The following is a 136,655-nucleotide window of genomic DNA, read 5'->3' as shown; positions in this document are numbered from 1 at the left end:
AGGTTGTGATTTGCATTACAATGCTCAGTAAAGTGACAACACTAACCGTGAGAGCCAGGACACCAAGCCAAGCGCTTCATTTCAGCATCCTGGGCCGTGTTTCCACCCTCTGCAGCCTGACCTTTGACCTTAGCGGATTTCGTGGCTTATGTAATATCACCAACTGTCAACGTTACTCTGTCATTATTAGTCCAGCCGCTAGATGTCGCCAAGTTACACTTGATGGGACTCAACTGCTGGGACGTAAGAAGGACCTGCTGAACAATTGCAACAAAGTCTACATATAACAATTGAATTGAGCTGATGATCCAAGAGATAAGGTCAGACAGCAGGCCTGAACGTGATGCAGGACCATCTACTAGACCAGCGAGCCACCTGGCTCTGCATTGCTCAGTGACAATTATTGATGCCTTGTAATAAAGTAAATAGGCCACAAGCATCTCTGTACACAAACAGCGTTTTCTCAGAGAGCCTGTCTGGTGTTTCCAGCATCCCTGACATCACCTCATAACAAAGTTAAGGAAATTATTATCATATAAGTGGCTGCACACAGCAAAACCATTGATGGGGGCAATTTCAGCTCCAGTCATCTGTCACAGAAGCCAAATAACTTGCTTTCATCACCCCGTACAACCCTGATTTGACACAAATTACATTTGCTGTCCGATATTTTGACAAATGACTGTTAATATACTGGCTGAATAGTGGCATCGGTGGTGCCATTAGCATTAGACCATGTTCAGTGTGGGCTACGCTCTGTATCATCTTGTGCATCCGTGGGTAAAGGCTGAAACCAGGGTCGCGAATGTCTGATTAAATCGAGCTGAATGAAAAACACTTAAGAGCTTTTTACACAAGTCTTCGTGAATGCAGGGTCAGAAGGTGTCTGCAGAGAATATGACACCGGGGTCATTCCAGTCCACAGACGGAGCTAAAACAACGGTCACGCTTTGTGCCGAGGGAGACCCTTAGTCACGACCGCGACGCTGCCGGAAAGTGAGAGGGGGGAATGGAAAAGGGCAGAGGAGGACTGCTGGGAGACAGCGAAGCAGGAAGGTGAAGTGTGTGTGTGTGTGTGTGTGTGTGTGTGTGTGGGGGGGGGGGGGGGGGGGGGGGGTTGCCAGCAGCCCGTGCGCTGACATTAACCTTCCCCATTAATGAACCACTGCAGGGACCGCACACGGACATGGCTAAACACGGGCCGGAAGCTCAGGCAGAGAGGGTGAGGTGGGGGAGACGCCGTGGGGGAGGCCTCGTCACTCCTCCTGCCCTCGTCGCCGGTTCAATCAGTAACACACATTAGAGGTAAATTGAGCGGAGAGATGATGCAGCTGCTTTCGGCCGGTCTGGGCCACAGAGAGCATTTACCAGCGCCGTGCCAGCTTGAGACAGTCGAGAGGCTTTCACTTCAGCTGACGTCAGATCCACGGTGAATAAACGCAGGGGAAGTGCAACACAATCCACCTATGACATGGGAATATCTGGGTGTGTTTAGGAAACCGAGGAAAATTAGAATTTTCAGGGTTTAATGTGTATAAGATGATGGAAACGAACCACTGTCAGCTGTGATTTCAGGTAAGCTGGAGGACAGACACAGTCAGGACCGTCAGGATGTGAAACAGCTGCAGAAATGAGCTCCCACAGCTTAAGGGCGCCCTCATCTGGCCATTCTGCTTAATGGAGACTCTGAACAATTACTGGGCAGAGTGGGGTCTTATTTGTGACACAATCACATCTCAGACAGTTGTAACTTCAGAACTGAGGATGGGACAACAGAGGTTGTGGCAGCTATGGGTTGCATTAGACAGCAGAGCTGTGGTTAGTGGATTTCATCCACCCATCTGTCATGTGATGTCATGTGAACCGCTGACCCTTGGTGTGAGCTTCTAGAGCCTGTGCCAGCTGTCGCTCATAGACAGACAACCGTCCATGGGCGTTTTACAGTGTGTCTGTGGACTGTGGGAGGAAGCTGGAGAACCCAGAGAGAACACGCAGGAACCTGAACGACTCCGGGACCCGAATCCAGGCGACAGCTCTGCTCTACATCTACATCAGCCTGTGAAGACCAGCGGTTAGCTGGCAGACTGCCTTAAAGTCAGTCCTTCATCATTCATTGACATTGCCAATGTCGTCCACTAGATGGCGGTGGTGTGTTTCTCTACTTTTATCCCCACAGCTGAGCGTTCAGCGAGTCAACAGTACATGAGCTCCACACTTGCCCAGTGTGAGATGTTTCCCATTAGGTCCACTGGCAGCTACTTTAACCACTCACACGCTGGCCCGATCACCAGTTCAGTAGGATACATGCATCCTAATAAAGAGCCCGCATTAGTGGCTGCTCCAGAGTCCCCGCCATCCTGTATTCATTTCTATGGCTCAGCAGTTCTGATCCAAACCATATGAGGAACTGAGTGGATCTGCAGAGATCCAGTGAGGAGGCAGGCCACCCACCGCCATCACTTACTGATCTTTATTCGCTTTCCTCCACTCCTAAGTCAAACAGCATTCCTTCGCTGCCCTGGGGACCCCTGTTGCAGAAGCAACATCATTCACAAGGACCACGGTACTACAGCATATGCTTTCTGCATTCCCCCTCAAAGATCAGAAGGGAGTAGAGAGCGAGCTGTGACAGACGCCCGCGCAGACTCGTGTTACTGTGGCGTTAGCGCGCGCCCCTCGGTGTCAGGGGGTGAACGGGTGCAGGAAGAGAGAGGAGCCACGCAGATGTTCTAATCAAACACGAGGATGATGATGATGCAGATTAGCCTCCAGGCACCAGTGGCTTGTTGCTGAAGACTGAATGGTGTTAAGCAAACACGTCTGACCCTCCGGTTGACAGATACTGTATCCACAGTATTTCTGTGTTTTCTGTCTGGCTTGCTGCGGCTGTCTGGGTTTGATCACGGGCTAAAAAATGAGGAGGCAGACATACATGCTCGCGATAAGCCCCGGCGTTGTCTTGTTTAGTATATTTCATATATTGCTCAAGGCCAGACCACCTGCACTCCCACGGCTCCCCTCATGTTAATGTGATACCAACCGCAGCTGTAGACTGAAATATCAGCATTTATTGATAAAGCCAGACGGGCGATAAAATGAGATGTGAAGAAAATACATCATTTATTGAAAGCACATCATCTAAGATAACCTCGTACCTTTACTTTGTTGAGGCGGTTCATTACAATTTGAATCACAGAGACGCAGAAGCAGAATGTAGCAAACTAAAATGGCACAAATGAACTGGGAGAAGCAGACAATAAAGGATAAGACAGCAACAGTGGAAAACACGCGACACCCACCACTCAGAAAGAACATTTCGGACTTTATTATGCAATAAAGTATTTTCCCAAATGCTTTAGAAGCTGCGTTGAACAAAAACGCTGTACTAAAGAATAAGCGTTTTAAGCACTAAGAAAGGATTTCAAGCATAGCATCAATCAGAAAGAAGATCTTCAAATTATTCTAGGGCTTAATTAGCCTTTAATTAGTCTAATATGCTGTAAAGTGCTCGGTGAGGTCATATAAGTGCCCAGCGTCTGGCACCGGAGGGCTTGGATCATTTCCCGACTCTGGAAACTGAGTCAGACTCAAACTGTGTCCTGCCCTGTCTTATTACTGGCTGAGAGAGTCGCCCATCCCAGCAGCAGAACTCCATCTGGGCTAAATATTTATACCGAGGGGAACGACATCACTTACCCACAACACATTCATTCACAGGAGGGAGCTGACTTCGAGGGGATTCGCTCTGAGGAACTTTGCTTCGTCCTGCTCTAATTTATTTAGACTTGCCTAAAAAGAGCTTGTACTGAGATCACACCATGAGGGTTCTGATTTTTATTTTCGGGGGGATTCTCACGTTGTATCAGATTGGAAGCTATCCGGCCAACGGTGAGTCCACTTTTATTCTTTACTTTATGTGACCTCAGCAAAGATGTTTGATTTAAAACAGTAATTGTAATTGTGGCCCCTCTTTTCTTCAGAGGTCACATTTTTTAGTCTTTAGAAGAAGAATGTGTTTCAGTTTACAACTCACACAAGCAATTAACACATGAAAGCATCTGAATTTGAATATATGTATTAGAATTTTTAACAAAAGGAAAATCAACTTTACAATGACGTGAAGAGTTTACAACTTCATAGCCTGATGAGTTGTGCTGATCCCTCCAGCTGGGATGTGCTGGCTGCAGCAGAGCCAGGACCAGCGATGTGACATGGTGCTGATGCGAGGGGTGACCAGGGAGGAGTGTTGTGCCGGGGGCCGTCTGGACACGGCGTGGTCCAACACCAGTCTGCCCATGAATGAGGTCAGCCTGCTGGGCTTTCTGGGAATTGTCTCCTGTAAACCGTGCAAAGGTAAACAAACCTTTTAAATGCTAACGAGTCCTGTCTAAATACCTCATGTCTTGCGTATGTACTACTTTGACTCATCGATGAACCACTTTGACTCACAGCGTTAGTCACCGCATCCAACTCAGAGGTTGTTACAAGCTCACTGTTTAAATCCACAAACGGACACACGTTTACGGGGAAAGTATTTGGTTTTGTTCTAATCGCCGCTTAGACACCATTTACAGACTTAACCGGGAAAGAAAGCAACGTAATTGAGAAATTAGCTATTCTGTTGCACAAAACAAACAGTGCATCTCCTGGAGAGCCAGTGAAAGTTAATTTGAACCATGTCGTTGGAGAATTAGGATATTTACACAGTGAGTTCAGCTTTCTAACAAACTGCAGACGTGGGTCGGGACGAGGCATTCCACATAACTCCACCCAGCTGTGCGGAGAAACTCTGCGAGGTTCACTCAGGTTCACTCGCTGAGAAATTCTGCACGCGATCACGGGGCACAAATGTGAATTCTCGGCGTTCGCGTATTCCCGCGCAAAACTGGCTACTGGTTCTGAGGAACGACCACAGTCGCGAGCTTTACCGCCCACGAGAAACAGAGCAGCTGGGTGGATTGGGAGAAACTCACAATAGGCCCAGGCGTGTATTAAATTAAAAAGATTCTCACATAATGGCACACAGCTGTAGAGAGACGGCCTGTTCGAGCCTCCGTCCTCCTTCCATCTGTTTCCTTTTCCTTCATTGATTTCATTACGTGTTACATTTTTCCAATGCTGGTTAAAAAGCACCGCAGCCTTCCTCCAAAGAATAAGAAAAGTGTTTCCCGCAGGCTGGAATGAACACCCACCACATGTCTAGATGAGGTGCAACACCAGCTTCCTCATTCCTGGAATTTTGTGGGAGCAAAGTGTGCATAGCCTAAATAAATGATCAGCTCAGTTCAAGACACCAACCTTGTCACGAGGCTGTGTTTAGTTTTCTGCCGTCCCCTTGAGGACGATGAGACAAAATAGACACGACGGAGCGTCCCCGGTAGATAGCAGCAGCTCAGGCCAAGAAAGTAAGTGAAAACACAGCTCGGGAATAAAACCGGATATTGAAGTTCTGATAGCGACAGGAAATTACTTCCTCTGTGTTTACAGAGTCCTCTGCATCCGAGCTGATCGGGCATCGTCTCCCAACACTCGCAGAGGTCCTGGGAAGAGACAAGTGCTCATTGTTGTGCCGGTGTTTATTCTGCACTGTGTAGAATTACACTTCCTCCTGCGCCGCGACATGATGGGCTGTCAGAGGAGCCCGGGGCTCGCTCCCTTCTCAGCCCGTAAAGCCCTCTGGCAGCCATTTGAACTTGTTCCACCGCGGAGCCCCTCCGCAGGAGCTCCGCTCAGTGTGACTGCAGCCGTACACATAAAAGTGTTATGAAAACACGCCAGCCTCGCATTCCACCAGGCGAGACACCCCTGTGTGTAACGGTCAATAAAGAGATTGTGATTATTGTAAATATTGTGCAAGGTGGAAATCGTGTTATGGTCTGGGAAAACCCCCAGTTTCCAACTTGTTTTGTGTGAAAATGCCTGATGTCTGCGGACGCGTTAGCGCGGTAACGCGACGCAGGGAGCGCACACACGTGAACCGGCCGGCCGTGTTTCCACAGAGACCTGCGAGGGAGTCCGGTGCGGCCCGGGGAAGGTGTGTAGGATGAAGATGGGCCGGCCTCAGTGCGTGTGCTCCCCGGACTGCGCCCACGTCTCCCGGAAGCAGGCCATGTGCGGCAGCGACGGGAGGACGTACAGGGACGAGTGCGTGCTGCTGATGGCCCGCTGCATGGGCCACCCCGACCTGGAGGTCATGTACCAGGGCGAGTGCAAGAGTAAGCGAGAGCGAGGTTTGTGAGGCTGTGTCCCGTCCCTGTGTGCGACTCACCGTCCTGTCTGGCGCAGAGTCCTGCTCCAACGTGGTGTGTCCCGGCACGCACACCTGCGTCACCGACCAGACCAACAGCGCCCACTGCGTCATGTGTCGCACCATGCCGTGCCCCATCCCCATGCCGTCCGAGCAGCCCATCTGCGGCAACGACAACGCCACCTACCCCAGCGCCTGCCACCTGCGCCGCGCCACCTGCTTCCTGGGCCGCTCCATAGGCGTCCGCCACTACGGCCACTGCAACAGTAAGCCCGCCTCCATCGCCGGGCAGTGACGGTGACGCGGGGACGTCTTGGCTCCATGTCTGTCTGTGTGTCTTGCAGATCCCCAGCGGAAGGCGCTGGATCTGAACGCCAGCGAGGAGAACGCCGTGTAGGCGCCCTGACGCGCCCCCCGGTCGACGCTGTTTCTGACAATCGACCCCACCGCCACACCCCACCCACCCCTCCTCCAAGATGGACGACCTCATCTGCAAGACACACTTTAGCGTAGCTGCCTAGCGATCCATGCATGTGTCTCGAGGCAGAAATGTCTCGTGAGCTCTTTGGGAGACGTGTGCATATTGTAAATAGAATACCACATGCTATTTATTGGAGAAGGTATTAAACTCTATTTATGGTTTTATCCTAGCAGCAAATCCACATATGCTTGGGAAAGTGACGCAAAACAAAGTGTATTTATTGTATTTTGTACTATAGCAGCCACTGGTAATGGCATCGTACAAGCTTTTACACTCCCTGTTCCACACAAACAGTTTTGTCTCGTAAGGTGATGGAAAGCAGGACTAATTTGCTTGGAAAGTTGATACCGCTTTACAGCCCAACAATGTGGTTTCAATCCACCACAAACAAGAGCAGGGCGACTGCAGCCGCCCCGGCTCTGGCTTTCCAGAGGCGATGAGGAGGTTCAGCCCAAACAAACCCGCTCTCTCCCTCCACATGTTTACTCTGGAGGCCGATCCAAACTCCCGTGCCACCCGCGAATCGCCAACGCTAACACTTCAGCTAGCAGTAGGAGCCCCAGAGGCCTCACCGGTGCGACCCCCACGGCCTCCACCACACCCCCTCTGCCCATCGCCTGGCTTTGTTTTGTAAATGCATCTGTGTAGGTCACGCTAGTTCGTTCTGATGCTGTTTTGCTGCCTTGAATTGACGTTTTTTTTAATCATTGTCTGACTGAAAGGAAAATTCAATTTGTCTGGGAATGGAAAGCAAATGTGGCCAATTGAGCATAGCTAATTATTCTGCCACGAGAGATGAGTCAGTGTGTTCCCTGTTGACGCTGGTGAATCTGGTGGATGCCGATCACCAGCCAGTGATCTGAGGTGGCCTTCAAATTCAAACCATACACTCCTGTAAATATCAGTCTCACCTCTATCTACCTGTGTACCTACTGTGAAGTTTGAATGATAAATGCATCAACATATTTTTGTATTTTTGTACTTTCACTTCAAAATAACATAAAGTTTAATATTTGCCCAACGTGTCCTCTTTGTTTTCATGTCCCAGTCAACCACGTTCCTGTGCTAATCTGCATCTAATGTTTCCCACACTCTCAATCGCATCCAAATGAGATCACACTAAAGGGGCAGCGCTGGGTTCAGCTGCTGTTGAGGGAGGTGGGTCAGGCTGCAGCAGACAGACACTCACTCAGTTCAGACGTCCCCTCCTGTGCGTGCAGTGGCCCAGTCGCCTCCCTGACAGGCCTCTCAGGGCCTGATGTGAGGGAGGGCAGAGGGGGTCACATCCCCGTCTCCTCGAGGATAACCCCCCCCCCCACGTCTGGGGGGAGGGGTCAGGGGAACGGAGGGCGAAGGAGCCGAGGGGAGGACGTGTGGAGGTACTAGGGCTCGGGTACTGACTCACTTTCCTGTGTACTTCCCTTGTTTATCTGCCTTTCTGCCATGCAGCAGCATCTGGTTCAACTTTAGGGATATGTTTATATTCATGTCTAACTGCCCTTTTATTACACTGGGAATGGAATTAGAGTTTTGTTAGTTTGAACAGGCCAAATAAAAATGCCACTTGCTGTGCCCACACATAAAAGCTGTATTTAATGGATATTGTGTGTGAAATGATTGATTAATCCTAATGCAATTCCTAAGAGTCGCTGCTTTGGAGACACCATCAGTCAGGTTTTGTTATCAGGCACGCAGACGTGACGTCAGTGCGGCCCTTTTTGCCAACGGCGTCTGAGCAATGACGCCCCGATGCCAGTTCAGTTGTCGTCATTAACGGCTGAGGATAAGTGATCTGTATATACCTCGTTTTATAAGAGGGGTCTTAACTCAATGAGGCCGTAAACTCTCCTATGAGCCAACTCGCACCACTAAAAAACCCATTTGATCGAGTCATCGGGACCTTGGATCTCCGGAAACTGCAACGAGTGCAACCTGTGCGTGATGATGAGCCCTCTGACTGGTGCCGGACGTGATGCGGCTCGGCCGTGCCGGCTGCTAACAACATGACCACACAGTCAACCTATGAGCCATTTCCAAGCTATTCTAATTACACTCGATCTGGGACCACAGGAATCCGCTGCCCACTTCACCCCCGTTCTGCCTGTCGTGGTCTGCGGCGCGGCCCGCGAGGTGTCGGCGTCTCCTCCGCCGGACCGTGGCCCGGCGCTTGTTTGTCAGCGTGGGCCTCGCGTGGGCGTGATAATGGCTCACCTGGCGTAAGCACGGGGATCAGTCACGCGCATGACGTCCTGGCCGAGTTGTTTACGTCGCCCACGGTGACATTTCGGGGATGTGTAATCATCCTGGGCGGATATGTCAGGCCGCATTCCCAACGGCATCCACATGGTATCGTTTCCGCCGCGTCGCCGTACTACTTCCAGTAACTTAACAGCCGTCTAACAACAGCTAGATCTGAAACAAGGCTGTGATGAAACCAGCGGCTGAGCAGTGTTTCTGGAGACCACCCACTCGCTGGGTCGCGCCACTGGATTGTAAACAGCTCCGCACCACAGCTGAAACTAATAGATATCAGATCCATCATTCCATCAGGATACATCAGCATCAGTGGTTTGTTTCCTGTCTTGTGTCGTTGCTCAGGCTTCAAACTTTCCACACATGAGCAATTTTTAATGCCTGACAAGTGATGATTACACTAAAACATACTTAAGTTTTATGGATTTCTTGGAAAAGTGCCTTGTGCTTTTTATGAGCTCTCATTTGAGGTAATGTGAAATTTATAGATGATCACTCACACAAATCATCACAGATTAATACTGACAATGTATTATGAAGACAAACAGCTACTTGGTGGATCTGTTATGAAGATGTGCATAAAACTAAATGAGTGACCACTTTACAGATTTACCTGCAGTGTTTGTGGGCGATTTACGCAGAATTAGATCTGAAAATGGGCAAAGTTGGGAAGTTGTGCAAATCCTAATTGTTCCTAATTAGTCTTGGTCCTGGTGGAGACCTCTGGGACAGCGTCTCTGCTGGCTCTGTGTGTGGTCTGACTCACATATACTAAAGCGAAATTGTGTTGAAAATATATAACAAAATGTCTCATCTACGAGATGTGATTGGTTTGAACTTTTATGATATTTAATAAATATTTATATCGGTCTGGTCCTTAAAGAGTTCAGCGTTTTTGGGAAAACATGTGGCTGAATCAAGCCACAAATTGTTGCCTGCAGACTTGGAACGACAAGGTCACTGAATTAACTTTGGTTTGAGTTTGCGTTTAAATATCGGACCACATATCTGAATAAAGTCAATGAAGTGTGATAATTGGGCGACACTGGGTCCCGACTTGACTAAAATTGAGTTTGAGGCTTGGAAGGTCCATCAGCTTCTCAGGTGGATTTTACAAGTTAGAAGCAATGCTTTAATAAGCCTTGGCCCAAATGTTTACTTGTTTTCGTGGAAAGTTGGTTGGTTATCATGGAAAGTTGGTTGAGCAATATTATGGTATGCCATGCAACTTCAGCAAAGAGACGAGTTGGGAAAGTTACCTTGGCTTAGACTTCATTCAAGTCTGTCTGCTCATTTTCAACAGCTACTTTTAGCTGAACAGCTCCAGCAGCCACCGTGACACAGCTTGTTGAGTCTTCCAACATCCCTCGCTCAGCGCCGCTGGACACGAGTGAACTCAGGCCCATATGGTCTCTATCTCCCCCTGAACAGAGCGATGCACATCCTGTAAACACGCCGACGGTCAGTTTTAGATTACGACAGCCTTCGCGGTGCCCGCGCTGCTCAGTGTGGACTGCGTGGGACGAGACGTATTGTACCGCTGCGTGAGGAAAAACATAAACACGCAGACACTGACACATACTGTATATATTGAACACACGCTAAATGGTCTAACAACGCGCCCTGGAAACCCACACAACAAAGCAATACACACACGCGGCTGGCTGTACATGCAGTCGCACGTTAGGACAAACACAAAATGTTTGCATAGCTGAAAACGGTTAAGGTGCGAGCAAAAAGTATAAGTACACTCTGTATAACTGGAAAGGATCCGGTGAAAACAATGGGCCGGTAAGAACCGCTCGAGACAACTGCTGAACTGCTGAAACATCTGCTGTGTGTCAACACAAACACTATTGCATCGACAGCTTAAACTCGGCTGCTAATTGTGCTCATATGTTCCTCTAGCAGCATCTATATTTTGTTAGCTGCTGAGTGATGTAATTCAAAACACTTATGTACCAATGCAATGCCAAGAGATTTTGGTCTGGAACACAAGCAGCGCAGCAAATAGGACATGACACAACACACTAGCAGAACAGACCTGCCGTGACCCAGGTTTAAGTACTGTACTGTATGTACAGGATGTGTGCACAGGTCACAGGACTTGATGCACGGGCCTTGTGACACAACAGGCTCAGACAGAGCGTGTCTGGGGGGAGACAGAGTCTTGGATTGGTGGGACTGAAAACAAGTGACGCATGACTAAGAGGCCCAGGAAGTTCCAGCAGGCGGCTGTTATTACTGTGTGTGTGTGTGTGTGTGTGTGTGTGTGTGTGTGTGTGTGTGTGTGTGTGTGTGTGTGTGTGTAAGGAGAGAGAGAGAGAGAGAGAGAGAGAGAGAGATTTGGAGGCCCAGAGGGACTCTGTGGGGCAATCCCGGCTGGAGAGTCTGGAAAAACTCTGGAGTGACAAAAGCAGCAGTGTCCCTCGCAGCATATCTGTCTGCTGCCTTGGCTGCAACACTTTATTGCCACTTAAATGCAATAAAAGGCGGCCTGAGAACAGAAGTGACGCTGTGTGTGCACGCTCAGTTTGAACATGTTACAGTAGCTGGTTGAAATGTCATTAGTTACTTCCACCAAGCGCTGTGATTTACAGCATCGGTTCAGTTTTTCAAGGGGGTCAGTCAGAAGATCTGACCTCAGTAAAATGAATGAAGGAAATAGATAAATCAAAACGCCTGCTGACAAGCAGAGCAGCTCAGTAAATAGTGTCCATTTTTAGTCAGCAAACCTAAAATGCAGATTAGCATTAATCAAACTTCTGATGTTGTGCAAGGCCAGCGTCTTGCAGAGCTGTTTTCTTTGGTGCCCTGTCTCTGACCCACGGTCACTCACTCCCCTGATTGCATTGCTACAATGAGCAGTGGACTGCGATGGCAGTGACGCACTGAGTGCAGAGACAATAGCTTACCTCAGCCAGGCAGACATAGCAAACCTCAGTACTATCAGGCCCCCTTTAATCTCAGCCCATGGGACAGCCCTGACTGTCCTGCTCCCACATGGCCAGATCAGACACAACATTGGCCTAGAGGGACATTCAAACCTAACTAAGTTACACTGAAGCTTTCTTCTGTGAAAACGTCCAGTTTGAATAGAACGATTTGGAGGTATTTGCTAATATCAACAAAAACTATTTTTTGGTTTATTACTGATACACTACTATCACATCCATTTGTTTATATTACTATAGATCTAACAAACGTGTATCCAGTGAGACACTTCTGGACCTTTGTAAAAAAAAAACAAAAGTCAGGCCAGACGGATTGAGAGATTTGATTGGCTGTCAGGCGGTCGGATGAGAACACCTACTCATTCTTGGCATGTTTTACCACCCTGTAGAGATACTCCAGACCTGTGTGCTACATTTATGGCTATCAATCTGCTCTGATGGTAATCACATTAGCAATACCTGTAAAAATAAAGGGGATTCTTTTTTTTTACTTTACAGACAAGAAACCATAATTTAAATCAATCATTTTTTCCTCCAAACCTTATGTAACCAAGTTTTTTTCTGAGGCCTTCAGTTGTCTTTGGCGCCAACTGAAGGTCTCAAAATGAGACAATGTCTTTGCCATGTGACAAGATATGTATTTACTGTTGTTTTATGCCTCAGATCTGAAACTTGTTAAAAGTTTTCAAACAACTGTGAACTAAAGGACAAAAGACTATCCACTTTTGACAAGATATGTTGCTCAAAAACAGATGCTTTAAAACTTTTAAATATTTAAGTTATCCTGCTGGGATTAAGGGGGTTGACAGGAATCCAGTGGAAAAGTAACCTGTGTCAAAATAAAGCTAATTTATTGTCAAAAAACAAAATAACAGTTTTGCAAATGAGCAAGGAACAAAATAGATTTCTGATGCTGCAGGATCAGGTCTAAGTTAGACACAGATTAGTTCTGTGGTATATAAAAACCTACAGATTTAATATTAAGGTATTACATCAACCTTCTTGAGATTTTAGCATCCTGAACCATTTGTACTGGCATGTGAGCACAAATTCTGGCCAGGTGAACCCCAGCTTTTCAATCTTACTTAGTAAGAACATGGTTTACCAAGTTTTTCCCCACTAGCTGAGAATGCACCAACGCTACTTGAGACACACAAGCACCACCAAGTGGCAAAATGTAGAATGTAGTCATAGTGATCAAATAAATTCGACCTGTTCACAATAAAATAAAAAAAAACATGTAAGGCAATAGCATCACGTTTGACATTGCATTAATTGCATATTAACTCATACATATAGGATAGCCAAAGAACGCTAAAAATCTATAAAAAAATAATTGAGTTTAATAGTAACATAGAGGTGGGTTTGTTGTCTGTAATTTATTTTTACACTAATAATAATATAATTTACTATATAAACTATATAAAACGACGTTTTCCAGTCATCACGTGTTCGCCGTAGGTTCTAGATGTCCTTTACGGGACTCCGTAGTGGCCCCTCCCCTCTACCTGGTAATTTACTAAAGATGGCTGAAGCTCCTCCATGTCCCAGCCGGTTCTTCTGTCACAGATGCTCGACAGAGATTAGTCCTCGGCTTCCTGTGAGTAGCACATGCACAAAGTAAAACCACAGACCCACGGGTGAATGTAAGATACAAAAGTGTTATTCTTACTTCAGTAGAAATCGGTGTAGCGGTGCGGCCATTTGATAGCATGCTAACATGCTTAGCTTGCTCTTACGATATCTTGCTAGCGCTATTCATTGTCAGTTAGCTTGTTGTTTAGGTATGCGATCTGTAATCACACAACCACGAATTGGTAATCGTACACAAGATACTGCTACGTTTTGTTAAATATGTTAAACATTTGGTAAATCTACATCGTAGTTAACATAGAGGTTACCAGGCTTATTAGCCTGTTAACTGTTACGACAAGCAAGAACGTAAAGTGTCGACAATAACGTTATAATCGCCATGAACGCGTCATAGCTGCTTATATTATTAATGAACACCATTAACAGTTGCCTTAAAAATTTGTGCATTAGATTTATGCGAGTGATTTAGCGGTAACAATGCCTCTGCGCCCCTTTCCTGATTTCCTATTCAGTAAGGTGACAACCGTGGCAGGCTAGAATGATCTGTGGCAAGGCTGTAGCTGCCACAGGTTTCCGTAGGATGTTATTAATGGTTGTGTTCCTTTGTTTTAACAGGATTATACATGTCCAAGATGTGAATCAGGGTTTATTGAGGAGCTGCTGGAGGAGAGGAGGTGTGTATGTACTTGTAATAATGATTTACGAGTCTTATTTAAACTTTCATACTAAGGGTCATTATTATTTATTATGGATGGAACCATATCATGAATAGTCCCCAAAGGATATTTTAACCTAGATCTAGACATCCAAACGTTCTGGTACTCCATACTAAAAAATAGCTTACATGGAGGGCCAACCCTGCAAAACTAAGCTTTAAAACACTTGCATGAAAGAAGCATTTTGCAAACAATTCCATCAGTGACACTGTGACACATCGATCAAGTCCTCACACAGTAATTCACCTTGCAATGGCTTTGTAATCAATCAAATAGGCTGTTAAAATTGTCTTAGTATTTCACAACAGAGCCAAATCCTGCTACATTGTAAGATATATTATTATGACTAACTTTTTTATCAAATTGCATGGTTCTACAACAATTGGCATTTATATAATTGCATCTCACAAAATGGGACAAAGAGGAATGTCAGAATTGAATGGAAAACAAATCTCTTGCTTTACTAAATTAACACAACTAATTTTCCGTTCCCTATTTAGTTCTGAAAATGGCTCGATGTCTACCATCTCCAGTGGGCCCCAGACACAGCGGCCATTTGAGGTTTGTAACTCATTCTTTACTCATACTCTATCAATCATGTGACCCCCTCTCGATTCTGACAATGTTGTGTAATGGAATAATCATTACCGGTACTTTAAAATGGTTTCCAACCTTATTTTGCTTATCTAGTAATGGGTGTGATGGAAGTTATACTTGAGTTTCCACTTCTTCTTTCATTACAGAGCCCCTCTCCACAGTAATACTATCATGATTCTTTGATGTTTAGTGCCACTAACAGCTTGGTATGAAGACTATGTGCTGAAAGCATGCCTTGAGAAATAGGAATTTACACCCACTTGCGTGAAGTTTGACCTGGCAGCTAGCAAAGATTTATAATTGTTTAAACCTCCGTATAAGCAAAAGCAAATAGAAAATGGTTAACTTTAAGTACAGGCTACTGATGTTCCCCAAGTCTGTTATCAGAATTCTAATAATGAGAATATTTAGCACTTTTTCTTTTTATCTGTCTTCCAGAATGTGGACCAGCATTTATTTACATTCCCTTCAGGCTATGGTCAATTTGCTCTGGGTGTCTTTGATGACAGTTTTGAATTTGGGTCTGGACTTGGAACTGAGGACAATCGGGATGCAGAAAACCGACGAGAAAGGGAAACTGCATCAAGACAACGGTATAGTGCCAGGCAACCGAGAAGTCGCCACGGCTCGAGACGACAAGTAGGAAGACATGAGGGAGTTCCCACTTTAGAAGGGTAAAAAGCAGTAGTTCTCACACACTTGTTCTTGAATTTTTGTATCTACCTAGATATACATCCTTTAGATGTATTTACAAACTACTTTCAGTTTAGTCCTTTACTCTATTTTAAGTCTGTCTTTTTACTTTTGCAGGATTATTCAGCAGTTAGTCAATGGAATAATTGCACCTACTGCAATGCCAAATATTGGTGTTGGACCTTGGTGAGTCTCCGCACCAGAGCTATAAAACAATAAGAAGCTGCTTCTCAGCAGATTTCTGTGTAAATGTAATGTTTCATATTTTTAAAGGGGTGTTCTCCACTCAAATCCTATGGATTACGCCTGGGGGGCTAATGGACTAGATGCAATTATAACACAGGTAATCCTCATGTTTTTATTTGGTTACTGTGCTTACTAAAACCTAATTATAAACTTTTGATTGTATATTTCAAATGTGTATACATTAACTACCTACATTACATACATACATTAATATTAACGTTTTTTGTCCTCTCATTTGTCAGTTATTAAACCAATTTGAGAACACAGGACCTCCACCTGCTGATAGAGATAAAATTAAGAGTCTTCCAACAGTACAAATTTCAGATGAGCATGTGGGTAAGTTACATAAAATGCTGTAACTGTTGTTTTTCGAAAGTTTGGTGCGCTGTTGATGCAAATCAACCTCGGCAATGTCTCTATACAGTAATATTACCATGCAATACATGCAACTATATTATTCTGACTATGCTACACACACTCATTCTGCCTGAAGTTTTAGTGCTTGAAGTTATTCATGTTCTCTCAGCTTCAGGACTTGAATGTCCTGTGTGTAAAGAAGATTACAGTGTTGGAGAAAATGTGAGGCAGCTCCCATGCAATCACATGTTCCACAATGATTGCATAGTACCCTGGCTGGAACAGGTATTAGCCATTACCTATTTTCTGCTCACTTTAATTATTAGCATTCACTTAAAATAATTATAAACATCTCTTTTTCTCTAGCATGACACTTGCCCAGTGTGCAGAAAAAGCCTAAGTGGACAAAACACAGCAACAAACCCTCCAGAACTATCAGGGATGAACTTTACCTCCTCATCTTCCTCCTCCTCATCTTCATCCTCATCTACCCCTCAGTCTTCAAGCTCGGCCAGCAATGAGAACTCCACTGATAACTCCTAGAGACACATTTGTTCTTATCAACCTATGAGCTGTTCATTGCTCCTAGGCTGTACTTCAGAACAGGGATCTTCAGTCTCCCCCTGCTAAAAAGCAGAGTCCTGAGTGCATCTCCTCAGGAGCACTCAAGCCTAATTCAGCGGTAAGTGATACATGATATCCATGTATTTTATTGCTTGCCCTGTTTCGTCCACCTTCATCAGGAACCTGAACAAATGAAGGATGGAGGCTTGTAGTGCAGCTTCTGTCAGGGAGGATGTGGCGAAACGTAAAAACTTCAAGAGGCTGAAAAACCTGAAACGGAGAAAAGAAAACAAAAGAATCCAAAGGTAGAAAACTCTGGACATTAAGACATTTGCAGTGTTTTTGTTTTTTAATTTCTAAATTTATATGACTTAAAACAACCCACTTTGGCCAGTAAAGCAAAAGAAAAGTTTTTTTGCTTTATCTGACTAGTATTCATATCACAGATAAAGTGACTCAAATTACACGGTTTAAGCGTGCACTTAAGTTGTGTTTGTGACCTAAAGGGGTGTTGCATTTGGTTAATTAGGTTCTCAAGAATTACTAAAGATTCACTTACAGATTTAGGATTACCTGACACCACACAGGTACCACTGTATGTCACATTGCAGGAATTTTGTGCTGTTTTGGACAGTAACGTGAAAAATAAACTTTAAATCACACACACACACACACACACACACACACACACACACACACACACACACACACACACACACACACACACACACACACACACACACACACACCTTTTAAAAATTTCTGCAAGCCCAAGAGTTTTTTTCACATGATACACCTAAACATCTCTGTGCATCTTAACATACACACAACTTAAATATTTTCTAAAGTTGCCAGTTGAAAACCTGTTGCAGTATGATCATGTATAAAATCATTGAAAATAAAGTTATGAGTGTTACCACTCAAAATCCATGTATATGAAATTCTCTGTGTGTACATACATTCTAATTGTCTACTCAGGAGCAGGAGAGTAGTCTTAAAGTGGACTGAATGACTTTGCATGGCATTCTATTTTAAGAAGGGACAACGACTAAGAAATATCTTTTTAATATCCAGAGGCAGGGTTGGTTTCCTTTGCTGCAGTGAATGTGTGGTACTGTGGTCAGACACTAGATGAGAGTGCATTACTTAAAATGAGCAGGACATTTTCTATTGTGTATTCATTGGTACAAGAAATATTTTACAATTGAACAAACATGACACATTTGTTCTAATAGCACATAAATAAAGTGGTTGAATGTTGAACCTGTTTGGCAAACAATTGGGCTGTATACTGGTTTGTGTTGCCCAGTACAAATGATGTGTTCCTTTGACGTCTTGCAGGCTCATAGAATAACCTAGTATGAAGCGGTGAACAATAGCATCATTAGTGTGCACTGCTGGAAGTGGAATTCAATGCATAATACTGTTTTTGTGTTAGTTCAAAGTAACGCCTCAACTAAAGGCATGCAGATAGTAAACAAAGTCTATATTCAGTGCTTCACCGAGTACCTGTCTGCTTCATCTTATCACCAAGCTAATAAACTCTGCTTCCTTTAATTGTTTAGACATATGGGTGAATTTCCTTCACATTGTACAGTTCTTTTCCTTTGGGGTTTAGGTTAAAAGGCCTTTAATCTGAAGGGATTGTTCTATTTTAACTGAGCTATTGAGCACTGGTCAAGCTGCAAAGCCAACGTGAAATGGGTCCTTGTTAACAACACAGTAACTGCAGTGTTCATACTGTGTTAACTGAGCTGTGTACAATACCTTGCGTTGATGTATACATTTTATTCTAAAAATCCAATATCTTTAGCCACTATTTAAAATTGTGCATATGTGGATAATAACCTTTAGCATAGTATGTCAGGGTTTTGTAACAGATGTATATGCTTTCTTAAAAATGATACTTAATGGTCTGTCATTTTTTACATACATACGTTTTACAAATGTCAACTGATGCCAGATTTCCACCAGTGACACATATCAGTTGTGGTATTAACAGTATCTTCTGTTTCAGTCTGTTTTCTACAAAGGTGTAGGTCAAAACCTACACTTTAGAACTTATTTATTTGCATAGCTGCTTTCATCTCCCTTCACTTGGCAGTTGCTGCCCTTACACTGGGAGTCATGATTATAACTCATCTAATTTGGTAAACTAGTCACATCTTTTAAAATTAATTGAACGCTCCCAAAGTGTGATAAAATACATTAAACAAAGTACGTTTTTAGAAAAGAAGAATGTTGAAATGGCCTCACGTGAGGCCAGTGTAACGCCGTCCTGACGTGACCACGCCCCTGGACGTGCGTCATGCGTACGTGCTTGTCTACGTGAGGTGCGACTAGAGGACGAACAACTCCATTGCTTTCACTGTCACATTCAGCTCACCCAGGACAGGTCCGGTAGACGAGGGGAAGACATTTCGGCGTTCACTAGTCGAGCGCAAATTCGACGACCCAGCAAACACTTGATTAGAAGCATGAAGTTACTATGGGCTGTGAGTGCCCTTCTTCTGGGCTGCTGGCGAGCTAGCGCGTCTACAGGTAAGATTTCTGTGTCAGCCATGTTTGTTGAAGATTTAGACTTTGCCCTGGCTTCGAACATCGAAATTTCGACCACTGAGGCTAACGTTTTTTTCTAACAATAATTGTGCTTTCGATGTCATAAGTACTTGGACGACCACCACGCACGCCGCTCTCCTCCACAGCGTTAAACGAGTCTATTTACGTTCGCCCTGGCTGCGTGAACCAGGCGTAGCGCTAGCGGCACATTGTATGCTAGCCAATTAGCAGCGGTCGTTTGGGCCGTTTCGTGTCAGCGTTTTTCAACATTGCCTTTATTTTTTTCAAAGCCGCGTTCTTGCTTACAAGCGGCTTTCTGTTGCCCGCCTAATGTCAGTTAATGTTACGGCTTCTCGGTAACGTCAACACATCCCAAGTCACAGTTAGCTAAATTACAGATAGTCTCGTTTCACTAAGAATTAAATGCTCTACTCTCACGGCACGTTTTGACTAAGCATTACGTGCCTATAATTCTTTGAAAGAACTGTCGGCAACGAGTCCCACGCAAATCGCGCTGATTGGTCATTGGAAAAGGTCACAATTTGTGTTGGACTCAACAAGTTTCCAGGCTCATCTTTTTTACCTTTCTGGCTGTGGCCGTATCGTATAAGCATCATACACCCCATAGCTCCTTTGAGTCCTGTAGGTTTGACGGCTCGGGTCGTCATTGATCAACGCCGGACAGACCTGTGTTTGCTTGATTACAGTGAACAAATCAATTGTGTCACATGATGTGTGATTGGCACTACCGGGACCTAACTGAGGAGGACGGTCACTCGTTTAGTGAATGTTTGGTGTAACTGAAATGCCTCTAGGGCTTAGGTGGAGCAGTACTCAAAGAATTAAACACGGGTTTGTTTTCCACTGAAAAATTATGCTTGATTTAAATCTGCCGAACAAATATCTCCTATTGTTTCCCAAAGTGTAGATCAGACATGGTCAATTTAAAGTTAGAGATGATACCAGGAGGTCTAGAGTAGAAGAGGACTAAAATCAGTTCTCTCCGATCTTCTATTTTTCCTCTTCTAGCTTGGTAAAGAAAACTGGTTATAAAGGCTATCTTTTGTAAAAATTAAAAATATAGCAGAGAATATCCAGTTGTAAAACCCCCATTTGTCAGTTGCAGTAATTTGGTAATGGTGTTGAACACAGACTCATTTTGTTATTGACAACCATTTTGAAACTGTGGCTGCTTAACATGCGCTCATCAAATTATCAGTGATGATAAAAGCCTGCAGTCAGTCCAGTAGCATGGAGTGTAATTCTTTTCTCTTGTTGGTGTGAGAGTTGATGACTTTCTGAAAGTAGTGGAAAATACGTGCCAATCCACTGCAGCTGAATGTTTCCCTTAGATAAAGTGGACTTGGCTTATGTAAGATCAAAATGATGGCACAGTCAAGATATATATGTGGGCTGAGAATGATAAGAATATGCTCCTTCATGAGGAGTTGCTTATTTCAAAACATTGACCGTGACCAAATACAACAGGGTTTAAACGAAAGCTTATCCAGGCTTCTTTTCAGTCATGTGCATTTCTCAGTGTTACTTCATCACATGGGAGTGACTGACATTCATTTTGTATTGAAAATGACGCAGTATTAGCCTAACCTATTCAGCATGAATATTTCAAAATACTAGTGTTGAAACTGGCCAGAGGATTCTATGCTTCAGTCTTTTATATATCAGCTTAAAGGGTGATTATAAAAACGCCTTCTCAAGTTAAATTTCAACCAGCTAGTTGAATAAAAAATTCCATTGGTTAATAAAGCAAGGACACTAAATAATCAACATCCATACTGTGAAACCAACTTTCTATTTTACAATAGTATGCAGGGGCTCTAAGCAAATAGGCTTGATTTGTGTTGTTGAGCAGAGGATAATGGGCAGTGAAGGATCTGTGTACTTTAAAAGTGGACACGTTAAGGTCCAGGTCAAGACTATATTTAATTTTGAACTTTTACGAGGCATGTGCTATGAAGGTGACCTTTTTACTAATGGTAGGGAAGCTACTCTGGAATTGTTACTTCATATACACGTAAAATACTGCCTGTTGTTTTGTCCTACATTAATATAGGCTGAAAGTTTTAACTGGAAATCAAAGCAATGAAACATTTCCTTTCCTAATGAAAGGAAGATCTGTAAATTTACTTTGGGTAATACATTTGCAGTTTAATAAATAGTGGCTGTTCTTTCATATATAAATCATTAAATAGCCATTGCTTAGTGAGCATTAGAACACATGTGATGGTCAAAATGGTGTGTGTGTGTGTGTGGGGGGGGGCACTGCAGTCCCTCTATTCATCTGAATCCTCGAAGGCCTTTAACCCAGTGCAACCACAGGAGGCTCGAGTAAAACGATGCAGGCTCGTGTGGCGAGAGGGTTGGGTCTTGTTTCTGTATTCCTTGGCCTCCTAACTAAATCTAAACAGAGCTATGTCGCATACACATACATCAGTTCCTTCAGCTGGGTTTCATAGTGTTGTATTTCAGTGTCTCACTAACCCACACAGACACAAGGATTTAACAGTCCCTCAGTAAACAATACTTTTTTCTGTAGGTATGTAGCATATTTTGCTCAATAGTCTTGTGTTTCTGAATAGGTCTGGTATGGCCACTTGCATTTGCTGCCGAGTGAGAATTGAATGGTGACTATTAACGTGCACTAAATCATTAGCAAAAAAGCCTAGCAGCTTGAAATACTTGGTCCCTGCCATAAGGCTCTCATGTTTTTGTTTTTTTTTGTTTTGCTTTTAATATCATTTTTTAACCTTTTTGTTTTGTTAATGCTGCCATGTTTACAGGCAAAATCTATGATGAATGATTCACCTAAGCAAGGAGTCCCGTGAAAGATGTGCTGCACAGCTCATTAAATTCAACATTTCTCACCCTTACCATGGCCCTGCACTGGTTTTCACTAATACTGAAACAGTATTTAATTTTATCCTCAGGTCGTACTGTATGAGAAATCCATTAAAAACATCCATTATGCGTGACGTGTCGTACAAAAGAAACATCATGCCACTCTTTTGCTGCTTTAGCTCTAGCCATGAAAGTGACATGAAATTTTCATGTGAATCAGTGAGATGTCATCACTCCTGCAAACATTGCAGCATTTCAAACTGATTGTTGTTTGGAATCGCATACCATTACCTGCTTGATCCTCACATATTATTTTACTGTCTTGTTAATGCAACTGTCTGCTTTAAATGTCTTTATTGCTGTGTTTTGTTTTTCACCTTGTCGTTTCACCTAAAGTAACTGTCAATGCTAAGTAATGTTGGCTCACTTTAAATATTTTACACAGAGCAAACATTCATACAGTTATTTCCAGATGAGGTGGACAATTAGAGACACCACCTTCCTAAATAAAATAAGATTTATAAATCAATAATGTACATTTATCCTGTTCTAAAACACTTTATATATTGAATTTGTATTTTATCATTTATTTCAATCTCCAGCAAATTTAAACATTATTCAAAATAATTGAAAATTTGTGTCTTTGCATTTACCATTTTTCTTTGTGCTTACTTTCACATTTTCATCTCATTTGTCTTAATGACATTATTTTTTCTCTTTCCCTATTTGTTTGTCTTTTCTTTCATCACTGTCTCTTATCACCCGCTGCTTCTAAATCTCATTAAAATTTTTCTGCTGGGCTCACTGTAACCGGTGCTCAGCTGGTTTTATCAAGTCTCCCCTGTCTCAAATGAAGCTGATCAATGACAGTGTAGAGCTGCATTGTGAGGTGATAGGGAACCCCATTCCTGAGGTGCAGTGGTGGTTTATTGAGGGTGAGGAGCCTAATGAGACCTTCACCCAGCTTTTTGATGGGGCACGGGATTACCGTGTACAGATAAATGCCACATATATAGCGCATGCTACTAGCACCATTCACCTCACTAGCCTCACCTTCAACGACACAGGCACATACGAGTGCCGCGCTTCCAACGATCCTGACCGCAATGAACTGAAGAAGACGCCAAAAATCAAGTGGATCCGCTCGCAGGCAAACGTTATTGTAATTGAACGTGAGTGAAAAAAGGAGTATAAGGAGACTCCAGTCAAAGTAGCTTGGGTATTTGCTCCTCATTAGTAAAGTCCTGGACTCAGCCCCTTTTACTCTCCCTTGCTTTCCGGTCCAGTGCCCTCACCATATTGCTTTACCCAGTAAACACGTTCCCTGTTCTGTCCCCAAATGATTGTTCTGTAGTACACTATGAACCCGGTCATAAAGCGTGGCTGTGCTGCTCCCTAATCCTGACACAGAACATGTCTTCAATCTGATGCCTTTTTTATCTTCTTTCGAGACTTTAATACCAATATGACAGGTTTTCTGCTCATAATACTGGTCATAAGGTTTGAAATTTGCAAATCACTCCTGCCAGAAACTTATGGAAATATGAAATAATTTCTGAAAACAAAAAGGGGTGTCAGATTATATGAATAGTACAACTGCTTAATGCTCATTTTCCTTAATTGATACTAACACTGGCAATACCCCATTGGCTGATTGCTTTTAGACGATTCCTGTGGCTTCGCCTGCCTAACTATAGGCACTGAAGTTTGCAACTAATTACTCATGACACATTCTCAGCCATGGGGCATCTTTCTGCCTTGTGGTCCAGTATTATATATATTTTTTCTTTTTCAACTGACTGAAGCAAAAAAAGTTTTTTAAATTGATTTAACAGTGGAGCTGCTAATATTTTTTTTCATCCCCTTCTTGTCAGTTCCTCTGCATGTCTTTTATAAATACTTTTCCCTGTGACCTTTCGTAGATTGCTGTATGTTAGATTTCCAGTACAATCCCTATACCTCCCTGTGTTTTACAGTTGGTGGGATGGGTCTCCCCATTTAGGGGATCTCTTTCTTCCCCCTCCTGAAAGGTGCTGTGCATTTATACAGAACCTGTATTTGTGTGGAAGTATATATATATTTTTTTTTATGAATTTGTTTTCTTCTGAAAACTGGTAAGTTAAATACAATGCAAAGGTTTTTAATTGGTAATTCTTATTTCTGTCAAACAATCTAACTTTCAAAAGTTGCTTGAGCAAAAATGTCTTGTTGTCTCAGTTCAACAACTCCACTAAAAGAAATGGCATGTAGTCACTTTTGTGATGGCAGCTGTAGACAATTATTATAAGTTGATTATAATTGACCATAGATAAAAAATTGTTTATCCTGTGACTGTAATGCATTTGAGTACAATATCCTAATTACAATTTCCATATAAGACTGAACTTGTCATTTGTGTCTAAGCTATCAAAGATTTATTAAAAGCTGGTATACTGAAGCATTTTACTTTGAAAACGGCAAATAATAATTTTGTCCTTGTCTGTTCATCAGCCCCTAACATCATTGCCGACCCTTCTGAGGTCATCAACCAGACCTCTGCTGTACTCAAATGCAACTTGACGGAAATCATCATGCCCATAAAAGGTTCCTATTGGAAGCTTAATGGCAAAGACATTGATAATTCCAAGAAGAGTGGGTCTAGTCCATACACAGTCCTCCAGTAAGTATCTTCTCTTCCTGAGGTTTGCCATATGGGTAACTCTGCCCTGCAGTTCCTAGGACGCAATTAAGGTCACAGTCTACTCATATACAATCTGGTGTTGATTTACATTTATATGCAATTTCCTCATTTGCATTAATTCCCTTTCAAGTTAGAGCTTGTGTAGCCTTCTTATTTTGTCTTTGTCTTTTGGTCCTTTTTAACACTTCTGTGGTGAATTCCAATCTTTGTCCTTTTGATAACGACTTCCTCACACATTGCTGTTTGAGAAGCCAGTTTCCTTCCTTGTTTGTTGCCTTAGTAGCAGAGCTATGGGCACCATTCACGGCTCTTGATCAGCAGAGAGATGGACCATGCAGACGTGCAGCTTTGCCAGTAGCTTTGGCAGCAGGGATAAGCGCTCCCAGCAGTGTGCTTACTTGACCTTACGCTAATTCCTCATTAGAGCGAGCAGGCAGGACTGTACGGGACAGCAGCAACAACACACAATAGTGGGATTGTATTTAACAGGAGAAAAATTGAGAGATTTGTTGGATGGACAAGCAGCTTTAGTTTTACCATCAGCTCTTGACCGTGAAAAGGGTCCACTGTAGTTTTTCTTTCTTTGCAAAGAGAAAAACGAATAAGTCATTAAAGGTTCTATGTAATATACAGGATGCACTTTGTTGTGAATGACTTTTTTTTTTAAGGTTTTCATGTTTTCCTTGTCTAGTTTGGAGAAGATCGGCTTGACTTCTGGAGGGAAGTATGAATGTGTGTTTGAAACTGACCGAGAGGTGAAACAGACAATTGAAGTCAAAAGTGAGTGTATTATAACTAGAGATTTGTTGCTGTTTTGAATCAAACTGGAGATTAAGCACAAGTGTCTGTATAACCACAATATTTTCTTTGCTCTTCCTGTAGCACCTCCCCATGTCAGTGCTTACAAGCACTCTGAGCATGGCAATGAGAATGATAAATCTGTGTTGGTGTGTGTTAGTAATGGCTATCCCCTGCCCACTGACTGGACATGGTATAAAGAAGAACAAGACCTTCAAGTGGTATGTTTCATGCTTGTCATTCTGATCATAATGGAATTTTTCTCAGACCTTCCAGTCAATATTGTTTGCCATTGTCAGTTAAAACAATATATGCTGTATATGAAGTAATGCTTAAATCTGTTTGTGTCTCAAATACAATCTTCAGCCCATTACCAATGGCACTAGCAACAAGTATGAGATTAAGAGCACACCCAACAAGACCTCTCTGACCATTAATGACCTGAGCATTGAAGAAGACATTGGGTACTACCTCTGCTATGGAACCAGTGAACTTGGCAAAAACAGTGACAGGATCCACCTCCGTGTCCGTAGCCGTCTGGCTGCTCTCTGGCCTTTCCTTGGCATTGTGGCCGAGGTCATCATCCTGGTGACCATCATCTTCATCTATGAGAAAAGGAGAAAGCCTGATGAGGTCAATGACGGTACGTAATTATTGGTGGACCCCTGCGTTGGTACACTGAGAATCAGGCAAAGAAACACTGGCCTATTATGATAATCAAGCACCTTGCCTTGCCTTCACCTTGCCAATGGGAAAATGAGTGGAAGTGATTAATGGGACTCTCATGAGTAACTATTTGTTTTGCCTCTTAGTGTGAACAGCCACATTGGAAGCTCTAATTATGATAAATTCTTCCCCAGTCATGGTCATTTATCTATTTTATTAATTGTAGATTGAAAGACTGTACTCGCATTTTACAAATCTTTAGCCAGCATCTGAGGGCACCCACTATTTGAAGCCATTTAGCTTCCAATAGGACCAAAATGCGCACACATTATATAATTACTGTTCCAACATGCCTGTGCCAGCTGGGGCGTTTTTAAGGAAGAGGGCAGTGCGCCCTTTAGCTGGAGGTGTACAGAAGGTATTTGCATGCATTCAGATGAGCCCTTATCCTTGGTTTTGTTATTTGCATTTTTATGTTTGAAAGCAATTGGCTTTCACCTATTTTGTTAACAATCTGAGACAGAAACTTTTTTTTATTTACATTTTTACTTCTCTGTTCGCTGCTGATTTTGCATTTTGGTAAGTGAACAAAACTGCATGTCAGACTGAAGTGGTTGGGCTGAGATGAGACCGTGTGTGGGGGGGTGGGGAGCTATGGGAGTCCGAAAATACTGCTTTTCACCACTTCTAAGAGTAACATGCTCAAAGATTTGGTCACTCTTTCACTGGCCGTCCAATCTGAAAACTGGGCAAGCATTGAATATTTTCTTTCCACTTTTCTTTCTTTCCTAAATCACATTTGAGCCACTGAAAGAGTAGTGTCATGGTTTGACATGAAATGGAACAGGTTAAAGTGGGAGGTTTCAGCATTCTGTCTGCATGCCTTCTGCATCTTGTACTTTTATGCATGATAAATGACAGGTAACGCTCTTCTCCAGATTAGTAACCCATTTACCATTTGTCTCATTCACCATTTGGCCAGACAGGGGCTGCTCTTTCCGTTACTTTATAAATACATGCCCGTGCTCTGGTGTTAACACAGTTGTGCCAGGAGGTGTGTTGGCTGCCAGTTAAGGTTTTTATCCTAATATGGCCACTGCAGTGTCCTTTTTGCTTTTAATGCATGAGCCTCATGCTAGGGGTGACGCAAGACCATGTACTAAAATGTTGATGCAATATATTGGGTGATTGTACTTATTTTAAAGGATAGCAGTCTAAAACAACATTGGTGTGGAACTGATGATAACATTAATTATTGCCACAAATGTAGCTAATGGGCATGTTTAGGTGGATTTAATACTGAGCTTGTGGGAATCATGCTGCAGAGCATATTGCATTGTAACAGCCGCCACTGTCATTTGTGGGAAACAGGCATGCGTTACTCACACTAGTCACAGAATTGCAACCTACACTTAACTGACTCCTCTTTCTGTTTGCCTCCACTGACTGACTGTCCAGATGACGACTCAGGATCTGCTCCTCTGTAAGTACTGTCAGCAGCTTAATACCATCATTGCTACTTTTGGGGTTTGTCTGCTCTAGAACTCACGTCGCTCTGTCTTTCCAGGAAGAGCAATTCTACTTCTAACCACAAAGACAAGAATGTCAGGCAAAGAAATTCTAACTAGAAGCTGAAACAGGTGTGTATAGAAGACGGCGAGGGAGCAATATTCAGCATGCCCTAAATTATCTGATCTAACTTCTCCTCCTCCTCTTGCAGATGGATATGCAGTCCACGGTTCAGCGGTTGTGTGGCACATTCTACTGTATACCTTTTTGTGCTTAGATGTTAATGTTTTAAGAAACTAACTATTTTTTTTTGCTTGAGGCTGAGGTGCATGAGTTACTGTTTAAAATGGCAGGTAAACATTTAACAAGATGCTTTTTTTTCTTTCCTTTTTCACTAAACGTGATCTGAAATTATACACTCTGTGCGATTGTTGGACCGATGTCTCGATTCCCTTTACTGTGTAGATGACTCAGAAGCCATATGTTAATTTAACCTGAGTAGTGTTGTGATTGGATGTTACCATTTCAGAGTTACACAAAGATTTAGCCAGAATTGTGTAAAATGTTGTACCTTCTAAATACTTGGAAAACCACCTAATGTACAACTTGCACAAACTGAATAAAATTTTAAGATTTTATGTCTTTGACCCTATCGTGTATTTGGTTGCTACAGTCATTCACATCTCTCAAGCTTTCAAGGCTACGTCAGTGTGAAAGTAAAGACTAGTGTAGTGGGCCTTGAGCAGCCTCGTGCATTAGGTCTCTGAAAGCTGGTGTTCCTTATAAACAAAGTTTCACTAATTGCCAGACAGTAAGTCCTTGCTAAGGAAAGGAATCGTAATGCAAACTGGGACTTTCCTGTTACAAAGACAAACTTCAGAAAGAATTCAGTTACTGCAAGTGGTTAAACATGCATATTCGTGTTCTATAAAGTGGGACTTTGTCCCCATTGGTTCCACTGGTGGCTCATCAGGAATGAAGCTCCTAACAGCCAGCATGATAAAGGAAAAATGATCAACAAAATGGCTTTGTTAGTTTGGGAACGTTCTGACTTAAAGTGCATTTACTTTCAGCGCTTAAAATCACTCCTCAGCTTTTTGTGAGTACGTTCAGCATTCCAGTTTCCACAGGGCGCCTGTGAAAACTGCTTCACCTACATGTTTACTCCACGAGGTGGCGCCTTTTAACTGACACAAGCAAACCCGCATTTTCAGGATAACACGAGCCTGGAGCAACAGGCACGCGTTGTTTTCCCCTCAGTGTAGTAGAAAGCCCACTGTAATTACAGTAACACGTATTAAAATTCACTTCAACATGGCGACACAGACCTGCATGGCTCATTTCTCATCTCTTACGTGTAAGTAAACTACACTGGACTAATTAAGGATCACAACGTTGGTTTCTTGTGACCTTCATTTGACACCTTCGTGCCGTTTCCACCAGGTGAGTGTTTTGACAGGTCTGCTTTGTTTGGTGCTCACTGTGAGGAAGCGTGTTCTACCTGTACGGGCCTATGGGTAACGCGCCCTCTCTGTTTTGCTGGCACACACACACACACACAAACAGACACACAATAACAGCAAGCGGGTTGCAGCCATAGCAACGGCACCGGTGCGCTTCCATCCAAAGTGGCGTGAATGGAAACCAGAGGGCTGGTGCCGCTCTGAACCACACGCTCCCTCCCTCGCCGCCGCCCAGTCTCGCCAGGTTCAAGGTAGGGGAGTGGCTGCGCGCGTAACCGCCAGGTATGGACGAGGCGGAAGACGGCGAGGACCACCCCAAATTCCAGGATCCTCGACTCCCTCAAAGCTCTGCCTTGACCCGACGCGAGGATCGCGGGAGCAGCGGCGGAACCCAGAAGAGACGCACGCCAGGAGGCGGGGCCGCGTCCGGTGCGCGCAAAAACTCCAACAACAATGAGCGCTGGCTCGTTCAAGACGACGAGTCCACGCCTTACAGTGCCAGTGGCAGCGCATCCTCAGCGCCGCTCCGCCAGAGGGATGCTGCCGGCGGTCGAGGAGGCTCAGAGTCAGACCACAGGAGCGGTGGGGAGACCGTCTCAGAGGCAGGCGTGATTGGAGACGGAGCCATCGGTATGATATGCAACAAAAACGGAGACTGTAGAAGAGACCCGACCAGTTCAGGGAGCCTCTCCTCTCTGATCTCCAGGCAGGAGAAGCAGGCAGATGTAGCCACGCCGGCCGAAGACAGCAAGGGGCCGGCTGCGTGCATGGACGGCTCTGTCACGCCAGTGGGGTCCCTGACACAGGGGCCGGGAGCCGAGGTCAAGGCAGCGACGGCCATGGAGAAAAAGGACTCCAGGGTTTCCTTCTCCAACGCCCCGGCCAGTAAAGGGCACACTCCCAGTCAGCACTCGAGGAATTCTGTCACGTTCACCAAAGCCGAGGACGGCTCCCAGATAGTGCCGGATGATGGAGACTCCAGGGGGAATCAGACCTACATGCAGCGGCAGTTTAGTTCCATGCTCCAGCCGGGAGTTAACAAATTCTCCCTGCGCATGTTTGGAAGCCAGAAGGCAGTGGAGAAGGAGCAGGAGCGCGTAAAGTCAGCGGGTAATTGGATTATTCACCCATACAGCGACTTCAGGTATGGGTCAAATTGAGTGGTGGGTCATAAAAGCAGGTGGTGCGTGGAAGATAAATAGTTATGGTGACTATTTGATTATTTTCTGCCAGCTCCTGTCCATATATATTCAAAATGGATATATATAGAGTGTCAGTACCAGTATACATTCAGTTTTAACTTCAGTGTCTTACTGGCAAAATAGAATGATAGAAGTGTGATCATAAAAACTGTTTAGGGAAACTTTAAAAAAGTTTCAGGTGGAATCTGTCCCCCGTGCGTTTCAGCACTAAGGACAGCTCCCGTTTATTTCTGTGAAACACTGAAAACTCTGATCGAAAATGAGCTGTTAACTCTTTGCTGCCCTGGATTCACGTTGTGAAAGTTAAATATTATTTGCCGTATCACTGGTTTTAAGTGAAAGCACCGTAGCAGTGAAGGCTTCACAGTGATACACTCATGACTCAGCAACACGCCACCTTTCCTCTACAGCCTCTGCAGGGGTTTCAGTTTATCTGCAGGTGCAACGCTCAGCAGTGAAGAAAGCAAAGTATTCTCACTGTACATTAACCTGCTGCTTATTTTCAAATTAAATCACTTGATTTATGGAATGACCAAAAGACTGGAGCCAGAATGGGCCAGAATCAGATACTTGCTGATTGGATTTTGCTAAATTTTTTGTGAAATCATGTGCATCATAAGTAAAATTCTGAACTACAACTTTCCAGTTGTGGTGTAATTAGATATTGTTAGAGTTACATTGCTTTAGACAAATAAACACATTTTGCATCTAACCACCAAAATAACAAATGGAAAGTGCGTCGGTAGCTGTGGCAGCGTTATCATTGGACTAATGGGTCCCCACCTAAACCAGAGCAGAGATGTTATTGAGCTGATGTTTGCCAGCTATACCTGAGTTCGTGTGGCAAAGTGTTGGTTTGCATCTTCCGTGTTCATGTGTCTGAGACTGAACGGGCTCTGCCTCAACCTGCCAGGTTCTACTGGGACTTCACCATGCTGATGTTCATGGTGGGCAACCTGATCATCATCCCCGTGGGCATCACCTTCTTCAAGGACGAGACCACCACACCCTGGATCATCTTCAACGTGGTGTCCGACACCTTCTTCCTCATGGACCTGGTGCTCAACTTCAGAACGGGCATCGTGTTCGAGGACAACACGGAGATCATCCTCGACCCGAAGAAGATAAAGAAGAAATACTTGCAAAGCTGGTTTGTGGTGGACTTTGTCTCTTCCATACCTGTGGATTATATCTTCCTCATCGTGGAGAAGGGGATTGACTCTGAGGTGTACAAGACGGCCCGGGCCCTCCGGATAGTCCGCTTCACTAAGATCCTCAGCCTGCTGCGCCTGCTGAGGCTGTCCAGACTCATCCGCTACATCCACCAGTGGGAGGAGGTAGGCTGACCCATAATAAGATGTTTGTTGTTGTAAACTCCTGAATGTTGACATTGGGGAAGCATCGGTCAGGTTCCTTCAGTCACTGACGATCCAGCCTAGAACTCCTATTAATAATGCAGTGTCAGATTCCTGTACAGTAATATTGTTTGTACATCAAGACAATCCTCCTTTGCATAATCACCTCTGGAGGTTCTTTCACGGTTGTGTAATAATAACCGTGATCACTCAGCTGATGCAGTTTATGAAAAATGAATCAGGGAGAAAGTAATGAAGGCGACCACTGGGGATGTTGATTTCAAAGCGGCAGATGCAGCTCCGACATTTCAGTGTGGCATTTTGTCCAGTCAAGGCCTCCGACAGTAAAGACAGATAGTAACAGGGCAAATAATGCAAACACACACACGCTTGGAGTATTATAATACACAACACGAAATAATACTGATGGACAGGTGCATCATCATCCATCACGTCTGTATTTAGACTAAGAATCTGTAATTGGACTAAACAAAAACCTATGAACCAAATATGTGTGTTTCCTTACACTAAAAATAACCACAGCTCCTCTGATTGCAGAGAGGTAATTTGAGCACACCACGAACTCTAATTACTGACTTAAACAACACAACCGATCGCTCCTCGGCTCGGCTCCGGCCCAGCCCTGCCCCGATCCGCTTTGTTCGGCTGAGCCCCGCTCCGCTCAGCTCGACCCGAGCGCCGCTGGCTGCTTCCGTGTCCAGCTCAGCTCCTCTCGGCTTTACTCGACCCGCTGCGGTGGGGGTTTCCCGAAGATCGCATTAGAATTGTGATGATTTCCACTCCAAGTGTGAGGTTTTCGCCGCCTGGCTGTGGGCCTGAGCCCACAAGAAGGAGCAGGTTAACTGTAGGTCTCTGACAGGATCTGAAAATAGATCGGTTGTGTGCGAGCGTAGCTGACACAGACACACAGATAAGCATAGCCGGGAATCACCAGAGCCGTTTCCTGACACAGGAAGCTCGTATCAGGGCTCTTCACTTGCTGGTATCCTCATTGGATGCCTTGCTCATGAACTGGGCCGCTAAAAGGGATTTCTTACATTTACTGGTCTCCTCAAAATGATGCTATTTGAGTCGTCTGGATCAAATAAATGTGTGCAGAGATGAGTGGGAAGTATTTTCCAGCCTGTGAGCTGTGGTCACAGTAAAACGCCCTGACCCAGATTGTGGTGTGACAGTGACACATGGCCAGGTACTGTTCTGGTGTCAGGGGAGGAACATCAGTCCCAGAGCCTCATTAATCACGGTGGGGACGCTTCCTAATCACAGGGCAGGGCCTCGCTGTGTTTCCCTCCCTCCTCTTTCAAATTAGCTGAGGTCGTTAGCCATCGTATGGGGTTCTCAAAGAAGAACATGAAGTAGTGGTGATGGCATTTGTTCTGTGGCTAATTACACGTTACGTAACAAAGCAACTGCAGATGTGTGACAGATGTTGAGAGAATGAAACGTACTGAGCAGATGAAACAGTTTCATGCTGGATGTGGCGGACGACAAGAAAAGATAGTGAGTGCACAGATGCGCTTGCTTTATTATAAGAGAATTGTGGGATGTGGCAAATTGTTGTTGATGTGATGATAATAAAGGAGCCAGCGCTTCAGACAGTGAAGCGAGCCTGTGCTGCCGGGTGTTGATATTCCAGTGAGCTGAGTGACTTGAGCCGAGGGCATGGAGGTCTCTGAGGTGACAGCATGAGTCACAGAGTGTCCGGGTCCGGATCCTCTCCAACTGTAAATCCGCCACAAAGGCAGCAGCGGCTTTTACATATCTACACTCACACAGGATACGTGTCCTAGATCACATTTAGGGCGACTCTCATTTAGCAGCCTTCGTTTTTCATGTGTGAAACCCTCACACTGGCCCACACCACAGAGCTGTTCACCGTGATGTATAGCGTCTGGTTTGCTTTACTCGTAGGACAATTCTTTCTCCTTAGTGATGAATGCATGTTTAGTATTAGTGTCTGATGTGGCTTTATTATTACTGAGCCCAGTTATTTTCCTCACCTGATTAGGATGCATGACTTTGGCCTCAACCAACAAGCTACTAAATCAGTGCTGGACTTACCAAAAACACTCCAGACCCCAGAAAGGCTTAAGCTGCGCCGCGTGTCCTAACTGCATGCTGTGGTTTGTCACAGGTTCTGGGGTTTACAGCTTCTAAAATGCTATAGAAGCTGATTCTGACGGGACTCGTGGAGCTCGTGGAAACACCATAAGCCCAGTATTGACTCTTTTAGCTGTTCTCACTCCTTGAATCAACTCCTGAGGGAAATATCTGGCTCTTCAAAGCTCCACTCATTCACTAGCTAGTTACTCCCTGTCAGCTGTTACTAAGCTGGTAGAGGCGTGTTGCTGCCTTGTTGTCATGGGATCAGTGAGATTTAATTTCACTGATGATCTTCTCTCACAGTTGTGGTTTTAAATGTTTTGAATTACCCTCTCTTTGCCCCTAATAGATCTTCCACATGACCTATGACCTGGCCAGTGCTGTCATGCGTATATTCAACCTGATTGGCATGATGCTGCTCCTGTGTCACTGGGACGGCTGCCTCCAGTTCCTGGTTCCCATGCTGCAGGACTTTCCGTCTGACTGCTGGGTTTCCCTCAACAAGATGGTGGTAAGCCAAAAAGTGCCGGTGTGTTTGCGTGGTGTTAAGGCGTCAACATCAGTTCAGACACACAATTAACAATTACCTCATTCATGCACATTTGAAGAACATGAAACGTGTTCCCTGTGGAGCCAAAAGGCGTGTTATCTGCAGGCAGAAGGAGAAAGGAGATATTATTTAAAGTAGACACGCACACGCGCACACACACACACACACACACACACACACACACACACACACACACACACACACACACACACACACACACACACACACACACACACACACACACACACACACACACACACAGGAACTGAACTCAATTAAACCCTGTCTAGTGAAGCCCAGGAGACACGCTTGCTGTGCAGATAGGAGGAGGGGAAGACGGTCTTTTCACATGGTGTTTGCTCTTTAGCCACTCTCTGCCTCTCAGGTCACATCATTAATGGAACAATCCTAAAAAGTGCTGCAAAGTTCTATTCACTATTCACTCATGGGAAACTCTTGGTAATTACTGTATGCTCACATATGTGTCTGCAGTATTGAATGACTTAAAATACAAAAAATCAGCTATGCATTATTTCCCCAGAGCCCCAATCACAAATGTAAAGTACTAGAGTATGTTGCGTTTATCATTATCAGACAGTTACTGATGACCCTAGACCTTCCCTATGTGTAACTAGATTACTGAGGTAATGAATGACTTGATGGACCTCTGAGTACAGCAGCCCAACAGTTTTGCTGACTGGGTGCTGACCACACAGGTCTTAACACTGAACGTCCAGCCAAGGGTTGCGATCAGTTTGGAGCAGGAGAAATGGTGGAGCGTGTGTGAATAAACGGTCTGGGATCCTGAAGGACAAGAACGGGAGACACTGCATCCGCCCACGCAGCCGCTCCTGAAGAACACAACCTGCTTGATGCTGGAGCCTTGGAGGCGCTGGTGGGGAGCGATGCAGCTTCCTGGGTGACATCACCCTTGTCAAACACCCCTTTTTGGCTGCTGGCTGCTAAAGGATCAGTGGGAGCAGACTGGCTCGAAGGTGACGTTCACTGTTTCTTGGAGGGAACTTCACGTCTATGTCTTGTCTAAGGAACTGGATGAGTCCATCCTCCTGTTTTATCAGTCGCCGAGGGTTCGCCGCCGTCGCCCGGAAACGTTTCAAATGCTGAGAACTCGTGGATCTGTGACGTTCAAGTGCCGGCGATGCCCGTTTGATAAGTCTGTGCGCTGTGACACACTGGTGTGTGTCATGTCCAGTAACAGATGGATCTCACACCCACCGACCTTGGGGGTCATCGCTGCTGCTCCTCTGCCTTTCCAGCTCTTGTTTCATCCTTGGCCGTCCCTCTCCCCCTCACACGGACGTCTTGTCTGTCTTTGTAGCTGCAGACGACCGTCCGAGTGCTCCGCGCCAACTCCCTGTCACTTCTGACTACGAGCTACTTGCAGATGCCATTGACTTGGCGTTTTCTGGGCTCACACATGGCCTCCGTCTTGGCATCTGGAGTTGTTTTCCCAGTTACAAATGTTAATGTGGCAATGGAATCTTATTAGCATTCAACTTCTGTTCAAATTGACATTTGGTATAGATGCTTTTCAGCAGCTTCCTTAGTGGCATTTTCCTATAGAATGTTAATTAACACCAGAGGGGGTGGATGCAGAGGAAATATATTGTCTAATCGATAACTCCCTCCTTCACTTCCTGTTTCCTTCTTGTGTTTACAATCATCTTTGTCTTTAATGTCTCAGGGTGTTGTTTATGTGTTCTGAGCTCTTCGTCTTAAAGGGTCTGATGCCCATTGTCATGCCTCAGAGCGGAATGTGTATGGAAATACAGCTGAACTAAACCAACAACACGGGATTATCTCGATGCAAAACCTCCTGACGACTCTGTCTGTGACGTGTAAAGGTTATGCACGCAGCGCTGAGTGGTGTTCGTGATGCTGCCTGGTCAGACCTTCTATCTTTGTTGGGCTCATTGCTCCTGTGAGACCAACCCTATTTTAGGCAGGAATGTTGTCTCATGCCATATTTCGCAGAGCAGCGACAAAACAAAAATGTCCTATAAACAACTTCTGCCTTTATATCTGGAAGTTGCAGATCCAAACAAATATAATGAAGTAAGGAACTTACAGACTTCTTCTAATGCTAAAAGTTCTAAAACCGGATGGATGTGTATGTGTTTGTAACGTTATGATAAATGAAGCCTGCCTCACGCTCCATCCCCAGTCCTATGGCCACAGCTTGCATCATTGAAGACACACAATGTCCAGATGCACATGAGTGCACACTGAACTCCACAGCTGTGTCTCCGTTCAGACGCCGCGTCGCCCGGAGGCCGGTTCGTCCGGACGACGCGGTCCGTGAAGGTGTGGCTCTGAGAAACGCACGCTGAACCTGAGCTGCTCGACGAATCCGTTCGTCCTCGTGAACCTGGACGACTCCGGGTTACAGCGCCTGCCGATTTCTGCTCCCCAACCTACTTGGTCTGCAAAAAGTTCCTCTTGCATGGCTGAATTTTCCCCGTTTTGCTGAGGGCAAAAGCACAGCAGCTGTGGTGATGTTCATAGCAGGGGTGCCAGCGCTAAACGCCTCCAGGCTTAGTGTGCAGAAATGTGATCAACTAGTAGACACAGATGTTATGTTAGCAAAACCCACGTACAGTATGGATGGTAGAGGTATGTATAGTAAGGTATATAGTATTTAGTATTTAAATATACATTTTAGTATGTAAAACACATACATTGGTGTCAGGCCTTTATGAGGGTTCTTCTTTAATATTACTGATAATTGTGGCACCATTTCATCCTGCAGCTTCTCATACAGTCATTTAGTTTCAAACGTCCTCACACACACATGACCTCTGTGGCTTTGAATAATGAATCTTAACTCTGCTAACAAGCTCTTTTCTGCCAGTTTGCATTTTTAATTTGAAGAGCTCGTCCTTTCGAGCAAATCAAACTTCCCCTGTCAGTTTGAGACGGCCAGAGAGATGCTGAGCGGCATGAGTCTAACACACACACACACACACACACACACACACACACACACACACACACACACACACACACACACACACACACACACACACACACACACACACACACACACACACTCTAATGTACGCTGCAAGTCAAACAGTGTGCAAACCCAGGCGAGTGTGCCACTATGCACATACAGGCAATAACACAATCCTGCTTCATACAGTGGATGCCTCATACTGTGGAGATAAATTAAAGAGGAGATACAAATATGTCTTGAAAAGCCAAATAATAGAATTTGAAACTGAAAGGTTAAATACTTGATAGCCGAGCAGATATTTAATACAGGAGCTCTGCCTACCCAGTGATATTAGTTAGAAGTATCAGTTTGTTTGGAACATGTAGATTTGACAGACAGACAGCCATTTTGTTTGAAGCAAACACTTAAGTAAATAGTTTACAACTTGCAATAATAATTCTCCCAGTTCCCACAGCTCCTAAAGGAAACATGTCCATAAGACATTTCAATAGGTCCTCCGTGTTAGTCCCGCCCCCCAAGCCATGCAGGAGTTCAAAGTTCCAACCTAAAAACAAAAAGATCTGTAACTGAAAAAAGCTAAAAATATATTTGTATTAAAAAACTTTGCATACACTTTCATTCATTTCATTTTCAGGTGTTAACTCAAGTATTTCAAGTATTATATAAGTAAGCTTTTTTTTTATTTCACTTTCAAGACATATGGCCCCAATTTAGCTCCATACATAAATATATTACATACAATTAGCCTCCATCCACGCTGCTCAGCAAAGACACAGGGGCTAATCCCATTTCTTTCCTCTGTCGTTCCCTCCTCTCTGTCTGTGGAATAACTTTATCTTATTACTGTGTAGATCGTGACTTTCAATAGTAAGAGACAGGCGTGCACGCACACACGCGCACGCAGAGTAATTTAAAGAAGAGTAATATGAGCCGCCATATTGGTGGTGGCATGACTGATTCAGCCTCCAGCATCATCCTGACCACTACAGTCTTTACATCACCCATCTATACAAGTATCCAAATACGTTCTACTGCATTTAAGTTGTGTATATAATTCTGCCTAGTGCTGCTTCACAGCCATGCTATCTACATTCCTTTGTATTGTGTTAAATTACTGACAGGTGCTTCTGTTCCGTTGCCTGCACCCTGTTGGCCAAACAACAGAAACACCTCTATTTATAATGACAGAGGTGTATGTAATACGCTGGCAGCTGAAATGGAGAGTGGAAACAGGAGACTCATCTGCCAGGCAGGCCTTGACGTCAACCAAAGCATTTCTGGGAATACATGGGGGATCGGCTCATTTGTACCTGCCGCTCGCAGTCACAGGCAGACGAAGCATCTGCAGTCCACACGGTGGATCATTTAGACGGTAATGGAGGTAAATCTCTTCGCAGGTCGCCACAGATTTACGGCGACGACGTGTTGTACATTACGCAGCAGTATCTGACGAAAGGAAATAGCCTAATTCATCAGCAACAGACAAGCTGAGGCCCATTTGTTAGTTTTACAGGGAGTGCGGGCGTGAACGCAGCCGGTAACAGGAATGAATGGATGCGATAATGCTCCTTTTAAAAATCTATCTCTGAGGACTGAACCCCTGCCTCAGCCAGAGGTGCGATGAATGCAGGGAATCGCCTGTGCCTGCGCCGATAAGGATCCGATTGTTGCTGCGATTCTTTAATGTATTACAGGAAATGTTTGTTATTATAAAGCCAGTGTACGACGTTCAGACAGGGGCTTAAAAGGCCTTGTGTTCTATATAAATAGTTGAAGATATGATTATGGTGCTACTTAAAATCCCGGAGGGCTTCAGGCTGTTTTCTCTCCCCTTTTATCCAAGATAGCGTCCAGTTTATCGGCGCGCACACGTTCAAGCAAGTGATCGAGCTGACAGCTCAGCCAGATATGGAACAGCGAGCCGCGCCCGGCGCTGGAGCCGAGCGCTCGCTCCGACACCCGGTCCCCTCCTTATCCGGCTGCTCCGGGGTCGCTCCTTAAATATTCATGTTCTTTCTGTGCTAATCTGCAGATTACCTTTATAAACACCGCGTCTCGCGCCGCGCATCCGCGTCCTCGCTCAGCCCCTTCGCAAGCAGCCGCATTTGAATGTCAAATGAAATGCAAATGCCCCCGGGACAACACAAATCACCGGCGTCTGGGTCCGGGCGCTCAATCAGCGGCCGAGGACTCTGCTTGTCCACGGAGGAGGTTTCAGAAGGAGCCCTCACAGTTCGGCGGACTGCTGCCGGCGCCTTATGAGCCTCACGTGGAGGAGCTGGGCCGGACGCAGCGCCAATCAAAGGCAGAGCGGAGCAGGCAGATGCAGAGGCTCCTCATTAACACCTCTCCCTTCTGCCACGCCGAGGCCGCCTGCCCGCTGATGATGATTAGGCTCCGCAGCGCACCTGAAACAATCAGCCGGCGTTTCACCGCCGACATCTGCTCTCTGCCTCCCACGTTTTTCCGTCTCGCGGCAGCACCGCATTTCTGTGCAGCGAGCGGCGCCGGGCCCGGGTCAAGAGGTCAAAGCCGTTGTAGCGTGAAGGCAGAAACGTGGAGCCAGTAACAGAAGACCTTGGGCCTCCTCCTCCGCCGCCGCGCCCGTCTTCGCGTCCTCCGTCACTGATTTTCCTCTGTTTCTCTCCCTCCCCTCCTGCAGAATGACACGTGGAGCGAGCTCTACTCCTTCGCCCTGTTTAAGGCCATGAGCCACATGCTGTGCATCGGATACGGAAGACAGGCCCCGGAGAGCATGTCGGACATCTGGCTCACCATGCTCAGCATGATCGTGGGCGCCACCTGCTACGCCATGTTCATCGGCCACGCCACCGCGCTCATCCAGTCGCTCGACTCCTCCCGGCGCCAGTACCAGGAGAAGGTGAGGTCCGCGACAACCTGGATGAGGTTGTCGCATCTCATACGTATAAAGAGGGTTTTACTCATTTGACTGGAAGGCCCGTTCAAAGGAGCAACATCTGTTCTATTAGTGTGATATTCATGGCCGCCGCCCGCCTGGTCCCGGCACGTCTGTCGCCTCTGTGCGACGGCAGATCAAAGATCGGGGGCCTGTGGGCCAGCGAGGGGGGGGGGGGGGGTTCCTGCACCAACAGGGCCGCGGTGTCGCTGGCAATCTGGGTTTTGTTACTTCCCTTAGATCCTGCATGCAGACGGGAAACACACACACACACACACACACACACACACACACACACACACACACACACACACACACACACACACACACACACACACACACACACACACACACACCAGAGTGACTGGTCAAGCGGGGTTTACTTGAAAGTCTCTGGTTAATGTTTGGAACAAAGGGCTGATTAGGTTTTCTTTAATCAGGTCACTTTCTCTGTTTGCGTCTGCTCTGGCTGCTGGGTCGAGCGTCCTGTTGGAGGGAGAGAGAGCATCGTCTTGTTTTATATTCTAGGTCGTCCTACTGTGATGATGCTGAGCTCATAGTAGACCAGCTGTCCTGTGGGACGGGCCGGGGTCGACTTTGAGCTTTAATGAAGCTACTGTATGTTTGTGTGAGGCTAAGTGCAGCTGGGGATGGACACATTAGGAATGGATCTGGGGTAAAGCTGTCACAAATGCGAGCGTTAGCGCTGTATGCTGTGTTTCCCTTATAGCCTGTTAACTGGCAGGTATGAATGCGGCCCTTCATCAGGAGGCGTTACTCAGCATTGGTCCCTGTCTGGACTCGGGGACGGCGGTTGTGCGTTTCTGGGCAGAAGTGTCAGATGTTCGGACCCTGCCCGACGACCCGTACGCGCTAATTCTGCACAACACACTCTCACAGGCCTGCATTTATGTAACAGCCTTTTGATCTCGCCAACTTTTAACCTTGTGCTGTTTCCCGTGCATTTATTTAAAATCTAATTCCATTTTGCAAACATGCTTTTCCTTTGATCATGGTTTCTATTTATACATCACAGTGTGTGTTAAATGCCTGCATTCATTTAGCTTCATCTTTCTTGGCTTTATCATTACTTGCAATGAAGCTTCGTGTGACGAAGTGTTTGCCGTGTTTGTGTTTTAGTAAGCAGTTAAAACGTATTAGCAGGTTTAAGCAGAATCAGCGTCAGAGCTTAAAGGATGAGTGCCTAGAGTTTAGCAAGGATCTGGATGCATTAACAAGGACCAGGCAGCCATTTATAACACTTACTGTACCTCCTGTACCTTAAGCTTTTTCGATCCTTCATGTCCCAACTTTGATCCAGAGGGGCCTGATGGGGGATATTTTACTGTAATTGGGCACCAGATGGGTAGTTTGACATTGATGCTGTGCTGTGAGTCTAGAGGATGTCCTTCTGCAGCAGGAACAAACACTGAAGAGACAAATAGGGACGACGGACAAATGAGCTGCCAACTCTTTGCCAGAGTCTCTGCTCTGTGTCAGCTACATGTAGCTGGGCTCAGTTCACGCAGCTCATGAAGCTCTTCATTCAGCAATGAACCAAAGCAAGTGGGCTGGAACGGCAGAACAGACAAACCAGACCCTTTGTGTAACTGCTGAGGACAACGCGAGCACGTGTTGACATAGCACAGAGCAAACACTTACAGCATGAGAGCTTTGCATATCTCGGCCGCTAAGCGTCTCCTCCGCGGCAGAGAGACCACAGAGAGACGGCGGCTGGAGCCGATCCCCCGTCCAGACGTCGGACAAAAGGACGCTGGTGTTTGTCAGCTTCAACACAACCGACGCACGCCGTTTGGCAGCAATCAAAACAGATAATGACGCCAGAGGATCCCAAGTGGCAGATGTTGAGTATACATGAGAGGCGCTGATACTCTGATGGTCCCCCTGCACCAACCAGCATGTCTGATGTTTACTTCAACTGAATAACTGGTTTTTAAAACCAGTTATTTAGTTTATGTGGATGTTATGTGGCCTTCATCTGTTGGTGTGTGCACGTCCAGTCTCACACTGTGGTTCCATCCGTCTCGTTCAAGTGGCTGGTGCCTCATCCTCATCCTCATCCTCATCCTCATCCTCATCCTCATCCCTGCAGCCTTCCTCTGCTTTGTCTGTCCGTTCGCCCTCGATGTTTGGCCGATACACCATCTGCCAGCGGACACCGCATTAGTCCTTATGTAACTGCATGTCCACGTCTCCTCCCCTGATCGCTTTCTCCACTTCGAGAGCAATAGAGCAGCGTGTCCGAACGCGCGTAAGAGGGGGAGGCTGTGACACCCCCGGCCCTGAGCACCGATCCCCTGGGCACTGACACATGAAATAAGTAACTGCTCACTTTCTAACCTTGACAATCACTGAGGCCTGACCTGCACTACCTGCAGTCTGACAGTCGGACTTCAATACATCATCATACATACACAATACATCATCTGGTGTCAGACAAAAAAAGGAAAAGATGGCGCTTTGGACCACAGATGGCCAACAGCTCATATCAGACTCCACTGCTGAATAAGCTTTACTCCAAATAAACGCAGGTGAAACCTGGTCTTGCGTGTTGACAGCGTGTGAGCGCGGACGCATTAGCGCGTTTGCGTCTCCGCATCTGCCGTGAGCTCAGAAGGCAGCGATCTGCAGGATCCCATCAGAGTGGGCCATAGTTTTATAAGCTCCAAACCAAACACAGAGCCACGCGCGCTGATGTAAACCCTGTCAGCGCGCGAGCCGTGACGCTCAGTGACACGGCCCATTATTGGAAGGGGCCATTTCACCCCCCCCCCCTCATGCTGGCTTACAGTGACAGCCGTGTCCACCGAGTAGGAGCTTTACGTCCCATAAAAAGCTCCAGCGCTGCCTCGGCCTCTTGACCGTCACACTTCTTATCAATGTATGTCAGTCACGTAGCAACGCAGCGCAGCGCAACTACCGCCAACAACATACTGCAGTTTTTCAGGTTCATCTTCTCCTTACAGTAAATGCAGTCCTGCATTTCAGAGGCGAGCAGTTTTTTTTTCATTTAGAAAACTTGAGGTCTGTTAAGTCCTGTCCCATGGATTTTGAGTGACATGGCTGCTAATCTAAGTCTGATGCTGAGAAAACCAGAGAGGGAGAGGGATGTCACTGCGGTTTAATTGGGACTGTCGCATGCTGAGTCCTGAGGCAGGAACCACTTAATAGGAGCCTTGCAGTTTATCCCATGCTTGATTGAATGAGCCGGATACTCTGAAAGTCCGAGGCAGCTTCATTGTTACTGATGCACAGCAAATAAGCACAGTCATTTTATGGGGTTTGTTAGTAGTTTGATAGCAAGTAATCTTGTCCTTACTTGCAAAACTAGATCTTAATCTAAGACGTCCTATTGCATCGCTAAACGAATCATGACCTGAGACACTCAATTAAGAGTCAACGAGTGAAATTTGAAGTTTTCGCTGTTGTATCATAAATAAGTAAGAAACACAATGAGAAGCTCGTATAGCAATTACACTAAGTCCCACAATAATGGTCAGAAGTTTGGAATCTGCATATTTGCATAGTGGAACCTGAGAACGTACAGCGTGACAAAACAAAACGTGTCTGATCATCTGTTGTGAGTGAATTAGGGTCAACTTGCAGACAGAAAGGTATCAGTAAAGATAAAGGTGATTAAAGCGCTGGTCTTTTCACCTGTGTTAGTAATTGATATGCACGTCGAGTGGCCCTTCAGTCACTTAATCAGAACTTTAAGCCAATTAAAAGGAGCCTTGAGAGGTTTCATGCCATCCACTTTCTTTCACAGAAGCTTTAAAATGCCCCAAAGATCACCAAAGATCAGGATCTTTGCTGGAGAGAGAGAGAGAGAGAGAGAGAGAGAGAGAAGCTGCAGCTCTTTTTCCTGATGCAGGGCCGACATTTACGACAGTTGGGCTTTAAACAACGAGCTTGGCTCGACATGATGTCGTCAATTTCTTTTACTGCCAGGACCTGGCACCATAAACATTTAAACTATTTATTGCTGGAGGCTGTAACAGTGAGCGGACATCGTATCTGATCTCTCTTTCTGAAACACCTCAGCTGCATCTGTATCTTATCATCATAACCAGTTGCTGTATGAGCCTCATTCATTTTGGGTCATGCTGTTGCCGATTTGCCTAAAATGATCCCCTGTCAACAGGACGGCTGTGACACTTGCAGCGACATAGAATGGATCCTTCTTACACTACACAACACTAGAGTCATTTGGACACAAGCCACATGTACTAACAGCACCGTGTGTTACACAACTGCCGCGATACAGTGCAATCCCATGTTCCGGGAAGACTATACAGTAGATCCAGTGGCTGCTATTTTCACAGGGAATCCAAGCGTGAAATGTGCTACGGAGCGTCATGATGACTTGAGAGAAGTGGACGCTCGCGCTGCAGTGGATGCAGATAAACGGAACAGTAGTGGATTGTGATGGTGTGAGTCACTGGGGTTGAATTTGACCCGCTACTGAACACACACGCTGTGCCACATCCATTTTCAGGCCCTTTTTTATAGCCGCGTACTTACGTATTTATCAGTTCCAACATAAATAACACACATCCTCCTTTCTCAGAATAGTACCCCAAGTACACACATTCCCACCGGTTCTCTTTAATTATTTACCTGCGTCTTATTTTTTCTTTATGACAGTGTTCACAGATAAGAGAAGACTTGTTTTATATATGTTCTCCTGTTAAAAAGCCATAAGAAATGGGTTTCCTGTGCAAAAGCCTGGCTTTTCCCCCCTTTCAAAATAAAGCGTTTGGTAAATCAGAGCGTCTTCCTTCTCTGAGCACGGCACAGCGGCGCGTGAGGAATCCTCGTGGGGTTTTACAGTGCTGTCATGTTTCCTTAACAGCTTCATCACAGCTTTTCCTCCCATAGGTACGAGTCATAAATGGAACGCGGGCTCATCATGTTTACGGATCTGGATGTGTCCAGAAGCGCACACGAGCGCCTGCATGTAGCTGCAGCTGATCAGGCTGGGAAACAAGGTTCACTTAAATAATAAATAAAGTGTCCTATACAATAGGATGCTGCACAAATCATTAAGTCTTGTCCGCTCTGGTGTTAATGCATCAGCATCATGAACAGAACAAAGTCCCCCGCCCATCTTTGTGCCGCCCCATCTAACAAAAATGCTGCCGAACCTCGTTAGTCCCTGATTAATTCCCCTCTCGCGCATTTCTCCATCTTCTAGTACAAACAAGTGGAGCAGTACATGTCGTTCCACAAGCTGCCCGCCGACTTCCGCCAGAAGATCCACGACTACTACGAGCATCGGTACCAGGGCAAGATGTTTGACGAGGAGAGCATCCTGGAGGAGCTCAACGAGCCCCTGCGCGAGGTACGGAACCAGTGCAGCGGCCGCTCGTACGCGCTTCAACCTGCGGCCGGTCTAAAGGTAAACACCACTGTCTGTCGCCGTACAGGAGATCGTCAACTTCAACTGCCGGAAGCTGGTGGCCTCAATGCCGCTGTTCGCCAACGCCGACCCCAACTTCGTGACAGCCATGCTGACCAAGCTGAGGTTCGAGGTCTTCCAGCCTGGAGACTACATCATCAGAGAGGGCACCATTGGGAAGAAGATGTACTTCATCCAGCACGGGGTGGTCAGCGTCCTGACCAAGGGCAACATGGGCATGAAGCTGATGGACGGCTCCTACTTCGGAGGTCCGTGTCTGTCGGTTCCGCGTCGGGTAGAGCAGATCGCACCCCCCGTGGTCGTGTGTGTGTGTTTTGAATGTCTTGGTGCTGTGCTCTGTTGTGTGCTGCCTGGCAAGTGCTACAGTATTTACCCTACAAATCGCTAATCCGCCGCGGCAATATCACAGCTGTGTGTTTACTATTTAAATAAGAATCATGGCAACAAGTAGTAAAGAAGCATCACCCTGACATTTTACTTGGACTTCTTGTTCGGTCTTGCCTCACAGCCACTTCTGTCCCACTTTCACGGGCTGTTGTTCCTCTGCGCCCGCTTAGAAACATGTGGTGCATGCGCCGCCCTCGCCACCAATGAACCAACACACACACACACACACTGACACACTCCCTCTTTTCACGTCTCATGGGCCGACGGTCCAGGCTGCATTTTTAACATCCTGTGGCCTCAGCATCAGACCAGAATTCGCTGGCAGCGCTGTGGATGTTCCAGCGGCCGAGGGCACTGCTGGGGTGGCACGGACACACACACACACACACACACACACACACACACACACACACACACACACGCACGCACACACACACATCACACCTACACTCACCCAATTAATAACAGCTAATTAGCGCTGCCGAGCGGTGATGACGGGGCCATTTGTAGTCGAGCACACAGCCGTCGTTGCCACCAGGAAGGAGCAGGGGTCTCAGAAGCAGCAGTGGGTTTGGGTTGGAGGGCCGGGTCCGTTGAGTGTTTAAATGAAGCTCTGACAGTCAGCTGATGCTAATTGGGAGTTTGCTCCATTGTATTAACACTCAACAAAAATGTGCATTTGTTTTTTTTCCAGTGCTGCTGAGCCTTTAGCTCTGGTGGAACAATGCAGCCCTCGTCCTGTCACAGCCTTCACATAACTTAAAAAAATTATTGTAATCCTAAATTTAACGCGCTGAAAACAAGCGCATGGGGCGCCCGCGTGCATCCGCTCAGTCAGAATAGATTTGCAGTAAAGCCATAGGAACCCGTCTGAACTGCCAAAGCATTCACTTTTGTTTCGTGCAATTGAAATTATTTATAGAGGATGCGGTTGCAGATGGAAAGCCTGGGGAAGTTGAGGGGCTACTCTGGCAATTTAGCATTACAACAGCACAGAGCTCAGAGGCTTGTGAGAGACAGATTAGGAAGCAGAAGTCAGGACTATGGGTGAAGCTTAATGCGACTCAATAGCATTTTTCCTCAGAGCGTCTTGTGTCTAGCAGATGCTGAATCCTTCCAACCCCCCCTCGTCTGCAGCGCAGGGTTTCCATTAGAACTGTGTAGTCTCCATCCATCCTCGCCGTCACTAGAATTCCACCGCACTTGGAGGTGACTGTGAGTAAACAGTACTGAGGTGAGTCTCTGTGAACGTACTGGCCCATAACACAGTGGAGGAGAATTTTGGGCATCAAATATTAAAGTGTTGCTGAGGAAGCGGCGTAGTGCAGGCTAAAGCAGTAGCTGAAGGCAGGTCCGGGCTCCACGCAGGGCTCTCTACCTGACACTTCTCCTCTTGTTGTGTTTCACGACTGCTCTTCTTGTGTCCAACAGACACGAGACAAACAGTTATGTGATGAGTTGAACAGCTTTACAATGCAACCCCAGCGGTTCCATTATTATTATTATTCCCCGCTCTCAGCACTTCCCGCCGCGCTGTAATAACACCGGTAATATGCAAATGCTCGTGTTATGTAGAAGCAGGAAAATCCCAGGTGACAGCTTACGAAAGGATGCCTGGACCGTCAGCGTGTGCGGTTTTAACAACCCCCACGAAACGGGAGCCAGAAACAACACAAGCCATTTCAGAGAGCGGCTTCATCCCACTGATGTTCCAGCCAGATTTACCAGCATCTCTCCTTCTAGGGCAGTAGCTGATCGTGAAGATCCTGCCACAGGAGCCAGAGACGCGTGTCTGTGCAGGATATTAATTACTAATACAATTAGGAAATGAAGCCTCGAACAAATGATCAGATAGACAGGAAACCCTAGCCCCTTAAAGTCACTTTGAATAATAATCTTATAATAATAATAAGATTGTACTATATACTGTATGTTAGCTTAGCTTAGCATAAATATGTATTTATTTTCACCACAGCCGTGATCAGTAACAGGTTTCTTTGCATGCTCCTAACAGAACCTCTTGACGTTTCATTATTTTTATTGCCTCCCCACAGAGAGTCAGGGGAGGTCAACCTTGAAGCTGGGGGAGAGGAGGGCATGATTGTCAGCCTCAGCCCATGGAAGAAGGAGGCTAGAGAGAACACAGTAGAGGAAGGGAAGGGGAACCACGGGGCCTAATGAAGCTTAGTGTGCTTCCCTCACACAGGCGTCAGTGCTGGAGGAAAGACTGCCAGCCCCTGCATGCACAGAGCGCTTCCAGACTCATCACACGTCCAGTTTGGTAGAACCCAGACCCGTGTGAAGGTTGGGAACCGCTACCAGACCGCCCTCCGTGTGTAGATCTGCTCTGCTCTCTGTCGCTGTCTGACACCCGTAAATCTGGGTCTGCGCTGTTTTTTTATCTGGCCTCTCTCTCTCTCTCTTTCTCTCTCTCTCTCTCTCTCTCTCTCTCTCTCTCTCTCTCTCTCTCTCTCTCTCTCTCTCTCTCTCTCTCTCTCTCTCTCTCTCTCTCTCTCTCTCTCTCTCTCTCTCTCTCTCTCTCTCTCTCTCTCCCCACAGAGATCTGTCTGCTGACCCGCGGCAGACGCACGGCCAGTGTGCGAGCGGACACCTACTGCCGCCTGTACTCCCTGTCCGTGGATAATTTCAACGAGGTGCTGGAGGAGTACCCCATGATGAGGAGGGCCTTCGAGACCGTTGCCATCGACCGGCTGGACAGAATAGGTACCGTACGACCACAGGCTAATTAGAAATACGACGAGCTCCGTGGAAATGACTCTCAGATTATGCACTCAGATCGTAGAGCCTCAGGCCTCTACAGCTCTGTCACCATTCATGTTTGTACCACAATAAACAACTAATAATTTCATTCTACTCTAATTTAGATCAAATTACCACAGAGCTGTTTAATAAATTGTCCCTCTCATGAAATGGGCTGAAGCCCGGCTGATACAGGCCCTGTATTGTGTCTCAGTAAGCGTATGAGTGATTCATAAGATGAAATGAAGCACAGGCAAAATGCATTCATTCATTAATGCAATGTCTGTGTCAAAACGCGGCTCTGCTCTGGCAGACAGCTGCAACGTGCTGCAGGAACGGTCCTAATCAGGACGCTGGAGGAAGCCGTATCGATGCTGGTGAATCATTTATTGTGTCATCTCTGCAGATTTGTGTCACAGAAACTAAATGTTTCCTGCTTCCCGCTGCCTTTCGGGACGCGCAGTTGCTCAGCGTTCTGTCGGTGTCACTTGGAATACGACAGGAAGCGCAGAGCGATACGCCGCAGGCAGACGATGGCCGGCAGCCGCGCTTCTCTGCGCATTATTAACACACGTGCGCTAATTAGTGATTGGAGTGTAAACACACACACAGAGGCAGGTGATTTGTGTTGCTGATGTGTCACATGACCGCACTCCCCATGTTTACAGTTGGCTGCATCTGCCACCTGCCAGCTGTTGCCATAGCAGCCAGATTCCTCACGTGAGCAGCCGTCAGTCCGCTCCCACACTTGTCGGGAGGCTCACTTTACTGCTTCGCACCCGAACCCCCCACCGAAACAATCCCGCTGCACTTCATGAAAACTCGATGCATGATAATAATATAATATATAATGCTTATAAGGTGTGCGCTTTATTGATGGTGTCACAAAACACATCTGGTGCGAACAGACACGCGGGTTGTCACGTTTAGAATATGAAATAGAAAATGAATGACAGCAGATTAGTAAGAAGTGGCAGAGGGATGAATTTCCATAAGAGTCTCATTTTACATTTCAGCGACGTGAATCTTTCCAGTTCCATCACATTTGACTAGATTTTCTGTGATCTGCAGCTCTTATTCTGGATCCGTTCAGCTTCACAGACCAGAACTGCTTACATTACTACCACGTCTGCACAGACAGAGGACGAGCCTCCGTTGTCTCCGTATTCTTAATGAGTCAAGCTGGAAAAAGGCTTCCTTTGTGTGTTTAAAGGAAGGCTTTAGATTTTGCATTTGTCATTATTCTGTAGAGTTCTTTTTTTTACATGCTTGTAACCAAGTAAGTAAGTGTTCCATAAGATCAGTAGCAGAAGCTGCATGGCAGAGATTTAAGAGGGATGAAGGTGTTACCAGGTTATGAATAGCCACTGTTGAGAAGCAGGAATGCGTTGCATGTGCTAGATCTGTGGGTGAGTTGTGTAAAAGACACTTCATCTCACCAATTGCCTCGTCTCCATATGGACTCTAACCTCCACAACGCTGTGTAATCACATACTGTAACCCTGGTTGCCTTTGGATCCACTGCAGCCTTCGGTACCAGCAGCATGTCACCGTTGCAGTAGGTGTCGCCTCCAGTGTCTCTTTTCCCAGGATGTCCTGGCTTTGCAGGTTTATGCCTTTAATACCACTTACTGTAAACATCCACTGCTTAAGAAAGAAACCCTGGTGCCCCTTAGCACAGGAACTGTCTTCCAGTCTGTAGACGCTGGACCCCAGGCTCCTCCTCCCACCAGGATGGCGGATGGTGTGGCGAGAACTTGACCTCTCAGTTACACGGGCATTACTCAGCCTGTCATGCTGACTAATAGCGTAGCTCCATTACCTGCTGCGCTGGAAATCCAAGCTGACTGGCTGGAATGCAGGAGAGCTACAGAAAATACTCGGCTGGACTGAGTGACATCGTCATCATCACTCGCTGTTCCAGATTTTCCAGTGAATGAGACCCAGCAGAAAGATGGATGTCGCTCAACTGGGAAACTTGCTTCTTCACCTGTCGCCTGATGCTGAGCTCATTTCTGTTGTGGAAAGTTCCTGTATATTTACGTCTCCGGAGGCGCCTCATTGATTCACTTGTTAGAGCAAATCCCAGCTGGGCTTTCTCTGCCTTCATCAAGAAGAGCGACGACTGTGCTCCCCCTTTCCATCACGCCATCGGTGTCATTACATCAGAGAGTAGAGGTATATCCATTCGACTCTCTGCAGGTTTGGGACACACCAGTCTCCTGAACAAGCAAGGTTCAGTACCGTGAACCCGCTGAGTTCATAATGCACATTCTGGATGTTTTGTCAGCATGTCTTTGTTCTCTTGGACTGTAACAGCGATGCGTCTGTTTTATTGTTTGTAGTCAAGCTCTTTCTCTCCTGGGCCCTCCCTCGTGATCGCTGCAGGTACAGAATGTGACTCACCGGATGGATGCCTTACTCCTGGTTACTGTGTGAAGCTGTGCTTTCCGAGTCTTTGTTTCTAATATGCCAGAAGGTCAAAGGTCAGAAGGCAACCTACTGTAGGGTGCCTTACTTACTTGCCTTACTGGTGAAAAATAACTCCTTTAAATCCTTAAATCACAGCTAAATATTACACAGGAGGTGCTGAGGTCCCCTGTGAGGTGTTAAAATGACACCTCATTTATATGGAGTTCTATTAGTCCTTGGAGTCACCTGAAAAGGAGAGAGAGCCTGTGTGAAATCGCTGAAGGAGGATGGGATGTGTAAACAGCCCGGTCTGCTGAGTCTTGCTCCAAAGAGCTTTTTGTCACTTTCGGCTCCTCTTCTGTCTGTGAGCTGTGGCACAGACTTGTGTTTTTCTTTTTACAGAGAACATACATGCATTTATTTCTTATACTTCTTTTCTCCCACCTGTCTGCTCAGTCTCACTACATGCATTTTGGGGATAAGGCTGAATCACCATTGGGCCCTAGAGGCCCTTTGGAAATGTCCCTGCACCACCTCCAGGAGGCCGAGTCTCTGGTCAGCATTTCCTGTAGCAGAAAGATAATGTTTGGGGGCAAGAAGTCAGTGAGTAGGTCTTCACTGGAGGTGGAAACTAGCTTATTCCTTAACAGTTGCAACAAAAGGACCCTATTCCCTAAACATATTTTAATTTATTCACAAAAACAGAGGGACGGGTAAATAAATGTAAAATGTAAACACATATGTGAGCACACCTTCTGCACCCTACCTCTGAATAGAAAGTAGACATGAGGAGGAAGATCAGATGATGTAAAATGACCCTCATCAAACTCCACAGGATCAACCCCTATCACATCTTTATTAAAATAAGGAGAGACAATGCAAGGAAACAAAACTCAAACTGTTTGTGAGCATCTCCTTCTGTAACAGTGCTGCGTTTTTCCCTGTATCATTGCAGGCAAGAAGAACTCAATCCTGATGCACAAAGTTCAGCATGACCTCAACTCGGGCGTCTTCAATAACCGCGAGAATGAGATGATCCAAGAAATAGTGAAATATGACCGAGAGATGGTTCAACAGGTGGATGTGCCGCGGCCACGCGCCATGTCCATGTCCATGACCCCTCCTCTCCATGGCGGGATCTTCACTCCTCCGGGTTCCGCCGCCCAACCCCAGAATTCAGCAATCGCCACTCTGCAGCAGGCCGTGGCCATGAACTTTTGCCCCCCCATGCAGGGGAATCCAGTGGGAGCAGGGAACCTGCAGTCCCCCAGGATGGTGAGGAGGTTCCAGGTGATGCAGAGTGTACCCAGCCCCGTCTCGGCCTCGCCCCTGCAGTCTCAGCTCCTCGCTTCTGGTGCCTTCGCTCCAGTCCTGTCCAGCCCCCCCGTCCAGAGCCCACTGGCAGTTGGAGGACGATCGTTCCAGTACGGCTCCAGTGCCCTGGCTGGTCCCAACTCAGGCTCCCAGCTGTCTCTAGTCCAGCAACACCTGACCAGCCCCGCACACAGGCCCAGCACACATAAGAGCACCCATTCCCTACAAATGGGCACTTTGAACCAAGACGCCAGGGCGCTGTCAGCCTCTCAGCCCTCACTGCCTCACGAGGGGTCACATCCAGCTGCCCCTAGTCCACCCCAATCCACACGTGTCTCCTCCACTTCCATTGGACCCTCGCAGACCCCTGCAGGTCATTTAGGTGTCCGGAGTGCAATACCGCACAGAGTAGTTCTACCCCACCAGATGTCTGTGGGGGCCTTCCCTGTAGCATCACTGCCCAGTTCTGTGCAGGGTTTTGGGGCTGGTACAGCACTGGCAGCAGGCGGTCTGGGAACAGGGTTTGGGACTGAGCCAGGACTACCCAAGAAGGACTCTATTGCAAGCCTTCCTGAGACAGACCACATCAAAATCAGATCTAGGTTATCCTCAAACTTGTGATCCTAATTAAACTTCTCTGGTGTAGTTACTCAATGAGGGCCTTTGACTGCAGCAACACGGGGGTTGTGATCCACAGTTTCTCCTCTCCGCACACTTGACTTGGAGACTTGTCTGACTCTCCAACGCTGTTTCTACTCACAGGCACAGTAGGTGCAAAGAGTGGTGGTAAAGTATCCTCGTCCCAGCTCTGACTCCGTTACTTTCTGCATTTCACAACATAATCACCACCATGCGAGCGTCTCTGCTGCGCTTCTCCTTTCATTCACCTCAAACCTGCTTCAGAAGTCAGAGGTCGACACTTTAACCGCTGTATCCTCCTCATGTTGTCATTAGCCTGGCTGTCAAAGACAATCTCCTCACAAAGGTACAATAATTGTGGTTTTGTAAAAAGACACAGACAGTTTGAACAATAAGGAGTTTTTCTTGTCTTTTCTAAATATACCTTAATATACGTGATCGTATTTAATAACAGATAACAATATAGTAGAAACAGAAGCACTATAGTTGGACTATTTACAATATTTAAGCCATATTTCCCCAGACTATTTATACAGTATGAATGACTGAATAAATATTATTGTAAATTAAGTATGATTGGCTTCTTGAATGTCTACGCCACCTTTGGTGGCTCCCACGGAAAAACATGTGAGGGCCAAGGTACTTTGGAGAATGAACACCTTTTATACTGAAATTTCAGCTGTGGGACAAATTGTCTTGTTCCAGCTGAGCCACTGCCAATTTGTTTACCTTAAAGCTGCAATAATCCCGGTTGTACAGCAGTGGCAAGGCCCATATCGACTGGACCAGAAACAGTCCTAACAAAATGAAAAGCTGCACATAAGTGGTGTTTACTGAAGTTCATCAAACCTAATAGTTAGATGAAATGGAGATAGGTGGGCAGCATCTACACATGGAGTTGAACTTAAGTTGTGTTGTGTGCTTTAATCCGTTTATGTGCAACCTTTCATTACATGACAGAACAGTAAGAACTTCAACACCTGAGCGTTTTTTGTACAACTGTACCCTAGTGGCGAGGAATTGATTATTGCACCTTTAAAACTCAAGTTAAAAAGAACTAAACGAAACATACCTGAGTTAAACAATGATGCTTCCTCCTAATATCACATGTCCCACTCTTTAGTATTTTATCACATCTTATCAATCACTGCTGGTTAACAATTTATAGTCAAAACTCAACTCAACGACACATATTTAAAATGTAACTCCATTGTTTTCTAACCTTGAATACATTGTTTTGCCACAACTGTTGGGGCACAGTGTTGCTGCCAAAGCCAATTCATAGAGACACAGTAGTGAACTTCCTCTGAAGTGTGGGTGGGTCAGCGCTAAGGCTTCTGATCAACAGCCAAGGATGCAGGTCCTCTGCAGGATGTACATTGTAGTGTGCCTCTGTCATTACTGCCTCAGCGAGAGTTCATGATGTGTCGCTAATTTGTGTCCAAAAGCGTTTGGACGTGAACCTTTTCCCCCGGACCCTGATATTCTATTCACCTCATCTTATTAATGCCTGAGCCATTACTGAGTAATGAGAGTGGAAATTGGAATCCTTCGGGTCTGTTTGGGATTTTTATTATGCTCATTCGATTGGATTTCATTATATGGCGCCAATAATGAGCTCTCCTCCTAAGATCATTTTACATTTTGGTTTTGTTTAGCTCCCGTTCCTACTTTGCTATCCACCCAGAGTGTTCTCAATTTACAAAGTTGAAGGTTTATAAGTATTTTTATACTGTGTTTTTTAGGTTTGTTGTGTTTTTGTTTCATGCTCAAATTATGCCCAGTGGAACCTATTTGGATGCTTCAAAATAATTACTATTCAGTCGAGGCTTGTTATGAGAATATTGTTTTACTGAACTTCACACTGTGTCCTGAAGGCACCGTCCCGTGGACGGAAACACTTTCAGTGACAACGTGTAATTGTTGTTCTAAATTCAGTGAGAAGCATTAATGCAGAGGAAGACAATGAGGAGGACAAAGACAGCAGTGTGAGACAGTAAAAGAAAAATCAGAAGCCCCTTAAAGTTATTAAGCCCACTATTTTAATAAAAATATCAAAATCAGAGTCAAACCAAAGTGTCAGTGCCTGGAATTCTGTGAATGCAACTATAACAGGTCTAAACACACAAGTCTGACTAAACACAGAGCAGAAAATAAGACGCTCACCTCATCTAAGTCGTTATTTTATATGTCTGAGGTTTAGCATTTAGCTACTTGATTAATGGACTTTACAGTTATGTCTATTATACAGTAGGTCATGTAAACCAAACTATCTACTCAGCTTAGCTTAGACAGTAAAATGCTTACAGTATCTGTGTATTTAAATATATCATTTGGTATGAACAGATATTTCTGAGCATAATATATAAAGCCAAAAGAAGCTCTTTGCTTTGGTGAAGCTGTATCACCTCACAGCACCACCCACAGTTTGTAAATACTCCTGTGCCAGTAACTGTGAGGTCTGCATGCTTCCTTCCTTTATCTCTCTAGTTTTCCTGATCTAACTCCACAATTCAGACTCAAGTCCTGGACCTCTGGTTCCTCCTCTGTTAATTAGCATCTGTAACCGCACTTCCCCCTCGCTGGACTGCAAACATGTTCAGTGTTATGTAAATGTAACAGCATCTCAGCTGTTTTCAGCCAACTCTCCAGACACACACGCACACACGCACAGACACACACACGCACAGACACACACACACACACACACACACACACACACACACACACGCACACACGCACACACGCACACACACACACACACACAGTTTCGTCAACCATATCATTTAGCTTTTTGCCACTTTCTTATTGGTTAATATCTCTAGCAGCACTGTCCTTTTCTTATTTTACAGGATACAATACAACATGATTGAAAATCAAGCGGCAGTGGTTCAACATTTATTTATTTTCGTTGCCTTTACTCTTTCTTGTGTTTCATTCTTTCATTTTCAGACCCCAGATCTGCTTGTGTGAGTAACAGTAATGCCTCCAACACCAATCAATACGTTAACATTCCAGAGACGGTGGGCTTACGGTGTAAGCTGAGCTCTCCTCCCATCCCTTCACATAAGCAGACGTTCTCAGGTGGCCCCAGTCTGTAACACCAGACGCCAACGGTGCAGGGTTTCCCACGTCACAGCTGATTTTCTTTGACTCTGTCACATCACATATCTAGTGCCTACAGTCGCATAGGCTGTCATCACCACTCAAATGCCCTATATTATGTGTGTGTGTTGCTGTAACATGAAAATGCCAGCTTTTAACAAACAACAATGGTTATACTGCAATACATGTACAAAGGACAACAATAAATAGTATTTAAATACAATATGGTTCCACTGTTTCATCTTTAGGCAGCTTATCTGGGGCTCACGTTTCTCAGTCAATCCCTCTATTCTTCATACAGGCCAAACATCTTAATGCAATAAAGGCCCGTACTGCACTGTAACACTGAATGCCTCTTAGTCATGATGTTCGTGTCCAGCAGCCTCTGGACATCCTGTTGTCATTTGCATCAGTACTGATTAACTAATAACAATATCATAGGTTCACAGGCCTCAGTTGCCACTGCTCTGCTTGTTGTCTGCCAGCCTGGATCGTGTGTGTCAGGGTAAAACAGGGGAATAACAAGCAGGACAGTGGTGCATCTGCTCTATTCTATTCACAGTATTTTACACATGACTATAATCATATCCTCAGACCTACTGTAGGTGTCTGATGGTTACTGTTAATAAAGCCATCACTACAATAAGACACCTGCTCAGACTGAACCACCCGTCTCTCACCAGCGAACACAGTCCTCGCTGTGCGTCCTGCTCCCTGTTGACAGAGCCCTGGCTCCATCCGCGCACTCTGGGACAGTCTGTGCACTCTGCCGGTGTGTGAGTGCCGGCCGCTCATGGCGCCAGCGGACAGGAGATAGGCCAGGGGAGCCTGGGGACCTGGCAGGAAAATCAAAGTGCTCTGAGTGAGCGCGAGTGGCCCAGCTATCGGAGAGCGGCCTCCAGCTCAGGCATGCCCCGCAGATAGTGTCCGACACGTCCAACTTCACCCTGATCCTGTGACAGGAGTAAAGAGCTCGCTAAAAGCTCGGCTTTACCGTTCGTGCCAAGTGTGATGCATGCTTCGCTCAGCTCGGTGGTTCACTCACGGCCCGAAGAATATCAACAGGACACAATTCCTGCTCAAGCTCCATTTACTGGTGAAGATCATGAGATGTACACGTAGTTGAAAGCTCCAGAACAGTATCCAGTAAGTGGACATAGGATAAATGAATGATTTAAAGGACTTTAAGCTTTTATGATGGCAGCCATTTCATACACGTTGACTAGATTGGCCTTTTTGATAACATCAGCATATTAAGACATAATCTATATATTGTTTGAGCTCAAGGTGGAGAAGCAAGAAAGGCTGGGCAAGATGTGTAAACCTATGGAGAACAGCTGTAATGGAAGCTCTTAGCCTACTTCCTTTTACTACCCTCTGAACTACCCTCCATTAATGCAACCTGGACTGGAGCAGCACTGAAACCCATCCAAACACAAAGAGAGAACGACGTCATCCTTCGAATTTTCTTTACTCTCTCAACCCACGTCTGATAGTTTAAGCGTCGCGCTGAACCGACTTCCGACTGAGCCACTTACTGCACCTTGGTGAGTTTACCCAGGTGTTAAGCTCAGCTCTTTTGTGTGCGTGTCAAGCTGGGAAACGCAGCCAATGTTAAGTATGAGGCATCATGAGAGCACTTTGTAGAATGCAGTTGCGTCCTTGACGACTGCTCTCATGCAGACGAGCTGAAAGAAGCAGTTAGATTAGTGCAGCATGCAGTAGAACAGGACCACAAATACCTAAAAGGCCTTCACTTGTTCTCTGGACATCATCTAACAAACATATGCTGTTGTTCAGCAGATGCTGGTGAGCTACAGTTTCTCAGCTTCCAGTGCTTCTGCTACTGTAAGCTACTGTGTTGACAGTCGGTTCATATCATTATATTCATGTAAAAATATTCCTTTAATATCATCCACGTTTTCCCCGTAGCCGAAGGCATTTATATGAACTATGTAAATATGCCTGTATATTGTATATTCTCACACAAAAATAATACATATCTGAGCAGGAAAGACACAGTTCCATGATTTCCCTGCACTGAATACATTTTAATCAGTAAAATAATAACTGATTAAATTTACATTTTGCCTCGTGTGCATGTTCATCAGAAAACCTTCAGTCCAGGCAGCACACATTCACGCCTCGCTGGTTTCATTACGCTGTCCCTGTGCCAGCGTTGTTTGGCTGAGCCTACGTTCGCCTTTGAACATCAACGGCACCTTTTGTCTGAAACTGCTGTAATGTTTCCAGCCGTGAACCGATCAGCACTTCTGCTATTTTTGCTTCAAGATGTGGCAATGGCCCAGAAAAATAAGATCTGAGTTGATTACTGGAGCCCGCGAAGCCTTTGTGGCGCACCTAAAAGGAGGCCTTCATCTCATCACACAAATAGGAATGAAATATGCAGATATAACAAAATAATGGGCAGCCTCATTTCTCCTATTTAAGCGCAGTGAGAATATCCTGCAATTTCTGTAAACCATCAAATGAATAAGCGGGTATAAAAAAAAAAACACATTTATTTGAGGCGCAACTGTCAAGTGCTTAGTCACACTAAGCCAGTGAGGAGAACACTGGAACACAACACTATTAAACAGCCTCTTGGTCATTTCCATGTGAAATGTCTCTTTTCAAACTTCAGAGAGGTTGATGCATTAGAACAATGTGTCAGGGGCCGTCCAAGCATCCAGTGAGTGGTGGGATCGATGATTAGGTGGGATTGCAGCTGAGGCGGGCCAGTGCTCTGTAGAGGCCGTCACAGCATGAAAACGTATTCACACGGACAGAAACACGCACACAGCTAATCAGCAGCAATTACAGTTTGTAAGTACAGATGCTTTTTCTTAGTCCTACTGAACAGTGTTGCTGAGGAGACAAAGACACACACACACACACACACACACACACACACACACACACACACACACACACACACACACACACACACACACACACACACACACACACACACACACACACACACACACACACACACACACGTCAAAATCATCCTTTTTAAAGAGATACTTCTCCCTGATTGAAGTATTAACATTGGCATCTGGTCCCGAGTCTCCCACCCTCCTTTCCATCAGCTCACTGCACAGTTAATCGGGCAGTTACGCTCCGTGTGAACGCCTCCAGCAGCTCTAGCTAATCAAGCGACTCAGGCCGACCGGCCTGTGCACTAGGAGGCAGGTGGGACGCCGCTGGATCAATGTCCTGACGTCTGAGGGAGACGAACCAGTTGGGACCCTGAGGCCTGCAGCCTCCCCGCTGCAATCTGTCAATTCCACTCATCTCCGTCCACTAGCTCGTCGCCAGGAGACTTTTCAGCTGAAGAAATAGGTGGATTCTTTCACCTTCTGGAGATCAAAGTCACCTGATGAGGAAAGATGCAGCGTGTCAGAACAGGTTTAGGTCTTTGGACAGTGATTAAATTACAAACACATACTGATAAGTTTTAAGGTTATTCCCAAACCCAATACTCTCAACAAACTGTCCAGCAGTTCATCCATTTTCCTCATGATTTTGGGCATGAAGAAGTTGTGTGGAAATCACAGGTAGGATATATTTTTTTTATATAGTCCCCTACATGGTCCGAGTCACATCAAATTTAAAAGCCAAGCTGAATACTAATTTCAGCTCTGGGTGAGGCCCTCTCCTGCTCTGTGCCTTGCTTCTCTGACAGCTGTGGACACTAGCAGGAGCTGAAGCATGAATAATTGAGGAAAGGCCATAAAAAGTTAAAAATCTAAAAACTGACTGCAGCCAGCAAATACAGACAGCGATGTCAAAGGTAATAAACAATACAGTGCAGTTTTGTATGTTTGTTGTTACAATAGGCTGGAAACTGACATTTAGGTTCAGGAATAAGACCAAGTAGAGATTAACAGAAGCAAAACTCAAAGGCTGCGACAAAAGGCAACAGGTAATGACTGCATATAAAAGGTTGATCTTTGAGTGTCTCAGATGTAAATACTGACAGAAGTTTAGCTGTCTGTGAAAAGCTGCATCTCTAATGTATAGAGGGGTGTTGGAGTATATGGAATGAGCAGCTTGAACATCTGGTGCATCTTGAAATGCAAAACAGGACAAAGACCCAGTTTTAGTAGCATCAGCCATAAATGGGACGAGAAACTCCAGAAACTGCTCTGCTCTCCCAGACATCCCTGTTTACGCACTGTTGTTAAAAGAAGAGGAGAAGCTGTAGCAGAAGCAGTTGTAAAAAAATATTCTGGTTACATGTTTGTTGACTATTTTGATAAAAGGGAACAAGAATAACAGAGCTTTTACCATCTTACACAAACCAATATTGAATTATCAAAGTAAATGTCTGCGTCATTCGTTCTCTCCAGACTTCCCCTCAGGTCTACAGTCATAAATGCACCCGATTCATTTGATATCTGATGTGCGATTCAGCTCAATAATAAGATCAGGATCAGGATGCTCCATAGCGTGGGTTAGAAGGGACTTTAGTCCAGATCCAGCCCCAGTGAACACTGAACACACTGGGCATTCTGGGAAACACACTCGCATGTGACGTCCCCTCTCATGAGCTCACCTCGCTGGTCGCAACTGCAATAAGCTGATTATGCAGAAGAGGGGCGCAATGAGCACTAATCAATTCATACAAGCCAGCTGTCGGTGCCAAGCAGGCAGCGAGAGTCTGGACGGAGACGAAGTGAGACGTTACATGACAGCGAAGCCACTGTCCACATGACGAGAGCTGCAGCATCACAGCACAAACTAAAATGCATCCATTGGCTTCTCTTCTGACTCAGCAGGCAGGAAGTGATTTGTGGGTATCACACACAGTCACCAAGCCGGGAGGACAAAATGAGATAAATGTACACATTCAGTAGCGTAATAGGAGACAAGGATTAGCAACTCGTGTCTGTTGGTGTGCTGGTGATTCATGGGCTGCGGTCATAAGACACCACTGTCGATAACCAATTATAAAACATGATACAAAGCGCAGATCTGTGCATGAACCCTAATTAATACCATTCCCATCAGCCCCACTGCTAACCTCACACAGAGCTTCAGGACAGCAAGCCAGCTTTCACCCAATTAGGGATAAAACCCATCATCCTCTCTGTTGCCACTCTCACACAATACACCGGCCTCAGCAGATCCAGGTGTTAGGGAGCTTGCACGCTGCATACTAACTGACCTGTCTGGGGCACTTTAGCCAGCAGCAGCATCAGCTGCCTGTGCTCCTGGTACTTCTTGCTCTTGACCTCGGCCCTGCAACAAAAGGAGGGGAATTAAAAAGTTAAGACTTGTTGCAGGTACTAGTCCACATCTTTGTTGGACAGGAACCTGTACTTGTTGGATCTCCTTGTCTTTAAAAGATGTTTGAATAAACAGTTCAAATCTTTGAATACGCAAATATTTTAATATTTTGAAGTATGATATTATAAAAAAATTTGTGTGAACTCACGGGCCGGCGCAGTATTTATGCAGCAGAAAGTCTGACAGCTCTTTAAGGATTGGCTGGCAGTGCAGGGCAACAAACTGTTCTCGACAGATCTGAAAGGGGACAGAGGCAGAGGAGAGTCAAATCTGATGGATCCTTTATCACATATGACCAATGCTTGTTCTAGTGGTAAACTTCAATATTGCGCATCCAGCTAACAAGACATTTGTGGCTATTTTGTAGATTCCATATGGGCATAAATCTGAAATCTTTTCGGAACCTTCCTAAGCTCGCAATGCGTCCATGATCTGCGCTGCTTCGCTCCACAGGACAGAGTGGACAGTTTGAGAAAAAGAGGAGGGAGTGAATGAAGCCTTGGGGACCAGTAAAACAAGATCCTGCTCTCTGTGCCGTATGTGGAATAACCTCCTCCTCTGCTGCTGAGTTCAATTACCTGTGTAATGAGGCAGGCGTACACTGACATATCGAGAAAATATGAGAGTATTAATGCACCGAGAGAGAAGCGCTTCACTGGTTGCAGCTTGTCTGAGACTGGGTGAAGATGTAAACCTGCGACTGTGCTCCCAAACTACATCAACAGAAAATTGGGGCTTTATGGTAATTTGGTCCATTTTATTCAGGGCAAGCCTGGCTTCCTGACAAGCTAGCAGGGGCAGCCAGTCATTTATTTAGCACAACAGGCTCTATCCGATGGTGTTGCTTGCAGCCAGAGGTTGAAAAAGCGGTGACAAGCAAAGTTAGTTTTAATGGCTTTGCAAAGCAGATGCTTCTGCTTTAACATAAAACTAGTGAGGTTACATAAATATTTTTGAGTCACCTGGCATCCAGGGGAAGAGCTAAAACAAGCTGAAGGCTTTTAAAAACCATGCAATCCTCCTTCTGTTCTAAAAATAGCCTGGCTCAGATAGGTTGACTGACAAGCACAATGCCACCTTTAGCGTCAATTCATCAGCAAAAGAAGGAGAACTCAAAATGACATGTGATCAGACCGGATGCACTCAGCTGTGAAGCGATAAGGACATGGAACGGTGAAAGACAAAATATGGAGTAAAAATAGGCTGTGCTGTAAAGTGATACCCTGTTCATGGTGTCCACAGTGAGGGCGTGGGTCCAGAAACAGTCGTGAACCGAGACAAATGTCAGGCCAGCACTGAAAGAAGAACAGGGGCGTCAATCAGAAGTTAGAATCAGAGGAAAAACATTAAAGACAAGGCTGAGGATGACATTCAAACATGTAGAGGGTAGATTTAAAATGTGCCAAAAACAGTGAACCAAGCTCAAACTAAGTCAGTTTACTTCTGATGAATTTCCTTTCTGAATGTATTTAATGATCACCTGTAGCAGTGGAGAGCAGTCAGCATCATGTGTGTGGAGTCCAGAGAGTGAATGAAGTTTGGAGGGAAGGCGTTCTTCTGCTTCATCGTGTCTGGCCTCCTGACACCACAAAAAAAGCCAAAGCACACATTAACACTGTAACTGGATGCTTTTTAGTATTATGGGGTGTTACAGCTAAGTACAAATGGCCTGAAGTAAGCAACTAATTTCCTGGGGAACAGCTAGCAACAATATACTGACATATATTGGACAGGAATAATTTTGTCTATAGTTCATGTAGCTACAACAACTAATAACCAGGATGATGGTTATTAGATGTCAATCAGCAGAAAGGCTACAGTAAAGGTTCCCTTGGGAATATTAAATGATAATGATTGTGATAATCAGTATATGCAGTAGCTCAGCATGTACAAAGCTGTGGTGAAATTAAATGCATAATCCATATCCGATGTAACCCCAAATTAAATGTAATTAAATAGGCAAGAAGAGCACTGGAGTAAAATTGACAGCGTAATTAACGTTGCAAACGCCTGCGCTTTCCCCGCTATGATAGTCAGCACGTCTGCTGTGAGGCCTTTGTGTGCATGGGTTCCAGCTTCAATATTTATGCCCCACTGGAGCTCCCAGGGGGATCCCTGGCTGCACGACTCCTCAAACAATAGTCAAAATGAGGTGATGCAAACGGAGAGCGGTGGGGAAGAAACAGGAAAAGGTCATTTAAATGCAACCTGGCTGCTACCGATGATGGACCTGGCAGTTAAAAAAAAAAAAGCATCCTGCCAATCTGCATTCCCATGTTCCTATTACCCTGAGCCTGTGCCATTCAAATCCTCTGGGCTGCCACAGACCAGAACGCTCCTCTAATGGGAATGCTGGCAGAGCGGAGAGAGCTGCGGCTGAACCCAGAGCACAGCACACACACGCCGTCTGTCAGTCTGATCTTCCTTCTGTCCATTTTATTTTTGGCTTGGAAATGCATTTTTTTTTTCAACAAAAACAAGATTCCTGAATTCTGTGTGTGTAAATCTACATTCACATGCCGTGTAATTTACGAAAGTGCAACTGCGCGTGCGCTCGTCTGTGTATGTGAGTCTCTGAGGCCGGAGAAGCTGAGGAAAGTGGGCCCTGTCGATGGAGTCAGGTTCAGTCGCGACTGTCAGCCCTGTGAAACGCCAGCGCTTCCTCTGACGAGTGTGAGAGGAGCCGCTCGGCCTCGGCGGCACCCTGCCCCGTCTCTCAGCTCCACGCAGGAGCTCCCTGTGCTGTGGCTGCTGGTCTGGCCTTCACACTACTTGATCTGCGGTGTACTGCAGACGGCAGACAGGAGGAGGACAGCTGTCAGACCCTGTCGTCCGTCTCCAGTCTGCTCTCCATCACTGTCTCTTCATCTGTATCCCTCATTCTTCCGCCTGCTCTTTCATAATCCAATGCAAAGGAGAAATACAGTATACAGCTGGAGTTTTAATGTTAGCGTTATACACCCTAACTACAAACATTTCTCACGATAAAAGAGTCAGATCTCACATGATCGTTTTCACATTTCTTATCCTTTCCTACAGATGTTCTGGCTGCCAAAGCCCATTTGGGAAATGTTACAATTACTTGAAAAGTAGAGGACATCTCCTCAGCATGGTTTGATGTGGAACAGGAAATGGAAAAACTACGCTTTCAAGCACGCGAATGCAAAGTTGCCTCGGAGTTCGAGCAGACAATTAGTGAAAACATCAGCTGGAGTCAGTGCTTTTTTGAGTGAAACGTTTGAAAATGCAAGCTGAGAGTGCTGCCTTCATCACCCCTGTAAAAGCAGAAGTGGCCCAAAGCTGCACTGTGAGATGTGTGACTACATACTCATTAAAATCATCTCCAAAAAAAAACACCTGCTTCTAAACAAGCCGTCTATGCTGGATCCGTGTACTAGTTATTATTATCAGACGATTGTAAGTAATGACACCTGCCAGTGCTAAAGAATGAATGACAACATTAGCTTTGCTCTCCGAGTGTGACAACAGATGTTGAGGAGCACTTACTCTTTGGCATCGTAGGTAATCCCGAGGTTGATGTATTGAATGCTGCTCTTCAGCTAGAAACACAGACAGAGACGAAAGGAAATTTTACTTGATGAAACTGAAAATGAAATTTTTATTTTGTCCCTCTTTGGTCTGCCACATGTATATATGATTTTTACCTTTCAATACTAGTTGAAATTAGACCAAAAAACAGTTTTTTCATATTTCTATGATTTGTTCTAGGTCGACCATGATTGTGTGCAAGTGAAGCTTTAGGTCAGGGAGAAATGCAGGTCAGCGCTTCACACTGACCTCATCATTCCCACCGCACCTTGGCCTTGTTTCCTTAAAGTGTCACCTGTCACTGTTGCCTGGAGACCAAAGACTCTTTACTTCTGACCTCATCACATAGGAGTAATGGTAAACAAACTCCAATCAATGAAGCCAATTCTGTTTTGTGTGTTCTCAGCTTACTTACACACGGGCAGGACAAAAAAGAAGGTAGCTCATGGTCACTAGTGACAGGAAAATCATGGAAAGGAGAAGCATTAAGAAGCATTAAGTACATTTGTGTGCCAGGAAACTTTGCCTATACCTCATTTTATCCTGGCTGTTTTCTTCATATCATGACTTTTTTTCTAAGACTCTCTAGTGCCAACACACAAGCTGTTGATGGCAGTGGCTCTTAATGGAAGGAAGACTTGGCAGCTTAATCTCCTAAACCATGAGGAGTCCATTCAGGTAGCGTCTGTACCAGGTGGGAACGACGGGCTACTATCAGGAAGGACATATGACTGTGAGCAGACAGGCTGTCATGAAGATTAATGTGATGATGAGCTTGATGAACACAGAATTAATACAGTTCAAACAAATTTAATTTTAATTCAAAAAAGTTTATATAGTGAAGTTTCCATTATGGCCTCTACCTAATCAATCACGTGTTTGTTGATCCTTTCGCTCTTTTTGCACTCCTTCCACTCGTCGTGTCCTTATACATCAATTTGATGAAGAAGGAAATGAGAGACTATGACCCCAAAAAATATGGATGAGGGTGAAAGACATTGTGGTTGCCTTTAATGTGAGTAATGGAGTGTCACACTGTGAAGGATGTCACCACGGCTCCACTCACTATTATGCATACGTGCGAAATCGGACTGAAACCCTAAAGCTGTGATGCACGAGACCTCGGTCAACTCGGCCGTGTTAACATCTCATCTACTCAAGTGGAGCAGTTCTTTGCTACACACCACACTACTTTTCTCTGGTGTTTTGGGTTACCTGGTCCTCCACTAAGCCTTCTCCCCTTTAAGACAGATGAAAACAGCTGCAGACACCCCCGAGTCCCGCCACGCTTCCTCTGACCTTTTCCAGACCTTCTTTCCACCAAACTTTCTTTTTGTACCATCTTGGGGCTTTCCTTGAAACTCAAAATGAATTTATTATTTCACCCCAAAATGCCACAAGATTCTGTACGATCGACAAAAACTCATGCTGCTCCTGGGACCGTCTCACTTCTGTTCCGAAAAAAAAAAGGCGGCATGGTGGGCATCACCCCGACATTTAGAGACATGTGGTTCCCTATTAGAATTTGAAAAGCCGTCTCATCTTGGCTTTATCCAACGCTGCCATAGACCTACATCTACACTGACAATCAGCCAGACGGACACTGACATCTGGTAGCGAAGGTAGGAAAGAACAGATTCTTATAATAATTCTTATAACAGAGGACACAGTCACGCTATAAAGTCATAAATCCAGTCAGCTCCAGCTGACAGCTTCCTGGTGTCGCTGCCCGCTATGAGCAAGACTTTTCTGTAACCTTGTCTGTGACGGGGAATGAAAAAAAAATACACAAGAATCTGCGATAGAGTGACCTCTGATCCCATTAGTATCTCCAAATCCTGTTAGGCGTCCTCCTTGATGTGCGTTTATGATCCATTCAGAAGCTCCACGCTACTCTAATTTCTTCACCTTTCCTTTGCCATGGAAAACAGTTAATTATACAGGTCAGAGTGTGTAGTCATCTCTGAATAGAACTAACAAGCAAAACCCCAAAGATGCACACACAACGGATGCAGTGGTAGCTAAGCCCCCCCCACACACACACTTCTTACTGTGCGAGTCTAATTACTAACAACCCTCAAAAACACAGTGGCCTTGGATTTAAGAGGCAGAGAGGAGACCGGGGGATTGAATTTAATCCAGCTACGAGGGGAAAGGTGACCTCTCTGAAAGTTAGTTTCAATTTTGTTGCCCAGTGATTCAACCGTATTACAGCGTTATTGTAGATGATGAAAAAAAAAAAGTCTGTGGACTATTAACCGAAACCTGGTTTAAATCCATCTCTTCATTCATTCACTTACAGTACACAATTTCAAGGCACAGGCTAATTATCAACCTTGTCCCTGCAGGACATTAAAAATAAATAGATCAAGACAAGGCAATGTCTTCTACTACTCCCGGAGAGAGATGCACCCTCAGGGGATCCGCCATCTGTCACGCTTGCTCTCTTGCACCTGCCTATGAGGCGTCACTCCCCTCTATGCCAACCTTCTGCTTGATGTCATACTAACAGAGCACGCGGCAAGCTGGGCCGGTCTATCTGCTAAATGTATACTTATGCTTGGCATATGTTTGCCCCATCCTTTCACTTACTTAAGAAGCTGGCGGGACTGGCAAATTTTTTCCCCCATGCGCTTACAAAAGCAAGTCATCGGCAGACATGCTGGCACACAGTGAAGTTATCGCTAAGCTGAGCTGCTGACAGGATCTCCGCAGTGATGAAAAACTCTAGTCATGCTGTTGAGCTCCATTAACGTCTGGCAACTCGCAATAATCACAATACACTCAGAGGTCCATCCTTGCACAGAACCATGCAACAAGAAAAGCATCTAGCACCAGATAGGCCAGGTGGAGGATTATTTCAGGAAGCTGGGTTGGGGTAGTGTTAAAGGGTGAAGAGAGGGAACCCTAATCACAGAGACACACACGGATTATTTGTGTTACTTGTCTTCAGTGAAAACAACAGAATTTAAGCAAAACGTATGGTTTATTACAAGCTGGCAGCTATTAGGAAGGCTGTCGTTCTGAGTGCTGCCATAATGATATGTGAACACTCACGGATCAGCATTGAATAACTTACTGCAGGCCCACGGCAGACTTATTATCAGCTTCATCAGAAATTCTATCCAAGTTCAATGACGTGTAATGAGGGGAATTACAATGTGAAGTGCTGATTGTAGTTCAAGTGATGATCTGAAGCAACTCGCTGACCCCAAAACAAAAAAGTGATTATATATATATATATATATATATATATATATTATATATATATATATTATATATATATATTATATTATATTAATTATATATATATATATATATGTTTCTGCCTTTCTGCCTTTCTGTTTCTGCCTTTACTTATGTGAATCAGCAAGTATGATGAAAAGGTTAGTTGCTGGAGTTTTGAGGCTCTTGTGAAAGTTGAAACAAAGAGAAAATGAAGGAGAGCAGCGTGTGAGGAAACAAGGGAAAGGTCAGCTGGCATGCTTCTGAAAACACAGAGAAACGGTTGTAATTGGCTAAGCTGTCCATCACACAATGTATGAAACCATAATGAACAAGCGTAGAGTGGCCGAGTGCTGAGCATCAAAGAGCAGATAAGCCTGTCTGGCAACATTAACACCAACTGTACTAGTTTTATACAGAAATAGCTTAAACCCCCATCATGTAAAAGGTGCACAGTGCAATGTTTCACTCTCTAGTCTAAAAGACTCTTCAGCACGTGAAAGATTTTAGGTCTCACCAATTGCTGGCGTGTGCGATGGTACGGCTGAATGATGGGCAGGCCGAGGGGCGTCACCCACTCCACGGCGTAGCCACATTTGGAGATCAGCCTGGCGCTCTCGGTCAGCCAATCCTGAAAGCAAACGACAGCAGAGGTAAAGTGAGGACAAACGGAGCAGAGGAGCGTGCTCACACTTCTCCAGTCAGAAGGGTCTACAGCTGGCGTTCGTAATGTTTCTGCATATGATCATCACAGCCAGTATTCAGGATTCAGTTCAGTATTCAGCTGATGAAGTTTCCGGGAGACAAAAGCATCAGCTGAGACAAAACGGTGCATTTGGAGCAACCAGTAAACATAGGAACCTCTCCTCCCACAGCATTAGGACATGATTGATGCATTCAGGTTTACTGCTTGGCTTCGAGGAGCTGCGAACAATTGTTACAGACTTGGTGAGGAACAGGTGAAGAGCTGTTGCTCGCTCTAAAAATTGCTAGAGCAACAGTTCTGTTTCCGTACGTGTCTGACACAGTTTGCCTCCAAGAATGGTAGTTACAGGGCATAAGTGCCTTCTTACACACACGCACACTAAATATGCCAAGGCATGAGGTGGCAGTCGAGCCCAAAGCTGCTCCATTTATCATTACCCTCCTTTGTATATTCCTAGTACATTGAAGACTATATAGATGCAAAGCGATGGCAGAGAAAGATTAACTAGAGGGAGGATGAAAAGTGGACTGAGACTAGTGGAGTGAATAAATGGAGAATGTACAGAGAACCTATGAGGAGTCGAGAACGGCAGCATGAGGGATTTGTCAGCTGCCTCTCGCTCAGCCATACTTCATCTCGCCACTGCCAAATGCAAGAGGATGACCTATTTAAAAGCCGCAGGTGCACACACAAACACATGCACACGGGAGCATTAGGTCGGCACCGAGATACAATGGGAAGGGGATTTTTCATGTCAGACTGAGCCGCCCTGCACATTACCCAAAGGACACGCACACCATCAGTGGGTGGTGTTGCTATTAGCTTGCCAGACTCCTCTCAGCCTGTGGAGATAATGTACTATCCCCTACCAGGTGTACGCCCTAAATCTATAAATAGAATCTCTGTGATGAATGGATGTGATTGCCAAGCTAATAGTAAAGTAAAACAGTCATTTATAAAAATTAAACCACGCTCTGGAGGCAGGGTTAGGTCAATAGTCAAGAAGAGGGGAACACTTTATTTTATACATTAGTAACTGTGTGATCATTTTCTAATGAAAGGTTATATAAAGAAGTATAAGTAGGAAGTTGTGGGTGAAGGTGATATATATATAATATATCTATATATATATATATCTATTATCTATCTATCTCTATATCTCTATATATATCTATTATCTATATATATATATATCTCTCTCTCTACTCTCTCTATCTTCTCTCTCTATCTCTATCTATCTCTATCTCTATCTATAGATATATATATAAGAACTCACCTGGATCTCTCTGGTCCCTGTAAACATCTCTTTTAAGGCGCTGAACACCTGTCGTACCAGGTAATGGGAGGCGTCCCACACATACTCCTGGAAAAACAACACAGGGTTATGTTATCCACATACATACAGGCCTATTCCAATACATGTGGAGGTGTTTGTACACACTTTACTGTACATTTGTTCTTCACTGCGTTCTTACGACATAAAAAAACTACATATGCATTTACTGTTATATTATTTAATATTAAGAATAGTAAAACGCATAAATTAATTTAAAAAAAATATATTTCATACAGTGAGATGAGCTGCTCCTGATTTGCCCATCAAACCCCTACAGTCAATCCCAGTTACACTTTGTCTTAATGTCTTAATTCTGTGGGACATCAGTCAGTTAGCACCATCCTCTGCTATGAGACTTCGGCATCTCACAAGCATGCCATCAGATTCTGTCAGATCCCGTCTAGACAGACAGCGAACCATTGTATAGATACAGTGGACTGAGACAGATATTAGGCACTACAGTGCCACAGTGCTGGTGTCATTTAACAGAATGGGTGTGGCCATCAATCTTTCAAACTCGGTTTCAGTCTGAAAATAGATCCAGACTGGTTGTGTGCACAATATCAAACAGATCTATTGTTGTATTACATCCCTGATACAACCATGCAATATGATAATACATGAATTAACCTCACTAAAATTAGCTTCTGCTGCTCCATGTGGCTTATGTGGAGACAGAGCAGTGATTCTTCATGGCAAGGTCGAACTTGAAATCCGTCCATGCAAAGTCAATAGGATGATACTGTATGAAACCAACTAAGTGATGGATGCTTAATACAAAAGGGGGATGGACCTCAGCAGAGAGGACCTTGTACTTTATCACTAGTCTGTGTGCGTGCATGTAGGAATGCAAAGCATATGAGTAGCTCTATTCTACTCATATGCTATGCATTCCTACATGCACGCACACAGAAGGTGTAACAAGATCTCTATATAGAGCAGATCATTTGCTAAGAGGCCGCCCTGTCATACCACACTGATACCGAGCTAAAAATAAAGCAGTACACCATGAAAGGGAACCTCCTCTCCCACCACCATCGTACCTGGGGGAACTCATCAATCTCCTTCAGTCTTTTCTCTATCTGCAGGCGTCCCCCGTAGCGTGTGACCCCGTACACCACTGTCATCACCGTCTGTTTGACCACCTTTCTACTGATGAAGCCGTCCAGGACCTGGGCAACCTTTAGACCATCCTTGGCATCCCGAGCTCGGAATTCCTCCACCTGGAACACAGGGACGTGTTGTTAGGAAAGCAGTACTTCATCTGTTCCAGTAAACAAGATGAACTGACAAGTATTTTAATTTCATAACTGCAACTCCAAAAGTAAAACTAGCCAAGCATACTGCACCAAACTGCACTCCTTTTAGTCGCATCTCTACCCACTGACAACTCCAATCTAAACTTTGCTGTCAGAGTCACTTCCCTTAAAAAGTTCCACATTCTTTCCTCCATGCTCTGAGATGTCAGTACATCACAATTAATTGCAGTTTGTCTCTCCCTAAAGTAAGCTGGTTCTCTCCAAGCTGTGTCCTTTGATAACATTATAAGCACATTTGGCCTTTAAGGCGGTCTACTGTCACTGCACTTTGATGCGAGGTACAAGGAACTAAGCACTTTAAATGGTAGACCTAAAGTGGGAGACTTTAAATATATTCTCAATGCTTAGTCTGTCACTAACTGAAGGTTGAGGTGAGTCATCTGAGTATTCACAGCTGAGCAGCTAGAATGTGCTTTGCAACCAGAATCCACCACAACTCGGATATGTTGTAAAGCAAAAACATCTCGCTGGCGCTGACCTGCTGTGCTACCCCGCTGTACACGTCCTGAGGCAGATCGCAGGGCATGAGGTTGACTGATGTGGCACCAATAACATCTCTACCTAGAGCGGCGTAGTGCTGCAGACCATTACAGGAGCCGTCCTGGAGCAGGGGCAGAGAGGACGAGAGGGAGCAGGATAGAGGCAGAGAATGAGTAACAGAGATCGGCGTATAATGGGAGGGGCCAGCGCAGGGAGAGGGGTTAATGATGACTGAGACAAAGACAAAACCCAGGACAGGACTGATGAACCATAACAATGACCAGAGAGGATTAGGAAAACAGAAACAAAAGGAGGGGGCTAAAAAAAAAAACCATCAATCTCAGAACGTACCAGAATCTCTATCACCCCGAAGGTCCTCATTGCTAAACAAACATTGTAAAACCATATATAGGCATTCAGAATTCATTTAAATACCCAGACTAAATTGGTCATGTTTCTTTGTGGGTTTATTTAGGCTTAGCATTACTCCATTTAAGAATGGCTGAGGCTGTGGCTTAGTTTGGAACATTGATACAAGTTTAACGCATGAAACATGCCCAAGTTGACTGGGCAACTTGCTTCAATTGTTAACGCTGATGTTCCCTGCAATGCATCAGCATACCTATATACAGTAGCATGATTGAATAGCAAACCTCAATTCAAGAAGCTATAATTTCTGTTCTACCTATATTCATGCTCATTTAATTCACAGTTTTTCATGGTACCTGATGAACAGGAAAATGGGAGATGAACTGGGTTGGGTCAGGAGATCTCACTGCATTTGCTATCTCTATGCAGCAGGCCAGAGCCTGCCAAGGCTCATCTGCATTCATCCACCACTTCTTACCCTGAGAAACAAACACAAGCACATGGCACATATGTATAAACTAATCATATACCAGAAATAGAAAAAGAGTTTAGCTTTTATTTTACACTGTGACAGTGTAAGCTCTAACACGAATGAGCAAAAAGCACTATGCAGTCTTACATTTAGAGGATTGTCAGCGGAATCCAGTATGTCCTCCATGATAGTGTTGGCGTACTCCAGTCGTTCCTGCAGGGAGCTCCTCTTTTTTAACCCTGTCAGATTGACTAAATGGATCTTCAGCCAATCCAGGCCTTTGTGACCGAGGGGCATCCCCTCCGCAAACAGAAGGATGGCCCGGGTCACATCACTTCCCAAATGATTAAAGTATGGGGGACAAGGATAAGTGCGGCCGCGAAAGTCCATGTTGTGGGGGAACCACAAAATCTCATCACGCATGTGATTGGCGATGGAGAGTTTATAGAGAGCATGCATACGCAAGCTGTGCATCTCACCACATTTCTTCTTGGCCTTAATCACCTCCTTTCTCATTTGGGCTTTCTCAGATGCAGTATAAGCAGGATCTAGGGGGTTGAAGCGGGGTATTTTGGGGGCCTCTGACAGAGGAGGAGGAATGTCTAGCTTTTCACTGCCCCGATCATTGAAGATAGAGATGATAGTATCCAGCAAGGGCTTGTTGATTTTCCATGCACAGTTGCTCAGCTGGTTGAGAGAGTCCATGACCGCATGGAGGTTCTGGGATTTCTCTAATAACACTTCATGTTGGGCGGCGCCGTCCAATGTGCGCATAAGCTTGGTTGGAGTCAGCAGGTAAGCTCCAAACTTGACAGAGGTCCACGGCACAGGAGGGCACAGCATCGGCATCACATAGGAGTCAAAGGTCAGCTTGGTCTCCATGGCTTCCTGTTGCATCTGAATCAGAATGGGGTGCGGCTTGATGAAGCCAACCTGATGGGTAAATCATCATGGGAAATGCAAGGAGAAACCTTAAAATACGCAGACAAAAGACAAACCCATACGTGGTATTTATATCACATGGGAAATTAACAAAAAGGCTCTAGCTCGCCCTTTTTAATGTAAGAACATTGTAGTTATTTGTGGCACAATGTAGAAAAGACTGGAGAGACTGTGACTAAAAAAACAATTAAAATAAAACATAAAGGAAGGAATAACAGTTAGTGGTACAGTAACTATAAATTATGATTATATAAACATAATCATAATTGGCTTTGATACAGAACAGTCTTTGTGTCCTAGTTCTGTGATCTACCTTCATAGGGAAGATATCCAGTAATCTGACTGACTAATGTGAGAAATAAAACACCTCAGTGATGCTTGCATGAGTTGGGCTGTCATGCTGTGCTGTAAAATCATTAGGATGCTTTCCTAATGGGCTAACCTCAAAAGGCAGAGGGAAAGGGAAAAACAGAGAAGAAAGTAGATGGAGAAAGCTGCAGAATAAATCGTCTTCCACACTTTATCCCTTTGTCAAGTTTCAAGTGCATCAAGTCCAGAAAGTCTAAAGTGGCTTTTGGGCTGGTTATACTCAACATCGCCGTCTCGCCTTCCTGCAGGGTGGCATGGCAGGAAATCAGCAAGCCAATTAAGGGGACACTAAAATAGGGATTAGCCTGGAACCTATTCATCTTACTCAACTGCTCCTCTTTCTAGTTCACACTGAGTGGAAATGACTTTATAATTCAAACTCTTCTGAGCTTCCCACTTGATAGGAGGCTGCTGAAGTGTTCAAGGCAACAGACATTAAAGTGACAAATAGCCTTCTAGTCTAAAGTGAAGGTCAAGTGTTTAAGCCTTTCCTTTGCTTCTGCCCCACCATGGTTCTTCCTTATTAATGAAATTGTCAACTGTGGAACGACCTAAACACTATTTAGTCAGTATTTTAACCAGACCTCGGACAGATCAAGGTCAAAGTTAAAAAAAAATTAATTTGCAGTATTTTAATTTTTATTTAAATTATTTTAAATCTTCAATATAAGATTGAAAGTAGGACTCTTTTAACTCATTTGAAAGAGGGTACCGGGTAATGGGAATCTGTTAAAAGGTTATCAAAGCCCTGTACATTTGGTGACTAGAACAGTAAGTGCTAAATATGTGTAAGAGACAAGACTTGACAAGACTTGTGTTTCCACTGTACCGTACCTGCCGGGTGCTTCGAAAAGTGTACATGTGGTAGAGGATGGGGATCAGCTTCCTGTCATAGGCCGAGTTCAAGATGTCGCTATTAATTTTGAGATTCTTCACCATCAAATCCACCAAGTAAGTACCGAGCTCCAGGGATACTATGTATGGCCAGCTGATTTCGCCCCTCTGCAGGGTGGGTCCTGAACAATGCTCTGCTTCCAGGTTCAACCACTGCTCCCTGGGAAGGACGGTGCACACCTAAAAACGACAAGAACAGGTTGTGGAACGGGTTCAACAAATTGCATCTGAATAACATGACACAACAATAAACTACAGCCTATGGTCATTTGAATCTTTCAAACGTGGGTGAGAAATACACTGTTTAGCATCATGACCGCAATTTAAAAACATAACGTATTAAGCTCATTAAACTACAAAGGCTACATCTAAAGTAACTCCCATAAAACAAACACCTTCACTAACATCTAGCTTAACTAGCTACTGGCGTCTAATGAGCTTGTTCCTATTATAGTCTTGATGACTCTAGTGTTTTCTACTGGTTTAAGGGAATCATCAAAACACCGGTGAAAAATAAAATCAGTGACACTGGCTGTAAGATTCCACTGAGACTTTCATTTCCCTTTAGGCATAAATAAAGATAACATACATAGAAGAGTCTTGGCTAAATAAATGTTTGTATACCTTGGCATCTTTGGCGAGCAAGTCTGCGTATGTGTTGTAAATGCTGCCCAGCTTCTCCACCACCTGATTCTGGTGCTTCTGTTGTACACAGTACATGGTGTAGACCCTGTTGCCCAGATCTCTGGCTAGGAGCCTTAGCGACTCTCCACTTGGAGGCATGTTGGTAACGCTCTGGACAAGAGCAGTTCATAGGTCAAAAGGTCAAACAGATCACAGTGTGTATCTGGTAATGACAAAGGTTGGACCAGCAGTTTCACCTGTATCATGATGTCAACATAGTCCATGTCCTTCAGCACACAGAGGTAGGGATAAAGGTTAAGCCTGTAGTATTTGGTGTTGTCTTTAGCCAGGATCATCTTGCTCTCCCTCAGGGCCTGGAGCAGGATCTTCTTCCAGTGAGCACGTTGCTCCGCCAGCAGATCCCTCTGAAAAGGACAGCACAACTGGAGATCCTTCGCACAAGCAAGGTGTCAAATAAAACGTTGGTCAATGTAGTGATGTTTGTTCTGTAAAGGTCTCAACTAAAGTTTGCAGAAAAAATAATAACATCAGAGTACCTGATAAGTACATTATTACTTGCATTTTTATATATGCACTTAAGTCAAATTTAGCTTAGTTTTCACTTTTTCCTACTGTAGATGTGTGTGCCTGTGTGTTAATGTTCCCTCTCCGCATCACAGTTTTACTCCATCTGACTGCAACAGACACACAGTCTGGATTCTGAATGGCGAGGTGACTCTGCATCGTCTCCAGAGGGCTCCATTACAATACATTATTATTCTGCCCTGCCTGTCTGTAAATGCTTCCTGACCACTAGGGACTCTCGACCTGCTCGCTTGCCACGAAGCCCATCTGCAGAGTCAGACGAGCCAGGCTGGACTGTAAATGCCAGAGTTGGAAATGAGAACCACCACACATCTACGTATTGTATTCTAACCTGTCATGCACACACATTACAGTATTTCACGGCACAGATGGAAGAGTTGCACCAAGGAAATACATACACCCTCCCTCTCTAGGATCAATTATATTAACCGCAGCCAAGATTAATTTATTTGTAATGTATTCTAAATAAACCCTAAGCCACCTATTAATAAAATGCTATTTTTATATGTGCAGTCCATATAAGGATAGTTTCGCCAACACACACACACACACATAAACCTACAACTAGCATCTGCATTTGGAATAGAATGAAGAGTGTCCACAGCTGGCTTTGCTTACCATTCTGGTAATGTTTTCAGTGAGAGGCTTGGCAGCCTCCACAGAGTCAATGGTGACCGTGCAGGCCTGCTCCATGTCAAGCTGACGTTTGAAACGCTGCTGAAGCTCCTCCAGGGTGAGGTCCAGTTTGGGGTAGTGATGGTCTGCCCTCTAAAAAAGAAAGTGCAAGAAAGATGCTGTACGACCGGCCCAGACACTAATGTGACCATGTGCATTGCAACAACTTTCAGCTTTGTCTCACAGCAAAAAAACTATGACAAAGAGTGAAGAGACTTTGTCCAGGTCTGCCACCAATAACAAAGTCATAAAAACTTTTTTTATTTTGCTGCGATACAAAGCAAAACTCAGATTAAATTTCAGGTTTAGGGGAAAACAAATTAAGCTATTTTTTACACTCAAGTAAAAAAGGGAAACTGGGCTTTTTAAGGCTACATTATCATGTCCCTAGTTGTAAACTCTAAGTCAATCCTTATTGAGACGAATCTGAACATTGACTTTATTTCCAGCTAATCAACCAACCTGAAAACAGATTTTTAATGCCAGAAGTAAAATGTGCTTATAAAGCAAGTACCTGACCTTGTTAAGCCAAGAACACCAGCTGTTGTGATTTAAATTGCAATTTATTTGATCAAGACCACCTCCCGTTCACGTAGAGCACCCTGATTAGCAACAGTTTCTGTGTTTCAACAGAGCCACAAAGGCCTTGCCTAAGGGCACTACAGTAGTGTGAACAGGACAGAGACAAGCACCACCTTCTGTTTGTCACAAGCACATTTACTCCTGTGTCTGGGTGACAGCTCCCCTAAGCTTGCTTCTCTAACATGTAGGGCTATGTGGCTAGAGCACCAGAGACCATTTATTAGCTCTTGGACAAACACACTGCAGACTGTGGATCGGGCTTCAGAGATACAGACCATGGCCCAGCTTAATGCCCTGTAGCACATAAATTGCTCACCTTCACAATAGCAAATGAGCAAAGAAGGAGACTTCATATTGTCAGCAAACAGGAACGACAGCAATAGGTAGCCGCTAAAGTTTATTTGTTACCTTGCTTCCTTGTAATGTGGGCAAAAATAAAACTTGATTTCTGAAATGAATCCACATATAGCCATGTGAAAAAATAATCATACGAGAGAATATCAGACAATCTCTGATGACAAGTTGAAACCACATCAAACTGCATTTCATACCGGCCTCGGCTTAATCAATTCCATCTCACAACAACAAACAATATTCTAATTAGATTGTTTACTGGCTGCTCACACTGATGCAAAGTCCTCCAGAGAGCATCTAGCCTGCTACTCTGTTATCGAGTGGGCCAGTTATTTGGACAGCCTTTCAGTCACTACAGCAGCACGCCAAAAAGTCAGATAAGTCATCAGTTTGTCAGCTTCGCAAATGCAATCATAGGCGATTGTGATGAAGCAAACATTGAACTTGTTTCACATCACTGAGCAGCATAGCTTCACACACACGGTTAGGATGAAAGTACATGACCTGCAGATTATCCCACGCACACTAGAGTCAGTTAAATGAAGACCGAGGTGAATATGGTGCAAGGCTCGAGAGCACACATTCTGCAATCCTACAAATGGTGTTAATAAATCATGTGCGTCAGGAGGAGAATAGGGGTGGGAAAAAGGAGAAGAGGTGAGGGGGGGGAGTCAAGATTAGCAGAGGAACCATACAGCAGAGTTGAGGCACTATAAATAGGCTAGTGCTTGTCTGGCTGCGAAGGGGTGACAATCAAATCTTTTGTAGTCACACTGGAGCCTTCTGACAGCTTCCCCAGCTTTCTGCTTCAACTGGCAAAACATGAACAAGGCTCCACTATGAAAATAAAAATAAAATAATTCTATTAATGGCCCTGGCACTCAACATAAGCTAAAACCGAAATAAAGGAAACATTTAAACTGTTTCTTTGATTTAAGAGCATAGAAAGAAAAGATGTTGAATGTTCAAACGTTAAACTGGTTTTGTTATTAGCAGAATACACTTAGCAAACACATTACAAAGGGTTTGGCAGCCAGGCATGTTTACCACAACGCTGCATCACCTTTTCTTTTAACAACTCTCTCTCTTGGGAACTGAGGATATACATTATTTGAGTTTTGAAAGCAAAGTTTTGGTGGATAGCATTTATGGATGCAGAGACCAGAAACTGAGGTTTTCTTTCGATGACTTCCAGTACAGACTTGAGCTGGTTCTTTATGCGGGTGGGAACATCACTCTCCCAGTTGCTGTTGCCTCAGTAACAAGTTTTTAAAAATGTGTTGTTAAGATCAAAGAGTAAAAAAGTAAAATGTGTTGCAAGCTACCGACATGTAGATTAATTATTTTTCCTGAAGCTTTTCAATTTAAATGTTTGTAGTATCTTTTTTCAGATTATTGTTTATGAGACATGTGAAAGCTAGCCTGAAATACCTGGGTGTAGAAGTCCTGAATCAGGGGTAAGGAGCACTGGCTCACGGGTGGGTCAAGGCTGGGCTCGTAGTCTGGCTGGATGATACGTATGGCCTTTAGCACCATGTCTCTCTCATCTTGTCGAAACACACACTGGCTGAACAGATCGTCCACACGCAGGCCATGCTCCTCCATCTGGCTAAGACACCTGGATGAACAGGGAGTGTAACACATTTTAATTGGACCTTGAGCAGATTTTTGCAGTGGTATAACTGAGGGAACTTGGGGATGTCCCAGTTATTTTCCATTGAACTATGCTGATGATGGTGATGTTGTATGATGAATAAAGTCTGGAGTCGAGGCTCACAAAGTTCTATACAAATAGACAGCCACATAACTTACTGGGTCTCTGGTTATTTCAGCCTTCAAGACAAAAAATTCCTGTTTGTGATGGATGATTGTCTCAACTATTTTAATGGCCAGCTTCAATTTAAGTATTTGCACTGACAGACTGTCTGTCAGGCTCAAAGCAGCAGGCTAAAGCAGAGGCAGATGGGCACTGATGACGGTGAAATGTTTATTTAAACAGAATCTCCTAGAAAGAGCACAGACGCCATGACTGGACTGCACAATGCAAATAATACGAATGTGCAATCAGTCTGTGGAATACAAATGAGCGTGATTCTTCCATAACTCCATTTGATATATGATGTCTAAGGAGGCCACAGAATAGAAAGTTTGAGCCTGCTGGATAATTTTTCTGTGATTTGTGGCCTTCAGGGGCTAAATATTGTGTTTGTGCATTTATTTAAGTAACTTTGTAACGTAGTGCTATTGAGTTATACAATAATTGAGGCTTACATTCTATACATTGGGATAATTATGCCTAACATTAAGGCCAAATAAAAACAAAAAGACCAGGTGCTATTAATGATAATCATATATGGCAAATGCAAATTAAGAAGTTGTACGACTACCAGTGTATCACCGCATAAGGATGTCACCCATAAACTAGGTACACTATGCGCACACACACACACACACACACACACACACACACACACACACACACACACACACACACACACAAACACACACACACAAACACACACACGATTGCATATCGTCATTCACATTTGATGAGGATTTAATTAATTTATATAATAATGGAGTGAGGAATGAATGACTAAAATAAATCTGCTCAGGTATAAGCCGTTTGCTGCTTCATCTGTATGTTTAGACTATTTCTAAAGCGAAGCAAAAAGGTAAAAATGTGTAATACTTTCAGCCATGCCTTGGAGTCTCGTGGTGATGCAATGTACAATTTTGGTCTGAGTAAATGAGAAAGGCTTGAACAAAGGGAGGATTAGTCTGGGTGCTGGCAGTGTGGTCCGCAGGAACAAAGGGGGCAGAGAGGTTGAAAGATAGAGCATAATCAGCCTGGTGACTGCTTCTCCACACCCTGGGGAGCAAAGAGCTCTGGAGGACACAGCACTGACAATGGGGAAACTTTAAGGGATGAGTGTGTGCATGAGTCCTTGTGCACATACAGTGTGAGTATGTGTGAGAGAAAGAGGAGAGGGGAACAGACTGGTAGACTGAGGACGAAGGTGTTGCAGGGGAGACTTCAAAGGTGACAGATGTTAGACGAGTACAGCAGTCAGGCCATAACGAAGAGAAAGACAACACAACAAGGAAGAGGACTGACAGACAAAAAGCTGAGTGACGAGAGAAAGCGATGATGGTGAGGATGACTAGTTGGACAGAGACATAGCAGGACTACATAACTGCAAAGCACCGATGTCGTTTAAGTATCAGCTTACAGTGATCGATGAGCCACCCAGATACCATTCCACCAACCCTCCCGCCCTGTCACCCGTCCTGCTATTGGACCGTGCAACATAAGGTGATGTCCCTGAGATCCAGGAGGCAAAAATGTGGGTGTCTCTGGGCTTTGTGTGTTTAACAAACACTTCATGACTCTACGTACAAGATTCTACATGACTGAGGCCAAAGAAGCTCATGATAGCATGAGAAATTATCTTTATATTTACTTTCAAATATCCTAAGCCTGATGCAGGTACACAGCCATCAACAGTAGACACCCTTTGGAAATCATTGTAGTGCAATACTGAACAAAAATCTCTGGATGCACCTGACATACTTAAAGTTCTCCAAAACTGATGGCCACATGTAATACACAGCTTGCACTTCAAACTGTTGGCAGATAAAGGTTGTGTTTTGCACCTGCTAGTGGGAATTCATTTGAAGCAGGACATGCCTACTAAGAGCTTACAATCTAGTTTTTAAAATATAGACTGTGAAGGCAGCAGGCAGGGACTTGGCTTATATTCTTTACATCAGTGAGATCCCACAGGAAAGTGCATGTTCGGCAGCGTCTCTATATCAATATGAATTACCGTAAATGAAACAAACGGCATCTGTGCAATGTTCTTTTTCCAGCTATAATAAGTCCAGACTGATGCTAGACCTCTTAAGGAAAAACGAAAATTCAATATGAGGCCTGCCACTGTCTGGGCATCAGGCCAGATGATTGTACTGGCTGCCATCAAACACGCAAACACAATGGGACACATGTAGTCTTCAGCTGTGGCCAGTAGGGTTCCGTGTGCTGAATGTCATAGAACGACTACTCTATGTTCACATCACATCATGTAACTAATTTGATGTTTATTTTTAATCAAATTAAAAACATTTCAGATGTGTGATAAATGCAAATTGGATTTTTTCAAACCAGAGTCACTTGGGCAAATTAAAACATCACATTTGGGCAGCTTTAGCGTGTTTAGCGCAAACATGAACATTAGACCCAGATCCATTTTTTTGTTGTCCTAGATCTGATTTGAATCTGATCTCCAACAATGCAGCTGCTCACAGAGAAGCCAGAGTCAAATTGCATCTCACCTACAAAAATGTGTGTTGTGTCGCCACAACAATCTGGTACAGATTCCAGGTAATATTCACATATGACAATGTGGGTGATGTATATGCGGCTCATGTTCCAGTTACATTTGCTGGATACATGTCCCAAACATAAATGTGAACCTTCATCATTAAAAGTTAGAAAAACAAATCCTAAATTGAGCATAAAGCCATTAAAGGTGGTATTTGTGTTATTGTTATACAAAAACCAAAAAAGAAAAGCAGATTTGAAGTGAAACTACAAACCTAGACCTATAAGATCATCTTAGTACTTGCTACTTTCCTGCCATCATTTTAGGAAAAAGATTATAAACTCAGAAAGCACAATTCAGAGGGGATAAAAGGTCCCTGCAAACTTAACGAAAGTGTGACACCTGCTGGTAGATCTGTGTGTTACAGACCAACTCACTATTTACTAAAACTTAAATCTCTATCACAGTTTGAGTTGATTCTTATGCAGGGGTGAGATAAATTTGTGCACATACTGTACCTTGAAACCACTCTAGGGGGGCAGTTGGAATTGCGACCCATACACTCCAGAGCAGCACAGTAGGATGCCAAATTTGGTTTCAGTCCAGCCTCTTCCAGCAGAATAAAGACGCGTCCGATGTGATGTAATGTGCCCTACAGAAAGAAAGGCAAAAGTCAATGATTGAGCCAACTGTGAAATGACATTATAAGTACTACTTTCTTGAGACACATGTATACATGTATTTTTTTGAAGTTGCTGAACTCACCTTCTTGGCCCACACCCTCATCATAATGTTGTAGATACTTGTGTTCAGATGTTTACGTCGACTCCTAACTCTGTGCTGGCTCAGCAGGAAGCAGTGCGCCCGGTCAAGTTCACCTGCAAACACACACGCCTCCAGGTACGACTGGACGCTCAGCCGAATGTCCCTACGTGCAGTTCCTTCGCAATCCTCATGCAATAACCTTGATATATTTGATGATGCCCAATGGCTCGCTGTACTCTGACTGAGTTTACACTCCAGGTCCTCAACCTCAGCCAGCTCTTTAACCTCAGCCAGCTCTTTAGCCAAGCTCTGGGCATCCGTAACAGTCTTCTTATTTGTCACTTTAGAGACTTTATGTGATAGGCTTGTTGCTCCAGCTGCTGCAAAAGTTGAAGAAACGGCAGCTTGGATTTCATCAGCTAATCTTGTGTGTGTTCTGTTTTTCTTCTTTGAAGATGTAGTTTTTTTTGGTGTGGTCGATATACTTTTATGCGCCGTTCCTGGGTGCATTAAACTGCTCTTGTCCCCCTTACGTTTGACAACGGGTTTCTCCGTGACATTCTTCTGTATTGTCTGTTGGATGTGCTGTTGCTTCTTAAGTTTGTTTTTCTTCTCCTGTGTTAATTTTTCCATCCAGCGGGTAGGCGGGGATTTAGAAGCTCCTTTAACAACAACCTGTCCCAATTTAGGAATGTCACTTTTTTCTAGAGTCACACTTTTAGGGATCCTCCCAGATGAAACCCTTGTTCCAGAAGAGCCAGGTTTAACAAATTGCACCTTAGCACGTTGGACATCTAGAACGATATCGGTTTGGAGTTGCTGGATCCTCGCCTTCAGTACTAAATGTTGGAAAGACAAATGACATTTGAAGTGACTCACAGCAGCTGAGTAGCCTTTACTGTAGAGTAGTCTACTGAAAATAGAGAATGGCCTCCAGTTTATATTAGCGGACACAAAGCAACGTACTCCAACTATCTCAAAGGTTTCAAGTTAAAGGCACTTTGATAACAATGTTGCTTACATACCTTCTACCAACTGAGACTGTTCCAGCACACGTTTCTTTGTATCTTCTGTCTTTGGCATTACAAGTGAAACATTTCTTCTTTGAAAGCGCAAAGGAGTTTCTGGTGGGGGGCAATATGAGGAGGTCTTATGAAATTCACGTAAGATAATTATTACATTTACTTATATTTCTTATATAACACTGATTCGATTTGGTTGACACAGTTTTGGTAAGATTACCTAACCTATAGTCGCTAGATAGTCAACTTCAGAGATGTTATGAGAGTCTTGTCTTTTTTCAGGTAACAGTAACCAGGTCACAGATATACGTTTATGTTATGACAATGAACACATTCCACCTCCAGGCAGTTCAAAAAAGCGTATTCGCTCTATAAAGCTATTAATTGTCTATTTCATGCACAACAACAAATCAGCCTCATACTAGAATCTGGAGATAATCAAGAGATGCTTTAACTGCAAGACATGCAAGATCAAGACCTGGCAAACTCTTTAACACACTAGGAGCATTAACACTAACAGAATAAATGCTGAAACAAATGTCTGTCCATCACAGGTGAGTGGAATCAGAGTGTTCTTCAACTCACCTGATATTCGTCTCACCGCGCTGCTTTTAATCGACGCACACAGCTGGCAAGAGTCCGCAACAGACAGGCAAGCAGCACACCTTTCGAACAAACTACGACGGCTCAGACATTTAGCAAAGGCACACGCTCTAAGAAGTGACATGTTGACATGTAATTACCGCGTTACTTCTGAGCACTAGGCGGCCATCTTAAATAAGACCAAGCTAGTCGCTGAGAGCACTGATCGTGGTTTAAGGCGCGGTGAGGAGATTGAAGATAAATCGAGCAAGGCTTTCGTCTCCACGGCTCTTTTTCTGCTAGATGCAGACACTATCTACACAGCGACACTTCAAATACAAGATATACAATAGTTAGTATAAGTGGTACTTACCACTATATTATATATAATAATTATGCTATACTCTATTATATATTATGTAATAGAACATATCTGTCTCACCTAATAATTTACCTTTTAAAAAACTCGTTTTTATTTAGTTTAGTTTATTTATAGTTTATGTGTACTTTTTATAAATTAAACCTTCTGGGTTTGAAATGAATTGTTACTTAGGTTGTCCTGCAGGGGGCAGTCGCTCTTTTCTTACCCAACAGTACAACCAGAGGTCAAACAGGAGACCAATGTGAAAATGGAAACTGGATTTATATTTGTGAGTTTACTGAAGTAAACTTAGAAATATCAAGACATATACATCATGCTACTTTAAAAACACTTTAAAGTTGTTCAACTTCATGTTTAGAAACATGAAGTTGAACATGCATTAGGAAAATGTTGTAACGCTTCATAGGACACTCACTGAGCATAATTAGAATAGGTTAGAATTAGCGTAAAAACCACAAGTTTCTGTAGGCAAATATTACTAAGTAATTTCTGAATTAATTTGGGTTGCTTTTACAGGTATGTAATCTGAAGCTGGTAGTATCCAATTCAACCTGCCGTCCTGCTGATTTGATCAAAGTATTTGTTACAGCCTATTGGACATTTATGTGTTAGTTTTTCAGCAGACGTTTGAAGTTCATATGCTGTAAACTTTAATTCCAGTGTGGCTCTGCCTCAAAATGAAAATAAAACTGATTTTAGCCACATCCTGTATACTTTCTGACCCCCAGCAGTGTCAGCCTCCCCCCCTGTCATGCATCCATAAAGCATTCTTAAACACTTTAGCAGTCCTTTGTGTCTTTGCAGGCTGAAGGTTAACACAAGCACTACTTGACATAGGGAGGAGGCAGATGAGGGGCTGCAGAGAGGGAAATGAGGTCCAGGCAGTACATCTTTTCTCAGTGGAGGCAGTGGCTGAGAGCACAGCGGTGGGTGTCTGCTGCTGAGCTGTAGGTGAGGATCAGGAGGTGTTTGTTGCCACGGTTCACGAGCAGGGCCCCTTGACAGCCTCGTTTGATGTGGTTGGCCCCTGTCGGCGGCTGGCTCTTTGCGCTGGTGTGACTGTCATTGCCGGGTGAGTGACTGTCAATGCCGCGACCGACAAAAGAGGAGAAGACAGGCATTCATGGGGCCTGATAATGGCCAGGCCAGGACAAGGCTGCCATTCTCATACACTTTGATCATGGGGATTCTTTTGCACACCTTTGTAGGGGCTGACTATTTGTTTAACAGACGGAAAGAGGCTGTTTTTGAAACTGCTTCACCTGGCCAGGGGAAACTGATGGAGATGCTTCACTGTGAGATGCTTTTTTTTTTTTTTTTCGGGGGGGGTTGCATCACTTCCATGGAATTAGTGACCTGTTTTGTGTGGAAAAAACTTTGTAAAGAAACTTCTTCGTGAGCCTATGACATCTGACATAACAGAGAAGTCATGCTTGGAGTTGAATTTGGAAACCTTCACAGAAATCACACTTTTAGGCTGAAGCTGAGGCATGCAGCACGATATGATTTTGTACTATAAACCTCCAGAGCACTCACGTAAACAATTACGAAACATTACTCATTGTATTGCACACTGGAAGTCCAGGTCTTTACTGGACGGCTGTGAGTCAGCCAGCTCTTATTGGGTTTCCCCACACATGCATTTAAAGATGGATCCAATTAGCGAGTCACCTAAATTGTTTTAAGATGTGTCATGCTACAGTTTACAAATGCATCTTAATAGAGTAATTTGAGGGAATCGTGTACACTTCAGACTTTAATGATTCTGGGTCATTCTCAACATTCAGACAAAGCTGATGCACCTAAGGCAGCAGTAGCACTTTTCATTATCATTAGGGAAGAATTGCAGAGTTGACGAAGATTTCAAAAGCATTTCTTTGATGCTCATCACCAGCATCCTGTTTTATTTGCGTCCTCTGTCATGTGCTTCTGATAGATCAGATTAGCGGGCGCTGATGTTTAATCACTCCTGACAAGTCACTTTTTTCCATCCAACATTATCAGTCTGCTGAATCTCATTATGCTGTGAAGAATTTTCAGACGACATCTCAGAACTCTGTACAACATCAGATAGATCACCCACTTATCATAATGCTGCTAACAATAGACAATGGTCATAAAGCAGGATATGCAAAAGGCCTTGTCCTCAGCCATCTCCAGCAGTAGCAGAAGCAGCTCATACAGTAGATATCAGTCACATGTGTTGGGTCTCATCCAGCAACATGGGCTGGGTTGGAAATGCTGAGAGTACAAATTGCATAACTGCTGAAATTACTGTATAAGAATTATCTTGGCCATTGATAATATGCATGAGATAATTTGCCTATTTGAATGTCATAATTCTTGAACTTCAGCGTCTACAGATAAGCAAAAACTGTACCTGTATTTGAAACAGTTTTTTTATCTAGAATAGAATAAATACCCTCCCCACGCTGAGCTGTGAGTTGGCAGAATGTCAGTACACTTGAACGCACCATGTCAGGAGGTAGCTGAAACACACCAACAAACCTAATGGAAAGAAAGAAAGAGACTTAGGAGGCAGAAAAACAATTAATAATAGGGAGCTATTACTGAGGGATTGCTAATGCAAAGCAGGGGGTCAGGTTTCAGACTCTTTTGAAGACTTTGATGGTACAAAACAGGCCTCATTATAGAGATATTATCTCTATTCATACACTTACAGGGCTACTTGGATCCCTGCTGGGAAAGATTAGGTTCCTTCATTTGAGAACATCCTCCTTGGGTGCCTGGCTCACAGAGTGAAGCTGTCAGCTCGAGGCAAAGAAATAGCAACGTCTGCCACCGTGCTGGTCCCGACGGGACCCTCTCCGCAACACCAGACCACGTGCAAACACGGTCTCATCACATTTAGATGTGATTGTATTTTATTGTCCAGATTGCTCCTTGTGTCCGCTTTGATACATGATGCAGTGACACACTGACACGAGTTACACACAACTTCATTAAAAGCACACAAGACAGATAACAGAAAACAGACCTACTGTACCTGAACACGCTCAGTACAGAACATGTTATGACCATTAAGTCATGTAACATTGCTTCACTTCCCATCATCAAAGTAAAACAGCAAGACATTGCACATTTAGACATTTAACAAAGACGTAAATTATGCTTGCATCTTCTCTGGCACTGAGCTCAGAGCCCAAACATTTGCATCCAAGACACCACAAAGCAATCTGCTGCCACATCTGACATTCACATGGGGCCCATGCTTTGCTGTTGACCTCGGGGTCCACTCTGATTTCTGAGCAGCTATACAGTACATAGAATGATTGTATGAATTTAATTATGAGGAATTTCAGCAAATTAAAGACAATGAGGACTTCCTGCAGGGTTCTTTTTCCATCCATGTGTATGTGTATATATGACAAAAAGGCACAGCTTCACGAACGCATACATTATAAAGTTAAACAACTAAATATGTTTTATAGTTTTTTTTTATTTTTATTAACACATACAGTATGGATTTTAATTATGAGGATGATTTTCATAATCTGACCTGAGGTCAGTGATATTTGGCTAAACCGGTTTGCACGATAGTTGATGAGTATGCTTAGGGCATCATCTCCATCTTACTGGAAAACTATATTGCTTAGGTGGTCGGAGAGTTTGACATATGGAGTGAGTTGGGACTTGTAGCTGGAAGCGTCGTCTGACAAGGGAGCACATTTAACGAAGCATCCTGCCCCCTCTCTGTCAAACCAGAGTGAAGGGAGCGGCACCTTCAAATGTAAAGGACCCTTCATTTGTATACTACTAATAATACTAATACTCACGTCTCTAATCTGCCACAGTGATGCAGCCCTGACCATGTTTTATCTGTGTATCTGTCTTCAGTTGACTAAAACTGTACACATGTAGGTGTCAAGCAAATAAAATACCTTTAAGAAATGTTATTTTCTATTACAGTGCTCGGAATCACAAATCAAACTCTAGTTCAAACCTGATGTTCTGAAAACTATTAACATTAACAGAAAACATCTGACCCACTGTCTCAGTTCCTCATTGTGACACCTACTGTAACAGGTCCAGGAACACCCTATAGACTGTTCCCACACAGCTGACATTTAGGGACAGAAGCAGGACGTTAACTAACTGATACTGAAAGTTAACAGACGTGTGATTTTACTGAGGGCAAATAACAGATTTTTAGACCCCACATATGTTTGTGCTGAAGGAGGCTTTGATGGGGAGGCAGTTGGCACCAGACTGTAGAAGCTGGGGATCTCCTGGATGTTAACAAGTGTGTGAAGTGTGAAGAGACTGTCACCCTCTGTGGACACCTACCACCAGGCTCCGGCCTGATTCATTTGATTCAAACAGGGAACGCTTTCAAAAAGGAGATAATTGCCAACACCGTGTGCTTAGGATCATTCACTGTTTCTCACACTCATTTGATCTTTCTATTTGCATTTGGGGATATAAGAAAACTATAAATACTGTACGGATGTCACCCATAATTAGCTTAGCTTAGCACAAAATCTAAATGATGGAAACAACAGTTGGCCTGAATAATTAAATGATTACAATGAGAATTTATCATTTCGTGGGGCTTATGTGAAAGCTTATTTATAGTAATAAGAAGATTTGATAAATAATAAACCTTGCGTGGGTGCTTTACTGCCTCGTCCTGATCAGCTTCATTACACAGCTTGTAAAACACAGACAAGAGTGTGGGAAGTCACAAAAAAGGTGTTCTTCATTTCCGCCCTGTTCTCCCAAATTACACGGCAAAGATCAGAGAGGGCGCTCCATTGAAATATTAACACAGGTGATCAGAAGGTTTGTGGGGCTTCATCTGGACTAACTCCACTGACACTCCCGCTTGCGACTGCTCTGTGACTCAAATGAGCAGCCGTAAAAACAAAAAAAAAGAGTGAGAAGGCTTTGCTAATTTACCCCATGTGGCCTGAGGGAAGAAAAGAGATTGAAGGCATCAAAAACGTTCTCGCGGCCCTTTCACTGGACAGTAATGGAGCTGATTTGGCTGAGCTACAAAATACTGCTCACGCCGAAGGAGCAACAGCTGAGCTCATGGGATCGCGCGGGTAAATACGTTCCAGGTGCCTTTAGTTGAAGGGAGGGCTCAGAAAATGACTGGCTTGTCAGAGAGTAAACTTTTTGGAGGGGGAAAGAGGACGGTGCCTGATGCAGCCGTACTCGTGGTTCTGAATGAGGCCCCACCCCACCCCCCACCGTCTGCTTTGAACCCCCTCGACGCTGGCCCTGCCCGGGATAAAATGCAGGACAGCTCCAACGAGGACGGGGCCGACTGACTGCACACAGCGGAGCGTGAGGCCGTTACCTTGCTGCTCCACTGCCCCGTGCTGGCGGACACACTCTCACTGCCTCTCCCCCGTGTCGCAAGCACACACCGGCTCTCTCCCTCCCTCGCCCCCTCCCACACTCACTCTCTCGCTCGCTCTCACACAGACGCTCTCTCTCTCTCTCTCTCTCTCTCTCTCTCTCTCTCTCTCTCTCAGCACCTTGGCCCCATCCAGCTGGAGAGAGCAGAGCATCGCAAGGTGGACACGCACACACATACTTTAACACACCCTCACAGAGACACACAGAACCATAAACGCTCACATATGCAGACACACACACACACACACACACCCGTGCCTCACGCATCCCTGGACTTTATCTGTGGAGTGAGAAGGACGCCTTCAAACTGACAAACTGAGAGAAAACGGAGCAACGCTGGGGAGGAACTTTTCGATGGTGGATTCATAAAATTGAAGAGGCTCCAAAGCAACGCTGACGATGAGAGGTGGACTAACTCCACCGCTGTAGAGAGGCCTGCCGCCATCCCACAGTGAAGATTTGGGGGGTATCCAGAGGATCTGCAGAGAGTCACATTCCCACCCTTCTCCTCCAAGGACTCCCACCCTCGTGTCATCCCTCCACTGGGACACCTCTTAAAAATCAGCATGCCTACAGCTTGCACAAGGTGCACCTTGGGAGTGTGACCCACCATGTGCAGATGGACGGCATCCGTAGCTCATCTCCGTCCTGAACCTGCCCTCGGCGCCCCCGCTGCTGCGGCCCCCCCCGGCCGACCTCTGCCGCTGCCCAGCGCGGCCTCCCTTTGTCTGGCATGCTTCACCTTGCTCCTGGTCACCTCTGGCACCGCCACGGGGGCCTGTGCTCCCGGGGGGAGGAATGAGCCCCTCCAGATGCTGGCAAGCGGCGTCAACTGCTCGTGGACACTGGAGCGGCACACTCGCAGCTACAATCACTTGGAGGGCGACGTGCGGCTGCGGCGACTTTATTCTGCCAACAAGTTCTTCCTGTGCATTGACAAAACAGGCAAAGTGGACGGTACCCGGAGGAAAAACTACGCTGAAAGTAAGTGGCTGCAATGGCAATGTGCCTCAAATGTGTGTGAAACTGGGTTTTCGCCTTCATGGCGAGTCACAAGTTTATTCTCTGGTTGTATGACTGAAGTATTTGTGTTGTGTTTAGGGCATGAGGGATGTGTTGCTAGGTAAGAAGGGAATTCCCCAGCGTGGATTTAGGCTTCTCATGAGACCGCCGGCACGGAGTGTGCAGGGAAGCTAACTTGAGGAAAGATGTTGAGCATCAGTTGGCAATGCAAACTGTGCTTTGGAAAGAAAAGGGCTTCGGTTTCACTGGGGATTAACTCGTCAGGACGGCGATGAGAGGGCATCAGTCGTAAGGAGCAGGTGTAAACGGAAACAAGTCATGCAAACGGGTTAGAGCGCACGCTTTGATCAGTTATTAATAATGGGATTGCAGTTTGAAGACACATTTCACTGCTGTGTAAATACAGTAGCGTACTCCGTGCATGTGACCCATAAAACACGGGCACGCGTCCATGAATTCAAAGCTGTCACTTTAAAGCAGTCACGTGTTAATTCAAAGCAGAGTTGCTCTGTTTCTGGACGCTCCTTTGCATATTTCACGGCCACAGCCATAAATCTCCCGTTGGGATCTGATGTGGACCACATTGTGCCACCTCACTGTGCTCACTGTGTCCAGATCCAGCGTGTCCCAGGTTACTCTACTTGCGAGCCCGTATTTGTGGTTTGGCGACACCTGAGAAGCGGCTCCTCTTCACCGTGTCCATCAATGGGTGTCTTTCAGTCAGATGAGACAACTGCGGTTATGATCCGACCTCTTTCTCCATTAGTCACAGACTGACTGACTGATTGGATGGCTCTTAGAGACATTTATGCCTTTGACAGTAATATTTATGGATTTAGCCATTAATGCAGTTTTATGCAAGGCAGTGAGTCAGAGTTTTTCCACACAGCTACTGGGGGTAGAAGTAGCAGCTCCATCCAGCTAATGGGTCAGACAGTCTTTGTGCCACTGCTTCAATGAGCTCCAGACGGCAGAACTTATGACATTTGTTACCCTGTCGGGATATTCACTTGGCATAAATCACTGAGAGCTACACATGATGGTAGAAATTCAAATGGACTCCCGTAATGTAGTAGTGGTAAACCTTTCCCATAATAGTGCTTCTCAATAAAACACATGCAAAAGTCTGTAGTCTGCCCCGTTAAATATTGGAGACACAGCTATGAGACGGGTACATTTCTAATCTTGTAAATATTCACTGCCGTGCTGCTGTGTTGGATTGTTTGCGACAGCTCAGGTGTTTAAAACTATCAGGACAGTCCTATGACACTCGAGTCTGGCAGCAATTTTGTCATAATGAAGAAAATGAACTTGAAGCGTTAAAAACCCCAACTCATCCCTCACATCTGCTGTAGCTCTCCATCGAGGAGCAGCACCCTTACATATAATGTCCTCATACACTTAGACCGTCATCTTCTCATTTCCTTTGGTGGAAAAAGCGATTCTTCCTGTGCTCACGCGGCACGAGGGTGTGTACCTGCGCCCTGAGCTCACCGCGGTACCGAACCACTGCAGCTTCACGGGGATGAGAAGAACCTGGGGTGTCACTGCGAGGGCTCCTTGCAGCTCTACATTAAAGTCTTTCCACCAGTGTGAAAGCCTTCCCACCCAGGAAACGCCTTGATACTGATACCCCGCTATAGATTAGAGTGAGTGGACGGCAGGAAGTTGTACATATTTAATGACAAAGGCAGTGACACAGATCCAGAACCGCAGCATCATACACAGGAAGGACGAGAACCTTTTAAAACAGCTTAGAACGTAAAACAACAACACTGTCCTGCTTGTGCCTTTGGTGAATGTGCTCAGCCTGAATGCAGCTTCCACTAAATGCGTCCCAGCAGTCGAGTGATCGACCGGCTGCCCCCCCCCCCCCTGCCCTCTGTGTTGCCCTTACACCCGTGTCGACACAACCGCGCTGCCCCGACAGCTCGGCGTGCTACACCCACGCCCTGGCCCTCGCTTTAACCCCCGCTCAGTTTTTCCAGCCCAGGCTCACTGTCAGGTGCAAAAACAGTGGGAATTAGTCAACAAGCCCGCCGCTAATTGAGGCTGGAAAATATTGTATCAATCCCAGTGGAGCAGGGGCATGGAACAGCTGAGGGAAGCGGCGGGAGGGAGGGACGGAGAGTTGAAAGGATAAGTGAGCAGAGCTACATGTAGGGTGAAGAGAGGGAGAGGAAGAAGTGAAACCCAGTTCATCCTCATCAGAGGATTTCACAGGCCTTGGTAGTGGACAACAAGCTGCAGTGGGACAGCACGAAGGAAAGGGGCTTTAAATTGATTACACTAAAGCATTTCATTGGTGACAGATGAGACGGGTCAACACACAAATGCACTTTAGGTTCCACTGCTAGGAATCCATCTAAAATTATAAACATCTCCTAAAAATATCCTCCTAAAATAGGGACAGAAATAGACGAAGTACAGTACTTTGCCAGACTGAAGGAGGGGCCTCGGCGTGTTTTTCATTTGACCTATGGCAAAGCAGAAAGCAGTTAAGAGGAAAAACATGGTCAAATATTTACAAAAGCTCCAGAGGCAGGTACAATCATATCCTGTCCTGGGTCATTGGTCACAGCCTGCTAATTACGCAGATCCCAGCTGCGAGGCTACGCCCAGCGAATGCTTCGTGATCAATTGCAGCTCCAACTAATCATACAGTTAAGAAGAGTATTGTGAAACGGAGACTTGAGTATCAAATGCTCAATGTACGAATTCGGGCTTGTTTTGTCCCATTCATTTTGCTCCACTTTTAAAGGGTTGACGGTTAAACACCGGGGTGTGCGAGGCTGAAGGCATCAGACGTTTGCATGGTCTCCAGGTAGTGGCATCACCTCACCACGCCGCCATGACGGCAGGAGCCAGACTGGTTCCATGCCTCGGCAGCTGCTCACAGCCAGGGCGTGTTGTGTTTACGAAATTTCCCATCTTGCTGTTTGATGCGAGACTTTTTTCGTGAGCGTGTTTGACTTGGACGCGGCCCACGGGAAGAAAACCTTCCAACCCGCTGAAAAATGTTGTTGAAATTATTCACACTTGTTGTAGACAGGGGAAACTGTCACTCACCAAAGAGAAAACAGGAAAAGACAGGACAAAAGCTGCAGAAGACAGAGTCCACCCAAAGGTCTAATGCTAAATACAAGTCATAGTAACAGCCATGGAGTTAGATTAACTTTTTATACGTTTTTATTTTATGATACTACTAATAATACCACAATAGCTCTGAATGGCATCATCTACATGTTTTAAATGGCTGATTTTTCTAAATTGAATCAACCTCTGAATGTAAAAAGCTGAGCGTAAGTTGGTGGGAAATTTGTACAACAGTTCTGTCAAAAGTAATAAATAGCGCTAACAGTAGGTCAATACAGCATGAAAGGCTATACTTCACAGTACGTACAGGGGTAACATCTGTATTTTACATTTTACCTTCACATTTCTATTTTAAAACTAATTTATTGAGCTAATTTGAAATGAAATTATTTGAACAGATGTTCGGGGTTTAAACTATAGAAATACACAGTTAAAGGCCGTTTTCTGCCCACATCAAAATTTGTGAGATGTTCTAGGAACGTAAGGCTGCGTATTTCAGGCATATATTGTAATAATGTTTTCCTAACAAATTTGGAAGTAAAATAAAATAAACAGGAGGGCAGATGTCAGCTCATGTTTGTGTGTATGCAGCAGTTTGGGGACAATAGTATCTTTATGCCGAGGTGACAGATGGTGCAGAACGTCTCCTTTCCTCTGATTTGAAAAGTGTTTATTCTGCGCGGCCGTTTTAGATCCTCACCGTGACTCACCAGTAACTCTGCTGCAGCTCCGTCGGGAACCTGTGACTGGATGAGCAGCGATGCCAAGGAGGGAAGCACCTGGGCCGGAGGAATTACTTTGGTGTTGTGAATTGGGAGAATGCACATGTTAATGAAGCTGGGGAAAAGGCTGGGGTGCGATCGGCTCAGTATTGAGGTGGAAATTAACGGCTGGAGCGTTTCCCGCTGCTCATTAGGCATTATGTAAGGTTGCCTCAACTGAGAGTGGATTCGTGGACTTTTTAGATGCCAACAGGCAAACGAATCCCACAAATCAGGCATTTACTACCACTCCAACTAAATGAAATTAAATCAAATTGATGTCCACCGTTTGCCATCTGTTTTCCTGGTATTCTGCTTAAATATCACTGACTCACATCCACATAGACCAGGTATGTTAAATGAGATGCTTTCAGATATGCTGGGAACGTCACTGACACCCTAATTAGTCCTGTATCCCTGGTTTCTGCCACCAGGGCTTGATATCATGAATGGGCTCTAGCAATGTAGCAATTAGTAGCTTTAGCGCTCTGGAATGGGCTCCTCTCTGGGTTTAACTGGGTTCATCAGCAGGTTTACAGAGGCTGATTTTGGACACGGCGGACAATTCCTTTACAACCTCCCACAGCTCCTGACATCCTGTGGGTGTGAAGGGAACACAAAGGGGAACGCGTCACAGTGCCAGTAAGGGGCGAGCTGGGCCATAAAGCCATTGGTAATATATTCATTTTAAAATGCCCGTTTGTAAGATGCAAATGCAAGATTTTCCTCGGCCCAGAGGTGTCAGTGAGTTGGTTTGACTAAACATTTGCTGCCTTCAGTTAAGTTATCATAGATCCTTTGTAAAATCGTGTTCAAACCAACGCTCTTCGTAATCCTCCCTGTGGTAGAACTTCTAAGACAAGTCTGGAATGAACCAAACTGTAGCTAATGCATTTCCTGAAAGAACAAGTTGGAAAATTAATGCAAATGTAGAAGACAAAAAAAGAGCAACTCCAGCGCAGGTTTGTGCACGACAGGCTGAACCCATCCAGCATCTTCCCTGCACCGGATTACACGCATGCACTCGTACCTGCTCTTCATCTCCGAGGGCCATTTCTCTAAATGAATACTAGCAGGATGTGAATATCGTGTCAGGGCTCTTTGAATGTGTTTGTACGTTTCAAATGCATGTGCCTGTGTTTATACTTGTGCCATTGGGGGAGCATGAAGTGAGCCCTAAACTGAAAAAGATGTCTGTTTCAGTTCCCTAATGGCTAATATGAACCAGACCTTATCTTGGGCTCCATTCAGAGCCATGTATGTGTGTGCGCCCGCTTGGCAACATGTGCAACCTGTGTGCACGTCTGTGTTTTTCCCGTCTGGAAGGACTCGCTCATTAGAGCGCCGACGCTGGCACGAGGCACAGCACTGATACAGCTGAGGCGGGACCGTCCACTCCACTCGTTGGACCACCTCTGTTTGGACACTGACATGTCACCAGCTTCACCTTAACTGGACTCAAAGTTTTGGCAGACAATGATAAAAGCTGTGCATCCATCATTCATCAAACACAGATCTCTTTCATTCACATCTTGATTAATGTAGTATGTAAAATTCTTATAGGTCTCTATCTTTGTTAAAGTTCTGTTCTCTTTCGTTTTGTTTCGTCTGCCAGTCTCTGCTCTGTCTTTCACCGCTCCTCTCTTTCCTGCTGTTTCCACCCCCCCCACTCCAACCTCCTGCAGTGGATAGGATTTGGGGTCAGGGCCCTTTTGGCCAGTGGAGCAAGTGACAGCTTTGACAGGGCCCTGATTTCACTCTTGTGGCTTCTGTCACCTTTGTGTCTGCCCATCTCATTTTAATAATGTAAATTTGGGGAGAGCTCAGGCCACAGAGAATATTCCCGGTCCTGGTGCTCAGCCACTGGAACCTGGCTGCACACCTGACCCACACCGACACACACTTACACAGAGGAGTCTCCAAAACTAGTATAAATCATATAAACCCCATCACATTGGGTTTGTTTTCTGAAGGTTTTAAAGTAGACACTTCAGAATTCTACAGGAGACATTACACAATTACACTTATTTTTACTGATCAAAATGACACACATGCAGTATAAGAGTCAAAAAGGCCTTTGTCCTCTTGGCCTATGTCTTTCTGGGTGGTTGTGCCTGGTCTGGACAGCCACCAAAACCAGGCACACATGCAACAAACCAGGAGACTGCAATTTATTGGCACAAGGGAGTGATCTCCGTCTACTGTGGGTCCTGCTCCCAAGGGCACAAATCTGCACGAACCTCCAGAAGCCGTGACTCACAAAGAGGCTCCCAATAGGCAGATCTGCTCGTAACTGTCTGTGAAGCTTTAGATAGCTCGCTGTTGGCTTGTTACAGATGTGATGCATGATTTGGAAGTAGTTCTCCCTCCCCGTTCTCCTCTCCTTGATTAAAGAAAAGGTCCCCTTGCCTGGTAAGACTGTGGCCCCTCTGTGCCGCACAGGCACAGATGTACAGACAGGGTCCACTCGGGAGGCTTCGTTAACCCTTTTCACCTCCGCCGTCGCATCCTGGCGCAGCATCCTGGAGGGTTTTCATGAAGTGATTGATGTTCTATTACATACAGTCGCAGCTTAACATGTCCAAGGAAGTTTGCGATCAGTGGTGCAACTACCGCAGAGAGTGCAGGCTGACAGGACATCTAGGGCCAATTACCATTTGATGGCGAGTGTGTGTGTGTGTGTGTGTGTGTGTGTGTGTGTGTGTGTGTGGTGTGTGTGTGTGTGTGTGTGTGTGTGTGGCAGAAGAGCTTGACCTCAGCTGTGACATCTCTTTGAGTTAGTCCATTTTTTTTCAATGCCTGTTGTTGTTGTGATTCCTGTTGTGTTATTGTATAAGATGTGTTTCTGAAAAGACAAATAGCTTAAAAACACACGTGCACAGATGTGTGCAGATGCAAACAGTGATTGAGGAGGACTGGGTCAGGCTGTCTGGGGAAAAATCAGGCACACTAATCTTCCCTGTGAGGGAATGGAGGGTAATTGGCCACATTTGACCCTCGGTCTTGTGAACTGTGGGAACGAGGACTATATCTACCAGCGGTAATTGGCTAATGAAACACTTCCGCAGCTCCTCCACCAGATTGTCATTCAGCGATTGCGATAGGGCGAGGCATGTGCGTGCGTCCGTGTGGCCGGAAAAAGTGGCCCAGAGATGTGTATGCAAGGGTGTGTGTGTGTGTGTGTGTGTGTGTGTGTGTGTGTGTGTGTGTGTGTGTGTGTGTGTGTGTGTGTGTGTGTGTGTGTGTGTGTAGCCATGGGAAAAGGGCAGAACGCAGGAACTCCCCGTGGCCGTCTTTACAACCTTATCAGCAGCATCGGCCTCCTGATGCCTGCAGCATGCCGAGGCTTTGACAGGGCACATTATCAGTCGTGTGGTTGCCATTTCAGTTTCAATTTAGCTTTAAGGTAGAAGAGGTGAATGTAATTGAAATTATACTTCCAGGCCGATGCACAGGTTTTTGCGGAGCACATGCAGTAACGTACCCCAAACATGTACACGTTTGCAGGGTTTAGGTGATGCACGCAGTGAAGCCCTTAAATTTTGTTCATGTTTTATACTGATCTCATGTGATGGTTTATGTGGACGAAGTCATGCTGACATCAACTGAAAGATAAGAAAAACAGGGTGGAGAGAGTGAGGTTTTGGGGGTGGAGGGCCGCTAAGAAAAAAGGCTAAAGTTACGGCAGTCAGACAATGTCTCTGAGGTCCCATCAAGTGAGCCATTCATAGCTTCAGCCCTACCAGTTTGTGGAGCCAGGGAGACACTGAGATGGAATGGGGCCCAGGGTGGCCTTGTCTTTTTGTCCCAAGCTGACCCCTGCTCTCTTGCCTGGCCTCTGCGCCCCTCACCTGGCCTGTTCCAGTGCACTGGTAACAAGATACCTGTAATTTGCTCTAATGGCCTTTGAAAAACCTGGCTGGGCTAATCCCTGGAGTACTTCTCCCAGCCGCTCCGTATGAAAAGGTGGGGTTAACAGGGCCGAGTGCGGGTCCTGAAAGAGGAGCGGCCTCCGGATTGTGTGTGGGAGAATGTCACCCCTTGCGGCCGGGGCTGGGGCTGAGGGAGCGCGGGAGTCGGCTTTCAGCAGATCGCCGCCGTGTAGCTTGTTCACAGGCTCAAAAACGCTGAGGCCAGGCTTGTAGGGAGCGACGGTGCCTCCGCTTTACACCTCCCTCTGTGGCTGAATCTGGCAGGCAGGAGGCGGCCTGGAAAGCCCGCCGGCTCTCAGCCTCTCAAAGGCTCTCGCATTTCAAGGTGCATGAGACAGTTTGCCTGTACCTTAAAAGACACGTCGGTCTCATCTTCCAGGAAATATACTGAAACGTGGGACTGAAAATGAAATTGGTTGTGAGGACGCCTGCCTCAAAAACACATCCACAGCGACTTCCTGAATGTACAGAGGACAGACTGTCTCATATATACAGTAGTGATGTTTAAATGACGTCACACATGCATACGGTGTGTACAGAGGATGACAGCGTGTTTAGGCCTGTGAACATTCAAGTGTATGAGGGAAAAAAGGTGCAAAAATAATCCTGTTTCTTATTTCCCTTGGTTTAATTATGTACTTGTAGAATTTGCCTGATCAAAGGGCGCGTGACTCGAGCTGACTGTCCACGATTACAGAGCTAAATTCAGCACGGTAACAGAAACACAGGTCAGACAGGTTGAGCTCATTGGGAACAGAATCCCATCTTTTGGGCACAGTTCCACAGGATTCTGTTTCGATCTTATTTTTTTATCTTTGACGCTTGCTGTTTCTTGCCTTTCATCTGTTTGTGGGTGTATGAATAGTCCAGCTCAGGTCAGAGGGAAAAACCATCCCAGCCGTGTGACAGTTAGTGGGTATGATGCATATCCGTAGACCTGAGGCCACATACAGTAGATGTCTATACATCCTGAAACAGTGGAGCAGTCAGACAGGTCTCCGCTGCCCCCGTGGAGGGACTGTAAATATTATATAGCTGTCCAGCACCGGTTGTTCCGTTAAATCAGCAGGAGCATTGCATCATCTGTGTTTTAAGCTTGATCACACTTATTAAGAAAAAAATAAATAAATGTCATCATTTCATCTCTACGTGTCTGCAGCACGTAGCGAACACATGCATGTGGAAAGTGACTCAGAGGGTTTTTAGATTAATGAAAAGCAAACCCAGAGTCGACTCTTAACTTAAACAAAATAATGACATTAAGTCGACGCTTTGTAGGAGTAAGCCTCAGAATGAGGAACATAAAATAACCAAAGTGTCTAAAAGGGGCCTAAAACGTCCTTTAGAGTGACTGAGTCATGCTCCGTAGCTAAAATAGCAGTTTTATGGCAGACTACAGTGGCAATTAAACCTAAACTCACTAGAAGCCTGCATAACATAACATTTTAGTAAAGAGTCAGACAATTAAATGAAGTAACTGCATAATGTCATAATGTTGCTTTACACTGATGTCACTTCTGTTTTTTGAAAGTCGATGTAAAACTCTGTGCTCCGTCCTCTAAACTCTGTGTTTGTGTGACTTTTTGTGACAAACAGCTGTTTTCACCAGCTGTCTTCTAAACTGACTCTACATTGCACTGTAAGTGAGCTGGGCTGTGTCTGAGTCGCATTGATTGGAGCCTGTAGGTGTGTCTGTCTCTATATGTGATGCTGTGATGGACTGGTGATCTGTCCAGGACCTGAACCTGCCTCTAACCTGTCTGACAGCTGTAACATATCAGAGACCCTTCACAGATATGTAGATGTGAAAAGTCAATATACTCAAGTCACTTTGAAAACCTTTAGAGATGCAAGCATATGCAAATGTTACTGTAAATGTTGGCATTAGACTTTCTAGCTTACTCAAGTTTAACGTAACCTTTACAATGTTGTAAAATCTCAGATTGAAGGAGGTTTTAAACACACATTTTTTAAAAATAGAAGTCGATCATATCCTTTTCTTTTTTTATCCCAGCAGCTCTGTCCCATTCACAGGACATTAAAGCTCAGCTTTCATTTCAGCCCTTTATTGCAATGAGATCATCACTGACCCGGTATCATGTACCACACAGCACACATATCAGATCCTTGTACACGAGCATATTGTCAAGACTTCCTTCCATCTGTAAGCCACCAATCGATATGATACAAAGATTGAGAAAAACACGACATTCAGTGTTCGAGTTAGACTCATGAAGCAAGTAAAAACGTGGGTCTTGTTTTCTTTGCATCTTTTAAGCAGACCTATGCCGTGTTCACGTGTAACACCACCTGCTAATGGTTCTGGTAGTTGGTCTGTTCTCATGGTACTAGTTCAAGGTGTTTAAAGAGCTGGTGAGGGATGCAGTCTTTGTCCACGCTCATACACACCGCTTCGTCCAGTACCAGTCCGTTCGAGAGGGTCATGGCAGATCAAAGGTGCTGGTGGCAGCCATTAGGCCCGGCAGCCCAGGCCCAACATGAAAAGCTTGTGTTTTGAAAAGGAGGGCAGAAGGAAAAAAAAACAACAGGGCCCTCTTCATTTAAAAAGCAAGCAAACTGTGAAATAATTGAAAAGGTATGTCAATCAAGAGCAGGGGCACAGCGGGACCTCAAAGATTCCCAGGCTCCGCTCTGGTCGAGCACTGAGCCATGGAGGGCTGCTCAAGGGGGCAACGCAAGAAATTAAAGACCTGGGAAGAGGAAAAAAAGAAGACAGGAGAAAATAGCCAGGGAAATCTCATTTTCCCTCTCTCGCTTTGCTCGGTCTTTCACTCTTTTTTTGCTTTAAACGGGTGATGGAAGGAAGCATTTTGCCACACTTTTTAAAGCCCTATTGAAAATGGTTGGCCATTAATAAGATCTGGTCTAGCTCTTCACCTCTCAGGTGAGTAACAAAGGCTGGAAGCAGCCATTGGAAGCGCCTGAGACCCCCCCACCCCCCCATCTTATAACCAGCACCTTCAGCCTGTACGCTCTCCCGCCTCCTCCCTCATACTATGAGTCTGACAAAAGGGAACCCCGTGAGAGTGTCTCTCTCTTCCCTTTCTGCCTTCTTTCAAGGTCAGAAAAGGCTTGAATGATCTGACGATGGGCTAACTTCCAAAAAATGAGGGAGAGAAAGAAAAGAAAGAGTAAAAAAAGGCTGGATAAAAGACTTTTTCTATGCTTTTAAAAATCCCATAGAGGGGAAATAAATGGCAAGTCCACAGTTGACTAGACATGTATAGTGCAGGATTTGCTTGTAATGGCAGCCTGGTCTTATTGACAATCCCAGCCAAAACATGTCAAAGGTTAAGAGATCTTGCCAATTGCAAGTGGGAAGCCAAAGCACCTTTTTGATGAGCTCAATGGGGCCACCAGCTGATACTTGCTCAGCAGAAAGAGGTGAAGAACTGACCTTCATTCTCCACAGCAACCCGAGAGCTAAAGAACTAATTGTCTCCATTGTTTCATTCTGTTCTTTCTAATTATGCTATTGTTGAGGGAGAGATCTGAAACGTGTCTGAAACGAAGATGATACCAATGTTGTAATCGTCATAGTCAGCTACTTCACTAGAATAAAGAGTCTGTAAAAACGTACAATTAATGAGGTGACAAGTCAGGCCCTGCTGCTTATTTGGAATGATTCTAAAAGGTTTACTTCTCTACAATGACGCCTACGTTAAAGCCAAATTCATCATGTTTCTAGGTTTCCTTCCAGTAAACTGACCTGTGGACTTTAGCAGTTAGGAAACCCCTCTAATAACCTGAATTACCCCACTCTGATTTCTCAGGCTTTGAACACAAAGGAGTGACTTTCAAAGGGGCGACTCAGAGCTATATGGATCTAACTGGGCTTTATAGATGTGTGGCCAAGCGTCCCCAACCCAAGTGGTTCTTCGAAGCAATATGCAATCCCCATTTGGTGTCCTTAGAGCTTTTTGTGTTCTCTGGCTGCACATATGTATGAATACAACCATACCTTTGAAAGAAAAAAACTGAATATTTGTACTTCTGCAAATTTAGAAGTCTTGCTGTTGTTATTCACAATAAATGTGACGAACATCCACCAACTGATCGTGCCTCAAAGTCAAACGTGAAGATAATGACAATTACTGCTGGCACCACTTTCAGGCACCAGTGGTTTTCATTGGCCTGGACTAATCCCCCATAAATCCTTGAAGTGCTCGAGTCACCAGCAGGGCCTCAGCTAATTGCTTATGAGTCCCTTGCACGCTCCAGGTGCCACCATAGCCATGTAAACACTGCTTGTAAAAAGGAGGCTGCCATCAAAGTGTTAGTGTTTCCTCAGAGGATCAGAGGAAACGCGGGAGTGATGGGGGTGCAGCTGGGTTGATACCTGGATGGACCTGATTGAGGGGTTCCCTCCTTCTCTGCAGCTGTGGCGAACAGAGAACCGAGGCACGCTACTGTCGGAGACCAAAGACACTCAACAGGAGTTTGAGTTTGTTTTCTTTTCTTTCCTCCTTTTTACTCTTTGTGTTTCTTTACCCTATAGTAGATGACCTCACCTAAAAAGCATGAGAAGAGACGCTCAGAGCTTAGTTAAAAGAAGAAAAAGAATTATCTACAGGAGCTTTAGATATTTGTTTTAAGTGTTGCTGGTGTTGTCTGCGTAACACTGGGTTAAGATTATTATTTTGTACTGTATAAAGTCTAAGTGAATTTTGTTGATCCATTTGGACGACTTGTGCGTCCAGGATGTAAACTTGTGCATGCTATTTAATCCAAAACCATATTAAGTCAAGCATTCATTCCAATTTGAGCTTTGTTGCTGTTTCCACATGAAACCTGTCTTTGCACAAATAAATTGACATAAAAAGCAGCACCTGCAAAACCTCTCCTGTACAGTAAGTGTTTATTTTTCATTGCTGGACGGTTTTGACCAAAGAGACTGTTCAGGAACTGTGAAGACCTGTGTTGTACCAGAGCAGCAGGGAGTTGCTCCGGGAGTTGGGTGGCCAGTGGCCCACTGCTGCTTTATGACTTGTTCATTTCCTACAAGTTTTGGGTCAACCTGTCCTTCAGCACCTTGGTGTGATCCTGTTTAGAGCATTTGTCCAAAGCCAACTACCTTTTTTCTCTTTCACTTACATCCAGCAGTGCCCAGCTCTTGTCCCGAAAGTTACCATTTTCCTCCGAGAAAGACATGGATGTCAAGGGTGTTAAAAGAAGACTTTGCACTATGATCAGATAACAGGGCACATCGGGGTCGCTTTGAAGGTACAAGAGGGTGATAGAAAAATACTTCGTGGAGATAGCTTCATCTGTAGCATTTAGTTGCTATTCAGAACCCAGCGGCATGCCTTCCGGTTATCTCCAAAACATATCCCTGCCCTAGCCATGACAATCATGGTGCGCCTTTATTTTTCTATGGAGTTGAAAAAGCAGATCCAACAAGAGCCACATGGGACTTGTTTGCAATCAGCCGAGGGGGAAACAATTAGCCCACAGGGTTGCCACTTTTTCATGGGGTGAAGTGCGTCTGAGTGGCTGGTTAAGTGGCCAGCAGACGGGTTTTCTCTCCGTCAGTAAACAACAGCGGGTGTCGTCAGGATGGGGTGTGACATCTGGAGTCTGGAGGCTGTCAGGGCTCAAACTTTGTGACTGGTGTCCTTATCACAGAATCCTAATTACAGAGTGGCTTCTGATGAAAACTACTGAAGCTAGATGTTTCTAACCCAGACTTTTGTTCTTCTGTTTTCCAGGCCTAATGGAAATCCGATCTGTCAGTGTGGGAGTCGTTGCCATCAAATCTGTCAGCACTGGGCTGTACTTAGCTATGTCCAAGAAAGGCACACTCTTTGGATCGGTACGTATACATCATGGATACAGGTTCTCTGGTGGTGGAGAATGGGTTGGGGAGAGGCCAATGAAGGACTACCAAATGAGCACCCACCCAAACATGTTTGACGGGGTTGGAACCATCTGTTAGAAGGTCCAGCGGAAGGTGTTATCAATCAAGGTTGTACACCTGGGCTACAGCTAATGATACCTGCAGCATCACCTGGCTTGTTTTACTGTCAAAATAGATAAAGGAGGGGATAGAAACTAAACCAGCAGTGACAAAGAGCCAGCTTGCTTCTTTTAAAGCCTTTGCGTGCAATCTGACAATTGTTTTGTTGGACAGCAACATTTCCTCTTTGTTAAAATCAACCACACGCCAGACCTGAGGTGTGTGGTGTCTAGTTCGAGCGCCCCCCCCTAAAAGCGGTGAAATCAGGCTCAGGTAATCAGTATTTTTACAGTGATAAGCTAAGTGGCACAGGGCACTTAGGTGAATCACACCAGGTGTCTCTTATGATGCTATCACAGACGAGGCCTCACCACAGCCACATGACAACAGTATAACACACTACAGTGATAAGAATGTGCAACCACAGGTGGAATGTTGCATTATTGTGTACTGACTGCGGAACCGGCTTCAAAAATCACACCTGTTGCAATTTAAATTGTTACATCCAGTTACCGACCAAAAACATCAATTATCTCCCACTTTCAGTAAATGAGAATTGAAATCCCTAGTCTTTAATTGTGGACAAACCAGATGTAGATGTTGGAATGTACTTCAGACATCTTGTAGTGCTCCAGCAAACATTAACCTACACTGTATGCACAGTGGAAACCTACTCAGTACAGCACAGTATAAACACAATTCCTTTTCACACCTCGTCTTCCTCTCTTCGGTCACAGGTGAAGTACAACCCGAGCTGCAAGTTCAAGGAGCGCATTGAGGAGAATGGCTACAACACGTACGCCTCCCTCCGCTGGAAGCACGGCGGCAGGCAGATGTTTGTTTCGCTGAACGGGCGCGGGAAGCCGCGACGGGGCCACAAGGCTCGCCGGAGACACCCCTCCACTCATTTCCTGCCCATGCTCCCCTCCTAGCTGCCCAGGCCTGAACTCTGACTGGCATCTGGCCGACACACCTACACTAGCAGGTGTAGGCTAGCACGGCACTAACGCTGATCCAGTCCCGACATTGAATTATCCTGTCACACAAATGTACATTTGTTAAGGTCTGTAACATTTGTAGAGTTAGTGTAATATGTACGTTTAAGTTATTTGTCTAATGATACTCAGTAATACAGTACAGTAGAATCCTTCTGTGTTCAGGCATCTGGCCGGTTACAGTATCTCTCTGAGTGCCTGACATGACGCTGGGGTGACTATGGGAGACATTCAATACTATGTGTCACTAAAAACAAACAGAAAAAACCCTGGGAGAGAAACACGCCAGGGCTGTAGCTGCTACTGAGGACTCTGAGATGATGTTTTTGACTGGTTTAGCAATTTCTCCTGGAATATTCAATATACAGTCCAGACTCATTAAAGGTCAGTCGTACAGTCCAGACTCATTAAAGGTCACTGAAAAAAAATAGGGTTTTGTGCATTCCTCCTGAGACCTCATGACCTTAGCATTTCTAATGTTGTTGTTGCTGCACACTTCCGGAAAAGAAACACTGCCCTGACCTGCTGTACGGGTCTGTTTAAGTCACACACAACAGCAACTAAGCTATTGACTTGGATGCAACTTCCCTGACGAGCTCTGTGTGTTCATGCATGCTTCTGTCAAACTGCTTTTCAAAAATCCACCAATTCACAAATACTAGTGTAGGAATCAGTATCTCCGGCTGCTGGTGCGTAGTTCGGTGGTGAAATCGTCAGTCTACATTCTCATTGCATTGTAGCAGCTGTAGGTGCACAGGTCATGCTTTGTCTTTAGTAAAGGTTGTTACATACTCTGTTACACCATGCTAACATTTTCCCAACGAGGCTCTCGGTAATAGAACGTTTAATATATTTAAAACATTTTGTAAAACATTTTGTACTGTTTATTGTTACAGATGACTTCATGTGCTGGGTTGTAGTTCTACTGTTTAAAAGGAAGGGATCTATCATTGTACTCAAGTCTATATTCCGCTCCTTTCATTGGTCTTATTGCTGGATAGAGGCACATACTGTATGCGACTGTTTTCCAGTATAGGCCAGTAATGCAGGATGCATTTATGACCACGCTCTTAGTTTGAAATTCAGTAAAATGGTTTGAGTGCCTTGATCCTTTCTGACTTGTGATGTTCAATAAAAATGTAAATAACACTTACTTTCACTTGTATTATTGTCTTATTTTCGTGGCATCTTAATCTTGCCTCGCGTGTGGCACTGATTGTTCAGTACGCGTAACATCTCCATCTGAGCCCTGTGACATAATTCCCCTCCCCATCACAATCATGGCAAAACTCACAGCGTGAGGGGCGCTGGTGTGAAGGACCTCCCCGTGTCCGATGAAAGGCCTGCGGTTATGAGCGCTCGCTGCCGAGCATCAAGGTCATTTACACACTGGCGAGTCCTCCAGTGACACGGGAGGCCACTCAGGCCTTTCAGGGAGGAGAAAGGAGGGCCGGGATGAATAGCGGCTGTTTGGGGTGAATAAAGGCCAAGCTTTCAGCCTGTCATAATGCAAGATTAGTGTGACGGGGTACATGTCTGGTCAGAATGGCGTTGTCACGAATCGCACAGATGAGGACCCACATGCACAGCGACGAGACGTGAGGCAAGGAGATGCGATGAAGGGTTATTTAATTCCAAAAAAACTCAGGTCACAACGGTAGATAATCCAGGACGACGTGGCAGGCAGGGATAAGACAGGCTCAGAGTGAACGAACAACATAGGATACACGGTATACAGCGGGACTAGGTCAGCGAACGAGACTACGGTAGGAACACACAAAACACGGCCGGACAGGATCGACGAACTGGGAACAACGGTCACACACAAACAACGATCTGGCGGGGAACTGAGGACACAGGTGGTGGTTAAATACAACGTGACTAGATTACTGATACTAAACAGGTGTGTGTAATGAAAACCGGTACTGACAGGGAAACAGCTGTGACAACGGGTAAACAGGAAGTAAAGCGGGAACAGAAACAGAAACCGGGAGTGCTACCAAAATAAAACCGGAAATGGAACCAGGAACCAAAATAAAACAAGGCAACAACAAGAAACAAAACCCAGATCGTGACAGTACCCCCCTCCCAAGGGCGGATTCCAGACGACCAAAGAAAAAAAAACCGAGCAGGGCGGGCGGAGGGAGGACCGGCGGAGGGCAAGAACCAAAAACAACCCGCACGGACACTGACAGGGCGGGCGGAGGGCGGACTGGGGGAGGGCAAAAACGGGAACCCCCATCAAAGCAAAAACGCACGCCCGTACACGACAGACCAGAGGACCCACCCGAAAAACAAAACCAGAACGAGTCCCATAATCAAGAAAAACCAACATGAACGTCCACAAGACAAAAACAAAGTCCACGACCAGGTAAAACACAGAGTCCAGGGAGTCCCTCACGGAGGGTGGGGACGCGGCGAGATCCTGCTCAACCGCCACTGAGGCAGGGGGGCACCCCCAGTGCCCTTGGGCTGGGCCAGCGTCCACGGGGACCCCCCCGAACGGCGATGTCCTCCAGGCGGACGCTGATCCTGGAGACCGAGGGGTCGAGGCGGACGTCGCCGCAGGAGGCAGCGCCATCCAAACGACCGGAAGCGCCGAGGGCGAAGCCACCAGTCCGGCAGCCGAGACCGAGACGAGACAGGAACCAGAGACGAAGACAGACGTGGAGACGTCCTCCTTGGACCTCTGCGACGAGACGCAGGTACAGATGCGGCCGGAGCCGGGCCGCCAGGAACCGATGCAGGTGCGGCCGGAGCCGGGCCGCCAGGAACCGATGCAGGTGCGGCCGGAGCCGGGCCGCCAGGAACCGATGCAGGTGCGGCCGGAGCCGAGCCGCCGGGAACCGATGCAGGTGCGGCCGAAGCCGAGCCGCCGGGAACCGATGCAGGTGCGGCCGGAGCCGAGCCGCCGGGAACCGATGCAGGTGCGGCCGGAGCCGAGCCGCCGGGAACCGATGCAGGTGCGGCCGAAGCCGAGCCGCCGGGAACCGATGCAGGTGCGGCCGGAGCCGAGCCGCCAGGAACCGATGCAGGTGCGGCCGGAGCCGAGCCGCCAGGAACCGATGCAGGTGCGGCCGGGCCGCCAGGAACAACACCCTCCTGGAGGAGGGCAGGAACTATGACGGGCGCGACCCCCTCCTGGAGGTCCGCAGGAACTATGACGGGCGCGACCCCCTCCTGGAGGTCCGCCGGGACTGCGACGGGCGCGACCCCCTCCTGGAGGTCCGCCGGGACTGCGACGGGCGCGACCCCCTCCTGGAGGTCCGCCGGGACTGCGACGGGCGCGACCCCCTCCTGGAGGTCCGCCGGGACTGCGACGGGCGCGACCCCCTCCTGGAGGTCCGCCGGGACTGCGACGGGCGCGACCCCCTCCTGGAGGTCCGCCGGGACTGCGACGGGCGCGACCCCCTCCTGGAGGTCCGCCGGGACTGCGACGGGCGCGACCCCCTCCTGGAGGTCCGCGGGACTGCGACGGGCGCGACCCCCCTCCTGGAGGTACGCCGGGACTGCGACGGGCGCGACCCCCTCCTGGAGGTCCGCCGGGACTGCGACGGGCGCGACCCCCTCCTGGAGGTCCGCCGGGACTGCGACGGCGCGACCCCCTCCTGGAGGTCCGCGGGACTGCGACGGGCGCGACCCCTCCTGGAGGTCCGCCGGGGACTGCGACGGGCGCGACCCCCTCCTGGAGGTCCGCCGGGACTGCGGCTGGCGCGACCCCCTCCTGGAGGTGCGCCGGGACTGCGGCTGGCGCGACCCCCTCCTGGAGGTCCGCCGGGACTGCGGCTGGCGCGACCCCCTCCTGGAGGTCCGCAGGGACTGCGGCTGGCGCGACCCCCTCCTGGAGATCCGCCTGGACTGCGGCTGGCGCGACCTCCTCCTGGAGGTGCGCGGGAACTGCAGCTGGCGCGACCTCCTCCTGGAGGTGCGCGGGAACTGCAGCTGGCGCGACCTCCTCCTGGAGGTGCGCGGGAACTGCAGCTGGCGCGACCTCCTCCTGGAGGTGCGCGGGAACTGCAGCTGGCGCGACCTCCTCCTGGAGGTGCGCGGGAACTGCGGCTGGCGCGACCCCCTCCTGGAGGTGCGCGGGAACTGCAGCAGGCGCGACCTCCTCCTGGAGGTGCGCGGGAACTGCAGCAGGCGCGGCCTCCTCCTGGAGGTGCGCGGGAACTGCAGCAGGCGCGGCCTCCTCCTGGAGGTGCGCAGGGACTGCAGCAGGCGCGGCCTCCTCCTGGAGGTGCGCAGGGACTGCAGCAGGCGCGGCCTCCTCCTGGAGGTGCGCAGGGACTGCAGCAGGCGCGGCCTCCTCCTGGAGGTGCGCAGGGACTGCCGCTGGCGCCACCTCCTCCTGGAGGTGCGCAGGGACTGCAGCAGGCGCGGCCTCCTCCTGGAGGTGCGCACGGACTGCAGCAGGCGCGGCCTCCTCCTGGAGGTGCGCAGGGACTGCAGCAGGCGCGGCCTCCTCCTGGAGGTGCGCAGGGACTGCAGCAGGCGCGGCCTCCTCCTGGAGGTGCGCAGGGACTGCAGCAGGCGCGGCCTCCTCCTGGAGGTGCGCAGGGACTGCAGCAGGCGCGGCCTCCTCCTGGAGGTGCGCAGGGACTGCAGCAGGCGCGGCCTCCTCCTGGAGGTGCGCAGGGACTGCAGCAGGCGCGGCCTCCTCCTGGAGGTGCGCAGGGACTGCAGCAGGCGCGGCCTCCTCCTGGAGGTGCGCAGGGACTGCAGCAGGCGCGGCCTCCTCCTGGAGGTGCGCAGGAGCTGCGGCTCCGAGGGTGACAGGAACTGGAACGGCCGCAACATGGCCGACAGGGACTGGGACAGGAACTGGAACGGCCGCAACATGGCCGACAGGGACTGGGACAGGAACTGGAACGGCCGCAACATGGCCGACAGGGACAAGAACGGCGTCTACTTGGCCGACAAGGACAGGAACGGCGTCTATTTGGCCGACAAGGACAGGAACGGCATCTACTTGGCCGACAGGAACGGCATCTACTTGGCCGACAGGAACAGGAACGGCATCTACTTGGCCGACAGGAACAGGAACGGCATCTACTTGGCCGACAGGGACGGGGACGGCGTCCCCTCCGGAGCCGGCATGACTGCTTACAGCTGCCGAGCTCGACGGAGGAGACGTCGGGCCTGATCGGGTGTGCCTAGCACCCGTTCGACAGGTGGTGCCCTCTGGTTGGGACACGACCTGCGCGTGACTGGACTGAACTGGGACAGGAACGTGACTGGACTGAACTGGAACTGGGACAGAAACGTGACTGGACCGAACTGGAACCTGGACAGAACTCGACTGGACAGCTCGCGGCTGGACTGGAGACTGGACAGCTCGCGGCTGGACTGGAGACTGGACAGCTCGCGGCTGGACTGGAGACTGAACAGCTCGCGGCTGGACTGGAGACTGAACAGCTCGCGGCTGGACTGGAGACTGAACAGCTCGCGGCTGGACTGGAGACTGAACAGCTCGCGGCTGGACTGGAGACTGAACAGCTCGCGGCTGGACTGGAGACTGGACAGCTCGCGGCTGGACTGGAGACTGGACAGCTCGCGGCTGGACTGGAGACTGGACAGCTCGCGGCTGGACTGGAGACTGGACAGCTCGCGGCTGGACTGGAGACTGACCAGCTCGCGGCTGGACTGGAGACTGACCAGCTCGCGGCTGGACTGGAGACTGAACTGGGCTCGGCTGGACTGGAGACTGAACTGGGCTCGGCTGGACTGGAGACTGAACTGGGCTCGGCTGGACTGGAGACTGAACTGGGCTCGGCTGGACTGGAGACTGAACTGGGCTCGGCTGGACTGGAGACTGAACTGGGCTCGGCTGGACTGGAGACTGAACTGGGCTCGGCTGGACTGGAGACTGAACAGAGCACGACTGGACTGGGACTGAACAGAGCACGACTGGGTTGGAGGCTGAGCTGGAGACGCGAACCGCCGGAGCGGCGGCCAGAGCGGAGGCGGAGCCGCGGCCAGCTGATGCGCGCCGTGCGCGTGTCAGGTTTCTCCGCATTAGCCGGAGTCTATCGAAAAACGCCTGCACTCCGGGGTACTCACGCCACCAGTATTCATCCTCCAGGATCTCGATGGCTAAATTGACTGTCCGGAGCTGGGCCGTAAGGCTGGGCGCTTCCGTGTATTCCCTGGCCAGCCTCTCGAGATCCCCGCGGAAGTCCTCCGGTAAGCCCGGTGGAATAAACTCCATCGCTCCGGTACGGGGTTAGACGCGGAGCCGACGAACAGAGGGAAAAAACGGGGAAAAAACAAGGGACAAAAAACTCGTACAGACCTGGTTGGCGCTGGCTGGGTCCAAGTTTGGCCAGATCGTTCTGTCACGAATCGCACAGATGAGGACCCACATGCACAGCGACGAGACGTGAGGCAAGGAGATGCGATGAAGGGTTATTTAATTCCAAAAAAACTCAGGTCACAACGGTAGATAATCCAGGACGACGTGGCAGGCAGGGATAAGACAGGCTCAGAGTGAACGAACAACATAGGATACACGGTATACAGCGGGACTAGGTCAGCGAACGAGACTACGGTAGGAACACACAAAACACGGCCGGACAGGATCAACGAGCTGGGAACAACGGTCACACACAAACAACGATCTGGCCGGGAACTGAGGACACAGGTGGTGGTTAAATACAACGTGACTAGATTACTGATACTAAACAGGTGTGTGTAATGAAAACCGGTACTGACAGGGAAACAGCTGTGACAACGGGTAAACAGGAAGTAAAGCGGGAACAGAAACAGAAACCGGGAGTGCTACCAAAATAAAACCGGAAATGGAACCAGGAACCAAAATAAAACAAGGCAACAACAAGAAACAAAACCCAGATCGTGACAGGCGTGAAGTCACACTGGGTCTGGAGCTGCTGCTGCTAGTACTTGTCCTCAGCTGTGCAGCCTGGAAAACAATAAGACTGGCTTAGTCACCTTGAGAAAAGCCCTGACTAGATGCTTCCCTCTTTTACAGACTTTATTCTAAACCAGGATGGACCAGAAAATAGGCTTCTATTTCCTGCTGTTGGTTATAGACTTTATGCTTCCTGTCCCACACTGCTGTGCTTTGCCCACATGTTTACTGTAGGCTGTTGTCTGTGGTGCAATTATAACAAATAAGAACACCTTTTGACAGGATAAAAACATAAAAAGGTAAATTCAGGTAATTTCTGCATCAGGTCTTTCAACATCTTTCCAAATGAGGATTGTTTGGGGAGTATCACAAATTAAGTATGAAAATCACTATATTTTTCATGCACTTCACATGTACAGGTGTCTCTGGTCAAAACCAAAACATGCCCGCCGCAGAGTAATCCCGTTTTCTGCTTGTTTGCTTAATTGACCCGCTTCTTTGTCAGCGAGTCGTCCATCTCCCCTCTTTTAACCGTCCAAGAATCTCCCCTTGGTCTTGGCCTGAGGGTGCGACTGGCGCTTGGTGCCAGCTCCAGGGACACCGAATGGGAGCTGTACTGTAATTATCATTGCTCCACCACTGTCCTGTCAGTGTGCTCGCCAGCAAAACAAGAGGGATCCTTTGGAAGTCCTGATCAAAAGCTTCAGCCTTTGATCGTGAGGCAAAAGGAAAAAACCTAAACACTGTGCAAACTCAAGGAGGAATGTCCCAAAGAGAGCCCGGGAGAATGGCTTCGTCCAGAAGCCCCTCCCCAGCCGTGACGCGTCCACGTCAGGAGCACAGGTGTTGGGGCTGTGTTTGATCCGGAGACGGTGACTCATGCAGTGGTTGGTAGACTACACAGCACGTCATGTCTTTATGTTTCAGCGGAGCCCTGTTGAGGAGCTTTACGGTGTCATTTGGAAGGATCCGTCTGAACATGCTGAACCCTGCTCATCCTGGAAAACATCGCACAGATGAAGATATCCTGCTTGACCCAGTAAAACCAGTCTGTTTTGCTTTCGAAGCTTCAAAATGAATTTGCAGCTGAATGATAATAGAAGCCCGTTTTGAGGACCTCAGCCAAAATCTACAGGGGCACAAGTCATGGTGCTTCTGAGACAACAAGCCGCAGCCTCTGGAACCTTTGAAACCCTGTGTGGTCATTTTCTCTCACAGCGTCTGAAAAGGACTGTGGTGGGTAGGAATGAAAAAAAGAGCCCCTCGCTACTTATAATACCAATCTTATGTATGTAGACGAAAACGGGAGGGATGGGTGGGGGTTGGGGGGTGGCAGACGGACTAAGGCACAATTTTAAAGCGCTTATTGAATTGCCATTACAGCTCCTGAGACTAATTGTGGCTGTTGTGTGTCTCTCGGTGGCCTAGGGGGCTCTGGAGTGGGCCTGTATGCTCTTACTCAGTGGGGTTTTCAAACCGAGTGGCCCTGAAAGAGAACAGGACCACCGTAGATCAATGGCAAACCTTTCACTCTTTCACAGGCCCTTGCTAATCCTTCTCATTTGTCTGCCATTTGTTGAGGCACATTCACAGTTCCCTGAATTTAGGATTAGGTCTTGTTTTGTTACAAAAACAGCCCGAGTTATAATGCTGAATGGATGGACTAAAGGGTGAACGACAGACGAGGGTGCATGTGAGTTTGTGAGCGCTTGTGTGTATGGTTATTGGGTACACACCGAGTTTAGGAGCAACTTCACGACAATACAAATTCACAGGGTGATAAATGACACAAAAATGAGGGTTTGTCATGTTTTGCTACGCTTTTGTTGTCAATCCATTGTTTAAAAGCTGCAAATCATGGACAGAGAAAACAACAGTTGAAGGAAAGTGATGCATGAGTGTCAATATTTAATATATTCAAGAACAGTGTGACATTGTGGAAAGAGGCATCATGGGAAATCTGCAAGCGGGGTAACATTTGCCGTCACTGGTCTGAGTCCTCCTTTAAAAAAACATTTCATAAAGTGAATAAAAAAAACATCATTACATTCAAATAGCTGCAGAGGAAATTAAACTTTATTAAAGATAAAACTTTTCCTACGGTTCGTCTTCTCTGTGCTCTGTCTGAACCCCAGATTACGCTCCCACAGTCTTGGCAGCCTGCAGCGGAGCTACGAGACTCCAACTCATCGCTGAGTGGATTAGCATTCACTTCTGAGGCCACTTACTGGACATGAGACGGGGCTGCTGAGTGGCACATGCGCCACATTCCCCCAACGCCCCTCCACGCCATGCCGCAGGTATGCAGTGCCGGCCGGCCGAACCCCGCGTCCAGCATTCCCTGGATGTCTGCGGCCGAGCCAGACGCCGGGAGGCCGCGGCGTGAAGAGAATCACACATTGTGAAGTAAAATTGACTTTTTGACCCCAAGACCCCACTCGTTAACATGTTTTGTGTCATGGCCAGGTATGGATTGATGGTGGGGTTGCCGGTACTATTAGACCTCCTGCAGTCTCATTGTCACCAGATGCTATGTGGTAATTAGTCAGAGAGCCTTTAAACCCTCACCTACATCCAGATATTTATGCTAATCTAAGCTACAGTAATTGGCTGCTGGCTGCACCTTGAGTTCAGAGGAAAAAGTGAGCTGAATAGCTGGTGCTCCCATATTAAACTGTGTAGTCATCATTTTAAAGTGTCAAAATGTCACTGCAGATGTGGAGACAGATGTGGGCACAAAGAAACTAATATGTAAATGAATACACTGAGAAGATTAAAGGACTGGAAGAGTTTTGGGAGAGCAGAGGGGACCTGGGTATAGTCTCCTGTACTCTGGCTGAGGCCTACGTCCCAGTCAACATCGTGAGGTTGTCTTTGGCTGTTAGTGACTGGAAAAGACCAAAGTCAGTGCTGCTTCATGCAGGGTTCGAGCTGTGCCAAAGTGTGTCCACCCAACCCCTCCGGCCCCGCTGTGTGAAGTAATCCTTCATGCCAGGGAAACCAGACAGACTCTGCGTTTTGTCACCGCATGCTTGGTGAGATTTCTTCAACGCTGCAGTTTTTCACTTCAAAGATTAACAGGTGGATGTTCTAACTCAACGTTTATGCTCAGTGTCAAAATCTGCTTTGTTTCTTCAGTAAGAGTGTTTGAAATAAAACAGAGAATTAAACATGTGGGTTACACTGTACCAGACAATATGAATGACATGCTCAGAGTTAAACAAAGCCTTGGGAAAAATTATGTTGAAAATACAGGAAGATATTTGAAGCATTTCAAAATCATTCCAGAAAGTTATATTTAATGATAGTATGGAAAGCACAGAACCACCAACACTGCTCATATTGATATGAATATAATAATAAAAAACAATGTAAAAATAATCTGGCACTGTAAGGTGATTATGTCAGTTTCTGTGCCAAACTCTGTGGCTGCCGCTGCTTGAACTTTGTCCCCAAACTAATAAGATTCCAGTTGAGGTTGACGTGTACAATTAAGAACTTAATTCTAATATAGAGCAGTAAGAATAATATTAATTACTGTACACTGATAGTTATATCAGATACATGACTTTGTACTGTGACCTTACGCGTGACAGACGACAGAGAGGTGGCGCCCCCTGTTGGTCAGAGAACAGAGCAACTTGAAAACCTTAAACAGAACATTGGCCCTCTCTGGTGGCTGGGAAGAAGAGCTGCTGAACATAAACAGCTGAGCATCACGGGGAAATGCATGTAAAGAGAAGCAGCGTGTGTTAATGTTAGTAACAACAGTTTTTAATGCTCTTAAATATGCATAGCTTTTTAGTATGTATGTTTCTGATTTCACTTTTTAAAATAAAAACACTTTAGCCATTTTTGCTGCTCTAAAGCAGTTCCTGAGTGACACACTGTAAAGATAGACAATCAATCAATAATAGCCACGGCCTTTACTGTATGTTTGAGTAATAAAGCAATATAATGGCTTTCTATGTTGGTATGTACAACTCCCTGTACAGCAGTGTTAGTGAGCTTCTTTCCTAGTTTCTGTCCCTCACCCACAGCAGTGTCCAGGTTATCCAACAGAGCATTCACCATTGTCACAAGTAATTCAGCAAGTAATATCACTACTACCATGGCAGCAGTTACTAAGCATAAAACATGCCACAAACACATTGTGAACAATCACTAGTCAACGCAATGTTGTTGATGGCCTTTCAGTCACTTGACTCACTTGGATTCACAAATCATGCTAAAGTGCAGTGTAGCTAGATGAGGCTGCACAAGCACGTGATAATTTCTCACTCACGTCTTTACAGATATGTGCAAATACCTTTCCTGCATGCATTATCACTCTGTCTGTTTCGCTGAACACGGTTTCTAAGTTTGTCATCCACAAAAAAAAAATCGTCAAGCCCCTGCAGTTATGACCATGAAGCGGTTTTGCTCTGGGTTTGTCTTTTCGGAACTCTGACACTCATATCTGCCGCTAAAAGATGTGGTTGCCGTGGTTTCTCAGCTCTGTCACGGTAAAATGCAACTTGCGCCACGTAGACCCTCAGGAAAGAGCAATGCTTTTATTTTGCTCAATATATTTATCTAAGGAAAGATTAATAATGAGAGAACTAACATGATCCAATGATGCCCTGTGTTTTTGTGACTTTGACAGTTGGTGTTGGCTCTTTTGACAATAATGGCACTTCCAGTACTTGTGACAAACAAATGTTTCACTCCTGGAAGACTGCGGTACTTTTCTGTTACTAAACCATGCAACAAAAATTTCTAAGAAGATTCAAGAGTCAAGATGGGTTTAAACCACATCCTTTTCTAGCAAGGCCAAGCCTTCCTCATCTTGGTCAGCGTGAGGACTGATGGGAATTTTATTCATTTATTTTTTTATTCTCTTCACTGCATAAACCTGATGCAGGTCAGGAGTAAGCTCTCTGTCAGGGACTCGGGCAGACGGCGAACCCACATGCACAGCACGGAGGCGATATTATAATCCACAAAAGGTTTATTCTTAAAGGCAGGGTCATACGGTCCAGGTCAAACACAAAAAGGCTCGGCAAAAGTACAGGCAGGGAACAGGCAAAAACTCACGGTCAGTAGATAATCCAGTGTCGGGCAGGATACACGGTGCGAACAGGAATAAGACACGAGAACACGAACACTCAGGGAACTCAGGAAACTAGGGACGCTCAACACATTCTCAACTCAACAATCTGGCAAGTGACTACGGGAACAGGAGGTGACTAAATACACGGATGAGTAATTAACTGATACAGTGCAGGTGAGGATAACGATCAGGTGGAGCAGGGACAGCTGTGACAAGACAAAAACCGGAAGTAAAGCTAAAGCAGGAACAGAAACCAGGAGACTACCAAAATAAAACAGGAAGTAGTGTTACACAGGACATGGCGTGAAACATGATACAACTAGAAACAAAAACACAGATCATGACAGTACCCCCCCCCCCTATGGCGCCTTCCACGGCGCCCACGGAAGCCCCCCCCCCCAAACCAGGGCGGGCGGAGGGTGGTCCCAGGCGGAGGGACCGAATCCCTACCCCTCAAGGTACATGAGCAGGGTGGGTGGAGGGAGGACCGGGGGAGGGCCAAAACAAGAGTCCACCTACACTACAAAGGTCCATGACCAGGAAAAACATGAAGTTCAGGGATTCCCTCACGGAGGGTGATGGCGTGGCGAGACCCTGCCCAGCAGCCGCTGAGCCAGGGTGGCACTCTTAGTGCCCTTGGGCTGGACCGATGTCTCCGGGGACCACCCCGCATGGCAGCGTCCACCAGGCGGACGCTGATCCAGGCGGTTGAGGAGTCGAGGCGGACGGCGCCGCAGGAGGCAGCGCCATCCCAGCAGCAGGATGCGCCGAGGGCGAGGCCACCAGTCCGGCAGCAAAGGCAGAGACGAGGCAGGAACCAGCGGCGTCCTCCTTGGACCACCGCGACGAGAGACGTGAACCAGCGGCGTCCTCCTTGGACCACCGCGACGAGAGGCAGGAACCGAAACAGATGCGGCCGGAGCCGGACCGCCAGGGACCGATGCAGATGCGACCGGAGCCGGGCCGCCAGGAACCGATGCAGATGCGGCCGGAGCCGGGACGGGAGCGACCCCCTCCTGGAGGTCGGCAGGAACTACGACGGGAGCGACCCCCTCCTGGAGGTCGGCAGGGACTGCGGCGGGCGCGACCCCCTCCTGGGGGTCCGCCGGGACTGCGGCGGGCGCGACCCCCTCCTGGGGGTCCGCCGGGACTGCGGCGGGCGCGACCCCCTCCTGGGGGTCCGCCGGGACTGCGGCTGGCGCGACCTCCTCCTGGAGGTGCGCCGGGACTGCGGCTGGCGCGACCTCCTCCTGGAGGTGCGCCGGGACTGCGGCTGGCGCGACCTCCTCCTGGAGGTGCGCCGGGACTGCGGCTGGCGCGACCTCCTCCTGGAGGTGCGCCGGGACTGCGGCTGGCGCGACCTCCTCCTGGAGGTGCGCCGGGACTGCGGCTGGCGCGACCTCCTCCTGGAGGTGCGCCGGAACTGCGGCTGGCGCGACCTCCTCCTGGAGGTGCGCCGGAACTGCGGCTGGCGCGACCTCCTCCTGGAGGTGCGCAGGAACTGCGACTGGCGCGACCTCCTCCTGGAGGTGCGCAGGAACTGCGACTGGCGCGACCTCCTCCTGGAGGTGCGCAGGAACTGCGACTGGCGCGACCTCCTCCTGGAGGTGCGCAGGAACTGCGGCTGGCGCGACCTCCTCCTGGAGGTGCGCAGGAGCTGCGGCTGGCGCGACCTCCTCCTGGAGGTGCGCAGGAACTGCGACTAGCGCGACCTCCTCCTGGAGGTGCGCAGGAACTGCGGCTAGCGCGACCTCCTCCTGGGGGTGCGCAGGAACTGCGGCTAGCGCGACCTCCTCCTGGGGGTGCGCAGGAACTGCGACTGGCGCGACCTCCTCCTGGAGGTGCGCAGGAACTGCAGGTGCTGCCTCCTCCTGGAGGCCGGCGGGCGCTGCGGCTCCAAGGGTGACGGGGACTGGAACGACCGCTACAGGGCCGACGGGAACGGGGTCAGAGACAGGGGTGACCTCTACTTGGCCTACGGGAACGCCCTCTACTTGGCCTACGGGAACGCCCTCTACTTGGCCTACGGGAACGCCCTCTACTTGGCCTACGGGAACGCCCTCTACTTGGCCTACGGGAACGCCCTCTACTTGGCCTACGGGAACGCCCTCTACTTGGCCTACGGGAACGCCCTCTACTTGGCCTACGGGAACGCCCTCTACTTGGTCGACAGGGACAGGAGCTGGAACGACCTCAACTTGGTCGACAGGGACAGGAACTGGAACGACCTCAACTTGGTCGACAGGGACAGGAACTGGAACGACCTCAACTTGGTCGACAGGGACAGGAACTGGAACGACCTCAACTTGGTCGACAGGGACAGGAACTGGAACGACCTCAACTTGGTCGACAGGGACAGGAACTGGAACGACCTCAACTTGGTCGACAGGGACAGGAACTGGAACGACCTCAACTTGGTCGACAGGGACAGGAACTGGAACGACCTCAACATGGCCGACAGGAACAGGAACTGGAACGACCTCAACTTGGTCGACAGGGACAGGAACTGGAACGACCTCAACATGGCCGACAGGAACAGGAACTGGAACGACCTCAACTTGGTCGACAAGAACTGGAACGACCTCAACATGGCCGACAGGAACTGGAACGACCTCAACATGGCCGACAGGAACTGGAACGACCTCAACATGGCCGACAGGAACTGGAACGACCTCAACATGGCCGACAGGAACTGGAACGACCGCAACATGGCCGACAGGAACTGGAACGGCCTCTGCTTGGCCGACAGGAACTAGAACGGCGTCCTCCTCTGAGGAGCCGACAGGAACTGGAACTAGAACGGCCTCAATATGGCCGACGGGAACAGGAACGGCGTCCTCCTCTGAGGAGCCGACAGGAACTAGAACGGCGTCCTCCTCTGAGGAGCCGACAGGAACTAGAACGGCCGCAACATGGCCGACAGGGACTGGAACGGCCGCAACATGGCCGACAGGGACTGGAACGGCCGCAACATGGCCGACAGGGACTGGAACGGCGTCAACTCCGGAGCTGGCATGACAACTTACGGCTGCCGAGCTCGACGGGGAAGACGACGGGCCTGATTGGGTGGGGTTAACAATCGTCAGACGGGCGGTGCCCTCTGACGGGGACAAGGACGGAACTGGGGTCTGGGCAACACACGACTGATCTGGGGTCTGGGCAACACACGGCTGATCTGGGGTCTGGGCAACACACGGCTGATCTGGGGTCTGGGCAACACACGGCTGATCTGGGGTCTGGGCAACACACGGCTGATCTGGGGTCTGGGCAACACACGGCTGATCTGGGGTCTGGGCAACACACGGCTGATCTGGGGTCTGGGCAACACACGGCTGATCTGGGGTCTGGACTAGGTTCGACTGGGCTGGGACCTGGAGACGACAGGGCTGCACCGGGGCATGAGTAACACACGGCTGACCTGACTGAGAGGTGGGGCATGAAGCGACCGCTGGCTGCAGGCCCGGGAGTTGCAGGGCCTCACGCAGGACAGGCTCCCTCCGGACGAGAGCGGCTGCTTCCTCGAACAGTTGTTCTCTCGCGCCCTGGTCTGTAGCCGAATTGGCGGTGTTCATGAGGTGGGCGAAGAGAAAGGCAACTGGAGGAGAGCAGAGGAGGTGGACCCGTCGGGCGACGCTGTCTGGGATGCCTGTTATCAAAGGGACACAGTCAGTCAGAGAATTAAGGGGCTCCTCTGTCGGGGAAGAAGGCTGCTCGGTCCCCATGACCGAGACCGCGGGACCCGGGATCCTGGACCCGCGCCGCCGCCGTCGCCGTCCGGAGCAGCTGCGACTGTCCGTCGTTTGAGGCGCTGGGCGCGGTGTGGACCGGACCTCTGTACCGGGATCCGCATGGTGAAACGGGGCCGCGGCGTCTGGAGCTTGGGCTGGAGACTGGGGAAAACACGATTGAGCAGGAGACTGGGCAAAACACGATTGAGCTGGAGACTGGGCAAAGCACGATTGAGCTGGAGATTGAACAGCGCGCGGCTGAACTGGAGACTGAGCAGCGCGCGGCTGATCTGGAGACTGAGCAGCGCGCGGCTGAACTGGAAACTGAGCAGCGCGCGGCTGAACTGGAAACTGAGCAGCGCGCGGCTGACTTGGAGGCTGAGCAGCGCGCGGCTGAACTGGAGGCTGAGCAGCGCGCGGCTGAACTGGAGACTGAGCAGCGCGCGGCTGAACTGGAGACTGAGCAGCGCGCGGCTGAACTGGAGACTGAGCAGCGCGCGGCTGAACTGGAGACTGAGCAGCGCGCGGCTGAACTGGAGACTGAGCAGCGCGCGGCTGAACTGGAGACTGAGCAGCGCGCGGCTGAACTGGAGACTGAGCAGCGCGCGGCTGAACTGGAGACTGAGCAGCGCGCGGCTGAACTGGAGGCTGAGGACCGCGTGAGAGCAGGAAATCCTCCCAGGGAAATAACCATGGAGCTGGGCAGGTTGGTGCAGGCACGACGATCCGACGAGGCGGAGAGGATGAAACCGAAACCATACTTCCGCGGGGGAGTTATATTTGCCGTAAAAAACAAGGGGAAAAACAGTCACTGACCTGACCGGAGGCTAAGTGCTGGCTGGGTCCAAGTGTGGCCAGATTGTTCTGTCAGGGACTCGGGCAGACGGCGAACCCACATGCACAGCACGGAGGCGATATTATAATCCACAAAAGGTTTATTCTTAAAGGCAGGGTCATACGGTCCAGGTCAAACACAAAAAGGCTCGGCAAAAGTACAGGCAGGGAACAGGCAAAAACTCACGGTCAGTAGATAATCCAGTGTCGGGCAGGATACACGGTGCGAACAGGAATAAGACACGAGAACACGAACACTCAGGGAACTCAGGAAACTAGGGACGCTCAACACATTCTCAACTCAACAATCTGGCAAGTGACTACGGGAACAGGAGGTGACTAAATACACGGATGAGTAATTAACTGATACAGTGCAGGTGAGGATAACGATCAGGTGGAGCAGGGACAGCTGTGACAAGACAAAAACCGGAAGTAAAGCTAAAGCAGGAACAGAAACCAGGAGACTACCAAAATAAAACAGGAAGTAGTGTTACACAGGACATGGCGTGAAACATGATACAACTAGAAACAAAAACACAGATCATGACACTCTCACTTCATTTACAATAAATGCACCTACTGACATGTCCCTTGAGTCACGAGTCTCTTTCAAATTATTACTAATTACTAAAGCGTTAAGTGTCATAACAGGCATAGCACACAAGCCTGAAGATTTCAGGGCAACAACACAGTAGCAAATGCCCCGAAAAGCACAGATCATCTCAACAAACTAGTCTTAAATGCAGAAGTAAAGAATTTCACATTTTATTCAACAATACAATAGAAGAACAGTGGCATTTAAAAAAGGTATCAGACATTCAGAGAATGGCTTCTCGTTTTTTTTGATGTGGCTGAGCAGAAGCTCACATGAAAGAGGAAACCAATGTGGTCCAAAAGCAATAAAATTAGAGGAGTACAAAAAGTCACAGCTGATAACTCACAGCTGAAAAAATAAATTATTGAATTATTATCATCATAAACATTGTGTAGCATAAGACGAAAATTTCAACTGTTTCAGTCCAGTTATCTATAAACACATGTATACAGGCCACTGTGTGCAATTGTCGGTTCATAAGACATGTTGGTCTCAGATAAAACGACTGATGGTGATTCTGTAAAAAGGTACAACAATCAATAACGTATGTCATAGCCAGGACTGCGGGAACACTGATGTGACTTATGTGGCTTCACCTCCCCCTCCTCTTTTTTACTGAGCACAGACCACCATCATTTCTCTACATCAGCTGATGAAGCAGTTAAGATGATGCAGGTTAAAACCACAGAGTCGCGCTTTTTTTAAAGGTCACATTAAGACCCCACAGAAGACAAAGTCCTGCTTGCTGTCAGCATGATGCACAGTCTCTTCACATTTCTGCTTGTTCATCTTCTGGCGTGGCTCTGCCAATATGGTAAGATTAGCAAATATTAGTATATAATATGATTCGTTACTTTATATAAAGAGTGTGAATGTGGCAATAATTTGTGCTTTACTGTACTTTAAGCACACGGCAGCAAAATCATCCATGGAAAAAAGGTCCCAGATGGCATGATGCCGTACATGGTCTCATTGCAGAACAACAACAATGCACATGTATGTGGAGGATTCCTCATCAGTGAAGAATTTGTGTTGACTGCTGCACATTGTGACAAGTGAGTGACAAGCATGTTAATACAGTATGTGATTTAGTAGTTAGTTACTGGATGTGTCAAACACTAGAGATTCCGCACAACCTTCATGTTGAGAGGTTTAGTGTGTTTTAGCCAATAGACGCAGCATTTTACCAACTAACAACCTCTGTTTATCCAGTGCCACACATGTGGTTCTTGGGACCCACAATCTAAAGAAGGTTGATAATAACGCAAGGAAGCAGAGTGTGATGAAGTGCAAGTATCCCTCTTATCATGAAAGCCCTAAATTTGGATTTGACATCATGCTTCTCAAAGTAAGTGTGTAACATAGACTTACTATGGAACTACTTTAAAGAACAATGATCTTTAAGTGTTTTACTGTATTTGAGATTTAAAGAGGTGAAGTTGAGTTAAATTAACACTTGACTCTTCTTGTCTCCAGCTATCACAAAAGGTTTCTCTGAACAAGAAAGTAAACCTAATACGACTTTCAGAAAACCAAAACCTAAAAGACAACCAAAAGTGTCGTGTGGCTGGATGGGGCTCAACAAAAACAAAAACTAAAGATCAAGTTGTTGAGCTACAAGTGGTGGATATACCAATCATTAACAGAAAGGTCTGCGACAAAGAATGGCAGAAATCTAACGTGAAACTTCCTGAAAATGTTATCTGTGCAGGCGGATATAAGACAAAATCAGGATTCTGCCAGGTTTGTTGTGTTTGTGCTGTATGAGATCAACTGGATTCTCTGGTACTAAAGACAGATGAACCTAATGAGCCTTCTTCCTCCCTGCAGGGTGACTCTGGTGGGCCTCTGGTATGTGGTGGGATGGCTGTTGGAATTGTGTCTTTCAACTTTAGGAAAGACTGCAAATACCCGAATTTACCCAACATCTATACAGAGATAAAAACATATGTTCCCTGGATCAAAGAAACTCTGAAGAAAAAGCAGTGTGTGTGAATGTCACAGTCATGGCTCACTACGCTACGTTTAGCCTGTGATCAGTGTTCTCTCTTTTACTGAACTCGAAGCGTGTCTACTTACAAACAACAACATAAAATACAAAAGCAATACAGAATCAAAATGCAAAGTGTTGAGTGCATATGTATTTACTGGTCCTAGTGTTTGTGTTCTGTGTTAACTGTAGTGGTAGTGGCAGAGAAGGTAAAGTTTTACACCAGCTGTGCAGAACTAAGTGAATAACAATAATCAGACTATAACTAACCAAACGTAATATTATTAAGTGTCAAACTGCTACACTCTACTGTACATACACTATGCTGTCTAAGAGAGCTGAGCTCAGCTAAGCCAAGTTCAGGTTGGCTACTGAAGCTACAGTACAAACAAACCATCATCTGTCGGCTGCTAAGGCCGACAGATAAACTAATCCCACTTTAGAGAAAAACTAAACTCCACTAGGTTGCTCCACACAAAGCAGAAAGAAAATGAATAGGGAAGAGGACCCAACTGCATGACCCAGATACAATGTAAAATCACTGCTTAGTGAGGGAGACAAAATTACCATGTTTGAGTGAAGTAAAACTACATACTGCAATAAAAATACCGGAATAGAAGAAAACCACAGGCGCCTCCATGAGGCCGGGAAAACAAACTGCAGCACAAACAATAAAACCTGACAGAAAGACAAGACCCTCAAGTACTAATTTTATTGTGACTTCACAAAACTGATGTTCAGGTCTGATTCTGGTATCTGTGGCATCTGTTGTTTATTTAGTTTAGTGAGTGTGAATGTAAGAAAAGTTCAGATAACTTACTTGCATTCAGAAAAAAAGAGGAAGAGGAGGTAAAAAAAGGCAGAGAATAGACAGGATGGCAAAATTAAAATTCAGAAGAAGTGACACAAAAGCACAGAGGGAAAAGAGATTCAAACTGAAAAACAATGTAATGCTGTTAAGAACTTGGTAACTCACACTGAACAAAAGTTAGTTCAGGACACTCAGAGAATTGACATTAGAACCAAGTGAAGAAGAAACAACATTATGACTTTTGATTATTAATGACGTAGGAGCTAGATTTCTCTCCAGGCACTAGGAACGTAGGTAAAAGGGTAAGCATACAATGGCTTAATTAGCAGTGCACAACAGTGCACAACACGATACCCGGGTCTTCAACGAAAAGAAGAAGATAAACCCGTGCACGCAAGGTGAGCAGAGACAAAAGAGGATCCAGCAATAGGAGAGGTCGATGGAGGAGAGGTAGGACGCAGGTGAGTGATTTCCAGGTCGCGGCAGAAACTGTGGCTGTGGCAGAGGCCTAAAAAAAAAAAAACACCAATCACAGTTTGTGCTGGGTCACGGCGTGACCTAACGACGCAAAGCCTCTGAATCACTCTCACACACAGAGGTGCCTGCTTATCACAGTTTGTGTGAGTGCTAATAAAAAAAGCTTGTGTCTGTGAAAACTAAAGGCAAAAACAGTTCAGTGTCTAATCCACTCGCCTTGCTCACAAAGGAAAGAAAGGAACTGTTTTAATCATATATCCAAAACAATGATGAAAGCAGGGATAATTACCTTGTTAACAGGGAATGGCCCAATGAACTGGGGTGCCAACTTTGAACTGTCCACCTTTATGATACCATCACGCGTTGCCAACCAGACCTTCTTGCCTTCTTTATAGTGAGGCTTCACCCGCCCAAAGATGATTGACCTTTACTTGGTAGGATTACATGACTTAGGCAAGGCCCGTCTGGTTGTAACAATTTAAAAGTAGAGACAATCAGGCGGAAAGGGTATCTGTTCCTTATTGTGATGTCTTTCAGCCCAATACACTGGGACCTAATAATACCTGCAGCTAGAGAATCCCTTATGTAGGCTTCCATGGCTTCACTCGCGAGACTAGACAAGGAAAATAACCTTCTTCTGGGTGGAGTTGGCATGAATGGATGAAATTCCCCGAAGGCGCAGTAGGAGCAGTTAACAGTGCAACAGACTGGGTAAGATGTACAATTTGGTTATTCTGTTCAACTAGCAGACTCTCTATGCCTGACCACCCGGCCGCCAACGCAGATTCCAGGGGGTCCATAGTAATGTTGGCCGGAGTATTCTGTTAAGAACCTCAAATCTCATGCTGAACAAAAATGCGAGTGAGGACCCCCAGAGAATTGACAACAGAACCCAGTGAAGAAGAAACAATATTTTTTCAAGATTTATGATGATAAATGAATAATGACATAGGAGGTAGATCTGTCTCTGCCAAAACAAGGTGACAGAAAAACAGTCAGGACCAGAGGTGAGCTGCTACAGTAAAATAAAGGTGAGGAACAGGAAGTGACCCTACCAAGCTTAACAGATGCATAAAAAGCATAGTTATGAAGGCAGGGAGTGAACAAGGTAAGAACTGTGCTTTAAGAATTTAGAATGAACAAATCATCTCAGCAAATATAAAGGACGTAAACGATTTTTAATGATATTTAAAAAGGTGTACGAAGACTAATTTCCATGTCTAAAAATTTCTAACAAATACAATTCTTTTTTGATGTAGATGAGTAGTAACTACAAACAGGAGGACGAAAAAAAAAAACAAAAAAAAACTTACAAATGCAGTTGCACTTTTTGGTTTATTTGATTTGGCCAAGCAGAAGCTCACATGTAAGAGAACCTGGTATAAAGGGAGTAAAATTATGAGAGTACAAATATAAAATACTTATGTAGGCCCCTGTTTCAGTACATGTATGCCACGGCCTACTTCATAACACGTGACTAACTGACATGTTCCACTGTGGTGAAGAGAAATAAAATGACTGACAGTGAGGCACAAGAAACAAAGGTTTAATTACTGGAGCATTGGTGTCATAGCCGTGACTGTGAGAACACAAACACCCAAAGACTTCGGTGGCTTCACCACCTACCTCCTACTTATTTACTGACCACAGACCACCACCATTTCTCTACATCAGCTCATGAAGCAGTTAAGATGATGCAGGTGAAAACCACAGGGTCGCCTTCTGTGTTTTATAAAGGCCACATGAAGCCCTCAAAGAAGACAAAGTCATGCTTGCTTGCATGATGCACGGTCTTTTCACACTTCTGCTCGTTCATCTTCTGGCGTCGCTCTGCCAATATGGTAAAACTAGCAAATATTAGTATACATTATGATTTCTTCATACAAAAGTGGCATTAATTAGTGCTTTATTGCATTTATTCCTTTAAGCACATGGGAGTGAGATCATCCATGGGAGAAAAGTCCCAGATGGCAAGATGCCGTACATGGTCTCATTGCAGAACAACAACAATGCACACGTATGTGGAGGATTCCTCATCAGTGAAGAATTTGTGTTGACTGCTGCACATTGTGACAAGTGAGTGACAAGCATGTTAATACAGTATGTGATTTAGTAGTTAGTAACTGGATGTGTCAAACACTAGTGGTATGGCACAACCTTCATGTTAAGTTTAATGTGTTTAGCCAATAGACACAGCATTTTACCAACTAACAACCTCTCTTCATCTAGAGCCACACATGTGGTTCTTGGGACTCACAATCTAAAGAAGGTTGATAATAACACAAGGAAGCAGATTGTGATGAAGTGCCAGTATCCATCTTATGAAAGCCCTAAATTTGGACATGACATCATGCTTCTCAAAGTGAGTGTGTAACATGGACTTATAACCATAGAACTATGATGTTTAAGTATTTTATGAGAGTGATTTATGATTTATAAGTTGGGTTAAAATAACACTTGCCTCTTCTTGTCTCCAGCTATCCCAAAAAGCTTCTCTGAACAAGAAAGTAAAACTAATTAAACTTTCAGGAAACCAAAAACTAAAGGACAACCAAAATTGCAGTGTGGCTGGATGGGGTTTTACAGTATCTGGTGGTAAAGTTGTGAGTGAGCTGCAAGAGGTACATGTACCAATCATCAACAGAAAGGTCTGCGACAAAGAATGGCAGAAATTTAAAGTGAAACTTCCTGAAAATGTTATCTGTGCAGGTGGATATAAGACAAAATCAGGATTCTGCCAGGTTTGTTGTCTTTGTGCTGTATGAGATCAACTGGATTCTCTGGTACTAAACACAGATGAACCTAATGAGCCTTCTTCCTCCCTGCAGGGTGACTCTGGTGGGCCTCTGGTATGTGGTGGGATGGCTGTTGGAATTGTGTCTTTCAACTTGAAGGGCAACTGCCAATACCCGAATCTACCCAACATCTATACAGACATAAAAAAGTATGTGCCCTGGATCAAAAAAACTCTGAAGAAAAAGCAGTGTGTGTGAATGTCACAGTAATGACTTGGCACCCTGCATTTAGACTGTGAGCTGTGTTCTCTTTTCTACTGAACTTGAATAGTGTCACCTACTTACAAAATAGAGATGACGTAGATAGAAACCACAGTTTCCCTTACTAAGCAAAGTAAAGCTGGAGTCATGCAGAGTTTTCTGATGCTGTTTCTATTCTATCCTCTCAGTGTTACTGTAGCTTTTGCCAAAATGATGAATAAAAGCTTATTTTGAAATACTGTTTCATGTGAACACTCTTTTAACCCATCCAGGACACTGACATGATATGCATGCATCAAATGGGATTCATAGGTTGTTACTAGATACAAAAACAATAAAGAATCAAAATATGAAGTGTTGTTAATAACTGTGTATGTAGTTAATGGTCCTAGTGTTTGTGTTCTGTGTTAACTGTAGAGGTAGTGGCAGCGACAGGGTAGTTTCACACTACATGTGCAGAAGGGGGGTGACATCCTGCTGATGTGGTACAACAATACAGAGACTGGAGGATTAACATTTATGACATGAATCAAACTCATTGTGATATTGGTTTGATACTTACAATCAAGAACAGGGTGTGCTGGGTGATGGCCTGAGTCTAAGGCTGACCCGCATATCACAGTTCGTGAGTGCTAATAAAGTTCATGCAAAGAGCGTTTGTGTCAGAAACTGCAGGGGGCGCAGGACCCAAACACCCAGCCCAGACAATGACTAAGGTTTAGTGGGTTTTAATGAACACAGGCCGTGAGACAGGCCGAAGGTCGGTACACAAGTTTGGCAGGTGCAGTAGAACAGGCAAATAGGCAGTCAGCCTATTCAGCACAAGGTTCAGCACAACCAGAACCAAAGGAGCAGGCAAGGCAAAGTCAAAACAAGATACAGAACTAGTACACAGAAGGACTTACTTTGGCATGAATGCTGGAGAGTAGACACAAGCAACAAGAGTGACATGATCTTGAATCTGGCAGGGCCTGGGGTAGAGCTCAAATGCACAGACTGATTACTAATGAGATGCAAGTGGTGAATCATGTGACTGAAACGTAAAAGGAAGACATAGCTACACAGACAGAAAGTGGTAAAAATACAACAGGAAATCGAACAAAACCAGAACTAAAGAGCAGTATCTGTGATAGTTTTGGGTCTGTTTTAATTAAAACTAAAGGCAAAAACAGTTCAATGTCCAATCCACTTGCCTTGTTAACAAATATATCAACAGTCTTAATAAGCCAAAAATGATGAAGAGGTTTCTCAAACAGAAAGAACGTAGAAAAGGTAAATTGTGTAGACATGAGTCATGAGTTAATGGGCAGGGGGCTTGATGCAGGAGACATGAAAGGTCGGATGGATCTGCAAGGTTTGAGAAAGGGTTAGCCACACAGTTTCAGGGTTAATTACCTTGTCGACAGGGATTGGTCTAATAAACCATGGTTTGGCTTAATACTGTCCACCTTTATGGGAACATCACACATTTCAATAGCGAGACACCGTCCGCCCACAATTGGCCTGCACCAATTGTTGGAAACTATTTAATTTTTGGAAAATAATTGTTGGAACTATTAACAACCTTAAAAGAACATATATTCAGTAGATGGTATCAAGCCTCCGTCCCTCTTCTCAACAAAGAAAACGCCTCCCCTGCTAGAAAGAAATTTGATTTAGTTTTACTCTGTCTGGTCTTACTCTGTGGTAAAGAATTATTTACATATGTATACTTTAATTATTATTATATAAATCTACAGCACATTACAAGACACGTAGGAATGGCATCAGCCTTATTGAAAACCTTTTTGAGGGAACTCTATAGAGGTGGGGTTAATATTCATTTTCGTGTCTGGTTGGGGTTAACGGTGAGGCAGAAGAGGCAGAACTCCAACACCCTTCCAGTGACTATGAAGCATTAGTCAAGGAATTGGCAGAACAACTGGTGGGTCAGACCAATCCAACACATGGTATAAGACCCACTTCTGATGGTTCTCTATGACTACAACCACAGGGGAAGTGATACGAGAAACATGCAGTCATGAAGTTGGCATCCACCCCTGAGTCTGAGTACCTGTAGAGTCTTCTGGAAAGGAGGGTCTCCTATAATCGCATAATTATGACTACTGCGCTTAATGACCAGTGGTTTCTTCAATGCGCATTTGATCGTAGAACCACTCAGTAGCACCTCCTAAGAAGTTACAGAGTGGTGCCTTTTGCAGGGAAAGAATAGATAAAATGGGCAGGAATGAAGAGCTGCTATAGAAGCACAGGCCCCTTTGCCGCCATTTTTCTCACTCATTCTCAGTGAGACGTTGGCACCCCAGCTGCATAGGCTCAGAATAGGCAACAGCAGCCTGATTGTGCAAAGGATCATCTGGCAACAACCTGAAAAACACTGGTTGAAAAGAGAGTGAACAAAAGCCTCCATTGCCCTGTTGTTGTTTCTGAACTGCTGCTCGGCTCTGGTGGCAACATCAATGAGATTGTCCGAGGTCTTAGGCTCCAGGTGGATAAGACAAAGCATCCTTTATTCTGTCGTTCAGTCCAAGAAAAAATTGATCAAACAAGGGGTGCTCAAAGGGTACTGAACTTGATCACATAGTCTACTAATGGTTGGTTCCCCTGTGATAGACCTGCCAAACCATGGACTAGGGGTGGGTGGATATATCCTAATATCGATAATATTGATACCAACGCTAGTCTTGATATTGATTGATACCCCGACAAAAATATCAGTACTTTGGTTAAATTGTCACTTCTCTGGGCGGCACGGTGGTGCGATGGGTAGCATCGTTGCCTCACAGCAAGAAGGTTCTGGGTTCGATGCCCTGGTGCCTTTCTGTGTGGAGTTTGCACGTTCTCCCCGTGTTTGCGTGGGTCCTCTCCGGGGTTCTCCGGCTTCCTCCCACAGTCCAAAGACGTGCATTAGGTTGATTGGCTTCTCTCCATTGAACTGTAGATTTTTGGTATTTAAAATGTGTCACAATACCTACAGTACCTCTCCTCCATTTACTCTTTCCTATTGCCAGATCCTCTTCTGGCTCTGCTTGTCTTTCCTGCAGAATGTATTTCCTTTTTTTGTTTCACATTGAAGACCTAGGTAACGTTTCACACACTGTTAATTCTACCAGCTCATTCAGCCATTACTCAAGAAGTATGATTCTTTTACATGTCGATGAGTAGTTACTAGAAACAGGAAGAGAAGGAGAACAAAAAGCTATGACGCCAGTTGCGCTTCTCGGTATATTTGATGTGGCTGAGCAGAAGCTCACATGTAAGTGACCCTGGTCCAAAAAGAGTGAAATTAGCACAGTACAAAAAGTCACATCTACAAACCAATTGTGAAGTAGGTGATGGTCATGTTTTTGTTAGAGTTTTTATTCAATTATTTATTGCTATAAAACATGCACTTATCTATAAACATACGTATGCAGGCCATGGTGTCAGAACATGTATGCTACGCCCTATTTCATAACACATCTCACTTACTGACATGTTCCATTGTGGTGAAAAGAAACAAGGTGGTGTCAGACATACTGACTTGTGATCCTAGTGGTGCGGAAGAGGCACAAGAAACTAAGGTTAAATTACTCTGAAAACACAGTCACCCAAAGACTTGTGTGGCCTCACCACCTCCTTCTCCTGTTTTTTTACTGATCACAGACCACCATCTCTACATCAGCTCATGAAGCAGTTAAGATGATGCAGGTGAAAACCACAGGGTCACAAAGTAGACAAAGTCCTGTTTGAGGTAAGCGTGATGCATGGTGTGTTCACACTTCGCCTCGTTCATGTTCTGGCGTCACTCAGCTGAGATGGTAAGATTAGCAAATATTTTTTTCTTTTCTTTAATTTTTCTTCACGAATGTGGCATTAATTTGTGCTTTATTGTATTTATCCCGTTAAGCTCACGGGAGCAAAATTATCCATGGGAGGAGAGTCCCAGATGACATGATGCCGTACATGGCTTCATTACAAAAGAACAATGTTCATGTATGCGGAGGAGAATTTGTGTTGACTGCTGCACATTGTTAGTGACCTTCATGTTATGTTTCATATGTTTTAGCCAACAGAAACAGAGTTTTACCGTCTAACAACCTCTGTTCAACCAGTGCCACACATGTGGTTCTTGGGACTCACAATCTAAAGAAAGTTGATATTAACACAAGGAAGCAGATTGTGATATAGTGATAGCATCCGTTATATGAAAAGCCTCAACTTGGACATCACATCATCCTTCTCAAAGTAAGTGTGTAACAACTATAGAACCTTGTTCTTTAAGTGTTTTATTTAAGGTTTGAATCTGTTGAGTTAAATTAACACTTGACTCTTGTCTCCAGCTATCTCAAAACGTTTCTCTGAACAACAGAGTAAACATTGTACAACTTTCAGTTAACCAAAAACTAAAAGACAACCAAAGGTGCCATGTGTCATGATCTGTGTTTTTGTTCTTGTCATGATCTGTGTTTTTGTTCTAGCTGATTCCTTGTCTTATTTTGGTTCCAGGTTCCGTTTCCTGTTTTATTTTGGTAGTCCCCCGGTCTCTGTTTTGTGTTCTAGCTTCACTCCCGAGTCATGTCACGTCACAGCTGTTCTTGTTTCACCCGGTCGTTATCCTCACCTGCGCTGCATCAGTAATCACTCACCCGTGTATTTAGTCACCTCCTGTTCCCGTAGTCACTTGCCAGATTGTCGTTTCGAGTCCCATGAGTGTATCCTTGTTTCCTGTGTTTCCTGAATGTTCGTGCTTCTCGTGTTTTGTTCCTGTTCGCATCGTGTATCCTGCCCGACCCCGGATTACCTACTTACCGTGAGTTTTTGCCTGTTCCCTGCCTGTACTCTTGCCGAGCCTTTTTGTGTTGACCTGGACCGCCTGACCGTGTCTTAAGGAATAAATCTTTTGTTAATTATAATATCGTCTCCGTGCTGTGCATGTGGGTCCGCCGCCCGCCCGAGTTCCTGACAGAACAATCTGGCCACTCTTGGACCCAGCCAGCACTTAGCCTCCGGTCAGGTCAGTGACTGTTTTTCCCTTGTTTTTTTTTTTTTTCGGCAAATATAACTCTCCCGCGGAAGTATGGTTTCGGTTTCCCCCTCTCCGCCTCGTCGGATCGTTGTGCCTGCACCAACCTGCCCAGCTCCATGGTTATTTCCCTGGGAGGATTTCCTGCTCTCACGCGGTCCTCAGTCTCCAGTTCAGCCGCGCGCTGCTCAGTCGCCAGTTCAGCCGCGCGCTGCTCAGTCTCCAGTTCAGCCGCGCGCTGCTCAGTCTCCAAGTCAGCCGCGCGCTGCTCAGTCTCCAGTTCAGCCGCGCGCTGCTCAGTCTCCAGTTCAGCCGCGCGCTGCTCAGTCCCCAGTTCAGCCGCGCGCGGTTCAATCTCCAGTTCAGTCGTGTTTTCCCCAGTCTCCAGCCCAAGCTCCAGACGCCGCGGTTCCGGTTCACCATGCGGGTCCCGGTACAGAGGTCCGGTCCACACCGCTCCCAGCGCCCCAAACGACGGACAGTCGCAGCTGCTCCGGACGGCGCCGGCGGCGGCGCGGTTCCAGGATTCCGGGTCCCGCGGTCTCGGTCATGGGGACCGAGCAGTCTCCTTCTCCGACAGAGGAGCCCCTTGATTCTCTAACTGACTGTGTCTCTCTGATAGCGGGCATCCCAGACAGCGTCGCCCGACGGGTCCACCTCCTCTGCTCTCCTCCGGTGGCGTTTCTCTTCGCCCACCTCATGAACACCGCCGATTCGGCAGCAGACCAGGGCGCGAGAGAACAACTGTTCCAGGAAGCAGCCGCTCTCGTCCTGAGGGAGCCTGTCCTGCGTGAGGCCCTGCAACTCCCGGGCCTGCAGCCAGCGGCCGCTTCATGTCCCACCTCTCAGTCAGGTCAGCCTCGCCATGCTCATGCCCTGGTGCAGCCCTGTCGCCTCCAGGCCCCAGCCCAGTCGAACCTAGTCCAGACCCCAGATCAGCCGTGTGTCGCCCAGACCCCAGATCAGCCGTGTGTCGCCCAGACCCCAGATCAGCCGTGTGTCGCCCAGACCCCAGATCAGCCGTGTGTCGCCCAGACCCCAGATCAGCCGTGTGTCGCCCAGACCCCAGATCAGTCGTGTGTTGCCCAGACCCCAGTTCCGTCCTTGTCCCCGTCAGAGGGCACCGCCCGTCTGACGATTGTTAACCCCACCCAATCAGGCCCGACGTCTTCCCCGTCGAGCTCGGCAGCTGTAAGCTGTCATGCCAGCTCCGGAGTTGACGCCGTTCCAGTCCCTGTCGGCCATGTTGCGGCCGTTCCAGCTCCTGTCGGCCATGTTGCGGCCGTTCTAGTTCCTGTCGGCTCCTCAGAGGAGGACGCCGTTCTAGTTCCTGTCGGCTCCTCAGAGGAGGACGCCGTTCCTGTTCCCGTCGGCCATATTGAGGCCGTTCTAGTTCCAGTTCCTGTCGGCTCCTCAGAGGAGGACGCCGTTCTAGTTCCTGTCGGCCACGTAGAGGTCGTTCCAGTTCCTGTCGGCCATGTTGAGGTCGTTCCTGTTCCTGTCGGCCCTGTAGAGGCCGTTCCAGTTCCTGTCGGCCATGTTGAGGTCGTTCCAGTTCCTGTCGGCCATGTTGAGGTCGTTCCAGTTTCTGTCGGCCATGTTGAGGTCGTTCCAGTTCCTGTCGGCCATGTTGAGGTCGTTCCAGTTCCTGTCGGCCATGTTGAGGTCGTTCCAGTTCCTGTTCCTGTCGGCCATGTTGAGGTCGTTCCTGTCCCTGTCGACCAAGTTGAGGTCGTTCCAGTTCCTGCCCCTGTCGGCCATGTCGAGGTCGTTCCAGTTCCTGCCCCTGTC

At 46.2% G+C, this 136,655-nt stretch overlaps 8 protein-coding genes across 13 annotated transcripts; 7 read left to right on the top strand and 1 right to left on the bottom strand.

Moving 5' to 3' along the window:
* The first annotated feature begins 3,616 nt into the window (after positions 1–3,616).
* fstl3 (follistatin-like 3 (secreted glycoprotein)) lies at positions 3,617–7,745 on the top strand. Its single transcript, XM_029148693.3, has 5 exons — positions 3,617–3,888; positions 4,168–4,353; positions 6,000–6,215; positions 6,286–6,513; positions 6,592–7,745. Exons 1-5 carry the CDS (start codon positions 3,819–3,821, stop codon positions 6,642–6,644), a joined length of 753 nt encoding a protein of 250 aa, XP_029004526.1. The 5' UTR covers positions 3,617–3,818; the 3' UTR covers positions 6,645–7,745.
* Positions 7,746–13,082: 5,337 nt separating this feature from the next.
* Positions 13,083–18,267, top strand: LOC114853555 (E3 ubiquitin-protein ligase RNF126-like). The gene is made up of 9 exons (XM_029147069.3): positions 13,083–13,535; positions 14,144–14,202; positions 14,745–14,805; positions 15,280–15,515; positions 15,652–15,720; positions 15,808–15,877; positions 16,023–16,116; positions 16,307–16,422; positions 16,504–18,267. The coding sequence occupies exons 1-9, from the start codon at positions 13,404–13,406 to the stop codon at positions 16,678–16,680; spliced, it is 1,014 nt and encodes a 337-aa protein (XP_029002902.1). The 5' UTR covers positions 13,083–13,403; the 3' UTR covers positions 16,681–18,267.
* A 753-nt stretch (positions 18,268–19,020) lies between these two features.
* Positions 19,021–28,410, top strand: bsg (basigin). 2 transcript variants are annotated; one of them, XM_029147071.3, is made up of 9 exons: positions 19,021–19,242; positions 22,941–23,291; positions 24,610–24,778; positions 25,491–25,579; positions 25,682–25,818; positions 25,964–26,240; positions 27,722–27,746; positions 27,831–27,903; positions 27,984–28,410. In XM_029147071.3, exons 1-8 carry the CDS (start codon positions 19,179–19,181, stop codon positions 27,889–27,891), a joined length of 1,173 nt encoding a protein of 390 aa, XP_029002904.1. In that variant the 5' UTR covers positions 19,021–19,178; the 3' UTR covers positions 27,892–27,903; positions 27,984–28,410. The 2 variants fall into 2 exon arrangements, with proteins under 2 accessions (XP_029002904.1, XP_029002903.1); XM_029147070.2 differs by lacking the exon at positions 22,941–23,291 and having other exon boundaries at positions 19,025–19,242.
* Positions 28,411–29,319: 909 nt separating this feature from the next.
* Positions 29,320–56,643, top strand: hcn2b (hyperpolarization activated cyclic nucleotide-gated potassium channel 2b). 2 transcript variants are annotated; one of them, XM_029148103.3, is made up of 9 exons: positions 29,320–30,379; positions 31,351–31,774; positions 34,266–34,427; positions 40,106–40,324; positions 45,579–45,725; positions 45,811–46,051; positions 48,397–48,522; positions 48,750–48,914; positions 52,318–56,643. In XM_029148103.3, exons 1-9 carry the CDS (start codon positions 29,520–29,522, stop codon positions 53,295–53,297), a joined length of 3,324 nt encoding a protein of 1,107 aa, XP_029003936.1. In that variant the 5' UTR covers positions 29,320–29,519; the 3' UTR covers positions 53,298–56,643. The 2 variants fall into 2 exon arrangements, with proteins under 2 accessions (XP_029003936.1, XP_029003937.1); XM_029148104.3 differs by lacking the exon at positions 48,397–48,522 and having other exon boundaries at positions 29,323–30,379.
* Positions 56,644–58,924: 2,281 nt separating this feature from the next.
* polrmt (polymerase (RNA) mitochondrial (DNA directed)) lies at positions 58,925–85,119 on the bottom strand. 3 transcript variants are annotated; one of them, XM_029148185.3, is made up of 21 exons: positions 84,918–85,118; positions 84,336–84,434; positions 83,311–84,149; positions 83,064–83,197; positions 79,652–79,838; positions 77,228–77,377; positions 76,261–76,428; positions 76,004–76,174; positions 75,320–75,559; positions 73,322–74,107; positions 73,059–73,181; positions 72,332–72,454; positions 71,578–71,757; positions 70,475–70,561; positions 69,010–69,123; positions 65,226–65,278; positions 63,199–63,297; positions 62,941–63,013; positions 61,867–61,955; positions 61,597–61,670; positions 58,925–59,802 (listed from the first exon to the last, which is right to left on the bottom strand). In XM_029148185.3, the coding sequence occupies exons 1-21, from the start codon at positions 85,057–85,059 to the stop codon at positions 59,753–59,755; spliced, it is 3,981 nt and encodes a 1,326-aa protein (XP_029004018.1). In that variant the 5' UTR covers positions 85,060–85,118; the 3' UTR covers positions 58,925–59,752. The 3 variants fall into 3 exon arrangements, with proteins under 3 accessions (XP_029004018.1, XP_055364562.1, XP_029004020.1); XM_055508587.1 differs by lacking the exons at positions 58,925–59,802; positions 61,597–61,670; positions 61,867–61,955; positions 62,941–63,013; positions 63,199–63,297 and adding an exon at positions 63,306–64,612 and having other exon boundaries at positions 84,918–85,119; XM_029148187.3 differs by lacking the exons at positions 58,925–59,802; positions 61,597–61,670; positions 61,867–61,955; positions 62,941–63,013; positions 63,199–63,297 and adding an exon at positions 63,306–64,607 and having other exon boundaries at positions 84,918–85,119.
* A 5,690-nt stretch (positions 85,120–90,809) lies between these two features.
* On the top strand, positions 90,810–107,668 carry fgf22 (fibroblast growth factor 22). The gene is made up of 3 exons (XM_029148188.3): positions 90,810–91,668; positions 105,226–105,329; positions 106,211–107,668. The coding sequence occupies exons 1-3, from the start codon at positions 91,296–91,298 to the stop codon at positions 106,403–106,405; spliced, it is 672 nt and encodes a 223-aa protein (XP_029004021.1). The 5' UTR covers positions 90,810–91,295; the 3' UTR covers positions 106,406–107,668.
* Positions 107,669–124,229: 16,561 nt separating this feature from the next.
* Positions 124,230–126,342, top strand: LOC114854224 (granzyme B(G,H)-like). The gene is made up of 5 exons (XM_029148431.3): positions 124,230–124,399; positions 124,493–124,640; positions 124,798–124,933; positions 125,062–125,328; positions 125,416–126,342. The coding sequence occupies exons 1-5, from the start codon at positions 124,339–124,341 to the stop codon at positions 125,578–125,580; spliced, it is 777 nt and encodes a 258-aa protein (XP_029004264.1). The 5' UTR covers positions 124,230–124,338; the 3' UTR covers positions 125,581–126,342.
* Positions 126,343–127,979: 1,637 nt separating this feature from the next.
* On the top strand, positions 127,980–130,095 carry LOC114854223 (granzyme B(G,H)-like). 2 transcript variants are annotated; one of them, XM_029148429.3, is made up of 6 exons: positions 127,980–128,704; positions 128,792–128,939; positions 129,093–129,225; positions 129,341–129,484; positions 129,573–129,604; positions 129,692–130,095. In XM_029148429.3, the coding sequence occupies exons 1-6, from the start codon at positions 128,632–128,634 to the stop codon at positions 129,753–129,755; spliced, it is 594 nt and encodes a 197-aa protein (XP_029004262.1). In that variant the 5' UTR covers positions 127,980–128,631; the 3' UTR covers positions 129,756–130,095. The 2 variants fall into 2 exon arrangements, with proteins under 2 accessions (XP_029004262.1, XP_029004261.1); XM_029148428.3 differs by having other exon boundaries at positions 128,545–128,704; positions 129,341–129,604.
* The last annotated feature ends 6,560 nt before the right edge of the window (positions 130,096–136,655 follow it).

The sequence above is a fragment of the Betta splendens genome, chromosome 4 (assembly GCF_900634795.4).
Source record: "Betta splendens chromosome 4, fBetSpl5.4, whole genome shotgun sequence".
Taxonomy (NCBI): domain Eukaryota; kingdom Metazoa; phylum Chordata; class Actinopteri; order Anabantiformes; family Osphronemidae; genus Betta; species Betta splendens.
The sequence above is the reverse complement of the archived record's forward strand: the minus strand, read 5'-3'. Positions and strand labels throughout refer to the sequence as shown.

Bases quoted from the DNA above. Each gene is read 5' to 3' on its own strand.
- fstl3 (XM_029148693.3), top strand. From the start codon at position 3,819: ATGAGGGTTCTGATTTTTATTTTCGGGGGGATTCTCACGTTGTATCAG. The intron at 4,354-5,999 runs GTAAACAAACCT...GTGTTTCCACAG, and splicing joins CTCCTGTAAACCGTGCAAAG to AGACCTGCGAGGGAGTCCGG. The intron at 6,514-6,591 runs GTAAGCCCGCCT...TGTGTCTTGCAG, and splicing joins CCACTACGGCCACTGCAACA to ATCCCCAGCGGAAGGCGCTG.
- LOC114853555 (XM_029147069.3), top strand. From the start codon at position 13,404: ATGTCCTTTACGGGACTCCGTAGTGGCCCCTCCCCTCTACCTGGTAAT. The intron at 14,806-15,279 runs GTTTGTAACTCA...TCTGTCTTCCAG, and splicing joins AGACACAGCGGCCATTTGAG to AATGTGGACCAGCATTTATT. The intron at 16,423-16,503 runs GTATTAGCCATT...CTTTTTCTCTAG, and splicing joins TAGTACCCTGGCTGGAACAG to CATGACACTTGCCCAGTGTG.
- bsg (XM_029147071.3), top strand. From the start codon at position 19,179: ATGAAGTTACTATGGGCTGTGAGTGCCCTTCTTCTGGGCTGCTGGCGA. The intron at 25,580-25,681 runs GTGAGTGTATTA...CTCTTCCTGTAG, and splicing joins ACAGACAATTGAAGTCAAAA to CACCTCCCCATGTCAGTGCT. The intron at 25,819-25,963 runs GTATGTTTCATG...TACAATCTTCAG, and splicing joins AAGAACAAGACCTTCAAGTG to CCCATTACCAATGGCACTAG.
- hcn2b (XM_029148103.3), top strand. From the start codon at position 29,520: ATGGACGAGGCGGAAGACGGCGAGGACCACCCCAAATTCCAGGATCCT. The intron at 30,380-31,350 runs GTATGGGTCAAA...TCAACCTGCCAG, and splicing joins CACCCATACAGCGACTTCAG to GTTCTACTGGGACTTCACCA. The intron at 46,052-48,396 runs GTCCGTGTCTGT...TCCCTCACACAG, and splicing joins GGACGGCTCCTACTTCGGAG to GCGTCAGTGCTGGAGGAAAG.
- polrmt (XM_029148185.3), bottom strand. From the start codon at position 85,059: ATGTCACTTCTTAGAGCGTGTGCCTTTGCTAAATGTCTGAGCCGTCGT. The intron at 70,562-71,577 runs GTACGATGGTGG...TTGTTTTTCCAG, and splicing joins AGATTGATGAGTTCCCCCAG to GAGTATGTGTGGGACGCCTC. The intron at 63,298-65,225 runs GTAAGTGCTCCT...TTGTGGTGTCAG, and splicing joins ATTACCTACGATGCCAAAGA to GAGGCCAGACACGATGAAGC.
- fgf22 (XM_029148188.3), top strand. From the start codon at position 91,296: ATGTGCAGATGGACGGCATCCGTAGCTCATCTCCGTCCTGAACCTGCC. The intron at 91,669-105,225 runs GTAAGTGGCTGC...TCTGTTTTCCAG, and splicing joins GAGGAAAAACTACGCTGAAA to GCCTAATGGAAATCCGATCT. The intron at 105,330-106,210 runs GTACGTATACAT...CTTCGGTCACAG, and splicing joins AAGGCACACTCTTTGGATCG to GTGAAGTACAACCCGAGCTG.
- LOC114854224 (XM_029148431.3), top strand. From the start codon at position 124,339: ATGATGCACAGTCTCTTCACATTTCTGCTTGTTCATCTTCTGGCGTGG. The intron at 124,400-124,492 runs GTAAGATTAGCA...CTGTACTTTAAG, and splicing joins GGCGTGGCTCTGCCAATATG to CACACGGCAGCAAAATCATC. The intron at 124,934-125,061 runs GTAAGTGTGTAA...TCTTGTCTCCAG, and splicing joins TTGACATCATGCTTCTCAAA to CTATCACAAAAGGTTTCTCT.
- LOC114854223 (XM_029148428.3), top strand. From the start codon at position 128,632: ATGCTTGCTTGCATGATGCACGGTCTTTTCACACTTCTGCTCGTTCAT. The intron at 128,705-128,791 runs GTAAAACTAGCA...TATTCCTTTAAG, and splicing joins GGCGTCGCTCTGCCAATATG to CACATGGGAGTGAGATCATC. The intron at 129,226-129,340 runs GTGAGTGTGTAA...TCTTGTCTCCAG, and splicing joins ATGACATCATGCTTCTCAAA to CTATCCCAAAAAGCTTCTCT.